This window comes from Chiloscyllium punctatum, chromosome 17, assembly GCF_047496795.1.
Source record: "Chiloscyllium punctatum isolate Juve2018m chromosome 17, sChiPun1.3, whole genome shotgun sequence".
In the NCBI taxonomy this organism is placed as follows: Eukaryota; Metazoa; Chordata; class Chondrichthyes; order Orectolobiformes; family Hemiscylliidae; genus Chiloscyllium; species Chiloscyllium punctatum.
In genome coordinates, this window is record NC_092755.1 from 72991919 (window position 1) to 73118177 (window position 126259).

The 126259-nt window shown below is 41.7% G+C and overlaps 3 protein-coding genes and 1 long non-coding RNA gene across 5 annotated transcripts; 1 reads left to right on the plus strand and 3 right to left on the minus strand.

Moving 5' to 3' along the window:
* Positions 1-6907: 6907 nt before the first annotated feature.
* On the minus strand, positions 6908-12728 carry LOC140487704 (uncharacterized). Its single transcript, XR_011962874.1, has 3 exons — positions 11320-12728; positions 10095-10202; positions 6908-7111 (listed from the first exon to the last, which is right to left on the minus strand). It is a non-coding gene; the product is annotated as an uncharacterized lncRNA (long non-coding RNA).
* A 2754-nt stretch (positions 12729-15482) lies between these two features.
* Positions 15483-29864, plus strand: LOC140487967 (diablo IAP-binding mitochondrial protein-like). 2 transcript variants are annotated; one of them, XM_072587439.1, is made up of 6 exons: positions 15483-15724; positions 15901-16000; positions 23849-23983; positions 24515-24625; positions 26567-26663; positions 28241-29864. In XM_072587439.1, exons 1-6 carry the CDS (start codon positions 15498-15500, stop codon positions 28468-28470), a joined length of 900 nt encoding a protein of 299 aa, XP_072443540.1. In that variant the 5' UTR covers positions 15483-15497; the 3' UTR covers positions 28471-29864. The 2 variants fall into 2 exon arrangements, with proteins under 2 accessions (XP_072443540.1, XP_072443541.1); XM_072587440.1 differs by having other exon boundaries at positions 15904-16000.
* An 8003-nt stretch (positions 29865-37867) lies between these two features.
* Positions 37868-38965, minus strand: LOC140487656 (N-acetyllactosaminide beta-1,3-N-acetylglucosaminyltransferase 4-like). The gene has a single exon (XM_072586940.1). It carries the CDS (start codon positions 38963-38965, stop codon positions 37868-37870), a length of 1098 nt encoding a protein of 365 aa, XP_072443041.1.
* A 3003-nt stretch (positions 38966-41968) lies between these two features.
* Positions 41969-121456, minus strand: LOC140487968 (leucine-rich repeat-containing protein 43-like). The gene is made up of 13 exons (XM_072587441.1): positions 121245-121456; positions 106033-106302; positions 105310-105420; positions 104983-105122; positions 103077-103315; positions 97202-97392; positions 90502-90637; positions 83521-83660; positions 82760-82840; positions 82141-82365; positions 80508-80592; positions 53071-53118; positions 41969-42316 (listed from the first exon to the last, which is right to left on the minus strand). The coding sequence occupies exons 1-12, from the start codon at positions 121329-121331 to the stop codon at positions 53075-53077; spliced, it is 1749 nt and encodes a 582-aa protein (XP_072443542.1). The 5' UTR covers positions 121332-121456; the 3' UTR covers positions 41969-42316; positions 53071-53074.
* Positions 121457-126259: the final 4803 nt, after the last annotated feature.

A 126259-nucleotide genomic window follows, 5' to 3' on the forward strand; every position in this document is an offset into this window, starting at 1 on the left:
ACTGCCATGGGGAAATCAAGAGGAAATTATAGGCTCCTTAAATCTTCAGGAAATTCAAAAAAAAAGGCACAAGACTTGAACATATCCATTATGCTTGGAATGGATCAATGTTTATAAATGAAAGTTGCTTTTGGAATACAATGTAGGAAAGTGTGAGGTTACGCACTTCAGTATGTAGAGGCTTAGACCATTTTTTAAATAGGAAATGCTATGAAAATCTGAAGAGATTTAGAGGCTCCTTAAAGTTAACAATTAAGTTCAGTTGGCAGCTAGGAAAGCAAATGCAATGTTTTGATACCATTCATTTGAGAGGGGTTGAATACAAGAGCATGGGTTCACTGCTGAGGCTGTATAAGGCTGTGATTGAAAGATTGTGAGCGGTTTTGGGCCCTGTCAGTAAGAAGGATGGCCTTGGAGGAGATCCAGAGGACATTTACAAGAATGATCCTGGAGATGAAGGGCTTGTCATATGAGGAGCAGTTGAGGACTCTGGGTCTGTACTTGGTGGAGTTTAGAAGGATGAGAGGGGATCTGATTGAAACTTGCAGGATGCTGAGAGGCCTGGATAGAGTGGACATGGAGAAGATGTTTCCAATAATAGCAGAGACTAGGACCTGACAGCACAGTCTCAGAGTGAAGGGACAACCCTTTAGAACTGAGATGAGGAGAAATTTCTTCAGCCAGAGAGTGTTGAATCTGTGGAACTAATTGCCACAGAAGGCTATGGCGACCAAGTCATTGAGCGTAGTTAAGACAGGGATAGATAGATTCTTGATTAGTAAGAGGTTCAAAGGTTACAGGGAGAAGGCAGGAGAAGAGGTTTAGAAACAGATCAGCTGTGATCAAATGGAGGATGAGACTCTTTGCTGAATGACCTAATCCTGCTCCTGTATCTTCTGGTCTTATTAATGAGTCATATTGTGAGCTCAACTGATGATTTTAAATTTGGTGCATTTGAACAACTGGTTAAAGAAGCTATTTCATGTTGTTACTATGCAATGGCTATGTAGCTGACATTTTCCACCAACAGGATGCTGCTATCCGTCCATGATTTGGAGATACCGGTGTTGGACTGGGGTGTACAAAGTTAAAAATCACACAGCGCCATGGACAACCACCTGATGAAGGAGCGTCGCTCCGAAAGCTAGTGCTTCCAATTAAACCTGTTGGACTATAACCTGGTGTTGTGTGATTTTTAGCTATCAGTCCAAGAAGACATTTTGCCCACCCTGCAATGTCGTGTAATGTTGGATATGTAGGTCATGTACCCCTGTCATTGAGTAACTGATTCAAACAGCACATACTTTTGATTGTTTATAATAATGAGTACAGACCATATGCTCAAGCCTTGCATCCTCTTAAAAATTGCCCAGGAGAATCTATTACTTCTCAAGTTTTCTCCACTGCAACACATCAGCAGATGTGAGTTGACACCAACCAATCAACACCGTTTTTGCCTGTTGTATAAATTAGTGTGGATGTTTAAAATTTGGAATTCTTGCATTTGTTTTGATGAGTGCGAACCAAAAAGTTTTGGTCACATTTTTATCTTTTCAGCAAGACTACAACAATCAGCTTTAGTTGGGATTTTTCAGTCAAACAATAATGACGGAGGCACCAACATCTATTATGCATAAGTGAGGTTGTTAGTAACACATTTACAGTAAATACCAACTCAGCATAAAAATTGACTGTACCTTTTAAATGCTGACAAATGATTACAAGTTTGACCTCTGAATGTCAGAACAAAATATTATCTGCTTGCCTTTGTTCTTAATAATTTAGATTGTTCTGTGAAAAGTGTTTTTAGTGGTAATGCACTGAACTGAAGTAGAAACCTCATCGATAAATATTATCAAAAAGCAACTTGCATTTATGATGGGGCCTTCATGTAGAAAAACTGTCTATCCAACACTTTACACAGGGGAAAACGTCTACTTATAAACAAATTTAAAACAATCATTCATATCTTGTCACTATCTTTTAAAATTTGGGTTTCCCAACTGATAATGGTAGAGTTTCTACCAGCACCAAGAACAAAAATATCTGCAACATCATTCAACCTCTGCTCACTATGTCCATCTACCAACAGAGAGAGGTCAGAGGCCAGGCAGAAAACTGTGTCACACTCCAGCAATGATCCCTTGACATTTTCCTGAAGGTTCTTCACAAGAAAATGGAAGTAGGGTGGCATGGTGGCTCATTGGTTAGCACTGATCCCCCACAGTGCCAGGAACCCAAGTTCAATTCCAGCCTTGGGCGACTGTCTGTGTGGAGTTTACACATTCTCCCCCTGTCTGCGTGGGTTTCCTGCAGGTGCTTTGGTTTCCTCCCACAGTCCAAAGATGTGCAGGCCAGGTGAATTGGCCATGCTAAATTGCCCATAGTGTTAGGTGCATTAGTCAGAGGGAAATAGGTCTGGGTGGGTTACTCTTTGGAGGGTCGGTGTGGACTGGTTGGGCCAAAGGGCCGTTTCCACACTGTAGGTAATCTAATCTAATCTTTGTTTCCTGTTGTTGACAATAAGGTACCATCCCAACTAATGAAAAGGTGGCTGTGGAGGTCAGCTTATGAGAACTTGGCGCTACTGCTGCAAGAGGCTGAATGATCTGCTGTGCTCTTCCAGGGTATATACAGGGGGTATCACTGTCTATTCAATGCTTCATGCTCTTGTGAGTTAACATTCTAAAGTGACCATGGCAGAGACTGTTGTACAGGAGATTAGGTGTCAGGTAGTTCCATTAAATACTTTGTGTACAATGTCTATTACATTATTGCAGTTACCACTGTAACACTGCCAACACCACAGTACCTCTTACACATCTGCCAGGGTTCACACTGAAAAGGAGCTACAGTACTAGCAGCCCACTCTCGTTCAGGTCACTGACCTTGCTTGACAGCTATGAGAGCCTACAAATCTGACAGCTTTTCACAAAAGGCTTGCCTAAGGCAAGGGTACAACCAAAAAAGACAGAGTTCATCCCCACCAGTCTACCCCAGTCAGGATTGCTGCTGTACTTTGAGAGGCTTGTTGGCCCAGTCAGACTACACTGCTAACACCAAATGTCCAGGGCATCCATTCCACAACTCCAAGCTAGTCTTCAAATAAGCAGTTTCCTTTGACACTCTTTCATCCTTTCTCTTCCACCACCCCTCCCTCCCGCCCCTCACTTTGCCCAACAACCCTCAGCTCTGGTATCTAACTCCGCCTTGAATAATTTCAATGACTCAGCCTTCACAGTCTGTGGAAATCTCTTCCCTAAAAGACAAAAAGCTGTCTGAAATCGAACTCTTCATCTCTCTCATTAAAAAAGAGACTGTCTCCCCAAAGAGAGGCATTCTCTTGGAATCCACCCTTCAAATTTCATGTTCCAATAAGATCATCTCTCGTTCTTCTGAAACTGTAATAAGTAAATGCCCAAAATATTTAATGTTTCATCTCAAAGTCCTTCATCCCAAATACTATTCCATCTGCATCCCACAGAAATATACTTGCTCTGATTATTCCCCTTTTATAAAAGCACACCTTTTATTTTGCTGTGATATTGAACTACTGTTCCATCTGAAACTTTCCTCTCCTGTTCCCTTGAGTACATTGGCACACTTCATTTTGCACAATCACTGCCCTATTTAAACCAACTCCACTTTGGTTTCAGCTGGCCAAAGTCTTCAGAAATATCCTTTCGTGTCTGCCACCAACCTGTGTTATCACTCCTTCAACTCCATGTGAGGTTGAAATTATAAAGTCATAGAAATACATAGCATGGAAACAGACCCTTTGGTCCAGCTTGTCCATGCCGACCAGATATCCTAAACTAAACTAATCCCATTTTCCAGCATTTGGCCCACATCCACCTACAACCTCCTCATTCATGTAGCCATCCAGATGCCTCTTAAATGTTGTAATTGTACCAGCCTCCACCACTTCCTCTGGCAGGTCATTCCATACACACACCACCCTCTGCATGGAAAAGTTGCCCCTTAGGCCCCTTGAAATATTTCCCTCTCACCCTAAACCTATGCCCTCTAGTTCTGGACTCCCTCACCCCATCTTGATCCTCTCCTCCAAAATCCACTTCAATGACACTGCTTCTGTTTAAATCCAGGTTCCTTTTTCATTGATTCCAGTGTCATTTATACACATTATCTAATATCTGCTGCTTCCACCCTCAATTAAGATTTTATCCTCCATTCCTCTTTATTACTTGTTTAAATTCTGCATCTCAAGGAGATATTCACAAACAGGGTTAGCTTTGATATATACGTATGCCAATGTCTGACAATTCACAAGTTACGTGTGTTTCATAGCCATTTTAAGGCAAAATATGTGACGAGGCAGATTGTACTTTCGCTCATGATCAACAGTGCTGAAACCATACTGTTATATTCCCATCAGAATCTATTCAATTTATTCACTGGCACTGTGGCTCAGTGGTTAGCACTGCTACCTCACAGCGCCAGGGGCCCAGGTTCAATTGCAGCCTTGGGCGACTGTCTACATGGAGTTTACACATTCTCCTTGTGTCTGCGTGGGTTTCCTCCGGGTGCTTTGGTTCCTCCCACAGTCCAAAGATGTGCAGGTCAGGTGGATTGGCCAGGCTAAACTGCCTAAAGTGTTAGGTACATTAGTAGGGAGTAGGTGAATGGGTCCGGGTGGGTTGCTCTTTAGAGGGTCAGTGTGGAAATGTTGGGCTGAAGGGCCTGTTTCCACAGTGTGGGGAATCTAATTTAATCTATTCAATTTCACTTTCTTTCCCACAAGCGAGATTGGGTTTAACCAAGTAGTGAAAATCTTGGCTCACCCTAACTTCAAATTTTATACTAAAGAATACTAACCCCTAACTCCAGAACATTTTTAACTTTAATTCCCATTTAAACTCTACATACTTTAAAAAAAATCATGACTTTTATTATTCAAGTTTGATTTTGACAATACTCTCCACATGAAGTCCACACTACACGAACTCTAATTTACCTCAGACTTTCACAATTTATATATTACCCCACAAAGATTAAGACTTCTCCCCAACCCTCAATGACACCGATTTCAGAATACCTTTCTTTTCTAATCACTCCAATTACCAGCTCCCAGCCACTTCTGCTTTATTTTCGACTCCAAAGTCCCAAATTGCATCCTGCACTCCTCCATCTCCCTGCATTACAGCTGACGATGTTTCACTGTCTACATTAGCTTCCACAAACACAACTCTCCTGCATGCAGGCATTCTCTTTCAACTTCTCAATATTTTCCAAACACCACAACCCCTCATCGACTTTGGCTTTATCCATTTCATTCAGCTTGTCTGTGCCTAAATATCTTTCAGTCCTTTTGTAAAGCATCTTGTGATATTTCATAATGTGAATATGCTTCCAAATTGGTGATATTCCCTCTAAGATGGCACCACATCTGGTGACTTGTAAACTTTTCACTGTACAGACTCATGCGAGTATGAATCAATAATGCTAATTCTAATTCTAGTAACGCATTTTGAAACTCTGTATTCTATTTCAGAATTTTTAAATAGATTTTATGAATTCTTCCTTTGTCCCATCCTGATCTGTTCTGCTTTGGTTTAAGCGGAGTCTGTAGGAATTTCTAGAGGTACAACCATATGATGCCAGCCAGCTCAGAAACTCATCAAATTATCTTCCTGTGCCATGGACTACTCAATGACCAGCAGAACTGTGAAATTAACTGTGGCTGAAAGTCAGCCAAAAGTGAGATTCTAATCTCTTTTGCAGTGTAATATTATTGCATTAACATTAGGCATCTGACAAAAATTGCTTTCACAAACTCTCTTTGACTCAAATGCTGCACTTCAAAATGATACCCAAGACAATGGATTTCACCAAAATGTCTTCACATTGAACTGTGCTACATTATCAATTGACATCAAAATTTAAAACCATTTTAGTATTTGTCTGTTGAGGAGAAGTTAGGAAAACATTAAAAGAACAAAAAAAAATTTGATTATATCAGAATTATGTGATTCCTTCTCTCAGATTTATGTGGAGATTATCCATTCCCTTGAGATAAAGTAAGTATTGTATGCCTGTTTGTAAAATTAACTCGCATTGATCCTTACACATGTCACTGCTATAACTTGATTGTGGAAGTAAACCATAGGTTATGAAAGTAGCTAATCACAACAATTTTCACTCTCGGACAACAGTCTGGGTAAAGTCAATAGGGAGAAAAACAGCAGCCCCTTATAGCAAGGAAAAAATTAGAAGAAAGAAAAGATTGTTCAGGGTAAAAACACGTCTGACTGGTTGCACTCTCCTACAGCTGCTATTCCCTAAGTCATTTGACTGGCATCTGATGTAATTTAGCTGTAATGCATTAATATGATGCTAGTGTTCAGTAGTACGGTGTTTTCACAACAATAGCAGTACACTGAGAGACATTATCTTTATGTTTCAATAAATAATCATCTTTTGTTTGTATCTGCACTGTGTCTTCACTTTTTATTTGAACCTCAGCCTAGTCCTGCCCTAACTGGTGACAAGGCTGCCTCTTAGCATTAGCTCCACTAGGGCATACTTTATTTTAATTTTCCTCCCACTGATGTACAAACAAATTCAAATGAATGATCTATTCATTATGCTGGTCGCCTTTCCTTTTAAAGAAAAAAATCACTATCGCAATAAAGATTGAGAAACTGCATCCTATGTTATTTCAGATTGTTGGAAAGCAAAAAAAGCTTGAATTGTTAGGTTTGTGGCCTCATCCTGAGAAATAGTGATGTAATTAATAAAAAGGAAGTTCTAGTTGTAAGAACTGATCAGGAAAAGTCCTGATAAATTTGTAAAGTTTTTAGTAAAAATGTAATACAGTTAGGGAGATTCAAAATAGTTCCTAAATACAACATGTACACTTATTTCATTTTAAAATGGCAGTATGCTGTGAGGTTCACTGGATTTTTATTTCAGTGCTTACAGATTTCAAAATAATAAAGTATAAGTTCAGAAGTTATGGAGATCATACTCCATTGCTACAAATGGACATCTGTCTGCCTGCCCCAGATGGCATTCTGTCAATCCATTCTCCAAATTTTTCTGTCACACTAGGAGGAAGAAATGGTTCGAAGATCCTGTCTTCCCTTCCCACCTATATAGATAGATAAATATAGATGTATATCAGAACACAGCAAAGTAAGTTAGAGGTAGAAAAAGACCAACCCAAATTCCCTTTGTTCTAGTTCACATAGGTGTAGTGCACAACACAACCCAGGATTTCTAGAGTATGCCTTTCATATTACAAACAAAATTTGTTTGTAATTAAGCAATGCACGATTTTAGCCTAGCTAGGCACCTAAGTTGCATAAATACATAGATGTAGTCACAGCCTTGTGCAACATAAGGTTTGAACACACAAATTGCCCAACGATTATGAAGCAGGATCCTTTCTTCCTTTGGCATCAGATCAATACAATTAGGAACAGAAAGTTAGGTTGCACCTTGCACATGAAAGAACTGTGCGGATTACATTGGACTGAGGGATTCCTTTTTCTGTCAGCCCTCCCTCCACAATGATGCTGAAAATGAGGACATTGATTTCTGACAGTTCCGAATATGAAGTGCAGTTTTATATTCAGCCTCTGTGTGATGTATCCTATGTTGTGATGGTTTTCTGTGTAAATTCTAAATTTAAAAGATCAGTTCTTTAACAATGATGTGTAATTTCAAACAAGTCTGTTCATGCCGTGCACACCAAAGGCTCAATCACATGAGTTGCCAGAATTTACTCAAGTGCTTTCAGATAACACTCTATTGATATCAATTATCACCTAATAAAGGGAAGACTTCACAGCTTACGGAAGGAAGTTAAAAAAGTATGAAGAAAGCATCTCCTTTAAAAATCAAATGATTAAAGCAACAATGATTAACTTGTGTATATATTTTCCTCTCTTTCTTTTCATAAATTCTTGTGTACATTCACTCATCTATGTCATGGTTGGAAAATTATAACTAAATTTCCTTCTTCCTCATTGTTAAATCCCTCTTTTTTTAAATTACAGATACCAACAGTACATATGTATAACTGAGCTCAGTAGTGAAATGATGAAACCCTTTGAGAGGACTTAGAAATTGGGCAGAACTTGGTTCCAGAGTTGAAAAATGTGGTGCTGGAAAAACACAGCAGGCCAGGCAGCATCAGAGGAGCAGGAGAATCGACATTTCGGGCATAAGCCCTTCTTCAGGAATGAAGACCTCATTCCTGAGGAAGGGCTTATGCCCAAAACATCAATTCTCCTGCTCCTCGGATGCTGCCTGGCCTGCTGTGTTTTTCCAGCACCACATTTTTTAACTCTGGTCTCCGGCATCTGCAGTCCTCACTTTCTCCCAGAACTTGGTTCCAGCCAGGATTGTGCCTGATATCACTGGTCAACAAAGTTTTCTCACTGGAGGCAGGTCAAGGGACTGAGGAGTTCCTGAGCTATGCTGGAAAATCTGCTCATAGCACCCAACTAGGCCTCAGTTGCATTCTCCCTAAACGAGGGCTAATGAGAATTGCCTGAAGCTCACAGGATAGATTCCAGATCTTGTATAAACAAAAAGTAATTATCATTTCTAATAGCTCCAAAACAAAATTTGTAATCTTTGGCCTAATCAGAGTCGAGAGCATGGTGCTGGAAATGCATAGCAGGTCAGGCAGCATCCAAGGAGCAGGAGAATCGACGTTCCAGGCAGACAGGCCATGACAGTACCAGGATCATGATCACCTCCATCTGTTCATCCATCACATTTCAGCAGAAAATCAAATGTATACTTTACATTCAATCAAGCTACATTGAAAGTTTTTAACATAAACGATTGTTCCTACTGCTCCTCTGATGGTAAAAACATAAGGCAGTTCTTTCCAGAGTTTCCCAGTTCCTGCATGAAAAATGGAATATTAAAAACCATGTGCGAGAATCCCAGATTACGAGGATGTCTTGACTTTGAAGGTCAAGAATAATTCTGGAGGATGACACTATTGGTCTATTTTGATTGATTGATTACTAATTCAATTGTTGCCGCTTTGCTTTGTGACGAGGAGACTGATACTAAATCACACGTTGCAGTGGATTCCTAATTGCTGAGCAATCACGGAGACAAAGCAATCATTATCCAGCAGTTAATTAACAACTGGGAAAGCACCATAAAAATTAAACCTGCCTGTTAAATTGCATGCATTAATATTTTTTTCAGAAAACTTTACCGAGGTAATCATGATCCTGGTGCTTGGTGCAGTCTCTTTTTAGGCTGCCTGATTTTCATTTTTCAGTTAATGGACGATAGCCTCCATTTTTGATTTAACCCCTTTAAACAAATAATAAAAAGCATTACTTCCCAATTTATCATAACTATATCTCTTATACTGACATTTCATTGGTCTAATTCCTCCTTTGCTTTGGCCACTGTTTAAACAAAGGGATACCCCTGAGAATCACAGCCTTGTGAATACTAACACAGTGTGCACATATCCAGTTAATAACAGAGGATTTATTATTTTGCAGCCAAAACCATTAGATTGATGTTCTATTCCCCTATATATTTTTTACGGTTATTCTGTGTAATGGAACCTCCAGCAGCAGGTCATGACAGTGACAGAAGCCACTGAGCAAGGGAGTTCTGAGAGACTTCCTCCAGCAAGTGACAACAGTGAGGGAGGGCAGCTGAAGCAGTCAAACAAACTCTCACTGGAAAAGAGTACCTTTGGTGGAGAGTGGGCTGATCAGAAAGGAGGACAGACAGAATAAGGAATTCCTTAACCCAAAGTAACCCACACAGTTCTTCCATGTACACTGTGTATAGCCATTATTTATTCCTTCTGTTCCTGCTTGTATTGACCTGACGCTAGTGGAATAACGAAACCCTGCTTCATCATCGTTGGACCAGGTGTGTATTCAAATCTCATGTTGCATTTAGAATATGGATACAACTACAATTATGGAATTTATTATGTGCTGTGACCATCTCATGTTTTCTAATTAAATTAACCAAGGTGTGCCAGAATCTATTGTAATGATTTGGGTTAATTTTCATTTCTGAGACCTAGGCATAATGTAACCTAACATCCTGTACAATCCATGGGCTATCCATTTTACCTGCAGCTACTTTTCAAACTCCATAGTAGTAATATATGGACCGAGTAAAATCGTAACGACCATCAATTCCATCTGCAATTGCTACTTCCAAGACTCAATGTCTGGATGCTGCAGAAATAGAACGTAAGTACTCTGATTAAAAAAAAGGTTTTCCTCACAATTTTAACAATTCAATAGATGTTTTATATATATTTATAGTTTACAGGACCCCAATATCCAAAATCACAATACAGTTCTGTGGGGTTACTCTATTTGTTAACTATTATCAATAAACACAAAGCAATTTCATTGAGTGTTGCCTTTTACTGTCTGTTAAGGATATAAATCAATCTCCACTTGATACCACTGTTTTACTATTAGCCTGGTTCATTGTTTTCTTGTCATGTTACCTTATTTATGCTATTCTGTCATAGCTACTTTGCAACTTTTCTGAAAAATTGCATTAACAAAAAGACAGTAGTGACATTTCTATTACCACACTGTTGGATTCACTGATTTCCTAATCGCACACTTCAAAGACCACAAGAATTGAAATAAATACTTGCATTTATGCAGCACCTTATCACATCACGATTCCTTAAAGGACCTGATATTTTCAAGCCCAATAACTGTCCTGCAGTAAATCGTGTTACATCACAGGCACCAAAAAGATGCATGATGATTTAACCCTTTGTTTCATATTGGATGAGAGAGGAATGTTGACCGAATGTTGCTGTTCTTTGGAACTATTTCATTTCTCTTATTGTTGCTACTTATCTGAAGTCTTGTTTCTGCTTTTAAACCCATCAGACTATTTGGCCTCGACCCTCATTATTCCAATACAGTGCCAATTAAGGGCCTCAAATGTGAAGCCTGTAGGCATGAGTGTGTGCTTACTCTTGACCAACCAGGTTATCCAGTATCAGATTTAGCTCAAACATCTCAAGCAATACTATCTTTTCCACTGAGCTGCCAGATCCCCCTACCATTTTAGGTTCAACTTAGAGGGTTTCCAAACATTGCCAAATTGCTTCCTCTTGCTTTGGCATGTCGGACTCCCCACCCCACCCACCCTCATTTCAAGTGTGAACGCTGATATGTATTTTCATCTTGAAGTTTGAGATGATCTACTCAGCTGTCTCAGTCCCCTCTCTGCCTACCTTGAAAAGATTTTCTTTTCCCTATCTGCTTCCTCAATCCCTCTACTGACTCAAGGTTTGATCATCTTTGGTCCAATTTTACTCACCTCATCAATTTCTCAATCTCCTCCAATCCTGTATATATCACCCCTTTCAAAGCTATTGTCAGTAATGATACCCTTTCAAAGATCATCCCTGGGTTCCTCTGCAGAGATAGATGATTATCTTAAAAAAAAATGCCTCTGAGGTAAGTATGATGTCCTGGTCACCTCAATGGTTATCTACTCCGGCTGCAGTGAGGGGGTGGACCGTGCGCAGCATGGACTCTCCTGGTCCATAGTTTTAGCAGTATGTACATTGAAACAAAAGACATACATTGTTAGTTACCAAGTCGGGCCTGAGCTTGTACCAAGACCTGAAGAAACCACACAAAAAACAAAATCAAAGACATTGCCAGTGATAGTGATACTAGTCTGAAGAATGTAAAGAAGCACTAAGCAAAATTGAGTAACACAAGGACTACGGGGCAAGGCTGATGTACAAAGCAACAGGACCCTCTGGGAATGTCCTGAAGGCAGTGGCTGGTCATTAGACCCAAAGTGAGGTGAAATGAGACCTTCTCCAAAACAGCAGCTTATGGCCACCAACTCAGCAGTTACTGCTCTTTCCTTGATGGAGTCAAAGGTCTGATGTGAGCGTTTATATTGGGAAGTGCAGAAGACATAGTTACATAGATGCAGAGCCTGACCCATGTTTCCATTTGACCAGAAACAGCCCCCGAAAGTGTGTTCCAGACCAGCTGATTTCAAAAGATCAGTTCAGGGAGAATCATGAGATCTCCTTGAATTCTGAACCTGTGAAAAATTAACTTTGGGGGAAGTGGTTGGAATGAAAACATAACCAGTCATCATGAGAATGTTTTTGGTTAAATGTTGTGACCTAACTTCCCCCTACCACATGACCTGACACCTCTGCTACCCCATACTGGCCCAAAACCAATCCGATTTCCCCACAGGCCGTACCCTATTAATCTGGCATCCAACCCTTGGCAGTCTATCCAATCACTAGCTGGTACCTTTCCCAGCTGGCATCCCTCTTACCTGGCATCCTGTCCCACTTCTATCCATCTGACATCCTGCCCTCACAGCAGCCCAAAATCACATTTACTGTATGTACCTACTGCTTTGAAAAGGAGCACTGTTAGTCTTTGTCTGGCAGTTCTGTGTGTGTAAAGAACTGTCTGAAAGGAATAATGGCTCTGCCCCAAGCAGGACTTCCCCTTAAAAATGTAGAGCTGTCTTCTTTCGTAAAGAAGGGCCAAAGTGGCGATCTGCATGAGATCGCTACTGCTTGGAAAACCTGGTCAATGGTATTTTATTTCATACCCAAAGGGTAAAAATGATTACATTTGGAAGTGAACATACTGGTCATTCTGGAACTCCACTTTGAGATAGACAGATTAATCAGACCAGCATATTGTTATTTTCTCATTTTATTGTTTTTTCCCTTCTGGGAATCAGTGCACAACTGTAATATTTAACAAACTTGTACTTTAGTGTTAAAGGTCATATATTGAGGAAAGAAATGTGTTTTGCATTCCCACACTCACTATTCAAAAGAGGTTGAGTACATACTATTTTCTGTATACATCAGAGGTCAGAAAAATGTAACCTGCTTAAAGCTGCATGATGCAAGAACAGTATAACGAGGTACCAACAGATATGAAGCATTGTTTATTGCAGGGGGAAAGTGAGGACTGCAGATGCTAGAGATCAGAGTCAAAATGTGTGGTGCTAGAAAAGCACAGCCGGCTAGGCAGCATCCAAGGAGCAGGTGAGTCAACGTTTCGAGCACAATCTCTTCATCAGGAATGTGGGGGTGAGGGGGGCGAGGGGGCTGAGAGATAAATGGGAGTAGGGTGGGATGGGGGTAAGGTAGTTGGGAATATGATAAGTAGATGAAGGTGGGGTGGGGGTAATGGTGATAAGTCAGAGTGGATAGGTGGGAAGGAAGATGGACAGGTAAGACAGTTCAAGAGTGCGGTGCTGAGTTGGAAGTTTGGATCTGGGATAAGGTGGAGGGAGGGAGATGAGGAAAATGGTGAAATCGACATCAATCCCGTGTGGTTGGGACCCACTCTCCACTCTCGGCACATTTCCTTGTTGCCGCAAAAGGTATGAAACATGCTCCCCACCTCCATCCAAGGTCCCAAGGGATCCTTCCACATCTGACAGAGATTATCCTGCAAATCCAAACACCTCATCTACTGTGTCCATTGCTCTCGATGTGGTCTCCTTTACATTGGGGAGACAGGACACCAACATGCGAAATGTTTCAGAGAACACCTCTGGGACAAACACACTGGCGAGATGTTCATAGATTCGCTAACACGTTCCACCCCAACCTTAAGTTCACCTGGAACATCTCCCTCCCCTTCCTGGACTCTCTACATCTACATCAAAGGTCACCAACTCAACATGGACATCTTCTACAAACCCACTGACTCCCACAGCTACCTGGACTACACCTGTTCCCACCCTGCCTCCTGTAAAAATGCTATCCCTTATTCCCAAATCATCTGCCTCCGCCACATCTGCTCCCAGGAGGACCAGTTCTACCACAGAACAGACCAGATGGCCTCCTTCTTCAAAGACTGCAATTTCCCCCTATGTGGTCAATGATGCCCTCCAGCACATCTCAACCACTTCCCACACCTCCGCCCTCAAACCCCACCCCTCCAACCACAACAAGGACAGAACCCCCGATCCTCACCTTCCACCCCACCAAACTCTGCCATTTCTGCCACCTACAAACAGACCCCACCACCAGAGATACATTTCTCTCCCCACCTCTATCTGCATTCAGTTAAGACCATTCCCTCCATGACTCTCTTGTCAGATCCACACCCCCACCAACCCATCCTCCCTCCCGGCACCTTCTCCTGCCATCACAGGAATTGCATAACCTGCACCCACACCTCCCTCTCACCTCTGTCCAAGGTCCTAAAGGAGCCTTCCACATCCAAAGATTTACCTGCATTTCCACACGTCATTCTCTGTATCCGTTGCTCCCGATGCAGTCTCCTCTACATAGGGGAGACAAGATGCCTACTTGCAGAAGGTTACAGAGAACATCTCTGGAACACATGCACAAAGCAACCCCACCGCCCTGTGGCCACACAATTTAACTCCCCCTCCGCCAAGGACATGAATGTGCTGGGCCTTCTCCATCACCAAATCCTAACCACCCGATGCCTGGAGGAAGAACGCCATGTCTTCTGCCTTGGGACCCTCCAACCACACAGGATCAATGTGGATTTCACCAGGTTCCTCATTTCCCCTCCATTCACCTTATCCCAGATCCAACCTTCCAACTCAGCATCAGCTGCATGACCTGTCCATCTTCCTTCCCACCTATCCATTCTATCTTCCTCTCCGACCTATCACCTTCACCCCATCTTCATTTACCTATTGCCTTCTCAGCTACCTTCTCCCCAGCCCCATCCCCCCCTTCATCTCTCTTACCCATTAGCTCACAAGCCTCATTCCCAACGAAAGGCTTATGCTCGAAACATCAATTCTCCTGCTCTTCGGACGTTGCCTGACCCACTGTGCTTTTCCAGCACCACAGTCTCGACTCTGATCTCCAGCATCTGCAGTCCTTTCTCCCACTTCAACTCCTCCCATTCCACCAAGGACAAGCAAGTCCTGACCCTCCTCCACTGCCAAACTCTAGCCACCAGATGGAGGAAGAACACCTCATCTGCTGCCTTGGGAACCTCCAACCGCATGCAGTAATGTGGATTTCACCAGTTTCCTCATCTCCCCTCCTACCCCACCTTATCCCAGATCCAACCCTCCAACTCTGCACTGCGGTCATGACCCATCCATTTTCCTTCCCACCTATCCGCCCCACCCTCCTCTCCGACCTATCACCATCACTTCCCCACTTCCGTCTGCCTATAGCATGCCCAGCTAACCCCCAGCCCCACCTCCTCATTTATCTCTCAGCCCCCATTGGGCCTCCCCCCCGCCATTCCTGATGAAGAGCTTATGCACGAAACACAGACTCTCCTGCTCCTCGGATGCTGCCTGAACGGCAGTGCTTTTCCAGCACCACACTTATTGACATTGTTTATTGAGGGCAGAGTGACCGTCTGTGCAAAGATTCGCCCTGGCCACTTTGACCTTCTTTTTAAATCAACCTGCTGCAGAGTTAACACAACACCTCTGAGGCTAGTGAGAGTCTCCGGCACACACTACCCTGTGCGCCGCAGAGCCCCTAGATGTCATTGTCGTGGACGAAGAGCCTAGCCCATGGAAGGCTCGGGCACAACCCACGCTCCTCAGCGCGGTTGGTCCAGATCGCTGTGCGCAGGCGCCAGCGCCTGGATGGTCACGTGACGGCTTCGTTCTCGGAACGCAGTGACGTTGCGCGCACCAGCTGGTGGAATGTTGAGACAATGGCTGCGCCGTTCTATAGGTTGATGTCTCGCTGTAGCCGTTTGTCCAGGTCATTACCATGAAATTGCTACAATTCTTCATTCTGTTGACCGGGTTCGCCCTCGGCTTGCTGCGGAGACTTAGCTGTATTGGTCTGGACGTGCCGAGACCCTCCTCTGGTAGTGTCGGTGAAGTGTTCTGTTCTCCCGCCCCACAGCCGGCTTTAACTTGCATTTTGTCTTTTAGAAGGACCCTCTCCCTGGCTCTGCTCCACGGCAGGAAACGAAGGTGGCAAAGAGTGGCGCTGGGGCTGGGTGCAACGCTGGCCGCTATTCCCATTTCACAGGTACAGCGACCATCTACTTTTAAAATGCGCGTTATAAATAGGGAAGTAGTCTGAGGCGCGCGTAGGTCAGAGCTGTAAATGTTGTTCAATCATGTTGAATATTTGCCTGAGACAACCGGAGCATGTAGCCTGATCACGAGAAGGGCTTTTGCCCGAAACGTCGATTTCGCTGCTCCTTGGATGCTGCCTGAACTGCTGTGCTCTTCCAGCACCACTAATCCAGAATATCGTTGTTTTAGTCTCAACCTCGCCCCTCATTTTAAAACCTGATTGAGGTACACTAACAAATAATGATATTTCTAAGTTCTTTAGTCAGAGAAACTTGTCGCTGTGGCATGAACAGTTAGAATATTAAAATTAATGCCCGGATTCTTCAGGTAGTTTGTTCAGGATTGCAGTCCAAGCGTGCAATTTACCAGTGGATCTTTACAATATAAAAATTGTAGGGAAAAGATCACGTGACTTCCCAAGGCTGCCCCACGTAAGGCAATGTGACTAAACGTTAGGTCGTTGTGTTCTTCATTGGCTGCCTTGGGATCTCCTGAAGTTGTCAAATGTTCTGTGTAACGGAAGTTTGCTTTTGTTTTTGCTTTGAACAGATTTTAGAAAAACAACAAGACAAATGTTGGAAAAATATGAAAAATTTCTCTCTGATCTTGCGATGATTGTAACTAGTATGGAATGAGCTACCAAAGGAAATGATGGAGGCTGGCATAATTATAACATTTTAAAACCTATCTGGATGGGTATATGAATAGGAATGGTTTAGAGGAATATGGGCCAAGTGCTGGGAAATGCGACTAGATTAGTTTAGGATATCTGGTCGGCATGGATGAGTTGGACTGAAGGGTCTGTTTCCGTGCTGGATTTGTCTGTGACTCGAGTGCAGCGAACTACTCTTGTATCATAAAAACGGAAAGAACTACAGATGTTGTCAGTCAAAAACAAATTATATTAGGGCTGGTATGATGGCCCAGTAATTAACACTGCTGCCTCACGATGCCACGTATTCAGGTTCAGTTCCAGCTTCTGACTGTCTGTGTGCAGTTTGCACATTCTCCCTGTGTCTTTGTGGGTTCCTATCGGGTGTTCTGGTTTCTTCCCATTGTCCAAAGATGTCCACATTAGGTGGATTGGCTATGCTAAATTACCCAGTGTTCAGGAATGTGTAGGTTCGCTGTGTTATCCATGAGAAATGCAGGGTTATAGGATAGGGTCGGGGGATGGGTGTGGGTGGGATCCTCTTTGGAGGGTTGGTGTAGACTTGTTGGGCCAGCTGGTCTGTTATCTCACTGGGGATTCTATAAGTTGTTGGAAAAGCTCAGCGGGTCTGGCAGCATCTGTGAAGAGAAACCAAAGTTAATGTATCATCAGATGATCCAGTCATAATCTTTACTCCACATAGGAGCTAGTCCTATGAATACAGTCAGGGCTCCCTGAGCAAGCTGACCACCTTTTCTGTTGCTTCCCTATCCTGTGGGAAAAGTGGAACCACTGACTATCAAACCATCCCCCACACAAACCGTTTTGCTTTGTTTTATGTTGAATATTACAGCTTTATACCAGGTTTTGTTTTGGTAATAACTTGTCAACATAGTTCATACTTCTCAAAAAAGGTCATGACCAATGTTGCTAAGACAGGAGATCTCGGATAGGTTAGGGCTTCACTTATGTGATCAGTTTACTTTCTTACTCTCTCCACATTGAATGATGGCAGACAAGTTGTTCATTTAGAACAGTCGTTCCCTTGCTGAGGAATACATTGGCAGAGCTGGCCGCCCTTTTTCAATCTTTCTGCTTCTCTGGCTCCCACTACATTCGCTTCTGAGACCATTTTCTCCTCCTGTTACTCCCCCTCCCTTTTTTACTGGAGGAGAGGGAATACCTTAAGTGAATGGAGAAATAATCCTGTCAGGGTGAAATGGAAATGGGCAAGTTAAAACTTAGGGACAATACTTCACAATTTTGTAAGATGTCTTCAGGTATTGCTTTGGGCAGTGACTGTGATGATTTATCTCATAGACAGGAAAATGTGACTACACATGCTCCCCTCTTCATAGACCTTCCTCAGTGCCCTTTGCAATGCAAGAAATTGGTCATTTGGTGCTTATTTCAGATTCTCTGGGTTTGTGGCTTGACTTTTGTGGGTCCAAGGGGTTGTAAAAGTACTGATGCCTCATTAAAAGCAACAAATTTGGATAATGCACATGAATGTGAAAAGCAGCTGCCACATGTGTGTGGTGTGAATTCCATCAAAGTACCAAAATGGAGACTTGCTACTATTTTACGTCCAATCTCTTTGCACCAGTAAAAGGCAATTGAGAGCCAGCATTTCTCTTCTTTTCTTCATTCATGGGACATGAGCATCATTGGCAATGCCAATTTTTTTTTGTAATCACTAATTGCCATTGATAAAGCTGTTGCCTTAACAGCACAAAGTACTGTGAGGAAGAGAGTTCCTCAAAATGATCTATGACTTAGACTCGTACAGCACAGAAACAGGCCCCTTGGACCAACCTGTATCGTGCTGTCCATGATCCCATACTAAACTAATCTCACCTGCCTGCGCTTGACCCATATCCCTCCAAACATTTCTTATTCATTATTTAAATATCTTTTAAATGTTGTAACTGTACATGCATCCACCACTTCCTCTGGAAGTTCATTCCACACACCAAACTATTTTGTGTTTAAGAAAAACATTGGCCCTCGTTTCTTTTGTAAATCTTTCTCCTCTTGCCTTCAAACATGTTCTCTAGTCTTGAAATAGTTCACCCTGCCATTCATCTTAACTATATCCCTCATGATTTTATTAACCTCTATAACGTCACCCTTCGACCTCCTACACTCCAGTGAAAGAAGTCCCAGCCCCTCCTTATAACTCAAACCCTCTGTTCCCAGCAATATCCTGGTAAAACTCTCCTGACTTACAGGAGAACTTGTAGTTTCATTTATTCATTCACAGGATGTGAACATCACTGGTTAAAGCCAATGTGGTGAACTGCTGCCTTGAGTGTTGCCATCTACAATGCCATTAGGGAGGGAGTTCCAGGATTTTGTGACAGTGAAGAAACAGCAATATATTTCCAAGTCGGGATACTGTGTGGTTTGGAGAGAAACTTGCATGTGATGGCTTTCTCATTATCTCCTGCCATTGTTGGTAGAGGTTGAGAGTTTAGAAGGTGTAGTCTAAGGAGAGTTACTGTGGTGCACCATGAAAATGGTGCATATTGTTGCTCCTACTGTGTTGATAGGAGTAAATATTGAAGGTGTTAGGGCACCAGTCAGATGTGCTGCTTTGTCCTGGATAGTGTTGTTATTGGAGCAGTACAGATGGGGAGTATTCCATCACACTGTCTTGTAGATGGTGGACAGATCTTGTGGAGTCAGGAGGTGAGTTGCTTATTGCAGGATTCTTAGCCACTGTAGTCAGTGTTTATGTGGTTATTTTGGCTCGCTTTCTAGCCAATGGTGACACCCAGGATGTTGTGTTTTGTGTGGGGGAAATTCAATAATAGTAATGCCACTGAATGTCAAGATATGATAGATGATCTTATTGGTGATAGTCATTGGCTGACACTCAAGTGTCACAGATCTTTGCCACTCGGCCTATCTGTCTAAAGATGCTTAGATTCTTCAGTCTTTACTTTTGCTCTGATATACTGAGTTCCCCATCAGTGAGGATGAGGATATTTCTGGAAACTCCTCTTCCTGCACTGTGGTTGATTGCCCATCACCATTTATGCCTGAATGTAGCAGGACTACGAAGCTTAAATCTGATGCATTGGTTGTGGGATTGTATAGCTCTGTCTGTTGCTTGCCAGTCCTGTGTGGTAGCTTCATTGGTTGACACTTTGTTTTTAGGAATATCTGGTGCTGCTCCTGACATGAAAAATGTGTTGCTGGAAAAGTGCAGCAGGTCAGGCAGCATCCAAGAATCAACGTTTCGGGCATAAGCCCTTCTTCAGGAATGAGGAGGGTGTGCCAAGCAGGCTAAGATAAAAGGTAGGGTGGAGGGGCTTGGGGGAGGGGCGTTGGGAATGCGATAGGTGGAAGGAGGTTAAGGTGAGGGTGATGGGGTGGAGAGGTCGGGAAGAAGATTGCAGGTCAAGAAGGCGGTGCTGAGTCAGAGCGTTGGGACTGAGAAAAGGTGGGGGGAGGGGAAATGAGGAAGCTAGAGAAATCTGCATTCATCCCTTGTGGTTGGAGGGTTCCTAGGCGGAAGATGAGGTGCTCTTCCTCCAGGCGTCATGTTGACATGGTCCTGCAATGGAGGAGGCCAAGGTTCTGCACGTCCTTGGCGGAGTGGGAGGGGGAGTTAGTGTTCAGCCACGGGGCGGTTGGGTTGGTTGGTGCGGGTGTCCCAGAGGTGTTCTCTGAAACCTTCCGCAAGTAGGTGGCCTGTCTCCCCAATGTAGAGGAGGCCACATCGGGTGCAGCAGACGCAGTAAATGATGTGTGTGGAGGTGCAGGTGAATTTGTGACGGATATGGAAGGGTCTCTTGGGGCCTTGGAGGGAAGTGAGGGGAGAGGTGTGGGTGCAAGTTTTGCATTTCTTGCGGTTGCAGGGGAAGGTGCTGGGAGTCGACGTTGGGTTGGTGGGGGGTGTGGACCTGACGAGGGAGTCGCGGAGGGAGTGGTCTTTCCGGAATGCTGATAGGGGAGGGAAATATATCCTTGGTGGTGGGGTCTGTTTGGAGGTGGCGGAAATGACGAAGCATAATACGATGTATCTGGAGGTTGGTGGATTGGTAGGTGAGGACCAGTGGGGTTCTGTCCTGGTGGCGATTGGAGGGGGCGGGGTTCAAGGGCGGAGGAGCGGGAAGTGGAGGAGATGCGGTGGAGGGCATCGTCAATCACGTCTGGGGGGAGCTTGCGGCCTTTGAAGAAGGAGGCCATCTGGGTTGTACGGTATTGGAACTGGTCCTCCTGGGAGCAGATGTGGCGGAGGTGAAGGAATTGGGGATGGCGATTTTACAGGGGACAGGGTGGGAGGAGCTGTAATCTAGGTAGCTGTGGGAGTCAGTCGGTTTATAATAAATGTCAGTGTTTGTCGCCCAAGATAGAAATGGAGGGAGAAATGGTCTATGAAGGGGAGGGAGGAGTCTGAGACGGTCCAGGTAAATTTGAGGTCTGGGTAGAAGGTGTTAGTAAAGTGGATGAACTGTTCAACCTCTTTGTGGGAGCATGAGGTAGTGCCGATACAGTCATCGATGTAGCGGAGGAAAAGGTGGGGGGTGGTGCCAGTGCAGCTGCAGAAGATGGACTGTTCCACATATCTGACAAAGGGGCAGGCATAGCTGGGGTCCATGTGGGTGCCCATGGCTACCTCCTTTTGGTTTGGAGGAAGTGGGAGGATTGGAAAGAGAAGTTGTTCAGGGTGAGGACCAGTTCAGTCAGTTGAAGGAGGGTGTCAGTGGAAGGGTACTGGTTGGTACGGCGGGAAAGGAAGAAGCGGAGGGCTTTGAGTCCTTCGTGATGGGGGATGGATGTGTACAGGGACTGGATGTCCATGGTGAAGATAAGGCGTTGGGGACCGGGGAAGTGAAAATCATGGAGGAGGTGGAGGGCGTGGATGGTGTCCCGAACGTAGATGGGGAGTTCTTGGACTAAGGAGGACAGGACCGTGTCGAGATATGCAGAGAGGAGTTTGGTGAAGCAGGAGCAGGCTGAGACAGTGGATTGGGTGGGGCAGTCAGGTTTGTGGATTTTGGGCAGGTAATAGAAACGTACATTCCCTGCAGTCAGCCTACCCCAGCTCAGGACAACACTCTCACAGACCTGCAAAGGACCTCTACTGTTCTTCATCCTCCGAAGAGTCCATACACTAAACAAACAGTTCTTCCTAGCCATATCGGAAATTAAAGACAGTACGTACCAAAAACTTTCATGTACTTGCCCCCACACTCCGCATTCCTCAACTGTTGAGGTTACAGATTGTAGTGCCTCATGAATGTCTTAAGTTGCTAGATCTGTTTGAAATCTGTCCCATAGAACACAATGCCACCCAAAGTGATATAGTCCTGGCTTCATGTCAATAATACTTTGTCTGTACAAAGACTGTGCAATGTTCATTCTTACTGGTGCTGTTGTGGACAGAAGCATCTGCTCTCGGGAAACTGGTGAAGATGAGGTGAAGTACATTTTTTTTCTTTTTCACTTCCCTCAGCACCTGCTGCAAGCCCAGTATAGCAGTAACATCCTTTGGGACTTAGCCAATTCAGTCAGTACTAAGCAACTAGGCCACTCTTGGATAGATGTTCTCTGTCTTTCTGCCACCCCACCCTGTGCACTTTGTGTCCTTCAATGCACCCTAGAAATGGTGTTCAACGTTGAGGAGAACTGATTCGTCATCTGAGGAGGATGTGATAGATTATATGTGCTAATCAGCGGGAGCTTTCCTTGCCTTTGCTTGACCTCATGCCCTGCAACTTCATAGAGCCCAGAGTCTATGTTGAGGACTCCTATGACCATTCCCTCCCAACTGTATGCCTTGGTGCCACCACCTCTGGCAGGTCTGTTCTGCCAATGCAGCAGGGACATAACCAGTGATGGTGGTATCTGGGACGTAGTCATTCTCATGGAGTCATTATCTGTGTAATGTAAGGCTGTTGCTTGATTATTCTGTGCTAACTTTGACCAAAGTGCAAAAAAAATGTACTAAGGAAGAGTTTGCAGGGTTGTGCATGCTGTTGCATTTCTCGTGCCTTGGTTGATGTTAGGTGATCTATCTGGTGTCATTCCTTTTTTTTGTGAGACTTTGTGTTGGTACTGAGTGACTTGCTGGGTCAGCTAAGAATCACCTACATTCCTATGGAACTGGAGTCACACATAGACTAGACCATGTGAGGTTGGCAAAATCAGATGGATATTTGATAATTGATAATGGTTTCATCATTCTTGGACTAGCTTTTAATTCCAGCTTTATTAATCCCATTCGCATTTCATCATCTGCTCTGATGCATTTTGAATCCATGTTCCTAGAACATATAGCATTACCTGTAAGTCACCCTTTCTCCTAAATTGGTGGTTCAGGAAATATAAATTAAAGTATGTAAAGGAAGCGAGCAATTATTTGAACTTAAATCTGGGATTAAGAGGTGAAGATGATTTAAACTGGAAAATAAAATACTTCAAAAAAAAATTCTGTTCTGAAGGAATGAGTCTTGAAGCTGTTTTCAGGGCCAGTGATTGTTGGCTGGCACTAATTTTGCTGATGACATAGTGCAAATAAGTGATTTTTACAATTAACATTTTTTGGGCATGTTTGATGGAGATGGACTCCCATTCATGATGTGCTGTGTCTTTCCATGGCACACCCATTAGCGACATTGTTCTACTGCAACCTGAGAGGTTGGGTAACTTGAGCCGCTGTTTCCAGATTTACACATTTAATCGCACGTGTACAGAGCATGGATTTTATTCCATAATGGTGAGTTCTGGGAGCCTCAATGTTATCACAAATGGAAGGTCTGTGCCATGAACTGCCTCTGTAATTTGGATCTCTCTTCTGGTGAAGGGCTTCTGCTCAAAACGTCGACTCTTCTGTCCCTCGGCTGCTGCCTGACCTGTGCTTTTCCAGCACCACACTTTTATCACCTGTGTTCTCTCCCACCTTGCTGACCAATCTTTCTGAAATAGATGCTTCAATTTTAGTTTTTTAATGAAGTGCCTGTGCCGGAGATAGTAATTTATTCTAATAACTTAATTGAATGGAATTGGTGTACAGAACTGAAATACGTTTATTAGTCTGGATTAATTATGATGTTCATAGTGTGTATCTGCAAATTCTGCCTTTAACGTTTCCTCTCAGTTGACGATATTTATACCTAACACTTGATTTTTCAGTCGCAGTCTGTGTCAACGTCTCTCGCCCATGAGGATTTAATCAAACGGGCTGTCTCATTGGTAACTGATGGTGCCAATACTTTTCTGTCACAAACAACACTTGCACTTATTGATGCTTTGACAGAATATACTAAGGTATGTTGAAGTAGTTTGCTTGGAAGCAGCCAACAATTTTAATTTTTTTTTAATCTACAGGCTGTTTTCCTCAGCCGTAGGCCTAAGAATCTGCCCTTTGCAGTAGTTTGAACTTCCATTTGCTAACTGACACAACTTGCGAGAAGACTTTTATGTATTCCTGAAGTGAGGACTTGGGCTACATTATGCTCTGTCTTGGCATCACGTGTTTTTGGTGGTGATCAGTAAGTTGATCTCCCCAGTCATTGTACAGAAGAGGCCACTTGGCCCCCAGAATCTGTAGTTTGGTTAAAACACAGACCCTATGTGTCAAAAAAAACCTATGTTTTCTTTGTGTTTACAGAATGATATAGATTGTAATAGAATGATAAACTTTACATATAAGTTTATACAGTTTTAAAGAATTCAAAATATCATAACTCCTAGTTGTCTGTTAAAATGTTAGCCTAATGAAAGTAAATCTGTCTCTGTGTATTACTTGTTTTTTTAAAAGAAATGGTGTTTTGGTATAAGTATGTTGGTTTACTCTAGGCTGTCCACACTTTAGTCTCCCTTCAGCAGCAGTACTCTGGTCTTGTTGGCCACATAAGCGATAAAGAGGAAGATGCCATTTGGCAGGTCATAATTGAGGCTCGTGTAAAGGTATGTTTCAATGTTTCCTCTCATAAGTACTTCAGAGCTAAAATGGGAAGGGAACTTTTTTCCTGTTTCAAATTTCTGGCATGAGTGACATAAGATAAACCACATGAAGTTCAGCCTGTTGCAAAGTGTACTTTCTGCTCCAATACTGTCCTTTACACCTAACAGCATTCCCTACTTTGCAACCCATTCACTTCATTTGTTGAGTTTACCAACCTTGTTTCAAATTGAACGCATTTTAGTTTGGAGTTTATATTTGCAAGAGATAATTTAGGATTTCCCATTGTAGGGCATGTATGCCAGAAAGGATATAGCTACTATCCCAAAAGGGGGCATAGACTGAGAATTGGGGTCAGACCGTTCAGTAGAGATGGTCTGAGGCACTTCTACAGAAACAGGGCGATAGATGTTTGGAACTCTCTCTTACACTAACTGCAGCGGATACAGGATCAGTTAATTTTAAATCTCTAATATCTAAGTGATTATTAGACAAAGGTATTGAGGAATATGGGCTGATGGCAGGTATATGGAGTTAAGCCACAGATCAGCCATGATCTCATTTTAGTTGGGTGGGTGGAACGGGCTTGAGGAGCTGATTGGCTGGCTTTGGTTCCTATGTTCTACTGACCATCTAGACAAAGCTGGGTTCAAATCCAGCTCAAAAAGGTATGAAGATAAGGTGTTTACCACACCCTGCTGTAAATAGTTAATTCTCAGAAACTGTGACTATCAGAAGGTTAGGAATATATATTGTAAAATCAGAATACGGATGAAAATTTTAATTTGTTCATTCTGGAATTACTTGCTCCAGCGACAGGTTTCAAAAGTTGCAATATTAGGCATTCAGTCCGTCCATTCAAGATGACCTGTATCCCCTGAATTAGGCGAGGAGATTGGTTATTCACCTTGTCCTACCTCTAAATTAGGTCAAGGTTATTCGGTTTGTGTTCTGAATTCCACATGCCCTCTAACCCTAATGATCTCTTATGTCCATGAATCTCTCCACCTCTACCTGAAAAATATTCAATGACCCTTCATCCACTGACTTCTGAGGCACATATTTCCCAAATTAGTCCAGCCTCTGATTTTCCCCTTGTGCCTAAACGGGCTACTCCTGTTTTAAAAATCTGTCCCCTAGTTCTGGACTTGCCTGCAAGCATACATCGTTTTAACACTCACCTTCTCAAAACCATTCAGTATCTTAAGCTTCAGTCAAATCACTCCTCCCTCAAACTTCAGTGAAATCCAATTCAGCCTGTCTGATCTTTCCTAATAATAAGGAAACTTATTCACTCCAGGTATCAAATCAATAAACCTCCTTTTGAATTGTCTTCAATGTGTTTAAAGCCTTCCTTCAATAACATGACAAAATCTGCATGCAGATGTGGTCTAAACAATGCCATGATGCCAATTAATTGATAGCTCAGTTGCCTAATGCCATTTTTACAGTACCTTGAGATCTTGTTTGAATAATCCAAAATTTGGATAATCGAGGCTGTACTGTATATAACTGAAGCATAACCTTTTTACTTCTGTGTCAAATTCCTCTCATAATTAAGGTGTGAATGGAATTCTATCCTTTACCATTTGTATCTGTATACTAAACTTTTGTAGCTTCTAATTGATGGATTCTAAGATTTGCATCTCCACTGCTGTATGGAGAGTCCATTCCATGTATTAGATCTGTATCCCCTTTGAAGTAAAGGCTTCCACACATTGATCCAACGTTTGTTAGTTTGAACCGTGGTCCCTGTTCATAAGCTTTTGATTTAAATTAAAATTTTTAACTATTTTAATTAACCTTTTTTTAAAAAGCTTATTTTCTCCACAGGGATGCACTATGGTGTATATTTTTAATTGACAGAAGATTTTCAACAGCTTTTCTTTATGCCTAGATAAACTGCCAATCATATAACTTGTGCTATATTTTGTAATTCACTGCAGAGTAACATGTATCGCGAAAAGTATTTGAGCTTTGAGTCAAAGTGGCTGACTGCAATCAAGGTGTCTGAAATGGCAGCAGAGGCTGCATATCAAGCAGGTATCAAGCTTCTAAAGACATGGTTTGGTTGCATTGTTTTTAATTACAAAAACAAGAGAAATGCTTTTTCAAGTGACAATACCAATATTATGAAAAAGATGCAAGTATATTGTTGGCCGGGAGAGGTTGTTAGCACTCAAACATATAACAGTAATGTGGAGTATTTCCCAGGACACATTTTTTTTCTTGCATCAAATAATAATAAAATAATTCACCATGCAGTATCTATTTAAATGAGAAACTGCAATTTTTTTCTTGCATTTGATAATGTTACAGTCAGAAACCAAAGCCTACTTTAGGTTAAACATCAACATAAATGTTGGGCCGAATCATCTTTAATATCTATTTGGAATAATGCAGCTAGTTTTTAATGAGTACATACTCAGCAGGAATTGTCCTGAATGGAGTAACAACAAATTGCATTTAAATAGCACCTTTTAACACAGTAAAAACATCCCAAGGTACTCCATTGGAGTGTTATCAAACAAATATGACACCAAGCCACACAGGCATTTTGGCAAGCGACCAAAAATTTGGTAAAAGATGACTTTTAAGAAGAGCCTTAAAGGAAGTATGAGAAGAATGAGCAGTTTAGGAAGAGGGTTCATTTTTTGAATTTGAAGTGTTGCTGGATCAGTTTGTATCGTTCAGCACACTCTGAACAGGCGCAAGAGCTAAATCTACTTGTGGACTGTGCAGGATGATACTTTACATATTTGTTTGATTTCTTCCAGAGTGTGGCATACTGCTGTGATAGCATTTAAACTATGTCAATGGGTATCACTGGCCTGGTCAGTATCCATTGGCTGTCCATAATTTCCCTTGAGATTGGTGATTTTGGTTTTTGGGTAGAGAGTTGGACTCTTGAGAGTGCAATTTAGTTAATGTCAAGATGGCTGCTGAGAGCATCTTTGAGGTCATGTCTTTGCTCTCGTTGTTACCACTGCTCCATATTGAGCTGTTTATTTGATGGGCATTAATGGCAGTACTGTAAACTGTGATTTGATGGTGCTTGCAAAATTTATCATCTGCCAGTGTTAAGAAGTCCAACCTAGGAAGAGCATCCTTCTGGATGTGTGAATTTTATTCCATTTGTGATATCCGTCATCCTTAGGAACAGGGGCAAAATATTTTGGGGGGTGGGGGGGGTGGGGGGAGAGGGGAGAAATGGGACAGCTCCAGTTGTGAGCTCCACAACATTGAAGGATTGAGTTGAACAGAAATGTCTCAATGTTTTGTCTTGTGTCTGATTTCTGGAGGTGGTGTACTATAAAGGCACATTAATTCCAGTCAAGTCTATTCATCTTGTTTCCTCCCACAGTCCAGAGATGTGCAGGGTAGGTGGATTGACCAAGCTAAATGCAGGGTTATGGGGATTGGATTGGGGGCTAGGTCTGGATGGAGGTGCTGTTTGGAGGGTCAATGCAGAGTCGATGGGCTGAATGGCCTCTGTCTGCGCTGTAGAAATTCTGTGACCCAACACCCATTGCCTTTTTGTTGAGTAAATTTTGAGATTGTCACCATTTTAAGTAGGCCACCGATTTGGCCTAGCTCTGACTGTAAAGCTTTTTGTGCAGGTGCCGATTCAGCATCAGTAACTGCACACACTCACATACAGATGGCACAGACCCAGGTGGCAGAGATCAAGCAACTGGCCCTGAAAGCGGAGGCTAAACTGGCTCAAGTACAAGTCGAAGAAATTCATCTCAAAAGAACAGAAGAAGCTGCAGTGAAAACCAGCAAAGAGGTTGCAAACCTGTTGGCGAAAGACGATGAAATACCTGAACAGTATCTCCGGGAAGACTAATCTGCTCGAAAGAAATAATTTGCTGTACATGGGAATTAGGGACTAGAGCAATTTGAGATTTGCAAAGGTTTGTAAATTATACAATGACAATTTTGTAATAAACAGTTCATTCATTTTGTTTAGATTTCCTAGAGATCATTTTGGGGAAGAAGAAAAGTTATCAAAATAGAAATGCTAACTAGTCAGTTGTGCCAACTTGGACTTTTTGCAAAATTGTGTGTTTATACCATCTTTAACTGGACCATCCACCTTCTATATGTAACCAGAGAGAACTGCTGTAATAACTAAGAACTTCAAATAGTTGCTAAATAAGCAAGTCATTTAGCTGAGCCGAAGGCTATCAGATGGAGTTCATATCCACCTACTCAGAGGAAATCTCAGCACAGCATGTAACTCCCAATAGCTCTGAGTTTACTATGGTATTGTAGTAGTTTGACTGAAGTTTTCAGTTTGCTTTTCAAAAGAATCCAGTTAGCTTCACCTGATTCAGGTTTGTTACCATTCAAGACTTTGAAGTTTTCTGTTGCCTTGAACAGTGTTGGTGATGGAGAGGAAAAATGGGAGAATGTGACAAGAGACACCAAGCTCTTGAGAGTGAGAGCATAAATTTGATTCTCTCCTTGGGGTTTAAACAGCTACTAAGTGGTGCCTATCTTATTTCCATGTATTTTCATCTCTGCTAATCTCCCCTCACTTTTAGGTGGTTGCCAATTCTGGCTTCCACCCCTGAGAGACTAGATATCGCCAATTCCTAACATGAAAGTCAGTGGCTATTTGGCAGCAATATCAGCTTACCATTTACTTGTCCAGGCCTCCCTCCAACCCTTGGGCTTGCATGATGTTTAGTTTGTCACTGTTTAGAGTGTTGAACATTCAAGGGACTAACCGTGTCTTTTCTTAGTCCAGGGGCTACATTTGGTCTGCCCACAAGTAGGGATTAGTGAACTTGCAGTGCAGATAACTGAGCCACAGTCAATACTACAGGCCAAGTGCAGCCATTCTGGGGGATTACCAACTACTACAAGAGAGCTTGTAAACTCTGGGGAGTTCCATGCTGTGCTGTGATTGCAAGTTCCCACCTACTCAGTCTGTGCTAGGCTGTACTCAGTCAGGGCTGTCCTCCCAAGTTAGTCTGGGTGGTTGGTCACTGACGATCAGGTATTAATGATTGGGGTAATCTGTGCTGTAGCAAAGAAAATGGGAAGCTCAAACTAGAGGTTGGTATTCATTGGACTGGGTTGCCACGGGCATGATGGTTAAAAAGAAGTAATTCAAGAGAGTGTACTCTAATTGTGTAAGAGGAGATGGGTCGCTGCTGAAATTGTTACAAGTGGCTATCCGTCTGGCCTCAGCGTGAAAGTGTATGACCAATAAAGATATGGCAATTTGCAAAACTGTGGACTTTGGTTAAATTAAAGATGTTCAGAATAACATAAATAGGCTGAATGAAAACTGGGAGCACAAAAGGTCATTGACAATGTAGGGACAGAAAAGGGATCATTGATGGGGGAATCACTGTTAGTCTCTGGTCTATTCTGTAACTCACTGAGGACACAGAGCTGATCGTGTGCCATCTTTTCACCAATCTCAGCCACACAATAGTGAAACAAAATGGCTGTTACTACATGCAGAGTGAGTGGAATAAGTTACTGTCCTCTTCTGTGCAGATGGAGAATAATTAATTTCATGTCAGACCCTGCGACAGGATAATTGTATCAATTGTGCATCCACTGATTGTATATCACCATCCACCTGTAATCAAATTGGATTTATTGATTTATCTAGCAACAATTAAATTTGAGTGTAAGATCCTTAAGCAATTGTGATCACTGTGTATTTTGCCGTTGGGCCCCGGTCATGTCAGACACTCCAGTCTATGCAGAGGCAAACTTTAAAAAGCCTCACCTGGGATTGACATTTCTGGGTCACTTCTTGTACCTGTACCTTGAAGACAGTGTTTCAGAGCTGTCACATTCACTCACTCTACCCCTGTGTGATGTTGAAGTGTGGCTTTTTTCAGGAGTGATATGTTGTGTATAAGTTTCTGAATTTTGCCCCTCCCAGTGTACCATGCCAGATCATGCCCCACAAAGCTCACTAAAGAAAACACTTCAGCAAAAAATGGGAAACTTTCATCCTTTGGCTCTTAAATTGATTGTAGTCAACTTCTGTACAACTGTAGACACTTCTGGCATAGTCATAGAGTTGTACAGCACAGAAACAGACCCTTCGGTCCAACCAGTCCGTGCTGAACATAATGCTAAACTACACTAGTCCTGCCTGCCTACTCCTGACCCATTTTCCTCCCAGCCTTTATTCCTGGATCTATCCAAATGTCTCTTAAACGTTTTTGTACCTGCGTCCACCATTTCCTCAGGATGTTCATTCCACACATGAACCACCCTCTCTTTTTAAAAAAAAAAGTGCCTCATGTCTTTTTTTTAATATAAATCTCTTTCTTCTCAACTTAAAAGTGTGCCCGCTGGTCTTGAAATACCCCATTTTAGGGAAAAGCCAGTGTTAGATAATTTGATTTTTAAACAAGCAATTCTGGGCATAATGTGATAGGAGTTACTGTTCCATGCACTCAAAGAAAGATACTTTGAATTTAAAAGGCATAGATGAGCTCTCTATTTTTAAGGTAATGTTAATAGAAACAAAAATAAAAGCAAAATATTGTGGATGCTGGAAATCCAAAATAACACACAAGTGCTGGAGATAATCAGCAACTCTGGAAGCTGCTGTCAAGAGAAACCGTGAATGTTTCGAGTCCAATGGCTTCTTTGGAACTGAAGGGGCTGGAGAATTTTTTTATTATGCTATTGACAAGGGGGAGGAGAAGCAAGTAGTAAGAGGGTGCTCAGATCAAAAGACAAAGGGAGTGCTTATGGTTGCATGGAGAGATTAAGACGCAAGGTGTTAAAGATGGCTATGAATAGAAAATAGGTCAGCCCTACTGAGAACAAACCCATACAAACAATATGGTATGGGTGGTGGTGTGTGTAGATTTAATTGAATTGGAGGGAAGTGTTCATATTCTGAAGGTTTGTGAACTAAATGTTGAGGCCTGAAGGTTGTAATGTGCTCAAGAAAAGAATGATATGCTTTTTCTCCAGCATGTTTTCAGCTTTGCTGGAACACTCTAGTAGACCCAAGATGGGAATGTTAGCCTGGAAGCAAGGTGTTCCACAAATCGGAGATTGATCATGAGCTGTTTGTGCATTGGCAAGTCTGTTAACATTAGGATACATCTGATTGTGCACAGGCATTGGTATTCCAGGTACTGTAAGAAGCCCCAGATCAGACAGTGACCTTCAGTCAATAGAACAGAACGAGAGGCATGTGTTCACTCAATTGGAGGCTATAAACTGGTATTCTGTTGTGTATTGGCTGAGTTTTATTAAATTCCCTTTGTACTTACCATAACCATAATGTATTCTATGAAACTAGCATGTTCATGTAACTAATTAGGATTAGTAACATTAGATTGGCTGTCTTAACTCGATCTGTAACTGTACTTGACTTAAGTTTAACAACTGAAATTAATGAGAACTCCCAAAATTTACTAAGATGATTGAATTGGAAAAATGAGACCATTCATACTTGGGGAAAGATTTGATTCTGATTTTACAGTCTATCTTGTCACCGCTTTATGTTTTATTATGATTTTTCCTTTCAAGAAAAAACAACCCTGCAGCCAAATAAAGCGTTTTGGCCCATCATACTTTCTCCACAACTGTCAAAACATTATTCATAGGGTCCTGAGTCAAACAAGCATTGATTATAAAAGCTCAATAGAGCCATGGATTCCAAAAGATAACAAAGTGACATTTTAGGACATTACCTGCAGAACTCCCAATTCTGACCACTTGATGTATGGGCAACTGATATCTGGTCCCATCAGTAAATATCACAAATGTTCATAGAATATATGACCAGCTATATATTATCATGACGACCTTGGATGGATGTACATGCATCAGCTCTGCCTCACTATTGTAAGAATGTGAAGGAGATAGTCATTTGATCTCACAAAGATTTATTCCTTCCCATAATGTGTTTGCTACATTCGGTGATTATTCTTTCTCTGCACTTTTCCTGTTGTGTAAAGCTTTAACAAACTACTGTAGTTTTAACATTAAACAATTACGGATTATCTCTTTTTTTTTATTATTGTTGAGTATGTGGACATCACTGGTTATGCCAGCATTTATTACCCATCCCTAATTGCTCAGATAAGAGTCAACCACATCACTGGAGGTCTGAAGTCATGTAGATCAGACCAGGTAAGGATGGTAGTCTCCCTCCCTAAAGGACATTAGTGAAACGACAATTGACAATGGAATCATGGTCATCATTAGATTCTTAATCCCTGATTTTTTAAAATTCAGGTCTCCAGAACATTACCTGGATTAACAGTCCAGTGATAATACCACTAGGCCATTGCCTTCCCAACTATCACCTCATCTACTGACGAGGGCTAATTTTTTGCTCAGCTTAGGTATTTTACTGTTCACTTAAAGGTTATTATATCATGAGATGAATTTTTTCCACATTTATTTCCTTTCTGCTTATGTATTATAAAGTGCTTTTCAGTATTGTGCAGTTAAAATCAAGACAACAATTTGATTGCGAAGAGCTTGGCTGATGAGAAGTCATTGGTCGTTGACTGTGATTCAATGACACTGCTGTGACTCAAGCAGTTAATAGTTACCAAGTTGACATATTGAGAAGATTATATTGATTTTAGCTATGAAATGTGTAAAATTGAGGAAGATTACCTGAAAGATCAGTGTGAAAATCCTACCTTTATCAACAGTCAGTGCTAATACTCTGTACAATGGGACATCACTAACTAATTTAGGTAATGGAGAATGACCTCCATCTATGTACAGTAGTTGCTATAGCAGAAGGCAGAAGTGTTTACTTTCTCTGCAGTACTAATATTCAAAATGAGTATGATTGTATTTCTGATTTCTCCAATCATGAGAAGTTGATTAACCACTTTGCAAATTTCATTCTGTTATCATTTAATGTTGCACATTTGCATCATCAATGCCCTTTAACAAGCAAAAAATTGCATTTGTTATTTTTGATTAGCAACTTGTATTTATAAAGTGTTTTTAATATACTGGGATGTTCCCACAGTGCTTTGCAGGAGTATTATTAAATAAGAGTTTGACACTGAGCCACCTAAAGAGTTTCTAGGATGGTTGAGGTAGCTTTTAAACATGAGAGAGACAGAGCCTTTTAGGGAATTGCTCCTCAAGGCATAGCTGCCAATGATCGAAAGATTAACATTGGGAATGCCCAAAATGCAAGGAGGAGTGCAGAGGTCTTTAGACAGGTCGAAGGCTGGAGGAAGTTACTGAAATAGGGAGGGGTGAGGTCATAGAGGAATTTGAGAACAAGAGTAAGAATTTTTAAAGTGAGGTGTTGATAGTCAGTCAGTCAGTACTTGTCAGTGAACATAAGGATGGTTATTGGTGCATTTCAACTGTTGTAGCATAAGTGCCAAACACAAAAGGATGTATATGTATCTCTCCCAAAATTACAACACTCCCAACCTGTCTCTAACAAAATGTTAGCATTTTTGACTATCTATGTTAATCATTACTGAAGCATTCTCACCAAACACATTCCTTGACTACATTCTGCGTCCTTAAATTCTGCTTCTCATCATAATTCATTTTTGTAATGTACTGTCAGAAGTCTCTTGTGTTCCAAGGGAACAAGAACCGATAGAGTATTTTGCAATATACGTAAATGACTTTGATGGGACACGGAGTGTAGCAGGTCCAGGTTTGCTGACAATACAAACTCAGGAAGGAAAGTAAATGGTGAGGAAGACATCAGGAGGCTGCGGAGAGATGGGTATGTTGGATGAGTGGGCAAGAAAATGACAGATGTACAGCCGTGCCCTAGAGTCAGTGCAACAAAGGTTCACTAAATTGATTCCTCAAGTACGGAGAATGTCTTACAAGGAGGGATTGAGTAGGGTTATTTTCCCTGGTGTTCAAAAATAATACAGGTGATCTCATTGAAACAGATGAAATTGTGAAGAGACTTGACAGACTGGAAACTTTGGGGGGGGGAAGAAAGCCAGGTTCCTGTTACTGAGAAATTGAGAATGTGAGGTCAGAGTCTCCGAATAAGCAGCTAGCCACTTGAGATCAGGAGGAATTTCCTCTTGGGAAGGACTGCGGGTGTTTGAGATTGTCTATACCAAAGAGTTAAGGATGTTCTGTCCTAGAGTATATCCAAGGCAGAAGTCAATAAATATTTAAATAGAGACAGAAGTAAGGATGATGAAATTGGATTAGACCAACCACAATCTTTTTGAATGAGCAGAGTAGGCTTAAAGGCCTAAATAGCCTATTCCTACCCATATTTCATATGTTCTAATGATAGGGGTATTTCTGAATTCTAATTGCCAGAATGTGGTCATATTTAATCATTGAAATTTTGGGTGAGAGCAGCTTGCAATACTTACAGTGGATGGTACAGTGGCTCAGTGGTTAGCATTGCTGCCTCCTAGTGCCAGGGAATCCGGTTCAATCCCAACCTCGGGTGATTATGTGGAGTCTGTATATTCTCCCTGATTCTGAGAGAGTTTCCTCCAAATTAGATGAATTGGCCTTGCTAAATAGCCTGTAGTGTCCAGGGATGTGCAGGCCAGGTAGGTTAGCCATGAGAGATGCAGGATTACAGGGATAGGATAGGGGGTCAGGGTAGGATGCTCTTCAGAGGGTTGGTGTGGACTTGATGGGATGAGTTGCCTGCTTCCACACTGTAGGGACTTTATGATTATACATTACACTCAGTGCATGTTTTTGCTTTGCACAAATGCAAAAAACTAAGTGACAATTCATTAAGAACCACATGATTGTGTAACTCTGAAAATGTAAGCTGGAAGTGTACCAGTGGAGTTATTGAAAGAATGCATGGAAATAAATTGATTAGTAATTACAAAACTAAACGGGTAGAAAGCACCTGGAACACAAGACAATGATTTTGATAACGTTTGAAGAAATAGGGTCACTTTATTATCTGGTTATACATCTGTGAAACACTTTCCCACATTTCTCCACATTAAAGTTTGCAGATTATTACTGAAGGCAGAGTATGGCGAAACGGTCACCAATATTAGCCCCAGCCCACCAGTACAGCGATGTGTTAGACTACAATAATAAACATTAATGGGAACAGACAACTTTGTTGGAAATGGAACATCACATTTGGGGGAAAAAAAGGGAAAAGTAAAATATAGTCTTTTAGAGATAAGGAAAGGCCCAAGTAAATCTTGGAGCAGTCAACATATTCTTCAGATAGAAAACAGGCATTAAATTTGTAGGAAGTTTACCTCCCTGTCTGTACAGTGCATTTGAATCTGAGACTCTGCTGCCATCTACAGGATGACAGAATACTCACAATCAAAATATGCTTCCTCATCGATCTGTTCAGAGATGTTATTACACACCTCTGGAGCACGTGGGACTTGAATCCAGGTCTCCTGGCCTGGAGACAGGGACATTACCACTGTACAACAAATGCTCCTAGGATGTATACATTCTGTACAAATTTAACTAAAGAAAATGATTACAGTTTGTCATTGTTTAAAGTTATAATTTATCTAAACTGCAAATCAGTAAGTAAATAAACCAGTAACAAGTGAAGTATATACATGCATTGTTAAAATACTGCAGAGAGGGCTGTCACCAATATGAATTGTTTCACAGATCACTCATCTCAAAGTTCTAAAAGCAACTTCTAGATAAATATCCCAATAGATTAAGGAAGGGAATTTAGCATGATTAAAGATGATTTATGGGGATGGATATACTGAAATGTATTTGGCAATTGGAAGAGTTCCTTGAATCATCCTGAAAGACAAATGGTTCCTGTTATAGCTGATGGAGCCAATGAAGGAAACACAAAAGTTGTCTCCATCATGTCAACAATCAACATACTTCTGATAGGAAGTGCAGATGATTTTTTTGTATCTGTGATGGTTTATATAAAGATACAGAATAACATTAATCGATCTTTCATGATACGGGAGCAGTCTTATACTACGTAGTACACAGTGAATTAAGCTATGATTTTTCACACAAAGGGTAAATGCCTAATGCCTACTATGACACAAGGTTATAGCATGAAAGCATGAACACCTGGACAGCTAATCCAGCCTTTAGGTGAATTACATTGTTTCTAGTGAGAAGGTCTTGGAGAGTTTCTTTTGTCTGTTACCTTTAGATGGCCCATCAATAATCTTGTAAACAATGAAGCTCTTTTAATCACACTGTTGTGGAGATAACATTGTCAATTAAAAATATGGTTGAGTTCATAGTACTTTACAATAGAAACACGTTGCAAGGAAATCTGACATTTTACACAAACACTTATATTGTTTCTATTGTTTTGTTTATTTATATGTTCTGTCATCTCCTTTTGCTTCCCAGTGGCTTGTCTCTTACTTCCTTTGTTTTCCACTGAACTCTCCATGTACTTCACCTTTTCTCTCTGTCTTCTCTCTTTTTCCAGATCTTCTTCATTCGTTCTCTTCCTGTGAGAGTGATGTGTCTTTTCACTCCTGTCTGATTTTGATTACTGACTGAACTGTCTCAATTTTTGCAGTAAATTTGTGCCCTCATTGGGTCAGACTGTAAGGCAGTTTGACCAGAATACAGTAGTCATGGAAAGCACAAGGCATTGGAGTGAAAATGGGGAACAGTGGGTCAGAGTAAGGTAGAGAGTATGAAATCTGGATTGGTAATGAGTTGAAAAAGGTAGAGAAAACACCCATTGGAAAACAGCAATCTGCCAAGACCCACTGTCAAGAACAATCACTGCTTTTGAAAGTAAACTCTTGAATGTTGGTCAAAGGAAAAGTGTCATGGACAAATTTAAAAAGAAGTTTGCAGAAACAAGAATAGCAAAAGCATTCCAGGACACTGTCTGTATTCTAATATTCTCTTCATCTGTGAAATGCACAGGTTAAAAAAAAAATCAATTTTTGTGTTACACAATTACATTCAAGCAAATGCATTTGATTATTGAAGGCCTATGGTTATGTTTTGTTTGTGCTATGCATTTTTAAGACCTCCAGTTTCCAATAGAATGTCCAATTCTTTTTGACTAGAGAAGCACATACCAAGGGAACAATATGAAGTACAGCCTTACCTTCAAAATGACAATGACAGCAATCTTATTACCACAGCATAAGTGACACATATCAATATAACATTTCTTTACCCCCTCTCATCCTTGCTCTTATTGTGCCTTGCATGTGCTACCCATCTGCACTTTATGTGACAAATTTTATAAAATTTGGTCTCCACTTTCTTAGCACTCTGCTATTTCAGCACTGTTTTCAGAGGTTATATAAAATTGAAATTCAGTTTTCTGTGTCTACTGTTTTCATTCTTTTCTTTTTAGCACATTTGAAGCGAGTGTCATTCACAAGGCTCCACATAATCCACATTTGTGCTGGGTTTAGTCTGTGCACTACTATGAGATTGTTATATAAGCATGGATCAAAATTGAATGGTTTAGGTACACCAAGTGTCTTGAAGCCAATGTGTGAAATTGGTGTTAACCCCAATTGCAACAAACACATGCCAACAAACACATCATCTATTGGGAAGAGATCCACATTTGCTGCAGTCCGATGCAGCTGTAATACAGTTTTCCTGGACATTACATAACCACCTCCTCCAGCATAGGGAGGATATGATTTATTCTGATACATGATGTTAGGAATGAAGTACTTAATTTTCTTATTTCTTTTTGGGATAGCATTGTGAATAATGTGCCCAGCAAAGAGATTATGATCTGGGTGAAAACCCTTGAGATATTCAATTGCATTTAATGTGTTCACAAAGACGTCATCATCTCCCTTTAAGACAAATTTTGCTGAGTAACAATCTGCAGCAAACCATCTGAGGAAATGAATCTCCTTCAATGTCAAATTGAAGAAACTGTCCTGGAAGTCCCATTGAAGGAGGTCACCATAGAGTTTGTATTCAGTTGCCACTAACTGATGGAGTGGCTGACCTTGGAACTTTTCTGTAATGCCCAACAAAAAAACTAATTTGACTTCAACTCCATTAATAACCCCTGCTTTTCCCCATGTATGTCGAATTGAGACCCGCCTGTCTATGTTGGGTGCCTTAGACTTAATAACTAATAATAAAAACAATTCTTGGGAGCATCCCTTTGGTTTCAGTAAAGCTCGAAAGGTCTGGCAGTGTTTATATTCCAGGAAATTCTGATACATCTTGGGTAGGTTTGAAGACTGGTTGGCGTATCGTTTATTTGGTAAACACTGAGAAGTTTTGGTTATATTTCTGCTTGCTTGAGGGACCAAAGTAGAATGTTCTTTTTCATGATTCTTCTCAGTTGCTCTGATCCTAGTTTGCCATTTGAAAAATAGCACACAAGCCGATGCTATTAAAGCAAGCCATAATGTTTTTCTTTTTCTCTTCAAATACATCATGAACAAAACAAAAGCAGCACTGTCTCTGAAAGAGAGTGAAAAGTCACAACATGTATGAGGGTATGAACTAACGTTAATATATCAATGATCTGGAAATTTGCTATATCTGTCTTCCCTCAGAGGTATAAACAATTTTTTATCCAAACGGGTTAATATAGTGAACTAAAATAGCTTAAATTCACAAAGGTATGACTCTTTGTGAAGATCCTGTCTATTTAAACTATGTGTAACTTTTTTTATTTTATGATATAAAAGCAGTGTCACAGTAATTTTAAAACATGGTTTATTATTGTGAGAGTATGCAAAGACTGATTTATTGAATATATTTTAGCAACCTCCTTTAGCTGTTGAAAAGTTAATTGAGTTGATTGAACAATCTTGGATTGATTACATGTCCTATAGTTCTCAGTATACCCTGGACACCAGGAAGGAGAAGATTTTTGACACAGTGGTAGCATCCCTATTTCTGAACTACAGAGCCTGAGATCAAGACCCACCTGCACTAAAGATGTGTTATAGTATGTCTGAACAGGCTTTTTTCAAGCGACTGTTTATTGAGCTTCCCGAGTTGCTCATGAGAAGAGGGGGGTGAGCTGCCTTCTTGAATCACTGCAATCCATATGTTGTAGATAGGTCCACAATGCCCTTCAGGATGGAATTGTAGGGTTTTGACCCAGCGACAGTGAAGGAACAACAATATTTCTCCAAGTCAGGATAATGAGTGGCTTGGAGAGGAACTTGCAGGTTGTGATAGTCCCAGGTGTTGAGCTCTTATTTTTCCTGGTGGAGGTGGTTGTGGGTTTGCAATGTGCTGTCTAAAGATCTTTGTGAACTTCTGCAGTGCATCTTGTAGATAGTATACACTGCTGCCATTGAGTATCAGTGATGGAGGGAGTGAATGTGGTACCAGTTAAGCAGGCTGCTTTGTCATAGAATCTCTACAGTGTGGAAGCAGGCCATTCAGCCCATCAAATCCATACTGATCCTCTGAAGAGCATCTCACCCAGACCCATCCCCCTACCCTATCCCTGTAACACTGCATTTCCCATGGCTAATCCACCTAGCCTGTACATCCTAGGCACTATGGGCGATTTAGCATCGCCAATCCACCTACCGTCTCAGTAGAAACCAGAGCACCCAGAGGAAACCTGCGTAGACACAGAGAGAACGTGTAAACTCCACCCAGACAGTTGCCCGAGGGTGGAATCGAACCCAGAACTCTGATGCTGTGAGACAGGAGTGCTAACTACTGAGCCGCTGTGCTACCATGCTGCCCTAAGCTACTGAAAAGCATAGAAGAAGAGAAGGACCTTGATGTACAAACTTATACACAAAGTCCTGAAAGGATCGGGAGAGCTGGATAAGGAGGTTAAGAAGGGATATGGGGTGCTTTTCTTTATCAACTAAATGCAGTGTATAAGAACACATCGGATATGTATTAACTACATAAAAGACTGATTCAACCACAGCTAGAGTACTACAGACAGTTTGGATCACCACCATAAAGGAAGGATGTGATCACAGTGGAGCAGGTATGAAGGAGATTTAGAACAAAGAGGTACAGCACAGGAACAGGTCCCTCGGCCCTCCAAACCTGGGCCGATCATCATAGCCGAAATAAACTAAAAAACAAACCTTCTGCCCTTATTCAGTCCCTATCCCTCTATTCCTTCCCTTTCATGTAACCATCCAGATGCCTCTTAAATGTCGCCAATGTGTCACCACATCTTCTGGCAGTGCGTTCTGTGTGAAAACCTTGCCTCGCACATCTCCCTTAAACTTTTCCCCCTCACCCTAAACTTGGGCACCCTTGTAATTGAAACTTCAACCCTGGGATAAAGACTATTCACTCTATCTATGCCTCTCATAATTTTGTATACCTCTATCAGATCTCCTCTCAGCCATTGTCTTTCCAGTGAGACCCAAGCAACATCCTGGTGAATCCGCTCTGCACTTTCTCCAAAGATTCTCCATCTTTCTGGTAATGTGGCAACCAAAACTGCACACAATACTCCAAAGGCAGACTAACAAGGATTTTGTATCGCTGCAACATGGTTTGCCAACTCATGTACTCCATGCCCTGGCTGATGAAGGCAAGTATACTATATGCCTTCTAAATCACCTTTGCCACCTGTGTTGTTACTTTTAGGGAATTGTGGACCTGCCCGCCCAGACAGTCTGTATGTTAATGTTCCTAAGTGTTCTGCCATTTACAGTATAACTCACACCTAAGTTTGATCCTCCAAAATGCATCACCTCCGCATTTCTCTGGATAAAACTCCATCCACCATTTCTGTGCCCAAGTCACCAATCTATCTCTATCCTGTTGTATCCTTTCACAATTGTCGGCACTATCAGCATATCCACCAATCTTCATGTCATACACAAACTTATAAGGATGTTGCTGAAAATGAAGAATTTTAACTATTAACGGAGATCATTTACTGTTTGAACACAGGAGGCCCTGGCAAGGTTTAATTGAAGAATCTATTTCCTTTAATGATGAGAGATTATGGATTTAAACTAATTGATAGAAGGATTAGAGAATCTGGAAGCTGAAAAGATTGTATAGGCAGAAATCCTCATCACATTTTGTAAAAGAAAATGTTGATAGACCGAGAGTAGGTAAGTGGAATTTAAATGGAATGCTGTTTCGGAGTCAGGATAGCTATAATGAGCCGACTAGACTCCTTTTGTGTCACAACGTTTGTAGGTTTGGCACAGTGAACATACAAAATTGTAACTATTTCCTTTACAAACTATTTAAAGATGTAGTTATCATTTCCTACGTTAAGAAAACTTTTTCTTTTCCCTTTCATTATATTTGAGGAAGCTCTTTAATAATTGAGCTGGATGAGGAATTGACTCTCGGCCAGAAGTTGCTGAGTTTGAATTCTGTCAATGCTCACTTAGCCTTGAATTATTCCTAGAAGCATAAGATCAATAGTCTGTCTCAGGATGTGATATATGTATGAAAACACTTACTGTACTTACCACAATATCACAATCTTCTTGCCTGGGCACCCTTGTTTGATCAGCAATGAAACATCAAGCAGTCGTGTACACATTCGAGAATGATGTACAAGGGTATTTTCTCTTTGTTTGCTCATTTGATCAGGTTCAATGTTGTGGTCCTGAATTAAAACCAATTCTAATAAAAACATTGTTAGCCCATCGTTGAGAACTTTGAATGCTCCTGGTGTCTACATCAGTCGGGCAATAGGAAAATGCAATGGAGATGTCTTTGTAATCATGCCCCAGATGTTCCACAGTATCTCATATTATGCTTCTGGTCTCAAAGGAGCTGCAAGAGGGCTCAAGCAGAAATAAGTGGAAATGACGTGTATCCTACAGTGAGAGGAAGAAAAATATAATACTAATTGGAAGTGGGAAGAGAAGATTGCATAATCTGAAAACATATATTTAAATGATACACCATAAATGATATAAATAATTACTTTCTAATTGACTTATCAAGCAAATTTCAAACCTGTTTAAAAGGTAATCCACTAACAGAACTCATCCAATATTCCTGATGAAGGGCTTTTGCCCGAAACGTTGATTTCGCTGCTCGTTGGATGCTGCCTGAACTGTGCTCTTCCAGCACCACTAATCCAACTGTTAATGTGTTGATCCTGTCTGATTTTGTGAGATCTGCTTCCTTCATCTGACATGACTGGTCCTTTGACCACATTGAACCTGGTGTTGAAAGCTCATCAAAGGACAGGAGAGGTTAAAGTGCAGATTGTGCACGAGATAAGGTTAATCTTGGCAGCATTTACCCATCTTCTGGACTGCTGGAGTCAGGCAGTGTCAATTCAACACGGGCAGCTTATCAGTTGTTTAACTGCATGAGCAATACCCAGTGGTGAAACTGGGAAATGAGATACAGAGAATGGCCTAAAAGGATAGAGAATATACTAACAGTGAAGATGAGCTGTTGCAAAGATAACATGAAAACAAACCGAAAGATTCTATATCAGAACGTGCATAAGCTAATGAATTGGTAGGGCATGTTGAAATAAATAAATATGATTTGACAGCTATTTAAGAAACATGGCTGCACGGTGACAGGATTGGACCTGACAGTTGAGTATTTGATATTCAAGGCACAATAGGAAGCTAGGTAAAGGCAGAGGGGTAACACTATTAATTAATGATAGCATTGGTTAAATAGTTAGAGATGACCTTAGTTCAGGAGATTGAGTTTGGATGGAGATGATGAATAGTAGGGGAAAGAAGTCATCAATGGCAGTGTTGTACTGGCCTCCTAACAGTAACTCCAATATAAACAAAGCATACGTAAATAAATTGCTGCTCACAATGTGGTATCCTTCACAATGAGGAGACAAAACACCAGACTGGGTGACCACTTTGTGGAATACCTTCATTTTGTCCGTAAAAATGACCCCGAGCTTTCAGTTGCTTGTCACTTCAACACACCACTGTGTCCTCATGTCAACATTTCTGTCTCAGGCCTGCTGCAGTGTTCCAGTGAAGAGCAAAACAAGCTGGAGCAACATCACCTGATCTTGTACTGAGGCACCTTACAGCCTTTAGGACTCAACATCAAATTTAACAATTTCAGAACATGAACACTTCCTTCCTTGTCGATTACCTACCCTCACAACTCCAGCTCCTGCCATGAAATGGGTTACTTTCAGCACAGCCATCCCATTTTCAGTGACCCCATTGTCCCTGTTACCACCTATCTAGCTTCTGTTCTTCCCTGGCCGACAATCAACAACCTCAATCTAACCCAGTCCTATTTGCCAGCATTTGACCCATATCCCTCTAAACCCTTCCTATTCACATACTCATTCAGATGTCTTTGAAATTCTGCAATTTTACCAGCCTCCACCACTTCCTCTGGCAACTCATTCTATACATGCACCTCCCTCTGCATGAAAAAGTTACCCTTGAGGTCCTTTTTAAATCTTTCCCCTCTCACTTTAAACCTATGCACTCCAGTTTTAGACTCTGCAATCCTCAGAAAAAGACCTTAGTTATTAACCCTATCCATGCCCCATGTGATTCTAAAAGGTAATCCATCAAGCCTCTGATGTTCCAGGGAAAAAAAGCCCCAACCTATTCAGCCTCTCCCAAGAACTCAAACCCTCCAGCCCTAGCAACACCTTTGTAAATCTTTTCTGTGCCATCTCAAGCTTAACAGCGTCCTTCCGATTGAAAGGTGACCAAAATCACACACAGCATTCAAAAGTGGCCTAACCAGCGTCCTGTACAGCCAGAACATGACCTCCCAACTCCTATACTCAAAGTTCTGACCAATGAAGGCAAGCGTGTTAAAGGTCTTCTTTACCACCCTGTTCTCCTGTGACTCCACTTTCAAGTAACCTGCACCCCTACATCTCTTTGTTTGGCAACACTCCCCAGAGGCCTAACATTAACTGTATAAGTCCTGCCCTGGTTTACCTGACCAAAATGCAACATCTCATATTTATCTAAATCCAACTTCTCGGCTGATTGGCCCAGCTGATCAAGGTCCCATTATACTCTGATTTTACCTTCTTCGCTGTCCACTACACTTCCAATTTTAGTGTCATCTGCACTCTTGCTAACCATATCTTCTATATTCACATCCAAATCATGCAGTATTCTGCTGGTCACAGGCCTCCAGACCAAAAAACTACCCTCTAACATCACCCTCTGCTTCTTACCTTCAAGCCAAATTTGAGTCCAATTGGTGAGCTCCGCCCCCATCCCCAGGATCTGATGTGATCTAACCTTAATACCCAGTTTACCATGCAGAATCTTGTTGAACACTTTGCTGAAGTCCATTTGGATAGCATCTACCACTCCGCCTTCATCAATCTATTTTGTCACTTCTTCAAAACTCAATCAAGTTAGTGAGACATGATTTCCCATGCTCAAAGCCATGTTGACCATCCCTAATAAATCCTTGCCTTTCCAAATGCAAGTAAATCCTGTCCCTCAGAATCCCCTCCAAATTGTGCCCACCAGTGATGTCAGCCTCACCGGTCTATAGTTCCCTAGATTTTCCTTACCACCTTTCTTAAATAATGGCACCACATTAGCCAACCTCCAGTCTTCCAGCACCTCATCCATGCCTATCAATGATGCAAGTATCTCAGCAAGGGGCCCAGCAATCTCTTCCCTAGCTTCCCACAAATGGAAACACCTGATCAGGTTTTAGGAATTTATCTCCCTTTATATGTTTTAAGACCGTCAGCAACTCCTCATCTGTAATAGGAACTCTTTTCAGGACATCACTATTTATTCCCCCAAATTCCTCTGTCCTTATCCACAGAAAGTATTAATGTGAAATACTCATTTAATATTTTATCCATCTCCTGTGGTTCCACACATCGACAGCCTTGCTGATCTTTAAGGGGCCCTATTCTCTCCCTAGTTACTCTTTTTTCCTTAATGTACTTATAGAATCTCAGCAGGTTTTGAGAAGATTTGTAGCTCAGGTTGTGGTTCTGCATGTAGGTTTACTTGCTGAGCTGCAAGGTTTGTTTTCAGAGGCTTTGTCACCATACGAGGTGACATCATCAGTGAGCCTCCAGATGAAACACTGGTGCCGTGGCCCATTTTCTATTTATGTGTTTAGGTTTCCTTGGTGATGTCATTTTCTGTTCCTTACCGAATATTTTTAGATTATCCTTTAGCGTATTTGCTAAAGCTATCTTATTTCCCCTTTTTGCCCACCTGATTTCCTTCTTAAATACGCTCCCACTGCTGTAGGGATTCACTAGATCCCAGCTATCTAAACTTGACATGTGCTTCCTTCATTTTCTTGAAGAGAGCCTCAATTTCTCCATTCATTCAGCATTCCCTACACCTACCAGCTTTGCCCTTCACACTAACAGGAACGTACTGTCTCTAAGCTCTGGTTATCTCATTTTAAAGGCCTTCTACTTCCCAACAGTCCCTTTCTTTGTGAATAGTCTCTCCCAATCAATCTCCCTGTCGAATACCATGAAAATTGGCTTTACTCCAATTTAGAACTTTAACTTGTGGATCAGTTTAATCCTTTTCCATAATTTTAAAAAAATAGAATTTTGATCATGTGCCCCTAAGTGCTCCCACACTGACACCTCAGTCACTTGTCCTGCCTTATTTCCCAAAAGAAGGTCCATATGCTCCAATCAATCCGCCTTCTGGTTGCCAGCCATCTTAACTCTCCCTCCCACCCCCCCAACAGCATGTCTATCTTGGGCTTTGTCCACCATCAAAATAAGGCCAGATGCAAACTGGAGGAAGAACACCTTATTTTCCACCTTGGGAGCTTTCAATCATATGGCCTTAACACAGAATTCATGAGCTTTCAAATCTCCCAATCTCTCCCTCACCTCACCCCAAGACCAGCCCTCCATCTCCACCCCTGCCCCTTGACCTGACCTTCCTGACCTTCCTTCCTACCTTTCTGCTTCATCCTTCCCACTGACCAATCACTATCACCTACCACCTGCAGCCACCTAATGTCATTCCATCTAGTTTTCCGCCAGGCTCACACCCCTCTCTCTATTTATTTCTCAACCCTTTTCCCCTTCCCCAGTCCTGATGTAAGGTTCCAACCTGAAACATCAACTCCCCTGCTCCTCTGATGTTGCTTAACCTGCTGTGCTTTTTCCAGCTCCACACTTTATCAACTTTGACTTTCCAGCATCTGCAGTCCTCACTATCTCCTTCTCCAGTAAGTACATCTACACATGGAATAAGAAAGTTTTCTTGTACACACTTAACAGATTCCTCCTCAACAAAGCTCTTAACACTATGACATTCCCAGTCTATGTTTGGAAAGTTAAAATGCCTTCCCATTAAAGCCCTATCATTCTTACAGATGTCTGAGATCTTCTTACATATTTGCTTCTCAGTTTCCCTCTGTCACCTGGGGGATGGAGGGGCCTATAATACAATACAAACAAGGTGATCATTTCTTTCTTATTTCCCAGTTTTACCCATGTATCTTCATCGGACAATATCCCAGGAATATCCTCCCTAAGTACAGCTGTAATGTTATCGTTAACTAAAAACGCCACTCCTTCTCCTCTCCTGCCTCCCTTTCAATCCTTCCTACAGCATCGATACTCCTGGAACATTAAGCTGCCAGTCCTATCCATCCCTGAGCCACATTTCTGTAATAGCCAAGATATAGTCCCAAAGATCAAGTGAGCTTTTGCCCTTCTGCTCGACAGGAGGTTTCTGTCCCCCCTGAGCTTGCCTTAGGCATTATGGCGTGGCAGGTGTACCACCCCAATCAAACTCCCCACCTGTCACTGTCCCCAGAGTGGGTCTCCTCCCAGAAGTGAGAGCCCCTCGGGGTTTGCCTCCCTGCCTGAGCAGGTAAGTGAAAAACAATAAGAGCAGCCGAAGCCTCCCACTTATTCCACACCTCTTATGTCTCTGCATAGTGTCAGATTAGAGTCAGGCTCGACAGAATCTTGCTCCCAGTCATACCTGCATGGGCAGCACGGCAGCTCAGTGGTTAGCACTGCTGCCTCACAGCACCAGGGACCCAATTCCAGTCTTGGACAACTGTCCATGTGGAGTTTGCACATTCTCCCTGTGTCTGTGTTGGCTTCCTCCAGGTGCTCTGATTTCCTTCCACAGTCCAAATGTGTGCAGGTCAGGTGAATTGGCCATGGTAAATTGCCCATATTGTTAGGTGCATTAGTCAGATGTGGGTGGGTTACTCTTCGGATGGTTAGTGTGGACTTTTTGGGCCGAAGGGCCTCTTTTCACACTGTAGGGAATCTAACCTAATCTAAGTTCATCTGCCTTATCTGTCAGGCCTCTCGCTTTGAAGTAAATGCAGTTTAATTGATCAGTCTTCCCTCATTTTCTGTGAGAAAGTGGGAGGGATTGGGGGGGGGAGGTGAGTGCAAAAGGGGCTGAGAGATACGGCATGGTGGGCGGCATGGTGGCACAGTGGTTAGCACTGCTGCCTCACAGCGCCAGAGACCCGGGTTCAATTCCCGCCTCAGGCGACTGACAGTGTGGAGTTTGCAAGTTCTCCCGGTGTCTGCGTGGGTTTCCTCCAGGTGCTCCGGTTTCCTCCCACAGTCCAAAGATGCGCAGGTCAGGTGAATTGGCCATGCTAAATTGCCCGTAGTGTTAGGTGAAGGGGTAAGTGTAGGGGTATGGGTGGGTTGCACTTCGGCGGGTTGGTGTGGACTTGTTGGGCCGAAGGGCCTGTTTCCACACTGTAGGTAATCTAATCTAATAACTGGGATGGTGGTGGGAAGGAAGCTGGAAATGCCATAGGTAGATGAAGGTGGGGGTGATGGTGATAGGTCAGAACGGAAAGTGAAGCAGATAGGTGGGAAGGAAGATGGACAGATAGGACAGGTCAAGAGGGCAGTCCTGTGTTGGAGGGTTGGATCTGGGATAAGGTGGGGCAGGGGAGATGAGGAAACTGGTGAAATTGGCATTGATCCCATGAGGGTGGAGAGTCCCAATGCAGAAGATGAGCTGTTTTTCCACCAGTCGTCAGGTGGCTAGAGTTTGGTGGTGGAGGAGGCCCAGGACTTGCATATTCTTGGCAGAGTGGGAGGGGGAATTCGGTCACAGGGTGGTGGGGTTGTTTAGTGCGTGTGTCCTGGAGATGTGCTCTGAAACATTCTACAAGTTGATGTCCTGTCTCCCCAATGTAGAGGAGACCACATTGGGAGCAATGGACATAGTAGATGAGACGTTTGGATGGGCAGGAAAATCTCTTATCTCATTTTCAGCCAAGCTCTTGTCTGCCCTGATGATTTGACTTACTCTTCTTACGTATTGCACCTGCTTCAGCCTTTTCTCTTTCTCACAATTGCTTTGGATGGCTCCCCACTGTCCTTACCAGTTCAAAGCCTCCTGAGTAACATTAGTAAATCTCCCTGCAATGATATTGGTCCACTTGCAATTCAAAGGAACTCCTCTCTCTTAAACAGGTCATTTTTACCCCTAATGAGTTCCCAGTGGTCCAAATATATGAATCCTTGCCCCCTGCATCAGCTCCTCAGCCACACATTCATCTACTCAATCCTCCTAGTCCTACTGTTACTAGCACATGGCAGCAGTAGCAGTCCAGATATTACTGCCCTCAAGGACCTACTTTTTAACCTCTTGCCTAGTTTCCTATATTCTCTTTACAGAACCTCATCCCTTTCCCTATCTATGTCATTGGTACCAATGTGCACAATGACCTTCTGATAGTCATTCACCCCTTTCAGAATGTTCTGCATCCTCTCTGAGACATCCTTGACTATGGCACCAAACAGGCAACACACCATCCTGATCTCTCACTGGCAGCTGCAGAAACATCTGTTTGTGCCCCAGACTAGAGAGTCCCCTGTTCAATTGATCGCTTGGAACCTGACATACCCCTCATTACAGTAGAGACAGTCACAGTACCAGAAGCCTTGCAGTCAGTGCAATACTTCCCTGTAAGGTATACCTGTTTGAGATGGGGATAGCCATAGAAGATTCGTGCACTACTTGGCTACCTCTCCTACCTTTCCTAGTAAACCATCCAACTGACTGTATCCGCCATGTCTCCACCTTCCTGAAATTGTCACCCATCACATCCCTTTGCCCTTGTAAACTCTTCATTGTGCAGAGAAATCAAAGGCTGCAGGTGCTGGAGATCAGAGCCAAAAAGTGTGGTGCTGGAAAAGCACAGCTGGTCAGGCAGCATCCAAGGAGCTGGAAAGTCGATGTTTCAGGCATCAGCTCTTCATCACATTCCTGATGAAGGGCTTATGCCTGAAATGTTGATTCTCCTGCTCCTCGAATGCTGCCTGACCAGCTGTGCTTTTCTAGCCCCACACTTTTTAAACTCCTTGTTGCCTCTAATTACTGCTCCAGATTGTTTCACATCTGCAGCATTCACACTTCTTTGTTTTATTATATTTGTGATAAAGAAATGGTGTAATCATGGGGAATTTTACTTATGCATAAACCAGAAAAATCAAGTTTGACACTGATAGTCTGGACGAGGAGTTAATAAAATGCTTTTGAAATAGTTCCTTAGAGTAGCATGTTCTGAAACCAATTATAGAGCATGCTATATTTGACTTGGCATTGTGTAACGAGACAGGATTAATGAATAGCTTGATAGAATTGACCATAGCATGATTGAATTTCACATCTGTTAGGAAGGGGCAAGACTGAGTCTACGACAAATATTTAAACTTAGATAAGGACATGAAAATGTAGTTAGCTAAAGTGAACTGTTAGGTAGGGGATTCACAGGTTAGCAGCTGTAGGTGGGAATGTGAAATTCAAACCAGTAACATATCACCCACAATCTAATTGAACAACATGGCAGACTTCAGGGCTGAACGGTTTACTCTGTCCCTAAATGGCATGTTTGTATGAATCAGAATTTCTCCAGTTGAACCTGATAAAGATGACTGTCAGTGGAATCCTCAGTATTAAACTGTATTTCAAACTCTATATGCAATCCGTAACCAAGACGATCTACTCCTTTGGAATATTACCCTGCTCAATGTCAAATCTTTGAAGCATGATGAAACACTTCACTGCACGAAAGGAGCTTTATGTAAACCGTTGTGATTTTGAATAAGTGACTCTTTAACTGCACTTTTGTTAAAAGTAGAAAACAAGACATTTATTTTGCATAGATCTTCAAAATGAACTTACAAGACTTCATTCCTGTCCTGAACTGTTAACCTTGTACCTGTTGCCCCTTCACCAACCTAACAATCTTATTGTAACATAAAGTGAACAATTTCTCCCAAAATGTAGGATATAGCATCGGTTTATGTTAAGAAGAAGACATTGATGCGCATTTAAAATTCGAATACCTTGAGTGAGATTAATTTTTCTGGTGCTGTTTCTGAATTCCTCCGCCTCCGCCGTATCTGCTCCCAGGAGGACCAGTTCCACCACAGAACACACCAGATGGCCTCCTTCTTTAGAGACCGCAATTTCCCTTCCCACGTGGTTAAAGATGCTCTCCAACGCATCTCGTCTACATCCCGCACCTCCGCCCTCAGACCCCACCCCTCCAACCGTAACAAGGACAGAACGCCCCTGGTGCTCACCTTCCACCCTACCAACCTTTGCATAAACCAAATCATCCGTCGACATTTCCGCCACCTCCAAACAGACCCCACTACCAGGGATATATTTCCCTCCCCACCCCTTTCTGCCTTCCGCAAAGACTGTTCCCTCCACGACTACCTGGTCAGGTCCACGCCCCCAAACAACCCACCCTCCAAATCATCCGTCGACATTTCCGCCACCTCCAAACAGACCCCACTACCAGGGATATATTTCCCTCCCCACCCCTTTCTGCCTTCCGCAAAGACTGTTCCCTCCACGACTACCTGGTCAGGTCCACACCCCCAAACAACCCACCCTCCAATCCTGGCACTTTCCCCTGCCACTGCAGGAACTGTAAAACCTGGGCCCACACTTCCTCCCTCACCTCTATCCAAGGCCCTAAAGGAGCCTTCCACATCCATCAAAGTTTTACTTGCACATCCACTAATATCATTTATTGTATCCGTTGCTCCCGATGCGGTCTCCTCTACATTGGGGAGACTGGGCGCCTCCTAGCAGAGCGCTTTAGGGAACATCTCCAAGACACCCGCACCAATCAACCAAACCACCCCGTGGCCCAACATTTCAACTCCCCCTCCCACTCTGCCGAGGACATGGAGGTCCTGGGCCTCCTTCACCGCCGCTCCCTCACCACCAGACGCCTGGACGAAGAACGCCTCATCTTCCACCTCGGAACACTTCAACCCCAGGGCATCAATGTGGACTTCATCAGTTTCTTCATTTCCCCTTCCCCCACCTCACCCTAGTTCTAAACTTCCAGCTCAGTAACTGTCCCCATGACTTGTCCGGACTTGTCCTACCTGCCTATCTCCTTTTCCACCTATCCACTCCACCCTCTCCTCCTTGACCTATCACCTTCATCCCCTCCCCCACTCACCCATTGTACTCTATGCTACTTTCTCCCCACCCCCACCCTCCTCTAGTTTATCTCTCCATGCTTCAGGCTCACTGCCTTTATTCCTGATGAAGGGCTTTTGCCCGAAACGTCGATTTCGAAGCTACTTGGATGCTGCCTGAACTGCTGTGCTCTTCCAGCACCACTAATCCAGAATCTGATTACGATGTGTTGAGTTAGTAATTGGTAACCACAGGCATTACACCATTATACTCTTGAGAACAATGCTGTGTCCTTTATAAATCCAACAGGCCTGTGATTCTGGCTCCAGTCTTCTGAGACTATGATCATTAAATGGCACCTCTCCATTGGTATTATGCACTATTGATGTAAAGTGAATCTAATTTTGCAAAATAGGAATTTCACAACTGAAAAGTTACTTTCACTGTCCCCACCCAAGAACACGCAAGTACACTGTAACTACCTAGAGACCTTGTACACAGAAGTATTGGTTAAGTAACAGAGATGTGTTTTTTTTAATTGGGAACTTTGATAGGAAATTAGATTCAAAAGGCATTTTCATTCTGCGGACTTCGAAGCATTTGAGCTTGTTTTAACATTTTGGTAATGTTTTCCTATTTATGGTAGGCAATCTTTATTGTACACTGACACTAAATGTATCCCTTCACAGTAACAAAATGCTTCCCTTCCCTCCACATTATGAGGGGAAACATTGATAATGTTAGCACATCACAAGATTATGACTGAATTATGCACTTCCTTGTACATTTATATATTGTAACTGCCATATCCACTTTTCAACAGTAGGTTCAAGTCAGTCGTTGATATAAACACATGTTATACAGTAAACATGTTTTCCTTTAAACATTAGTGGGTGGAAGGAACTTATTTTCAAATGTAAATGTAGATCTCCAATCTTACAGATTAAGTATGCTTGCTTTTGCTGACTTATTGTAATGTATTATGAATGAACAATGAGGAAAATTAAAAGTAACCTATAAATTTTAGATTGATAAATTATTCTTTCATCTTAATTGATGCAGCAGCCAGTAAAAAAGAACAAAGGCTGTAGCCAGACACACAGACATCTTAAACACATTACCCATACCTACATTTACAATGGTGTTTTTAATCTAACAGTGAGTGAAATGTGTCAAACATTACCAAAAACACATTAAGGCCTTACCTGGTCACTTATTTATCTTGGTTTGGTTTGATACACTGTTTCTGTAACCTGATAATCATAAATAAAAATACTTGAGGTAGGAGGTACTGAAAGGAGTGCTGTTTACTCATACTCCTTATAAAAGGAGCCGTAACGTCAATGTATCATAAGGAAATGCACTAAGTGGCCATTCCTCAGGGATACTGAGAGTGTGTAACTATGGAGACCTGGGATGAAGATACATACACAGAAAAGGTACTGATGAATTAATGAAGAGAGACAAACACTAGGAAATGTAACATTTTAATCTAGCTAATCATCCACACAAGGAATTAGATATTCATACATCTTCTGGAGAGGGTGTGGTTGGTGTTTTCCATCAGCAGTAACATACTGATTTCAATTTACTCTATTGAAAATCAGTGCTTTTTTTTCTCCATTTGTTCCTTTATTGATATTTAATTCCAAAAAAAAATTCCTGAGCTTAACACGGAAACTGTGAACACTTTGGAAAATGAGAGGAGCAGTGAGATCTAAGAACAAATTATTAAAAGTTGCAACAAGGATTAATAAGGCTGTACTAAAGCAAACAAAGCACTGAGGTTCATTTCCATCGAGGGTTCGAATTGTATTTTCGAAATGTAACACAAATGAAATATATGATTCTGTTTACTTGAGGATTTCTGATAGGCTTATTTAGGGATACACATATTTACTGTGCAAAGTGATCTCCAGATATAGTATTTGCTTAGATTACTACAGTGCAGAAACTGTGATCATATGATAACATACAGTTACTTGGCTCATTCGCACACTGAGCATTTAAAGAGACATCACTCCAAAGGAGATAACAACAGAAATCAGGAGAATCTCTTTAATCAGAGGATGAACAGAATTTGAACTCACTATCACAAAGAATAGTTGTGGCAAAGAACATAGGTGCATCACCAGGAAGCTGTTTAAGTAGGAGCAAATTACTGCAAAGGCTGGAATCTGTACTGAAAACAACAAATGCTGGAGGTCACAGAGGGTCAGACAGCATCCATGGAGAGAGAGCAAGCTAATGTTCGATTGTAGATGACTGTTCATCAGAGCTGTATAATTACATGCAGGAGAAAGGCATAGAAAGATGTGCTGAAGGAGTTAGATGAGAATAGAAGAACATAAGAACTCGGAGCAGGAGTAGGCCATCTGGCCCTTTGAGCCTGCGCCACCATTTAATAAGATCATGGCTGATCTTTTTGTGGCCTCAGCTCCACTTACCTGCCCTTTCATCATAACCCTTAATTAATTTACTGTTCAAAGCTATTTTAGCTTTGAAAGCATTTACTGAGGAAGCCTCAACTACTTCACTGGGAATTCCATAGATTCACAACCCTCTGGGTGAAGAAGTTCCTCCTCAATTCAATCCTAAATCATCTCCCCCTAGTTTTGAGGCTCTGCCCTCTTGTCCTAGTTTCACCCACCAGTGGAAACATCCTCTCTACATCTATCTTATCGATTCCATTTATAATTTTATGTGTTTCTATAAGGTCTCCCCTCATTCTTCTAAATTCCAATGAATATAGTCCCAATCTACTCAGTCTCTCCACATAAGCCAACCCCCTCAACCCTGGAATCAACCTACTGAACCTCCTCTACACCCCTTCCAGTACCAGTCTATCCTTTCTCAAGTAAGGAGACCAAAACTGTACACAGTACCACAGGTGTGACCTCACCAGCACCCTATATAGCTACAACATAACCTTGCTGCTTTTAAGCTCAATCCCTTTAGCAATGAAGAATAAAATTCCATTTGCCTTCCTAATTACCTGTTGTATCTGCAGACCGATCTTCTGTGATTCATGCAATTTTTTTACCATTCAAGTAATACTCCTTTTTACTGTTACTCCTACCAAAATGGATGACTTCACATTTATTAACATTGTATTCCATCTGCCAGACCTTTGCCCACTCATTTAAATGATGTCCCTTTGCAAAGTTTCACAGTCCTCTGCACACTTTGCTTTCTCACTCATCTCAGTATCATCTGCAAACTTTGACAAACTACACATGGTCCCCAACTCCAAATTATCTATGTAAATTGTGAATAATTGTGGTCCTAACACTGATCACTGATTTCCAACCTGAAAGGCAATTATTTATCCCCACTCTTTGCTTCCTATTAGTTAACCAATCCTCTATCCATGCACCCCTCTATCCAGGGGTGAGGTACATAATTCCTTGAAAGTGGTGTCACAGAGAGGCAGGGTGGTGAAGAAGGCAATTGGCACATTTATATTCGTCGGTCAGAGCTTTGAGTATAGAAGTTGGCGTGTCATGTTCCGTCTGTACAAGACATTGGTAAGGCCGCATTTGGAATACTGGATACAATTCTGGTCACCCTGCAATTGGAAGGATGTTATTAAACCAAAAAGGGTGGATACAACCACCTGATGAAGGAGCAGCGCTCTGAAAGCTAGTGCTTCCAAATAAACCTGTTGGATTATAACCTGGTGTTGAGGGATTATCAAACTTGTGCCAATTTGTATATTTGTTAAGGATTTAGATGGAGAGGAATTTGTTAAGTCTGTAGGGTTAAGGAGAATCCAAAGGGTTTTTACAAATACATTATGGACAAAAGGGTAACTAGGGGGAGAATAGGGCCCCTCAAAGGTCAGTAAGGCAGCCTTTGTGTGGAGCCTCAGGAGATGGGGGAGATACTAAACAAGTATTTTGCAACAGTATTTACTGTGGAAAAGGTCATGGATGATATAGAATGTGCAAAATAGAGGTGACAGTTTGAAAAATGTCCATTTTACAGAGGAGGAAGTGCTGAATGTCTTGAAAGGCACAAAAGTGGATAAATCCCCAGGACCTGATGAGATATACCCTAGAACTCTGTGGGAAGCTAGGGAAGTGATTGCAGGGTCTCTTACTAAGATATTTGTATCATCAATAGTCACAGATGAGGTGCCAGAAGACTGGAGGTTGGCTAACGTGGTGCCACTGTTTAAGAAAGGTGTAAGGACAAGCCAGGGTACTATAGACCAGTGAGCCTGACCTCAGTGGTGGGCAAGTTGTTGGAGGGAATCCTGAGGGACAGGATGTACATGTATTTGGAAAGGCAAGGACTGATTAGGGATCGTCAACATGGCTTTGTACGTGGGAAATCATGTCTCACAAACTTGATTGTATTTTCTGAAGTTACAAAGAGAATTGATGAGGGCAAAATGGTGGATATAATGTATATGGACTTCAGTAAGGCGTTCGACAAGATTTTTCATGGGGGACTGGTTAGCAAGGTTAGATCTCATGGAATACAGAGAGAACTAGCCATTTGGATACAGAACTGGCTCAAAGGTAGAAAACACAGGATGGTGTTAGAGGGTTGCTTTTTAGACTGGAGTCCTGTGACCAGTGGAATGCCACAAGTTTCCGTGCTGAGTCCACTACTTTTCATCATTTAAGTAAATGATTTGGATGTGAGCATAAGAGGCATGGTAGTAAGTTTGCAGATGACACCAAAATTGGAGGTGTAGTGGAAAGCGAAGAAGGTTACCTCAGATTACAATGGGATCTTGATCAGATGGGCCAATGGGCTGAGAAGTGACAGATGGTGTTTAATTTAGATAAATGCGAGGTGCTGCATTTTGGGAAAGCAAATCTTAGCAGGACTTATACACTTAATGGTAAGGTCCTGGGGAGTGTTGCTGAACAAAGGGACCTTGGAGTGCAGGTTCATAGCTCCTTGAAAGTGGAGTCGCAGGTAGATAGGATAGTGAAGAAGGTATTTGGTATGCTTTCCTTCCTAAGTCAGAGGAATGAGTACAGGAGTTGGGAGGTCATGTTGCAGCTGTACAGGACATTGGTTAGGCCACCGTTGGCATATTGCGTGTAATTCTGGTCTCCTTCCTATCAGAAAGATGTTGTAAAACCTGAAAGGGTTCAGAAAAGATTTACAAGGATGTTGCCAGGGTTGGAGGATTTGAGCTATAGGGAGAGGTTAAATAGGCTGGGGCTGTTTTCCCTGGAGCATCGGAGGCTAAGGGGTGACCTCATAGAGGTTTTTAAAATTATGAGGGGCATGGGTAGGATAAATAGACAAAGTCTTTTCCCTGGGGTCAGGGAGTCCAGAACGAGAGGGCATAGGTTTAGGGTGAGAGGGGAAAGATATAAAAGAGACCTAAGGGGCAACATTTTCACACAGAGGGTGGTGCGTATATGGAATGAGCTGCCAGAGGAAGTGGTGGAGGCTGGTACAATTGTAACATTTAAAAGGTATCTGGATGGGTATATGAATAGGAAGGGTTTGGAGGGATATGGGCAGGTGCTGGCAAGTGGGACTATATTGGATTGGGTTATCTGGTCGGCGTGGACGAGCTGGACTGTGCTGTTTCTGTGCTGTACATCTTTATGACTCTCTGACTTGGCCTCCACAGCACTGCATGGCAATGAGTTCCACCCTTTTTTGAGATCCTCAATAAGTTCTCATAAATGAGTCAGACACAATTTCCCTTTCATGAAGCCATGCTGACACTACTTGGTAAGGTTATTAATTTTCAAATATTCTGGGATTATTCCTTAATAATTGATTCCAACAATAGATAATAAGCTAATCAGCTGTGAGGTACCCCTTTTTTGCCTCTTTCCCTTTTTGAACAGGGGAGTCACATTGGTAGGTTTTAATTCTCTGGTAATTTTCCAGAATCTAAAGATTTTTGGAAAATGATAACCAGTGCATCCACTATCTCTAGCTACTTCTTTTAGGATCCTAGGATACAAGCCACCAGGGACAGGGGACATATCTGCCTTTAACCCTATTAGTTTGTCTAAAAATTATTCTCCAGTGAGGGTGATGGAACCTAATTCCTCCTTGATATTCTTTAGCATTAATAGGATGCTGAAAGTACATTCCACCATGAAGTCTGATGTCTGTTTAATTCCTTTGCCATTTTTTTATTCCTCATAACTATTTCCTCAGAATAATTTTCTAAGGGGCCTATGTTCACCTTGACCTTTCTCTTTCTTTTTATGTATTAAAAGAACCTCTTATTGTCAGTTTTTATATCCCTCGCTAGTTTGCCCACGTAGTTTATTTCCCTCTCTGTTTGTCTTTTTAGAGCTTCTTTGCTGAGTTCTGAATTTATCCCAGTCTTCAGAACTATCTCTGATCTTTCCTGTCTTATATGCTTTTGGTTCAACTTAACTTCCTTGGTTAGCCATTCTTTTAGAATCCTTCCTCTTTACTATGTTGTATTTTTGCTGAGAGTCATGAATTACCTCTGTACATGTCTGCTATTGCTTGCTTAATGTCTTTCCTGCTAATCTATCCACCTAGTCCACTTTAGCCAACTCTATCCTCATTTCATTGTAATTCCCTCTGCAGTCAAAGGTTCAATTGTTTGTGACAGATGAGTGATGTTTGGAGTTTCCCAACATCTTACATCGTTGGGCAGGATAAAGAGGGTGAAGGCACTGGATACTGCAAAGGAAATGGATTTTGACAATAAATGGCAATGGTATGAAGACTTGTGCTCCAGAACTTGCTGCTTCCCTAGCCAAACCGGTCTAGTACAGCTGCGATACCCTGGTGTGTCCCCAACAATGTGGAAAATTGCCGATGTACGTTTCTAAAAGAAAAGCAGGGCAAATCCAACCCAACTAATTACCACATCATCAGTCTACTCTCAATCATCAGTAAAGAGATGGAAGGTTTCATCAACAGCGCTATCAAGCAGCATGTCCTCAACAATAACCTGCTCAGTGATGCCCAGTTTGGGTTCCGCCAAGGCCACTCAGCTCCTGACGTTATTACAGCCTTCGAGTCTAACCTTAGCTTCTGCCTCAAAGCTAGTGAACAGCACAAAGAGTTGACTGCCAGCCACTTACTATGGTCAGTTCAATGAAATAATTATTTGTAACTGCTTGTTTGTGCTTAAGGGTTTGGGGTGTTGAGTCATCTCCCACAAGCATTCTCTCCAATTAAACATTCAGATTCTCTGTGTTGTAGAGATGTTCTAATCAAGATGTTCAGAGACACACCTCCAGAGCTGATGAGACTTGAACTCAAGCCAACTGGCTAAAAGGTAGGGTCACTACCACTGTACCACAAGAGCCTTCCTCTTTATTGGGTAAGTCAGTTAATATTTAAAAATGTTAAATGACATTACAAGATTAGTCGCACCCATCAGGATATAAAGGACTGCTCCTTGTAGGAGCTTCCCAGTTACCAGTTCCTTACTTATAAGGAGAAAGTGAGGACTGCAGATGCTACAGAGCAGAGTCGAGAGTGTGATGCTGGAAAAGCACAGTAGGTCAGGCAGCATCTGAGGTGCAGGAGAATTGATGTTTCGAGGCATAAGCCATTCCTGATGAAGGGCTTATGCCCAAAACATCAATTCAAAGATTCAATTGTTTGTGACAGATGAGTGGTGTTTGGAGGTTGCCACATCTTACATCGTTGGGCAGGATAAAGAGGTTGAAAGCACTGGATACTGCAAAGGAAATAGATTTTGACAACAAACAGCAATGGCACTAAAGACTTGTGCTCCAGAACGTGCTGCTCCCCTAGCCAAGATGGTCCTTCTAAGGAGCAATTCTGTCCCCAATAAGATGGTGACTGTGGTAGTATCTCTCATGCATGAGTGGTCTTGTGAACAAATCTTCAGCTCTCCTAAAACTACAGATATCCAAGGAGAACAAAGAAGAAAACATTACAGCAAAAAACTGTTATTGTATCTTTAAATATTCAGGACCTCAAAAGCCCAGAATCTGACAGCTTCTGTGAATGTGGTAGTCAGCAGTTAAAAAAACACTGCAGACAGGTACCAGTACTCAGTGTGCCTGTAAAAGTTCAAAGGCTCCGGGGTAGTGAAAACACTTGTGCAGATCACTGAAAGTCTTATTAGAGTGACAGTAATAAAAATTCAAATAATAAACCCAGGAAAAATATCAAACATCTAAAATAATTTAAATTCTTAAGAGGCAAGTTGAAAATGTTTACACGTAAGGGAAAACTCTAGGATTAGAAGTGAAGGCCTAAAGTACATTATTTAATAAACTAGCAGTGTTAAAAATCACTTGAAATCTTCAGGAAAAGCTGCAAAATAAAATGCATGTTCAATTTTCCAAAAATTAAAAGAATCATTAAATTGGCAATGTAATTTGACTGATTAGAGTGAAGTAGTTGAAGGCAGAAGATAGGTTTATGAAAATAATTTTAAGTGGTAAAATAATTTTTGTTTTTCAATTAATATATTCTTAAAGACTCAATAACAGAGCATAATCATTTTTTTTCTCAACATAAAATGGTGTGCATACCTGAAGGAAGTTGAAAGGGTATGAATTGTTCATATTACCAAGAAAGGAAAACGGAGCAGATTTTCAGTCTTGCTCCATCTTGGGGAAAAATTACAGCACTTCTTCAATTAAAGCACTTCAGTTATCTTTAAACGTTTGAAAGCCATTATTCCTTCAAAAGGAATAGGAGGGCATGGTGGCTCAGTGATTAGAACTGCTGCCTCCCAGTGCCAGGGTCGCAGGTTCAATTCCAGCTTTGGGCAATTGTGTGAAATTTACACATTCTCCTCATATCTGCGAGGGTTTCCTCCAGGTGCTCCCACAATCCAATGATGTGCAGGTCAGGTGAATTGGCCGTGTTAAATTGCCCGTAGTGTTAGGTGCATTAGTCAAAGGGAAATGGGTCTGGGTGGGTTACTCTTCAGAGGGTTAGTGTGGACTGGTTGGGCTGAAGGGCCACACTGTAGGGAATCTAATATAACTCTGAAACATTCAGCACTTTTTTTAGTTGAAATTACAGAAAAGGAAAATGAAAAGATAGAAGGAAAAAACGTTTACTAAAACAACAAAACTTATTTATGACAAATATTCATAGAATTCACTTTGTGAAAGATAAATTAAACTTTTTTTTAATAGATATTTTTATCGAAAATTTAACATATTTTTACAAGTTTACAAATAAAAAAATCCCAAGTATAAACATTAATATACAATTAAATCTTAAATAAATAATAACCAAAATCTATCAAACCGAAAAAAGAGATACCAAGAGAAGAAAAACAAAACTCAACTAACTACTAATCTAACCTACAACTAACCAGAGTGTATAATTAAGTCTCTTACATTATTCAGGGGAAAAAAAAACACAGAAATTGAGTAGTGCGATACATGCTCGGAGTGTGTTAACATCAAATCATAACAAAACCCGTATTCGTGCGGGATTCCTCTCCCAAGGAGCCTCGGACCAGCCAGGTTCACCATCTCAATTAAATAAAAGCCCTTGTTAGGATGGCTGAAATATCTGTATTTGTGTAATTCAAGAAGGGCTGACGTATTTTATGGAATAATTCGGTCTTTTGGTGCACCATATTTGTAAGGAAGTCAAGGGGAATACATTCCATGATCATTCTGTGCCAATTTGAAAGTCCGGGGGGCCCTCAGCCACCCAGTTCACCAAAATATTTTTCCTTGCACAGAAAGGGACAATAGAAAATAGTCTCTTCCTGTACATGTCCAGGGAGGGTAAGTTCGAAAAGCCCAAAAGGAGAGACACAGGGTCCACTCTAATTTCCGTTCCTAAGATTTCTGTCAGAGCACTTGCTACTTTAATCCAATATCTACAGTTCTTATGACAGGTCCATAAGCAACGTACAAGAGTGCTCACCTCTATTTTGCATTTGGGACACATTGGAGATGCTCCTGCCTTAAATTTCGCCAATCGGTCCGGTGCTATATGGGCCCTATGAAGTATCTTCAACTGAGTGGCCTGAGTTCTGTTGCAAATGGAGATTTTTCTGGCATTTTCCCAAATGTCATTCCACATTTCTATAGAGATTTCCAGTCCCAAATCCTGATCCCAAATTTTAAGCAGATTGTCCATATCTCCCGATACTTCATCATGTAATAAATTATAAATAGTGCTGACCGAAGATACCCCCATTGGCCATAACACTCTACGTTCTCTATCTGATTTATAAAGACTATCTAATAGCATAGTCTTCTTCTGTATGTAATCTCAAATTTGGAAGTATCGAAAGAGATCATCATTATGTAAACCAAATTTCTGATGCAGCTGTTCAAAGACATTAGGACCCCTTCTTTAAACAGATCCTCCAAACAGGAGATACTCCTGGATCTCCAGAGTTTAAAAGTGGCATCTGTAAGCCCCGGTTGGAATCCCCATGCTCCCACTATTGGGGCATAGGCGGATGTTTTATGTGAGTTGCCCTCATTTTGCTGCATTATATTCCAAGCTTTAATTGTGTTTAGTATTATAGGGTTTTTACATTGATCCGTAATGATTTTCCTCTTGTCTGAAAACAAGAGGTTAATAAGTGGGCATTTTACTTGAGAAGCCTCGATGTCCAGCCAGATTGATTGCAGGTCAGACAAGACCCAATCAGCTATGTAACTTAATAGGGAACTTAACTGATATTTCCGAAAATCTGGGAAGTCCAATCCTCCCCTTGCCTGTGGAAGCTGTAACTTCTTCAGCTTAATGAGGGGCCGTCTATGATTCCAGATAAAGGAACCCAGCCAGCCATATAATTTACGTAGTGCCAGCCTCGGCAGCATCACCGGAAGCATTCTCATAGGGTATAGGAGATGGGGCAGGACATTCATTTTAATTAGTGCTATTCTACCCAGCCAGGAAATTGGAAGGTCTCCCCATCGCTGGAGGTCCTGCCTTATCCTTTCCAGTAAATGCACAAGTTAGCCTTATACAACTGACCAAATACTGGGGTAATAAAAATGCCTAAATATAAGAAACCCTCCAGGGACCAATGAAAGGGAAAATGGGATCCGTCCAATAAGTGGGGTATACTCGCAAGGCCACCCATTGGCATAGCCTTCGCTTTTGAAAAATTAATTTTATAGCTTGAAAATGCACTAAATGTATTAATAACTTGGATTAAGCGAGGCACGGACATCAAAGGATTACTGAGAAATAGAAGAACATCATCTGCATAAAGGGTAATTTTATGTTTACCTGTACCAATCCTCAGGGCCGTTATATTAGGGTCAACCTGTATAGCTTCTGCTAGTGGCTCAATTATTAACGTAAATAGCAATGGCGAGAGAGGACATCCCTGACGGCAGCCCCTACCCACACTGAAGCTATCCGAACCTAATCCATTGGTAACCACAACTGCTTTGGGATCACTATACAGTGTTGAGACCCATTTGGTAAACACCTGTCCAACACCAAACCTTTCCAATGTGTAAAACAGATATGACCATTCAACCCTGTCAAATGCCTTTTCCACGTCTAATGAGACTACTACTCCTGGTATCTTTCCCTGATGGCAGGCTTGAATCACATTCAAAACCCTTCTAACATTATTGGATGATCTACAGCCCTTAATAAACCCCGTCTGATCCTCTTTTATGATGTGTGGCAATACCCTTTCTAGCCTCAATGCTAACATTTTAGAGAGGATTTTAAAATCTACATTTAGCAAGGATATTGGTCTATATGACACAATCTTCTGGGTCCTTTCCTTTTTTGAGGATAAGAGAGATATTCGCCTCTTTCAGCGAAGGCGGGAGACAGCCCTGACTCTATGAGTAGTTATACATGTCCATAAGTGGACCAGCCAATATTCCTGTAAACTCAACTTGAAAGCCATCTGGGCCCGGTGCCTTACTGCTCTGAAGTTGCCTGATTGCATCAAGTATTTCTTGGATTCTTAGGGGAACATTCAGGACCGATACCTGTACCGGAATTAGGTCTGGAAAGGTCAGGTTTTCAAAAAATGACTGCATCCTCCTGTCTTCGTAATCCTGCGATTTATATCAATCAGAATAAAATTTTCTAAAGATTGCGTTAATCCTTTTATGATCATGAGTCAGAATACCCGTACTTTCCTTGATAGATGTGATAGTTTGAGAGGCCTTTTATTTCTTTGCGAGAAATGCTAAGTATCTACCAGGTTTATCGCCAAATTCATATAACCTTTGTTTTGCAAATAATATTTCCCTCTTAGCCATTTGGGTAAGTGTGATATTCAGAGCTGTCCTAAGGGCCGTAATCCTTTGTACTTTAATAATAGAAGGTCTGTCAGCGTATGCTGCTTCAGCCGCTTTTTAGCGAGCTTCGAGCAGACGCTGTTGTTCTCCCTTTAATATTTTCTGGGTCGCTGAGTATGAAACGATCAAACCTCGTGCTTTGATGGTCTCCCACATCATTGATGGGTTGCTAGCCGTACCTGAATTAATTTCTAAAACAGTTTTAAATTCTTGAGAGAGGTACTTTACAAATTTACTATCTTTCATCAGGAAGGGGTCCATACGCCATTGCTGGGGGGATGTCTCATTGTTCCTCGCCTTGATTTCCATATATACAGCAGCGTAATCGGAAATTGCTATACAGCCTATTTTACAGGATGATATGGAATTTAAAAAAATCAAGGGAGCAAAAATTCTGGTATGACATTTATGTGGATTGGGGTAAAAAGAGAAATCTCTGCCCTGTGGATGAAGGCATCTCCATACATCTACTAGTCCTAATTCTTTGTTCAGATCCACCAATTGTCTAGATCTGGGAGATACTCCTGCAGTACTCTTGGGAATCCTCTCTATTTCCGGATCCATAATAAAATTAAAATCTCCCCCTATAATTGTGTGACGAGCACCGAGAGCCATCAATTTTGAGAAGGCTTCTGTTATAAATTTAAAAGGATGTGCTGGGGGACAATACAGATTTAAGATCCCATATTCCTCTCCATTTATAAGGATTTTAATCAGAATATATCGTCCAGATTCGTCTTTTATCTGATTTAGGATTTTGAAAGGGAAATTCTTCCAAATAAGGGTAACAACTCCCCTGCTTTTTGAGCTGAAGGAAGAAAAGAAGGCCTGATCAAATCCACCCTGTCGTAATTTCAAGTGTTCTTTATCCAACAAGTGTGTCTCCTGTAGGAGAGCTATATCAACCCTTTCTTTCTTGAGGTTTGATAATATTTTCTTCCTTTCAAGGTGAATTACTTCCCTTGACATTCCAGGTGCACCATTTAACCGACTGATTAACCATGATCGTCCGGACAAGTCCGAGACCCCTCGGAACGGGAAACCCTATCCAGAACATCCCGAACATAGAGCATATAAAATTCACAAAAATAAAGGCTCTTTAATACACTCACATCAATATTATAAAAAACTATTTCTAAATAAAAAAAAGTATTTAAATCGAGATTTTCCCCCTTGTTCCCAGGGGGCATCACTTCCTTTCCAAAAGCCCATCATATCCTCTCCCAACCAGTGCCCCACCCTTGACCCAAGCACCCCATGATAGGATGAAGAAAATTCAAATATACTACAGAGCTAGAGTTAACAGTGAGCACCCTACCCCTCCCCCCCCCCACCCACACCAACACCTGGATATATTTGGTAATGTTAATACCATGTATAAACATATATAACTATAAAATTACACAGTCTCAACAAGTAATAATTAAATATAGTAATACAAAATAACAGGGGAAAACAACCCCGCTCCTAAAGACAGAGATAAAACAGGATAAGGTAACCACCTCCCCCCACCAACATTAACTAGACCCCCTGGCCTATATATATAAAGAAAAAGGCGGGGGGAAGAAAATCGCTAAGTAGAGAACAAATAAATAAACCTCTCTCCCCACCCCCTGAAGATAATATTAAACAGTAAGATAATGAAAGGGATTAATATAAAAAAAGGGATGTAACTGGGGGGGGGGGTTTGGGGGAGAGCAAAACAACATCAATTAACTCTTACAATTTATCTAAGAGAGTCCAAAAATTCCTTGGCCTTCACCGGCGATCCGAAGTTATAGATGGACCCTTCATGGTTAAATTCTGGATTAGTGGTGCTGGAAGAGCACAGCAGTTCAGGCAGCGTCCGAGGAGCAGTAAAATCAACATTTCGGACAAAAGCCCTTCATCAGGAATAAAGCCAGAATCTGGTTTCCAGCGTCTGCAGTCATTGTTTTTACCTCGTTGATTTTAACCCTACTGCCAATCCTCTTGCAAGGATGCCTGCCTTGAAGAAGTTTTCCTCCTCTCTTTACAAGCTTTATTCCCGATGAAGGGCTTTTGCCCAAAACGTCGATTTTACTGCTCCTCAGATGCTGCCTGAACTGCTGTGCTCTTCCAGCACCACTAATCCAGAATCTGGTTTCCAGCATCTGCAGTCATTGTTTTTACCTTCATGGTTAAAGTGTAGCGTCACTGGGTAGCGCAAGGATTACTGAATATTTAAGTCCCTTAAACACTTCTTCGCTTCGTCAAACGCCTTCTTCTTTTGGACCACAGCTGGAGAAAAGTCCTGGAATAACACAATCTTGCATCCTTTATAAATCATAGCTTTGGGATCTTTCCCAAGATTTCTGGAAACTTCTAAGAATATCTGCCTCTCCTTATAGCTCTGCAGCCGGAACAGGACTGGGTGGGGGCGCTGGTTTGAGCCGGGCCCGCGTATTGCAACCCGGTAGGCCCATTCCACCCTTACCTGGCCTGATCCAGCCTCTAGATTTAAAAGCTGTGGAAGCCACTGTTCGAGAAACGCTGTAAGCTGGCCTTCCTCTTCCCGTTCGGGAAGGCCCAGCAAACGAATATTTTTTCGACTACCTCAATTCTCGAGGTCGTCAATATGACTCTCTAAAGTCCAGACTCACTGCTCGAGAGTCCGGACCCGATCCACGGCCGATTCTGCTATGGCCTCGGAGGTCGCGGTCTTTAGCTCCACCCCTCCGACTCGGCGCTTGATTTCTTCGATGTTTCGGTCGTGCTTTTGTAACGCAGCCAAGAGTGAATTCCATCGGCTCCGGGACTCTTCAATGAAGGCGTCAATCTTCGCGTCAAGTTTGGAGATTATTTCCACAAGGCTCATCACCGTAGGTAAGTCCCCCCGGGGCGGCTGCAGACACCTCTGCTGCAGCTGGAGAGGGTGGGGGAGGGGTTCCTGCCTGCTGAGAACTGCGGGCTCCCTTCCCTTTAGTCATTTTTACAGGAAATTAAATTGTTTAAATTCAGTACTGAGCAACTAATTACATTAAGTAAAAACTATTTTAAGTGATTTGGTGAGTGTGGAGGAGGCGGGTGGCCCACTTTGCCCAAGTCTTGGGAGGAGCACTATAGACTCAGACTTGCTGGGTCGCCGCCATCTTGGATCCCCCATCTTGGATTAAACTTTTAAACAAAGCTTGCTTGGGAAGATTCAACATTTAATACATTTGAAGTGATTGTGTAATTTAAAACCCTGAACAGCAAACCTAGTCACATTTACAGAATATATTTAATAATTGCAACATTTTTCAAAAAATAACTTAAATAAGAGGAGCAGCTGCAATTAACTACAATGACAATGGGAAAAATACTACACTTCTTAGCAGATTTAAAATCACAAATACCTCAGACAGGATATTAAACTGGATTATATGGAAAAGACAATTCATGCAAAACAGAATTTATTTAGGATTTATTTCTTTACTATTTAGGATTATCAAAGCAGCCTGGCAAAGAATAAGTGAACTCGTAGATCCAACAACAGTTCATGTTTTAAAACAACAGAATGTAAGAGAAGTGACAAACGCATTTGACAATATTATAAGAACATGGAGAGGGGATGGCCTGGCGGTATTATCATTGGACTGTTAATCCAGTGACACAGGTAATGTTCTGGTGACCTAGGTTTGAATCCTGCCACAACAGATGGTTGAATTTGTTTTTAATGTCCACACTAATGATGACCATAAATTAATTGTCAGGAAAAACCCACCTGATGTCCATTAGGGAAAGAAACTGCCAGTCTGATCTGGTCTGGCCTACATGTGACTCTAGGCCCACAGCAATGTGGTTGACTCTGAACTAAACAATAAATGCTGGCCTATCCAGTGACACACTCACCCCTTTAATGATTCTTTTTAAAATTACAATTACTTTTCATTACTTTCAAGATCATGGTAGATAGTGCACTCTGGAAAAAAGGACATGATGGGAACAGAAAGCCATTCTATCTCAAGATATTCAACAGTTCACCAGTCTCCTAATGTACAAAAATATCATATGAAGGCATATCACAAAATGTCTTCAAACCCTTTGATGCTAAAGCACACAGGTTTGGATGTGGAATTAAGAGAAATACACAAGTGAAAACAATGTCCATCCAATCCTGCCAACCCAATTTCTGTGAGAAAGTGGGACATTTCCAAAGACTCTGCAAAAGTCAAAAACAACCTTTGAACTACAGAGTTAATAATGATTACATAGTCAAACAAGTTAATGCCTTACTGCAGGTATCATTGTAGGAAAATCTTTGCCTTTAGAGGGTGGTGTTCAACCAATGGGAGATCTAAGTCAACCTTTACTGGGAGGAATAGGTGACTCATCTGAAGCAAACGTGACAGGGATCATATGGGTTAATGATCATCCAACTATTTCAAACTTGATACTCGGGTGAATGTTACAGCATTGTTTGAAAAACATGCTTTGGCTGAAGAGAATGGAACTCCAACCCACCAACAGTGAACTGCTTGATGTAGGCAGCGAATCACTCAAAAATCAAAGGATTACAGAGGGTGCTCTTGAAGAAGCAGAGATCAATAGTATGTAGAACTGACCAATGCCATCAGAAAACAAAACTTTTCACTTCTGAGCAGAAAACCATGCATGGCACTTAAGATACTATAATATATTGAAAAAACACAAAGCTCAGAGGCTCAATACCAGTGATCAGTTTAACCCTACTCAACAAGGGTAGCTCTCAGAAGGAAATTCACTGAACCTGAAAGAAAAGATGCACTACTCAAGATTAAGTATACAGTTAACTTTTTCATGACTAACAGATCAGATTGTCCCTCAACCACAGACAAATCTTTAAAGTCTGAGCATTGAATATCCTTGACACCACAGTCACCACATTTTTGCAATAGCTCTACATCAGTCTACTCAAAAATAGCACAGTCAGCAATACTGACTGTGACTGAACTTAATAAAATCATAGTTATCTGAAAGCAGAAGTGAGAATGAAGCAATCACATACAACTGAACTAGCTGTTCTTAAAAAATAAGAACATTACACGAGGATGCCATTCAGCCCATTTATGCCTGTGCTTACTCTGTTCATCTTCCACTGCAATTCCAGGCAGTGCTTTCCAAACTGGTGTATAGAGTACAGGAGTGTGAGGTGCTCCTAGTGTGATCACTGAAGGAAGGCAGATTGGACTAAAGGGTGTGGCACCTAGGAGCAGGTGGGTCTGACACAGTATCGAAACCAAAAGCACAATAAGAAAAACATGAGTGACAGCAGGAAATGGATCCCAGGGTTGGCAACTAAAGCTCTTTAGGTGATCAATGAAGGAAGAAGGCAGCTGAAAATGGGCTACAATTGGATGTGAGCTGTTGTCAAGATATCAAAACCAGTGGGCACCACAGAAGTTAGAGTGGCAGCAAAGAAAATACTAGCTCCTGGCAGATTGGCAAATCTACTTCAAGATTTCAGACACTTCAGTCTTTCGCCATGGCACTGAGGTCATAACACCATTGCGGCAGTCCCTGGCATAGTGGCTATAACACCATAGCAGCAGTCCCTGGCATAGTGGCTATAACGCTATAGCAGCAGTCCCTGGCGTAGTGGCCATAACGCCATAGTGACATTCCCTGGTATAGTGGTTATAACACCATGGTGGCAGTCCCTGGCATAGTGGCTATAATACTATAGCTGCAGGCCCTGGCGTAGTGGCGATAACACCATTGCGGCAGTCCCTGGCATAGTGGCTATAATGCCATAGTGGCAGTCCCTGGCATAGTGGCTACAATGCCATAACGGCAGTCTCTGGCGTAGTGGCCATAATGCCATAGCAGCAGTCCCTGCTGTAGTGACCATAGTGCCATAGCGGCAGTCTCTAGTGTAGTGGCCATAACGCCATAGTAGTAGTCCCTGGCGTAGTGGCTATACTGCCATAGTGGCAGTCTCTGGCGTAGTGGCTATAACGCCATAGCGACAATCTCTGGCGTAGTGGCTATAATGCCATAGCGACAGTCTCTGGCGTAGTGGTTATAACGCCATAGCGACAATCTCTGGCGTAGTGGCTATAATGCCATAGCGGCAGTCCCTGGCGTAGTATCTATAACACCATAGCAGCATTCCTTGGCATAGTAGCTATCACACCAAAGCGGCAGACCCTGGCATAGTAGCTATAACGCTATAGTGGCAGTCCCTGGCGTAGTGGCCATAAAGTCATAACGGCAGTCCCTGGCGTAGTGGCCATAAAGTCATAGCAGCAGTCCCTGGCATAGTGGCCAAAATGCCATAGCGGCAGTCCCTGGTGTAGTGGCCATAACACCATTTCAGCAGTACCTGGCGTAGTGCCTATAACACCATAGCGGCATTCCTTGGCATAGTGGCTATCATGCCATAGCGGCAGTCTCTGGCGTAGTAGCTATAACGCCATAGTGGCAGTCCCTGGCGTAGTGGCCATAACGCCATTGCAGCATTCCCTGGCGTAATGGCTATAACTCCATGGCTGCAGTCCGTGGCGTAGTGGCTATAACACCATAGCGGCAGTCTCTGGCGTAGTGGCCATAACACCATAGCGGCAGTCCCTGGCATAGTGGCTATAACACCATAGCGGCAGTCTCTGGCATAGTGGCCATAAGGTCATAGTGGCAGTCCCTGGCATAGTGGCCATAATGCCATAGCGGCAGTCGCTGGCGTAGTGGCCATAACACCATAGTGGCAGTCCCTGGCGTAGTGGCCATAACACCATAGTGGCAGTCTCTGGCGTAGTGGCCATAACACCATAGCGGCAGTCCCTGGCATAGTGGCTATAATGCCATAGCGGCAGTCTCTGGCGTAGTGGCCATAACACCATAGCAGCAGTCTCTGGCGTAGTGGCCATAACACCATAGCGGCAGTCTCTGGCGTAGTGGCTATAACACCATAGCGGCAGTCCCTGGCATAGTGGCCATAACGCCATAGCGGCAGTCCCTGGCATAGTGGCCATAACGCCATAGCGGCAGTCCCTGGCGTAGTGGCTATAATGCCATAGTGGCAGTCTCTGGCGTAGTGGCTATAACGCCAAAGCGGCAATCCCTGGGGTGGACATAATGCCATAGTGGCAGTCCCTGGCGTAGTGGCTATAACGCCATGGCAGCAATCCCTGGTGTAGTGGCTATAACACCATAGTGGCAGTCCCTGGCGTAGTGGCTATAACGCCATGGCAGCAATCCCTGGTGTAGTGGCTATAACACCATAGTGGCAGTCCCTGGCGTAGTGGTTATAACACCATAGTGGCAGTCCCTGGCGTAGTGGCTATAACGCCATAGTGGCAGTCTCTGGCGTAGTGGCTATAACACCAAAGCGGCAATCCCTGGGGTGGACATAACACCATAGCGGCAGTCCCTGGCAAAGTGGCTATAACGCCATAGCGGCAGTCTCTGGCGTAGTGGCCATAACACCATAGTGGCAGTCTCTGGCGTAGTGGCTATAACACCATAGTGGCAGTCTCTGGCGTAGTGGCCATAACACCATGGCTGCAGTCCCTGGCGTAGTGCCCATAACCCCACAGCGGCTATCCGTAACGTAGTGGCCATAACACGATAGCGGCAGTCTCTGGCGTAGTGGGCATAATGCCATAGTGGCAGTCCCTGACATAGTGGCTATAACTGCATAGCGGCAGTCCCTGGCATAGTGGTTATATTGCCATGGTGGCAGTCCCTGGCGTAGTGGCTATAACTGCATAGTGGCTGTCCCTGGCGTAGTGGCTATAATACTATAGCTGCAGGCCCTGGCATAGTGGCCATAACACCATAGCAGCAGCCCCTGGCATAGTGGCTATAACAACATAGCGGCAGTCCGTGGCCATAACACCATAGTGGCAGTCTCTGGTGTAGTGGTTATAATGCCATAGTGGCAGTCCCTGGCATAATGGCTATAATGCCATAGCGGCAGTCTCTGGCGTAGTGGCCATAACACCATAGCGGCAGTCCCTGGCGTAGTGCCCATAACGCCATGGCGGCTATCCGTAACGTAGTGGCTATAACTGCATAGTGGCAGTCCCTGGCATAGTGGCCATAACACCATAGCGGCAGTCCCTGGCGTAGTGGCTATAACACCATAGTGGCAGTCCCTGGCGTAATGGCTATAACACCATAGTGGCAGTCCCTGGTGTAGTGGCTATAACGCCATAACAGCAGTCCCTGGCGTAGTGGCTGTAACGCCATGGCTGCAGTCCCTGGCGTTGTGGCTATAACAGCATGGCTGCAGACCCTGGCATAGTGGGTATAAAACCATGGCTGCATTCCCATCCCACCACATCTTGGTACCCTAAGCAACATTCCTGAAGAAGGGCTTATGCCCGAAACGTCGATTCTCCTGCTCCTTGGATGCTGCCAGACCTGCTGCGCTTTTCCAGCAACACATTTTCAACCCTAGGCGACAGCCATGTTGCCTTCATGGTTGCACTGGCCCTGCAGGCAAGTTAACTACCTTGTTCTGAATGGCATTGAGCTTCTTGAGGGTTGTTGGAGGTGCATTTACCCAGCATCCAGGCAAGTGGAGAGTACAGTCGCTTCTGATGTAATGCAACCTCATTCTTATGCAATCTCTCTTTATAAGAAAACCTTGCAATAAACACGCCATTTAAACTAATGGGGCCAGAATCATGGTTTAGCCCATTCAATTAAGGAAAGTTTGCATTCTATAAACAACGGTTGAAATTCTTCATCGTGTTTAAAGCCACAGTAGGAGGATCTCACACTCCACTGCACTCCAGGCAGCTGGAGCTAAATAATAGTCTTTGGAGATCAAAGGATTAGTAAAAGGTGGAGGAGGCAGAGAAATAGAAAAGCAGAGAACGGGACTGGGAATGGGAATGGGAACGGGACTGGGAATGGGAATGGGAATGGGAACGGGAGCGGGAGCAGAAGCAGAGTGTCTGCAATGTCTCTGTACAGTAAACACATGGAAAACTGAATGGGCTGAATGATATATTTATACAGGAGTTGATTATTTTTCCTTCCAATAATTTATGTGTAGGAAGATGAGCTGCGCTCCTTTACAGTTCTGCCCTGTCTAATGTTGTCACAGTACAAACTAGTTCAGTGTGCCTTAATGCAGATCTTGTAAAATCTCCCCTTATGATCTCACAGTATTTTGCAAAGCTCTTGTGCATCTTAATTTTGTGGTCCTTGTGGGGATGGCTGCTTACACAGAGCATTATCTGCTGACTATATCAGTTTCTCTTCACAATGTTGTCTCTTTTATATCTAAAAGGCATACTTCTGTTTCAGAGACTGACAAAGTTTCAATGTAATATCGCTCCATTATCCCTCTGTTAAGCTGTAGGGTGGGGCTCAGGGGATAATGTCGGGAAGTGAACGTGTAATTCAAAGTGGTGTGATGGCAGTTCAGTGTTGATGGCTTGCAGGGAAGGCAGGGAAGAAAGCAACATGCAAATTCATGGTTTACCAGATGGAACCTGTGACTCCCTGTGCCAAGTGCAACCTGCACTATCTCCCATATCCACCATAGATACCTGATGGAAATGCAAATGGTTGTGAACACACCTGGAGCACACAATGTAAGTGTTTTATTTTTTTCTAAGCATGAACTCTTACTTGTGAGCAATGTGAGGCCCTTCAAGAGAAATTTGCATGAATGAAGCACTTACACAGTTCAAATTAAAGTCATCTGTAATCATATTCCCCTGCAGGTGAAACCCCACAGTGTCCAACTGATGGGATACCAATCCTGGTCCCAAGTAATCTTCCCACGTCATTGGTTATTGCATCTTGATCATTGTCACCTCTGAGAAGCAGAGGTAATCACAGGTGGCCTTACAAGTCTCACCTACAGGCTACAATTCACAAACACAATTCAAGACCTGACAGACTATTCGAGGTCACAGAGCTGATGTCCTCTCACCTTTAACTGGAAGTATTCACCACCATGATTTTGTATGCAATGCTGCCTTTCTGGGGATTTGGGGGAGCATAATATTGGTAACCCTACTGCATTTACAATCATCCTCTGTCTTGACATAACATGCCTAGTGCTACATTGGAATAAGGTTCCTATGCTAAAGTTCCATGTAGAAGCATTCAGCATTCCCTCTAACTTTTTTATTGGCTGCATGGGACTCCAAGGCCAGTGTGCAGCAGCGACTTCCAGAACCGGGAGACAATGTCACAATACCACTTGCTGTTCATGAACATACATATACACACACACACATACACACACACATACATACACACACACACAGAGGCAGTCACACAGACAGACAGACACACAGCTTCAAGAGAATGTTGGAAGCATTTCTCCTTGTAGGGCTGAATGGAGACAATGCTAAAATGTCATGTATGAGTGATGCAAATGTTGATTGCTCCCATTACTAAAGACTGGTCCTGTTTCATATATTCCCTATATAGTTTCATTGGATGAATGTAGCTGGGGTCATTGTCACTGTGGTACAGTGATGGTACATCGAAATTGAGGAAGAATAAATGCATCAGCAAGCCCAGGACCAGCTGTAACATCCACTGGCTGCCAAACAACCTCTACGTCAAGGCATTACAGCTGGAGGCATCCCAGGATGTGGGGAGTGTACTGGAGGCCCAGAATCCATCACACTCAATGCCAATTCCTCCGGTTGAGGGATGCACAGTATTGCCACATATGACTATAAGGAGCAGAAGTAGGCCATTTGGCCCATTGGGTCTTCTGATTGTCAACTGCACTTTAATTCATTCGAGGCACATGGATGTCACTGGCTGAGCCAACATTTATTATCTGTCCTTAGTTGTCTTTGAGAAGGTGCCTTCTTGAACCACTACAGTCCACATTCATAAGTTTATATGTTCATTAGATATAGGAGCAGAATTAGGCCATTTGGCACATCAAGTCCACTCCTCCATTCGATCATGGCTGATATGCTTCTCACCCTCATTTTCCTGCCTTCTCTCCATAACTTTTCAACCCATTACTAATTAATAATCTGCCTAACTCCTCCTTATATTTACTCACTGTCCCAGTATCCTCTGCACATTGACGTAGCGAATTCCACAGATTCACAACCCTTTGGGAGAAGTAGTTTCTCCTTAACTCTGTTTTAAGTTTGCTCCCCCTTATCCTGAGACTATGACCTGTCATCCTAGAATGTCCCACAAGAGGAAGCATCCACTCCATGTTTATTTTATCATCTTGAATACCTCAATTTGATCTCCCCTCAGTCTCCTAAATTCCACAATTTCTCATCATATGACAAACCCCTCATTTCTGGGATCAATATAGTGAACCTACTCTGAACTGCCTCCAATATCACTGCATCTTTTTTTGTAATAAGGGGACCAAAACTGTGCACAATACTCCAGATGCGGTCTCACCAATGCCTTGTATAGTTGCAACAATACTTCCTTACGTTTATATTCTGTTCCCTTAGGTATAAAAGCCAACATTTCATTCACTGTCTTTTTTATCTGCTGAACCTGCATGCTAGTTTTCTGTGACTCATGAACGAGGACACCCAGATCCCTCTGCCCTAGAGAACCTCAAAGTCTCTCCCCACAGAGTCATTAGGGAGGGAGTTACAGGAGTTTGACCCAGTAACACTGAAGGATTGGTAATGTATTTACAAGTCTGGATGGTTAGTGATTTGGAGGGGAACTTGCGGCTAATAGTGTTCCCATGTGTCTGCCACCCTTGTCCTTCTAGATGTTAGTGGTCATGGATTTGGGTCCATGGGTTTCCTGCCTCACCTCCATAGCCCTGGATACCTTACTGAGTAAAAATCTGGCTATCTTGATCTTGAATACCCTTAACAACCCAAGCTAGATAACTCTTTGTCATAAAGAATTCCACAGATTTACTACCCTCTGAGAAAAGAAATTCCTTCTTATCTCCTTCTTAAACTGGCAATCCCTTACTCTAAGATGATGTCCTCTGGTCGTAGACTATCCCACAAGGGAAAAAATAACCTCTCGGCATCTACCCTGTCAGGTCCCCTAAGAATATTGTATGTTTCAATATAACTCCCTCTCATTCTAATGAGTACAATCCTGACCTACTCAACTTCTGCACAGAAGCCAATCCCTTCATACCTGGTATCCGTCCAGTGAACCTTTTCTGGACATTTTCCAATGGTACTATGTAAGACTATAAGACCATAAGACATAGGAGTGGAAGTAAGGCCATTCGGTCCATCAAGTCCACTCTGCCATTCAATCATGGCCGATGGGCATTTCAATGCCACTTACCCGCACTCTTCCCGTATCCCTTAATTCCTTGCGAGATTAAGAAATTATCATTCTCTGCCTTAAAGATGTTCAATGTCCCAACCTCCATTGCGCTCTGTGGCGATGAATTCCACAGGCCCACCACTCTCTGGCTGAAGAAATGTGTACTCATTTCCGTTTTAAATTGACCCGCCTCTAATTCTAAGGCTGTGTCCATGGATCCTAGTATCCCCGCCTGACGGAATCAAATTCCCAACATCCACCTAAGCCGTACATTATCTTATAAGTTTCTATTAGATCTCCTCTTAACCTTCTAAACTCTAATGAATACAATCCCAGGATCCTCAGCTGTTCATCGTATGTTAGGCCTACCATTCCAGGGATCATCCGTGTGAATCTCCACTGGACACACTCCAGTGCCAGTATGTTCTTCCTGAGGTGTGGGGACCAAAACTGGACACTGTATTCTAAATGGGGCCTAACCAGAGCTTTATAAAGTCTCAGTAACACATCGCTGCTTTTACATTCCAATCCTCTTGAGATAAATGACAACATTACATTTGCTTTCTTAACCATCTTTCCTTAGATAAGGGGACCAAAACTGTTCATAGTATTCCAGGTGTGATCTAATTAGTACCATGTATAGTTTTAGCAGGACCTCCTGCTTCTTCTATTTCATTCCCTTTGAAATAAAGGCCAACATTTCATTTGACTTCTCTTTTACCCACTGAGCTTGAATGCTAGCTTGTTGTGATTTATACGTAAGGAATCCAAAATCCCTTTCTGCTGTCGCTTTCTGCAGTCTTTCTAATTTAAGTAATATTCAGCTCTGATATATTTCCCAGGTAGACAGGCAGGAGGCTGGAGGAACACAGCAAGCCAGGCAGTATCAGGAGGTGGAGAAGTCACCGTTTTAGGTGTAACCTTCCTTCAGGGCTCCTGCCAAAATGTATAACCTCACATTATATTCCATCTGCCAAGCTTTTGTCCATTCACTTAACTTATTTACATCCCTCTGCAGACTGCACCCTCCATTTCAAAATGTCAGCAAGACAGGCAGAGCAGCCCAGATTTACTCACTATAATCCCACTTGATCCTTTGGGCTGCTTTCTCATTAGAGAGAGGCAACTCAGGCTGTTCAGCCAACTGAGCTAACCAAACCTTGTCTTCAATTATGGGTCAAGTGACACAAATGTAAACTTCCACATTCTGGTTAAGTGGCCAGAAACACAAACTTTGAATCTCAAAATAAATATAAATCTCAAAAAAAAATTAAACAGAATAGGCAGGTTGAAAATAATGACAATTATTTTTAATGCTAAATTTCAAAATTTAAATGCATTTCAATGGTTGCATTTTATGTATCATTGACTGAACATAGTATTCTTCATGTATATTTCATGTTCTGCATCTGCTCGTGTCAACCACTGCTGCAGGTATAACTTAAACTCAACAAAGAGATGCTTTGGTGTGGTATCCATTGAAATCCTTGAATCCATGTCTCTTTTACCTTTTGCTTTCTCTGAAAGATAATCCAAAAAGTACAAATTGCTCCACAGGAATTTTCAAAGAATTGTGAAAGCTGTGTAATTAATGAGTTCCAGCAGCCTAGAACCATTGGTAATTTGGTTTTCTGGAGTCATACTTTTCTGCATTGTATTTCACTATTAAGGGAACAAGTGTGTCCTACTTGTGACAATTCCAGTTCATGAGACACTTGGTCAGTTTGGGAGAACTGCCTCTCTTATCAGTGCAAATAAAACTGTGAAAAAAAAGTCTGATTCATTGGTAACTATCAAATTTGCTGGAAAACAAGAATACTTAAGAATGCAAACACACACTATCGCAATAAATTAATCATTTGTTTTTCCCATTCTAATGATCTGATCTCTCATGACTAGGGTGGCATGATTGCTCAGTGGTTAACACTGCTGCCTCACAGCATCAACCACCTAGATTTGATTCCAGCCCCGGGCAATTGTCTGTGGGGAGTTTGCATATTCTCCCTGTGTCTGCGTACGTTTCTTCCGGGTGCTCCTGTTTCCTCCCACAATTCAAAGATGTGCAGATCAGGTGGATTGGCCACGCTAAATTGCCCACAGTGCCCGGGGATGTGCAGGCTAGGTGGATTAACCATGAGACATGCAGGGTTACAGGGGAGGGGGTGGGTCTGGGTGGAATGCTTTTTAGAACGGACTGAATGGCTTGCTTCCACACTGTAGGAATTCTATAATTGGAAGAATGTATTGCTCATTTCTTTTGCATTGCAAATTTCAACCTTGATGTTGTTATTTGTGAATTAGTGAGGGTTGTTTTAGATGGGCTCTCACCATTCTCCTCAGTTATTTCCAAGATTATTAAAGAGATTTTGCTTGTGGGGGATTTATAGCTTTGGTTGGTCCAGTTTTGTATTGAGGTGATTTTCAAGTCTCCACGTAAGGAGATGTCACTTGCTGATGTCCAACCCTGACTGACCAACATCAGCAGATACAATGTCTGAGCTCAGGCTTCACCCATCCCTTTCTGATTCTCACACCACATTCCCCAACCCCAACTCACTGAGCTAACACTGCCACCTGCAATTTCACCTCCAAGCCACGCACCCTATAGCTTGGAACTATATCACCATTCTATCACTGTCGCTGGGTACAAGTCCTGGATCTCCCTTCCTAACACCAGTATATCCCACAAATGGTCATATTCCAAATGGACAACAGCTGTGTATTTCAAGAATGCAGCCCACCATCAGCTTCTCAAGAGTGATTAGGGATGGACATTAAACACCCACATTCCTTGAAAGCATTTTTAAAAAACCCTTCCCCAACTAATATTTAGCTCAGATATTAACCCAGTTATTTAGTCCATAAGCATATGAAATTCTGAGAAGAATTCCATTTAATTTGATCCTTCTGCTCCTGCATCTTTTTACTCTATTCTGTTGCTGTGTGTATTTTTTTGTATGTTGGTTATCAGTGACACAGGTTCTTATGCTGTGTTCTCGGAAAAGCAGGTGAAAATGCAGGGGCAGCAGTGGTTAGCGCCAGAGACCCGGGTTCAATTCCCACCTCAGGCAACTGTGTGGAGTTTGCACATTCTCCCCGTGTCTGCGTGGGTTTCCTCCGGGTGCTCCAGTTTCCTCCCACAGCCCAAACAAAAATGTGCAGGTTAGATGAATTGGCCATGCTAAACTGCCTGTAGTGTTAGGTGAAGGGGTAAATGTAGGGGTATGGGTCTGGGTGGGTTGTGCTTCGGCGGGTCGGTGTGGACTTGTTGAGCCGAAGGCCTGCTTCCACAATGTAGGTAATCTAAGTAATGGATCTCTATGGTACATATGTAACGCTGTTTCACAGGAACACAATGTCCTCAAAGATGTGCTGCTATTGGGAGTGAAGTAAAGCCTAAGTCCCAGACTACAAACAGAGGAGCTGCACTGGGTGAGAGAAATGTCTCTTCCATTAACTTTGCCTATTAACTAGCTCTTTTTACATTTTTGACAAATCTTTTGTTCCATTGTAGGTGTTTTTGTGCTTCTTATGTTAATCATTTCATGTGTATAAATACAAATGCAGCTAAGCTAGCCAACTGAAACAGCATCAGAATCACTATGTAAAACATAATTGTGTGGTTTGATTAGTTCAAATTATAAAGTATGAAATAGGTTTCATCTGTAGGGTTTCCCTTGATCTGTATTTCACCAAATTAGTATGGTTAAGTTCCTAATTTGTAACTTGGAAAATTGTACATGGGAAAGAAAGGATCCTTCTTTTGCCAAAGACAGGTTTCAAGTGCCTCCTGTGCACTAACAAGAATTCTACTGCTTTCAGATAATTGTTGACCTAAATTAGGGTCTTTTCAACTTCATTTTGGGAATTAAGAACTCTTGGAATTTTGATACTCTCATGGGATACTTCAGTTTCTTCTTTGGACCACATAACCACCTCATTGGCAGTTTCTCTGTGCCGACCTTGTTTATTGCTTTGTTCATGTCATGTCTTTGTCAAATTCAGTGACAGATGTTGCATCAGATGCTGAAGGCTAATGCCCATTTTGCATTCCCTGAATGTTAGTATCATCTGTTTCATTTATCCATGATGTTAGCATCATTATTGCAGTTATTTCGTAACTCACAATACTTAGAATATGGTGAGGATTCATTGTAATTGATCAAACACTGGGTACAAAGCCTCGGGCCATGTGAAGCATAGTAGGTTGGCACATGACTTTCTAAGACAATTACTGCACTTACTGCTGTCTGGTGTTTTCAATTTCGCACTTGTTCTTGATTTCGAAACAGCACTGTTTTTCTTATCACCTTTTCCCCTTATAGTTTCCTAATGGAGAATTGAAATATTACACTGTAACATGTAGTAGCAAGGGGCAGCCATTCAACATATAGGCCATTGGCCCAATAATCCTGCGCTGCCAGTCAATGGCTGATCTGAATGGCACTTTGCTGCTTGCCACCATCATCCCAGGTTCCCTTTTCAATCAGAAATCCATTCAGTTTTGATTATATTCAATGACACAGCCTCCATTGCTTGCTTGGAAGAGAAGTATAAAGATCAATGTAGAAACATAGACGTAGAAAATAGAGGCAGAAGTAGCCCATTGAGCCTGCTCCACCATTCAACATGATCATGACTGATCCTCTATCTTAATATCTTCCCCTCTATCTTAACACCTTATTCTCACTATCTCTCCATACTTCTTGACATCTTTAGCCCCCAGAAATCTATTTCTTTCTTAAATATATTCAGTGATTTGGCATCCGCAACATTATGCAGTCGAGAATTCCACAGGTTCACTAGCTTCTGAGTGAAGACATTTCTTCTCATCTCAGTCCAAGATGGCCCACTCAATATTCTGAGACAATGACCCCTTTATTCTAAAGACCTCAACCAGGGGAAGTAACATCTCTGCATCCAGTCCTGTCAGAACTTTACACATTTTCAATGAGATCTCCTCTCTTTCTTCTAACCTTCAATGAATACATGCACAGTTGGTCTAATCTCTCCTTATATATCAAAATTGCCATCCCAGGAATCAGTCTGGTGAACTTTTGATGCATTTCCTCTGGCAAGTATACCTTCTCACAAGCAAAGAGACCAAACTACACACATACCCTGAGATTAGTCTCACCAAGCCTCTACAGCTGCAGCAAGACTTCCTTATTCCTGTAGAGCCATAGAGTCATAGAGATGTACAACACAAAAACAGACCATTAAGTCAACATGTACATGCTTACCAGATCTCCTAAATTAATCTAGTCCCATTTTCTAGCACTTGTCCCATATTCCTCCAAACCCTTCCTATTCCTGTACCCATCCACATGCATTTTATATATTGTAATTGTACCAGACTCCACCACCTTCTCTGGCAGCTCATTCCATACATGCACCATCCTCTGTGTGAAGAATTTCCCCCTTAGGTCCCTTTAAAATCTTTCCCCTCTCACCTTGAACCTATGTCCTCTAGTTTTGGACTCCCCTACTCTGGGGAAAAGACCTTAGTATTTTATCCTACCTATGCCTTTCATGATTTTATAAGCATCTATAAGGTCACCCCTCAACCTCTGACATTGCAGGGAAACTAGCCTCAAGTTATTCAGCTTCTCCTTATAGCTCAAACCCTCCAACCCTAGCAACATCCCTGTATATCTTTTCTGAACCCTTTTAAGTTTAACAACATCTTTCCCATAGCAGGGAGACCAGAACTGAATGCAGTATTCCAAAAGTGGCCTAACCAATATCCTGTATAACTGCAACATGATCTCCCAACACCAATACTCAATGCACCGACTAATAAAGGGAAGCATATCAAATACCTTCTTCACTATCCTGTTCTACCTGTTATTTAAGTTGTCCATATTTGTAGATTACCTTTATCTCTGGTGTTGGGGACTTGAGTTTTTCCTCAATCTTGGGAACTCCTAAATCACAAACCGTCTGGTAGTTATGATTTCCTGTTATAATGGAGTACAAATCCATATGGTAACTCCCTAGTATTTTCCGAATGGGTGGATCACTTCGAAATGAAACAGGTGACTTCCTCTTTTCCTTTGTGCTGTCTTGCCCGTTTGCATTTTTAGCACTGCCTTTGCCTCCCTAATTCCTCCAGAGAGAAAAAAATACATTAGAGCTAAATCAATATTTGCAAACATCAAGAAACAACAAACATCTGTACATTGCTATTTAATGATTGGCCATTTTAGGTTGGCATAAAACCTATTGATCTGATACCAGTGAGTCTGCAACTGATAACTCTGACTACATTCAAAATAACTTAAATATTGTGTCCCATTAAAGGCATGAAAGAGCAATATTTACCAATATTTGGAGGATTTCTAAATGAGAAAAGCTTTTAGCAAAATGTGTTAATGGAAAGGACTGAAGGAGTAGGTGATCTTCTCTAAGATATGACACCTACTGTAAGGTATAAGAACACCCTTTAATTTTCTCTGCAGTGCATACTACATTTTTCTGCATTTATTACTACCACCTTTCCAGGACCTTGGATCTTCTCTTTCATGGAAGCTTCTGGGATTTTGTCATCTTCTGTCTCGATAGGCCATGACAGGATCTATGAAAACATACAAGACTTTAATCCTCAAAATAAAATGATTATTTAACAAACGTTCAGTCTGAGGTGTTAGAGCATACCAACCAAACACATAATATTTAAAGAGAATGAAATGCAGTAGTTATGAAAACAACACAAGATTTTAATGCTTTACAAATGTACATTGTTCAAAGGAGATTAGAAGCTGAAGCTTTTCATCTTGTCCATATGTTCTAGTTCCATATCGGAACTAGAACATAAGAAACAGACTTGAACATTTTGCAAAAGGGTGAGAAGGGGTGCTGATTGGGCCATCACTGGCATGGAGAAATTAACTGTCAATCTTAATTCTCAGACAAGGCTGGTAGATTCTGATTGGCCAAATTCTGCTTCAATGCCATAGCAATGCTGTGACCAATCAGAATTTTCATTCTTTTCATTCTTGCTGCCAAAATGAGCAACTTCTGATTTTCCAGCATTATACTTCAACTGTCAGTTTTGACTCCACTCACTCAATCTACTTCTATCCTGCAAACTCTTCATGTCTACCCAACATGCTTTCATATCTACCTTGGTGCATATTGAGCTACCATGCCTTTTCACTCTTTGATTATGTTTGCAGAAATCAAAATATATTGTAAAACAATGTTCCAAATTTTGTGATCATAACAGAATTATAAGCTGATAATCAAAAAGCCTACCTTTTCTTCTATTACAGTTACTGTCAGACCATTTTGTAGCAATTGCTTGAGAGCATACAAGTCTTTCACAGTGTGAACCTTGGTATAGTTGTATACTATAGGATCTCCCCATGGTTTTTGAGGTAGCTTGTGAGGGAATACTGAATAGAAAAAAAAACAATTTAAAGAAATTGTGGTTCATTTTCCTCTCTGTAGAACCTTGTTTCCTATTGCCTTGCACAATAGAATTGTAGAAATTAGTGTTGGGCATCAGTCATTGGCAGTAGATCAACATCATTTGAGATGAACAAGGAAGGAAAAATTACAAGGTAAAGCTCAATACCAGAAGAGAGTAGGCAACTAAAAATGGATGACATTTGAAGAGAATAGATAGAAAAAGATAGATTGATGTGATGGGATGGGAGGGATTCTGGATGATGTCGGGATAGAGTTAATTGTTACAAAGAAAGAGCATTGGATTGTTCAGCATGGTCTTCTAAAGGGGGAATTGTGTTTGACTAATTTGCTGGAAAGTTTGTTGAAAGGATGACAGACAGGGTTGATGAGGGATCGCTGTTGAGGTTCACGGATATTCAATATACTGTCACACGACAGACTTCTGAGAAAAGTTATAGCTCATGCTATAAAAGAGGCAGTAGCAATAAGGATATAAAATTGGATGAGGGATAGGCAACAGACTGTAATGGTTAATGGATATTTTTCAGGCAGGACAAAAACTTGTAGTGGAGTTCTCTCAGGGAAAGAATTGCTTTCCCTGGCATTTGTTATGACCTAGGCCTTTGTATTGGGGACAATTTCACGGTTTGGGGAAATATGAAACTTGTAACCTGTGAGGAAAAAGTGTAGACCTTTGAAAGAGCAGAAACAATTTGTTGGAGTAGGTGGAGGGTAGATAAAGTTCAGTGCAGAGAAATGTGAGGTGATATCTTTCGATAAGAAGAACATGAACACACAGTATAACATAAGGGGTACAATTCTAAAGGGGGTGCAGGAGAAGTAGGACCTGGGCATATGAGCAATTAATAAAACCCATAGTTTTCTGGGCTTTATTAGTAAAAATATAAGAGAAAGAAAGCAATGTTAAACTAATATAAGACATTCGTAATACCTAGAGTACTGTGTACACCAATTAACTAAACAGAAAGTATATGATCTGTCAAGCCAGATTTCATTCCAGGATCTGACATGTCCAGGAATACCATCAGCTGGGATCATCTCACAGAACCACGGAAAAATAATGATGTAAGAAGAGGCCATTCAGCCCATGTATCTGCACCAGCTTCCAAATAAGCATCACGAATTAATGCCATTGCCCTACAGTCTACTCTTGCATATGATTTTTATTTAAACAACCATCCAATATACTCTTGAATGTGTCAACTGGACCTGGCTGCGCCTCACTTTCAGGCTGCACATTCCACACCCAAACCATTTACAGAGTCATAGAGTCACAGAGATGTACAACGTGGAAACAGACCCTTCGGTCCAACCCATCCATGCTGACCACCTGCCAGCACCTGGCCCATATCCCTCTGAACCCTTCTTATTCATATACCCATTCAGATGCCTCTTAAATGTTGCAATTGTACCAGCCTCCACCACATCCTCAGGCAGCTCATTCCATACATGTACCACCCTCTGAGAGAAAAGGTTGCCCCTTAAATCTCTTTTATATCTTTCCCCTCTCACCCTAAACCTATGCCCTCTAGTTCTGGACTCCCTCAACCCAGGGAAAAGACTTTGTCTATTTATCCTATCCTTGCCCCTCATAATTTTGTAAAACTCTATAAGGTCACCCCTCAGCCTCCAATGCTCCAGGGAAAACAGCCCCAGCCTGTTCAGCCTCTCCCTGTAGCTCAAATCCTCCAACCCTGGCAACATTCTTGTAATTCGTTTCTGAACCCTTTCAAGTTTCACAACATCTTTCCGATAGGAAGGAGACCAGAATTGCATGGAATATTCCAACAGTGGCCTAACCAATGTCCTGTACAGTTGCAACATGACCTCCCGACTCCTGTACCCAATACTCTGACCAATAAAGGAAAGCATACCAAACGCCTTCTTCACTATCCTATCTACCTGCGACTCCACTTTCAAGGAGCTATGAACCTGCAGCCCAAGGTCTCTTTGTTCAGCAACACTGTCTAGGATCTTACCATTAAGTGCATAATGTTTTGCAAAAAATGTTTTTTTCTCACATCACATTTGGTTTTTTTAAAAGAATTACTTCAAATTTGTGCCCTTTTGTTCTTGATGCTTTTACAGGCAGAATCACTTTTTCTATCCAAACCCCTCATGATTTTAAAAACTTCAATCAGAACCCAAGTTAGCTTTCTTCTACAAAGAACAAAGAAAATTACAGCACAGGATCAGGCCCTTCGCCACCCCCCCCACCTCCCCCCCCAACACCTCCCCCCCAACACCCCTCCCCACCAAGTCTGTGCCAATCTAGAGTCCTCTATCTAAAACTGTCACCTATTTTCTAAGGATCTGTATCCCTCTGTTCCCTGCTCATTCATGTATCTGTCTAGATACAGCTTAAGTGACACTATCATGCCTACTTCTGACACCCCCACTGGCAACACATTTCCAGGCATCCACCACCCTCTGCATAAAGAACTTTCCATACATGTCGCCCTTAAACATTTTCCCCTCATCTTGAACTCATGACCCCTAGTAATTGAGTCCCTCATTCTAGGAAAAAGCTTCTTGCTATCCACCCAGTCTATACCTCTGATGATTTTGTCGACATCAATCAGGCTCCCTCTCAATTTCTATCTTTCTAATGAAAATAATCCTTTTCTCTTCATAGCTAGTGCCCTCCATACCAGGGGCAACATCCTGGTGAACCACCTCTGCACCCTCTCCAAAGCATCCGCATTCTTCTGGTAATATGGCAACCAGAACTGTACGCAGTATTCCAAATGTAGCCGAACAAATGTCCTGCACAACTGTAACATGACCTGCCAATTCTTGTACTCAATATCCCGTCCAATGAAGGAAAGCATGCCATATGCCTTCTTGACCACTCTATTGACCTGCATTGCCACCTTCAGGGTACAATGGACCTGAACACCCAGATCTCTTTTTATATCAATTTTCCCCAGGGCTTTTCCATTTACCATATAGTTCGCTCTTGAACTGGATCTTCCAAAATGCATCACCTTACATTTTTCCCAGATTAAACTCCATCTGCCATTTCTCTGCCCAATTCCCCAATCTATCTATATTTTGCTGCATTCTCTGATAGTCCTCTTCACTTTCTGTTACTCCACCAATCTTAGTGTCATCTGCAAACTTGTTAATCAGACCACCTATACCTTCCTCCAGATCATTTATGTATATCACAGGCAACAGTGGTCCCAACACAGATCCCTGTGGAACACCACTAGTGACAGTTCTCTATTTTGAGAAACTCCCTTCCACTACTACTCTGTCTCCTGCTGCCCAGTCAGTTCTCTATCCATCTAGCTAGTACACCCTGGATCCGATGCGACTTCATTTTCTCCATCAGCCTACCATAGGGAACTTTATCAAACACCTTACTGAAGTCCATGTATATGACATTTATAGCCCTTCCCCCATCAATCAACTTTGTCACTTCCTCAAAGAATTCTATTAAGTTGGCAAGACATGACCTTCCCTATACAAAACCTTATTGCCTATCATTGAAAAGCCCATTTTCTTCCAATTGTAAATAGATCCTATTCATCAGTATCTTCTCCAGCAGCTTCCCTAACACTGATGTCAGGTTCACCAGTCTATAATTGTATGGATTATCCCTGCCACCTTTCTTAAACAAGGGGACAAAATTATCAATTCTCCAGTCCTCCAGGACCTCGCTCATGTTCAAGGATGCTGCAAAGATATCTGTTAAGGACCCATTTATTTCCTCTCTCGCTTCCTAAGTAACCTGGGATAGATCCCATCCAGACTTGGGGACTTGACTACCTAAATGCCTTTTAGAGTACCTAACACATCCTCCCTCCTTATGCCGACTTGACCTAGTGTAATCAAACATCTGTCCCTAACCTCAACATCCGTCATGTCCCTCTCCTCAGTGAATACTGATACACAGTACTCATTAAGAATCTCAACCATTTTCTCTGATCCCAGCATAACTTTCCTCCTTTGTCCTTGAGTGGGCCAACCCTTTCTTTAGTTACCCTCTTGCTCTTTATATATAAAAAAAGGCTATGGGATTTTCCTTTATCCTGTTTGCTGAAGATATTTTGTGACCCGTCTTAGCCCTCTTAATTCCTCGTTTCAGATTGGTCCGATTTTCCTGATATTCTTCCAAAACGTCATCTGTTTTCAGGCACCTAGACCTTATGTATGCTTCCTTTTTCCTCTTAGCTAGTCTCACAATTTCACCTGTCATCCATGGTTCCCTAATCTTTCCATTTCTATCCCTCATTTTCAAAGGGACATGTCTGTCTTGCACTCTAATCAACCTCTCTTTAAAAGCCTCCCACATATCAAATGTGGATTTACCTTCAAACAGCTGCTCCCAATCCACATTACCCAGCTCCTGCCAAATTTTGCTATCGTTGGCTTTCCCTCAATTTAGCACTCTTCCCTTAGGACCACTCATGTCTTTGTCCAGGAATATTCTAAAACTTATGGAATTGTGATCACTATTCCCAAAGTAATCCCCTATTGAAACTTCAACCACATGGCCGGGCTCATTCCCCAATACCAGGTCCAGTATGGCCCCTTCCTGAATTGGACTATTTACATACTGCTCTATAAAACCCTTACAAATTCTACTCCATTTAGACCTCTAAAACTAAGTGAATCCCAGTCAATGTTGAGAAATTTAAAATCTCCTATCACCACCACCCTGTTACTCTTACATCTTTTCATAATCTGTCTACATATTTGTACCTCTATTTCATGCTCACTGTTGGGAGGCCCCCAACTCTGTTCCTATTTCTGAGCTCTGTCCATATGGCCTCACTGCTCAAGTCCTCCATAGTGTCGTCCTCCAGTACAGCTGTGATATCGTCTCTGACCAGTAATGCAACTCCTCCACCCTTTTTACCTCCTACTCTATCCTGCCTGAAGCATCTATATCCTGGGATATTTATATGCAAATCATACCCTTCCCTCAACCAAGTCTCAGTAATAGCAAAAAGATCATACTCCCAGGTACCAATCCAAGCCCTAAATTCATCTGCCTTACCTACTACACTTCTCACAATAAAACAAATGCATCTCAGACCACCTGTCCTTTTGCATTCATCATCCGCTCCCTACCTACTCTTTCCCTTAGTCAAGCTGACCTCAATATCTAGTTCCTTACAGGCTTTAGTTACTATCTCCTTACTGTCCACTAACCTCCTCATTTGGTTCCCATCCCCCTGCCACATTAGTTTAACCCTCCCCAACAGCATTAGCAAAAACACCCCCTAGGATATTGGTTCCAGTCTGGCCCAGGCGTAGACCATCCAGTTTTTAATAGTCCCACCTCCCCCAGAACTGGTCCCAATGTCCCAAAAATCTGAACCCCTCCCTCCTGCACCATCTCTCAAGCCATGCATTAATCCTGCTTATTGTTTTATTTCTAATCTGACTAGCATGTGGCACTTGTAGCAGTCTTGAGACTACTACCTCTGAGATTCTACTTTTTAACTTGGCTCCTACCTAAGCCAAGGTAGCTTAGCTTGTTTTTAAGGTGCCTGACGAAGGAGCATGCTCTGAAAGCTTACACTTCCGAATAAACCTGTTGGACTATAACCTGGTGTTGTGTGATTTTTAACTAACTTAAATTTTAATACACATAGAACAAAAAACAAGAGTATACAAAGGCTGAACCATAACTTGGCTTTTGAGAAAAGAAAATCTGTAACATTGCCAGTACAGACACTATGGATCAAATGGCCGTCTGCACTGTAAATTTCTGTCAATTGAAATACGTAATTCATCACAAAGTTACTACATTGAAAGTGAAGCTGGATAAACATATAACAAGAAAAGGAATAAAGAGGAATGCTGACATCACTGGATATAGCAGGGTGTAAAGAAACTCAAGAGGAGTTGAATGTTGGCGTGAATTGGATGGGTTGAACAGACTGTTTATATGGTACAGTTGTCATGCGACAGTTCCTTGTAAAGAAGCTTTGCAGCTTTGTACTAAAAGGTGACAGTAATGGTCTGGATTTTACAACTTCTGGCAGGTGAGGGAGGTGGAACAGGAAGTGAGTGGCCTGTTTGTTCTTGCACCCACCATCTCAACATGTCAAATATCCGACAGTGTACCGGACAGAGGCCAACCAGCCCTGGCAACGTGGGGGCTCAGCAGTAAATAGATGTTTAATTTTGGACATCTGGAAGGAGAGGGTTAGGCTGTGAATCAGACTAACAATAATTTAGAGACCCCCTCCTAGCCCTCTCATTCTCTTTATTTGTTAAGGCACCTTAAAAACAAAAATCTAACAGCATCCATCAGGTGCCAGCTTCACCAGGAGATGCCAGTGCCTTGAGTAGCCATGGTCCCAGTTGGAGGCCTATTTTATCTGCCTTTGTGCCATCACCTCATACTGGGCCAACTTATTGCAAGAGGTTTTCTTGTGTGCCTAACAAAAGGATGGAGGCGGCAATATTGGGTTTCAATTGGATTTTCAACGAAGGTCAATTGTTTGTCATTTGGTGCTGAAAAATGAATTTTGACTTCCAATTCCACCACCCGCTTACCTACTGTAATGTTGGAAAAATGATGTGATCACATTAGATTGCTGACTCATCATCACGCTGAATATTACAGAAGTGCAGGGTGGGGTTGACAGGGCACTGGGGCAGGGGCTGTGGAAGGGTCCGGCCTGATTTGCAGCCAGCTCCCTGAGTGACTCAAGCGATGCATAACATTTCTGGTTTTTCGAAGACACTATTCCTTAAATAACACCAAAGTACAATATTTAAATAAAATGACCACCAAGACATGGATTAAATCTTTCTGTATTATAACAAGGTTTATTTTACCACGCCAGTTTTCCTCATTGTCACTGGGAGCACTATTAATGCCAGTATTATCAAGAACTGTATCAAGGAGTGCTTGAGATGAAGGTGAGTCTTTCTCACTTAATTTAGCATTGGAGGACTTTTCACGTTCCATATCCTACAGAAAATATTTTACAAAAATGTTAACATTAATTTGAAAATGAAAGGGAGAAGCTAACCATCTAGATGCACTGTAAACACAAATTACAACTCTTCTGTCTCGGTCATCATTCTTTTGTACTGTCTTTTGAAAGAGATACATTGTTAATAAATTTCCATCTTTGAAATTATTTATACTTCAGTTACAAAGTAGAAAGCTGTTGCTCATTGAAGCATTTTTGAACTCCCGTAATTGAGCGAAAGACTTTTAATTTTGGTTCCATAATCTCAATCAAGATCATTTTTCTTTGTGGAGAAACTGAGATTCAATGGCAGCCAATGGGAGTCTCAAATGTTTCATACTCAAGAGGCGAAAATGTTCCTGTCTTCATCAACAGGCAGCTTGCAACTCTCCTTTTGCGCTTCATTTCCACAATGGTTTCATCAGACATGAGTGATATGATGATGTGAATTAATTAGGGGAAATTTTGTCAAATGTTGTAAACAAACGAAGAAATAATTGACACGCATTTTAATCATGGAAATACCTTTCTCGACATATCATAATAGGGAGGTGATGGTCGAATGGTATTATTACTGGGCTATTAATCCAGAGACCCAGGTAATGTTCTAGGATCTGGGGTCAAATCCTGCCACGGCAGATGGTGGAATTAAAATTCTCAAAATAATAGTCCAGTGGTGACCATGAAACCATTGCAGTTTGTTGGCATCTGGGTCAGTAATGTCCTTTAAGGATGGAAACTGCTACCCTTGCCTGGTCTGGCCTACATGTGATTCCAGTGCTACAACAATGTGGTTGACTCTTAACCACCTTCTGAGGGTGGTTAAGGGTTGGGAAATAAATGCTGGCCGAATTAGGGCCATTGGTCACAGCGTTTAGATTGACCTTTTGTTTCGAGAAAATAGAATCATAGCAAGCCAGAAATTAGAGTCATAGAGTCATAGAGATGTACAGCATGGAAACAGACCCTTCGGTCCAACCTGTCTCTGCCGACCAGATAACCAAACCCAATCTAGTCCCACTTGCCAGCACCCGGTCCATATCTCTCCAAACCCTTCCTATTCATATACCCATCCAAATGCCTCTTAAATGTTGCAATTGTACCAGCCTCCACCACTGGCAGCTCATTCCATACAAATACCACCCTCTGCGTGAAAAAGTTGCTCCTTATGTCTCTTTTATATCTTTCCCCTCTCACCCTAAACCTATGCCCTCTAGTTCTGGATTCCCCGACCCCAGGGAAAATACTTTGTCTATTTATCCTATCCATGCCCCTCATTATTTTGTAAAACTCTATAAGGTCACCCCTCAGCCTCCGATGCTCCAGGGAAAACAGCCCCAGCCTGTTCAGACTCTCCCTATAGCTCAAATCCTCCAACCCTAGCAACATCCTTGTAAATCTTTTCTGAACCCTTTCAGGTTTGACAACATCTTTCCAATAGGAAGGAGACCAGAATTACATGCAATATTCCAACAGTGGCCTAACCAATGTCCTGTACAGCTGCAACATGACCTCCCAACTCCTGTACTCATTACTCTGACCAATAAAGGAAAGCATACCAAACGCCTTCCTCACTATTCTATCTACCTGCGACTCCACTTTCAAGGAGCTATGAACCTGCATACTAAGGTCTCTTTGTTCAGCAACACTCCCTAGGACCTTACCATTAAGTGTATAAGTCCTGCTAAGATTTGTTTTCCCAAAATGCAGCACCTCGCATTTATCTGAATTAAACTCCATCTGCCACTTCTCAGCCCATTGGCCCATCTGGTCAAGATCCTGTTGTAATCTGAGGTAACCTTCTTCGCTGTCCACTATATCTCCAATTTTGGTGTCATCTGCAGACTTACTAACTGTACCTCTTATGCTCGCATCCAAACGACAAAAGGTAGAGGACCCAGCACCGATCCTTGTGGCACTCCACTGGTCACAGGCCTCCAGTCTGAAAAACAACCCTCCACCACCACCCTCTGTCTTCTACCTTTGAGTCAGTTCTGTATCCAAATGGCTACTTCTCCCTGTATTCAATGAGATCTAACCTTGCTAATCAGTCTCCCATGGGGAACCTTGTCGAATGCCTTACTGAAGTCCATATAGAACACATCTACTGCTCTGCCCTCATCAATCCTCTTTGTTACTTCCTCAAAAAACTCAATCAAGTTTGTGAGATAGCAAATTTAGAATTAAAAAAAGGGCACCGATGAGAGTTTAAGCAGCAAACAAACCAACCATATCAACGTTGTAAGATGTTAGAAAGATGGAAATTGTTAGTGATGGTACAGACCTTTAGTTGGAAGCTCATTTTAGAGCATATTCAGCACCAAAGTTACAACCAGCTTGACTTAGTTTCAGACACTTGCTAGGGAAAGGGATGGAGGGGTGGCTTGAGAATGGAGTTTGTGATTAGAACAGCAAACAGGCATCTTTCTGCCTAATTGTTAATTGGAACACAATGTCAGAGTCAAATATATCAAATGCTGGAGACAGATTGAGGAAAATGGGCTGTGATAGATAACATTTGTCACAGAAAATGAGGACATCAAGGGTGACCTTAGTAAGAATTGTTTAGAATATTATTTGGGAGAGGAAACTGATTGGAGGAATTCAAACGAAGTGAGTGCAGATATGGGAGCTGATAACATATTCAAGGACTGGCACGGGGAAGGAGATGAGATAAGATTATAGTTTGTCAGAGCATAGGGGCTATGAGAGGGTTCTTTTGAGGAGAGGGGAGAAGATTTGAAGGAGGGAGGAGTGGTTTGGAGCCTTTCTTTTCATTTTCTAATGGGATGGGGGCGGTACTGGCTGGTCAACCTTTATTGCACGTTACTAATTGCCCTGGAGAAAATGCTAGTGAGCTGCTTCCTGAACGACTGCAGTTCATTTGGCATTGACACATCCACAAGGAAGGGAGTTCCAGCATCCAGTGATGCATTTCCAATTCAGGATGATGTGTGACTAGGAGGGGAACTTGGAGATGATGGTGTTCCCCATGCATCTGCTGCCCTTGTCCTTTCAGTTGGTAGAGATTGTGGGTTTCGAAGCTGCTGTCCAAGGAGCTGTGGAAAATTGCTAGATTACACCTTGTGGCCTGTTCATACTCCTGCTACTGAGCAGTGGTGGAGAGAGTGGATGGCCACCAATGGTGGATAGGATGTCACTCATCTGAGCTACTTTGTCCTGGATAGTGTCAGGGTTTCAGTATGCTAGAGATGCTCTCCTCCAGGCTAGTGGAGAATATCCCATCACACTGCTGACTTGTGCCTTCTAGATGGTGGGCCAGGCTTTGGAGACTTAGGCGGTGAGTTACTAGCTGCAGGATTCCTAGCATCTGACCTGCTCTTGTAGCTGTAACATTTATATGGCTAGTCCAGTTCAGTTTCTGGTCAATGATCACCACCTAGGATGTTGATGGTGTGGTATTCAGTAATGATAATGGTATTGAAAGTCACAGAACAATGGTTAGATTATCTTGCTGGAGCTCACTGTTGTTTGGGATATCTGTGGCACAAATATTACTTACCACTAAGTCTGGATGTTGTCCAGCTCATGCTGATTTGGACACAAACTCCTTCAGTTCTGAGGAGTACCCAATGGTGCTGAATCATCAGTGAACTACCCCACCTTGACCTCATGATGGATGTCATTGGTGAAGCAGCTGAAGATGTTTGGACCTAGGACACTGCCCTGACTAACTTGAGATGTCCTGGAGCTGAGATGACTGACCTCCAACACCACGACATTTTCATTTTTACTGGGTACGACTCCAACCATTGGAGGGTTTCCCTCGATGACCATGGATTTCAGTTTTGTTTGGGTTTATTTAATGTTCTAACTCGACTGCCTAGAGGAGTGGCTGGTTCTGGAGCAAAAGTCTTCAGCCAGAATTTGTCAGAGCCCATAACCTTTACAGTATCCAGTACCTTCTGCCATTCCTTGGCATTACATGGAGTGAATTGAATTGGCCGGATACTGATATCTGTGATGATGGAGACCTCTGGAGGAGGCCGTGATGAAGTATTTGCTTCTGGCTGTAGATGGATGTAAATTCTACAACCTTGACTGTTGCATTGATGTATCGACCTTCCCCTATCATTGAGAATGGCCATTGTGGAGCCATCTCCCATTTTTAGCTGTTCAATTGTTCACCATCATTCATGCCTAGATATTGCAGGGCTGGAAAGCTTCAGTGTGATCTGTTGGTGGTGAGGTCATTCCACCTCATCTAATGCCCACTGCTTCTGCTGTAGAATGCAAGCAGTTGTGTGCTGGAGCTTCACCAGGTTGACATCTCATTTTTAGGTAAGACTAGTGCTGCTCCTGGCTTGCCCTCCTGCATTCCTCATTGAACTGGGGCTAATCCTCTGGCTCAATGGGAATGGTTGAATGGGGGATATACCAGATGAGAATTGTAGTTGAATACAATTCTGCTGCTGATGGGCTCACAGCATGCCATGGTTGCCCAGTTTTGAAATGTTAGATCTCTCCCAAGTGTGCTGGTGGTAGTGCCACCCAGCACAATGGAGGGTATCCTCAATGTGAAACCAGGATTTTGTCTGCACAAGTCTGCATGGTGGTCACTCCTATTGATACAATCACGGATTGATACATCTGCGAAAGGTAAATTGACGAGGATGAGATCAAGTAGATTTTGGAGCTTGTGAAGGTACTATTTAATGAAGAAGTTTTTGTGGTGTCTAAGGCCAACACTCCTTTTGCAACCAAGGCTGCCAAAATGGATTTAAAATCTGGCATCTGCCAACAATATAGAAAATTGCTCAAGCATATTCAGTCCATTAAAAACAGGACAAATCTCAACTCAGTAGATTACCAATAGTTAACTCTCAATCATTGGAAAAGTGATGGGAAGTGTCATCCGCAGTGTAAGCAAGCAGCATTAATTCATGAGTGACCTGCCCACCAATGCTCATATTGTGTTCTGTCTGGGTCATTCAATTCCAAACCTCATTACAATCTTGGCAGAAACATGAATTCCAAAAGTGAAGCAATGGTATCAAGGCATCATTTGACTGAGTGTGGCATCAAAATGCCCAAACAAAACTGAAGCCAATGGGAATCATGGGTAAATCTCTCCACTGGAGAGAGTCAAATCTGGTACAAAGTAAGATGGGCCTGTTTGTCACAGGCCAATCATTTCCAATCAGTGAAATCATTGCAGGAATTCCTCATAATATCCTAGGGCTAACCACATTCAGCTACATCATCAATCCTTCCGCCATAAGGTCAGGGGTGGGGATGTTAACTGATGATTGCACAATTTTCAGTAATATTCACAAATCCTCAGGAACAGTGTGTGTGCCTACATACTGCAAGACTGAGCTGGACAATCATAGCTACAACAGCAGGTCAGAGGCTGGGAATTCTGTGACAATTCTGGGATTGCTGTCATTTCCTGGCTTCCCAAAGTCTATTTATCAATTATAAGGCATTCCAGGAATGTGAAAGAACACTCTCTATTTGTCTGATGAATGCAACTCCAAAAACACAGAAGGAGCTAAATACAATTCAAGGCAAAGCAGCCGAATTGATTACTTGATCCTATCCTCTGCATTAAACATTCAACCAGCACACAGTGGTAGCTATGTGTAACATCTCAAAATGCAATGCAGCAACTTACCAAGATTCCCTGACGAGGGTGGAACTTTTATCACCTAAAAGACTAAGGACAGTGGATGCATAGGAATACCTCCACGTTTCCCTCCAACAACAATTAAAGGCAAAAGTGTTTAAGTGGTACTCAGATTATAAAAGGTACTATGTAATTGTAAAATTTTTCTGTATACATCTGCACTACTAGAACAAGAAATTAATGGGATATACATACAATTAATTGAATCTTGCCAAGAACAGTGTCCTAAATTTGACCAAGATTACAATTTTTACTGCAATACATTCAACCTAGTTATAAAACAAAGAGGTGTGGTTGCTGGAAGTCTGAAACAAAACCAGAAATTACTGAAACTTCGAGAAGGGTCACTGATCTTGAAAATTTAACTCTGCTTTCTCACCACAGATGCTGTCAGACCTACTGAGCATATCCAGCAATTTTTGTTTTTGTTTTATTTAATATAGTTCTTTATTCTCAGTATTTTATATGAGACCATTATTACCTTCAGTCAATATAGAGTCAGAGTCATAAAGATGTACAGCATGGAAACAAGCTCTTCAATCTAACTCATCCATGCCGACCAAATATCCTAAAATTATCTAGTCCCATTTGCCAGGACCTGGCCATATCTCTCTAAACCCTTCCTATTCATTTACCCATCCAGATGCCTTTTAAATATTGTAATTGAACCAGCCTCCACCACTTCCTCTGGCAGCTCATTCCATACACGCACCACTCTGCATCAAAAAGTTGCCCCTTACGTCCCTTTTAAATCTTTCTCCTCTCACTCTATACCTATGCCCTCTCGTTTGAATATGACAGTGGATGGAAACCAAACTGTTCTTCTGGACACCTTATCTAGAATTCAAAAAGAACAGATAAAAATTGAAGGAGATATTTGGTCCCTCCAAAGCAGCAGTCTGTCACTCACCTTGTTTTCTTCTTTGCCTGGTTCATTTACTTTGTCAGCACTTTTGGGACTTCCCAGGAACTCATAGGTCACAAAGTAATTGTTATTGACAACTGGAAATTCTGGTGGATGATCCAGAGGGTCGATGGGGTTGGGAATACCTGTAACTTTTCCAATTTCTATTGTTACCTTGGTTTCAGGAGCAATAAAATCTGAAGTAAGACACACAACAGTTGGAAAAAAAAATTGAAATAAAATGCATTTTCCCAGTTTAAAGACTGAACTCACTATACCTTACATTATTGTAAAAACCACAAATTAAAACAAATGGTTGAATGAATTAGAGAAGTAAAACTGAATAATTCTCAGGTGACTGAGGTATCATTGGGGGAGCACTTTGGGGCCAGCGACCCTAATAGCACATGAAGGAATAAATGTAGATTAATTTTTCTAATGCAACTACATTTGGATTTGATCCAAATGCTATAACAAAAATATCAATTTGTTTCGTTTGTTCAGATGAAAATTGAACTGTTGAGCATTTCAAATACTTGCATATACAGTACATTTATATACAGTAGCAGCATAAAAATAATTAACGTCTCAGGATGTAATCTGGCAGTTTCAGTCTCTCATATTTTTCTTTTAGCCTTGAGTTTTATTTAATCTGTGATACTTCATGTAACCAACCTTGTAATGAATATGTGCTCTGATACTGATTTAACAGGGTTGTTATGTGCAATAAATGAGCTTCTCCTTTCTCGTCAGGGCAGGCAGGGACAAAGCAGAGAACAAGGCAGGACTGATAAATTAAACTGCATTTATTTCAATGCAAGAGGCCTAACATGGAAGGCAGATGAACTCTGGGCATGGTTAGGAACATGGGACTGGGATATCATAGCAATTAAAGAAACATGGCTCAGGGATGGGTTGGACTGGCAACTTAATATTCAAGGATACAAATGCTACGCAAAGGACAGAAAGTGAGACAAGAGAGGAGGGGGAGTGGCATTTTTGACAAGGGATAGCATTACAGCTGTAATGAGGGAAGATATTTCCAGAAATACATCCAGGGAAGTTATTTGGGTGGAACTGAGGAATAAGAAAGGAATAACCACCTTATTAGAATTGTATTATAGATCCCCTAATAGTCAGAGTGAAATTGAGAAACAAATTTGTAAGAAGATCTCAGTTATCTCTAAGAATAATAGGATGGTTATGGTAGGGGATTTTAACTTTCCAAACATAAACTGGGGCTGCCATAGTGTTAAGGGTTCAGATGGAGAGGAATTTGTTAAGTGTGTACAAGAAAATTTTCTGGTTCAGTATGTGGATGTACCTACTAGAGAAGATGCAAAACTTGATCTACTCTTGGGAAATAAGGCAGGGCAGGTGACTGAGGTGTCAGTGGGGGAGCACTTTGGAGCCAGCGACCATAATTTTATTAGTTTTAAAATAGTGATGGAAAAGGATAGACGAGAACTAAAAGTTGAAGTTCTAAATTAGAGACAGGCCAATTTTGAAGATATTAGGCAAGAAATTTCAAAAGTTGATTGGGGGCAGATGTTCACAGGTAAAGGGACGGCTGGAAAATGGGAAGCCTTCAGAACTGAGATAACGAGAATCCAGAGAAAGTATATTCCTATCAGGGTGAAAGGGAAGGCTGGTAGGTTATAGGGAATGCTGGATGACTAAAGAAATTGAGGGTTTGGTTAAGAAAAAGAAGGAAGCAAATGTCAGGTATAGAGAGGAGAGACTGAGTGAATCCTTAGAAGAGTATAAAGGCAGTAGGAGTAAACTTAAGAGGGAAATCAGGAGGGCAAAAAGGGGACATGTGATAGTGTTGGCAAGTAGAGTTAAGGAGAATCCAAAGAGTTCTTACAAATACATTAAGGACAAAAGGGTAACTAGGGAGAAAATAGGGCCACTCAAAGATCAGCAAGGCGGTTTTGTTTAGAGCCGCAGGAGATGGGGGAGATACTAAATGAGTATTTTGCATCAGTATTTACTGTGGAAAGGGTCATGGAAGATATAGAATGTGGGGAAATAGATGGTGACATCTTGAAAAATGTCCAGATTACAGAGGTAGTGGTGCAGGGTGTCTTGAAATGCAGAAAAGTAGATACATTCCCAGGACCTGATCAGATATACCCTAGAACTCTGTGGGAAGCTAGGGGAATGATTGCTGGGCCTCTTACTGAGATATTTATATCATCGATAGTCATAGGTGAGGTGCCAGAAATTGGAGGTTGGCTAATGTAGTGCCACCTCTTTAAGAAAGGTGATAAGGACAAGCCAAGGTACTATAGATGGTGAGCTTGACATCGGTGGTGGGCAAGTTGTTGGAGGGAATCCTGAGGGACAGGATGTACATGTATTTGGAAAGGCAAGGACTGATTAGGGATAGTCATCATGGCTTTGTGCATGGGAAATCATGTCTCACAAACTTGATTAAGTTTTTTGAAGAAGTAACAAAGAGGAATGATGAGGACAGGGTGGTAGATGTGATCTATATGGACTTTTGTAAAGCATTTGACAAGGTTCCCCATGGGAGACTGATTAGCAAGGTTAGATTTCATGGCATACAGGGAGAACTAGCCATTTGGATACAGAGCTGACTCAAAGGTAGAAGACAGAGGGTGGTGGTGGAGAGTTGTTTTTCAGACTGGAGGCCTCTGACCAGTGGAATGCCACAAGGATCGGTGCTGGGTCCACTACTTTTCATCATTTGTATTAAGGATTTGGATGTCCGTGCAAGAGGTCTAGTTAATAAGTTTGCAGATGACACCAAAATTGGAGGTGTAGTGGACAGCGAAGAGGGTTACTTCAGATTACAACAGGGTCTTGATCAGATGGGCCAATGGGCTGAGAAGTGCAGGTGGAGTTTAATTTAAATAAATGTGAGGTGCTGCATTTTGGGAAAGCAAATCTCAGCAGAACTTATATACTTAACAGTAAGGGCCTAGGGAGTGTTGCTGAACAAAGAGACCTTGGAGTGCAGGTTCCTAGCTCCTTGAAAGTGGAGTCGCAGGTAGATAGGATAGTGAAGAAGGCGTTTGGTATGATTTCCTTTATTGGTCAGAGTATTGAGTACAGGAGTTGGGAGGTCACGTTGCAGCTGTACAGGACATTGGTTAGGCCACTGTTGGAATATTCCATGCAATTCTGGTCTCCTTCCTATTTGAAAGATGTTGTGAAACTTGAAAGGGTTCAGAAAAGATTTACAAGGATGATACCATGTTTGAGCTATAGGGACAGGCTGAATAGGCTGGGGATGTTTTCCCTGGGGCGTCGGAGGTTGAGAGGTGACTTTATAGAGGTTTATAAAATCATGAGGGGCACGGATAGGATAAACAGACGAAGTCTTTTCCCTGGGGTGGGGGGAGTCAGAAGTAGAGGGCATAGGTTTAGGGTGAGAGGGGAAAGATATTAAAGAGACCTCAGGGGCAACGCAGAGGTGGTACGTGTATGGAATGAGCTGCCAGAGGAAGTGGTGGAGGCTGGTACAATTGCAACATTTAAAAGGCATCTAGTATATGAATAGGAAGGGCTTGGAGGGATGTGGGCCGGGTGCTGGCAGGTGGGACTAGATTGAGTTGGGATAGTTGGTCAGCATGGATGAGTTGGACCGAAGGATCTGTTTCTGTGCTGTACATCTCTATGACTCTATGACTCTCTCCTGTGGACAGTTGCTGAATAGACCTTTTAAGCCTCATTGTGATATAAATGTGTGTCCTACCTCATCTGTGCAGATCCTTGGGCAGAATTTTCTCGAGTTACCTCCTGCAGGAATGGCTTTATTGAGCCATGGCCCTAGCATCCCTCTCCCAGGTACCACGAACAATCAGGGAAGCTGGTAGCTGGGACCATCCTTTGGATTTGTAAATAAAGGCTCCATTTAAAGGAACTCTGACAGGTATCTGAATGACTGAAGGAATTCTTGCTGAGATGAACTAACAAATGCCCAGGCAAAATAAGCCCCCTCCTTCCTCTGCCATCTCTTACCATTCCAAGTTCTTGATCTTGACCCTGAACTTTGCCAGCCTCACAAATCAGACTTGGCTGAAAGGATTGTGGGCTTTAAGCAGCAGCAGTGTGGTCACCAGTATTTGACTCAATGCCCATAAAGAATCAATGACCTCATTATGTCAAGCAAGGTGAATGGTCTCCCCGTCTGTCTTGCTTGTTCCTTTCTCTCCAGCTTCCTTCTTAAATCTAATCACGGAATTCAATGCTCACACTCAACTGCAATCTATTGCTCCTTTGTACCCATTCCTCATAGTTATCCTTCTCAATGTTTCCTATCTATTCTCCATGCTCATTCCACCTCTCTTGCGCACAACTCTCTGCCTTTCACACTGAAAGTGAAGATAGCCAACAATTTCAGGAAGAAGCAGATAAACAGAGTTAGAGCTGCAGCCACTGACTCATTAGACCATGCAACGATAAGAAATAGGAACAGGTGTAGGCCATTGAGCCTGCTCCGCCATTCAATAAGATCATTTGCCACACCCACTTCGCTGCCAACATAACCCTTGAATCCCCTACTAATCAAAGTCTATCTATCTCAGCCCTCACAGCTTTCTGTGGCAAGGAGTTCCAAACACTCACAACCCCCTGAGAGAATAAATTCCTCTTCATCTCAGTCTTAAATTGAGACTCCTTTAATTTGAGATGATGCCCTCTGTGCTAGACTCTCCCATGAAGGGAAACATTCTTTCAGCTTTTGCCTTGTCAAACCCCGTAAGAATCCTATATTTTTTGATGAGGTCACCTCCCATTCTTCTAAACTCCAGTGAGTAGAGTTCCAACTTGTTTAGTCTTTGCTCATAATAAAATCCCTCCATATCAGGGATCATCCTAGTAAACCTTCTCTGAACTGCCTCCAAATAAATTATATCTTTCCTTAAATAAGGAGATCAAACTGCTCACAGTACTCCAGATGTGGTCTCACCAGCACCTTGTACAGTTGCAGTAAGACTTCCCAATTCCTGTACTCCAATCCCTTAAACAAGGGTCAACATTCCATTAGCTTTCCTGACTACTTGGTGCACTGTGCTAGCTTTCTGTGTTTCATGTACAAGTATCCCATGTCCCTTTGTGTTACAGCTTTCTGCAATTTTTCTCCATTTAAATAATATTACGTTTCTTTGTTCTCCCTTCCAAATGAACAGCTTCACATTTTCCTACTTAATACTCCAATTTGCCGACTTTTTGCCTATTTACTTAACCTATTAATATCTTTGTAAATTGTTGGTATCCCTTTCACAACCTGCTTTTTCACCTACTTTTGTGTGGTCTACAAGCTTGGCTACAGAACATTCACTTCCTTCCTCCAAGTCATTAATGTATTGTAAACAGTTGTGGTCCCAACAGTGATCCTGGTGAAATCCCATTGGTCACAGGTCACCAACTTTTATCCCCACTCGCTGTTTCCTACCAATAGGCCAATTCCCTATTCTTGCCAGTATACTACCTTAAACACTGTGGGTTCTTATTTTATGATTTAACATTTTGAGAGGTACCTTGTCGAATACCTTCTGGAAGTCCCAATATAACACATCTGCTGGCTCCCCTCAATCCAGTCTGGTAGAGATTTCTTTGAAAACCCTAACAAATTAGTTAGACACAATTTCCCTTTCATAAATCCATGTTGACTCTGCTTGATTAAATAACATTTTTTCAAATGTGCTGTTATTGCATCCTCAATAATTGATTCCAATACTAATCCAACAATAGATATTAGGCTAATCGGCCTAGAGTTACCCACTTTTTGCCTCCCTCTCTCTTGAATAGGGGGCGTCACATTAGCAGTTTTCCAATCCTTTGATACTTCTCCAAATTAAATAATTTTTGGAAAATTACAATCAAGGTTTCATATACTTAAAATGCTTACCTTGATGTGAAGCAATACCCTTAAAATGATGTCTTTCATCAAGGGATATCAAAACGTCATCTAGAGAAACAAGGTTCTGCAGAATGTCTATTGTAAAACCCCGGTAATATGGAAAAAGAGCCAATGGATTTCCAAGGAGAATAAAGTTCTTCAGGTTTGGCAGGGAAGAGAGAGAAGCTACAATATCCCGCAGATTGATAAAGTCATTGAAACCCAAGTCAAGGGATATTAAATTAGGCCTATTTTACAAAAAGATCAAGAAAGTATTAGTACTGAAAATGCTGAAAATATCTAGATCCTCTTAACAAATGTTTAAATATATAAAATATCGAGGAACACACTGAAATAACTCAACAGAGGCCGGTATCCCATCACCAAGCCACCCTTTATTTCCATGCGAAGAGTCCTTGACACTAATCTAGCTCCCTCAGAGCTAGCTCTTAGAGTGAACAGAACCTCAGATACTCCTGTTCTTTTTTTTATTATTTTTTTTCTCTTTAACCCCCACACTACCGCCTAATTGCGGTAGTGCTTATGTTTTCCCCAACACCCATGGTGTGTGTGTGCAGGTGTGAGATACAGTAAGAGACACAAGGTGCATGAATCTTTATTCAACTTCCACCACCAGGAAGATAAGAAAACACCCAAGTGGCCAGTGACAAGCACTGCCCTTCACACCAAAGGGCAATGCTGTGTGATCAAAACAGTGAAGGGGAGGGTAGGGACTAAATCAAAATAAAGTTGGAGGGGGAAATAATGCACTCCACTCCCTGCGGCACCCACCTCTCCCTGAACAACTCCAGGGTGTTGGTGGACACCGCGTGCTCCTTCTCCAAGGACACCCGGGCTCTAACGTAACCGTGGAAGAGGGGCAGGCATCGGCAATACTCCTGTTCTTATCTGTAAGCCAAGACTCCCTGATTAGACCAGATTAACAGCAGTACATTTACCTCAAAATGGAGAGTTAGCAACTTCTACCTTAGATTAGATTAGATTCCCTACAGTGTGGAAACAGGCCCTTCGGCCCAAATAGTCCGCCGACTCTGAAGAGTAACCCACCCAGACCCATTTCCCTCTGACTAATGCACCTAACACTATGGGCAATTTAGCAGGGCCAATTCACCTGACCTGCATATCTTTGGACTGTGAGAGGAAACTGGAGCACTTGGAGGAAACCCACGCAGACATGGTGAGAACGTGCAAACTCCACACAGACAGTCGCCTGAGGCTGGAATTGAACCTGGGACCCTGGTGCTGTGAGGCAGCAGTGCTAACCACTGTGCCACCCCTTTTATGAGGTCCACCTGGCTGACCTCATTACAATTACCACACACATTAAATAAACCTACACAAATCTTACAGACAAAATCTGAAACTTTTTTACTGGTGAGTTTGCATTTATTTTCTGTGGTTGGATTCAGACAGATCATTCTGGCCCCTTTTCCCAAACTGCTCTCATGTTCTGGTGCTTCCTCTTCTTTCCCAAATGCTGTAGTTGCACTGCCCTCCCACTAGTACTCTCCCTCGCAGGCCAGCTCTACAACCACTCACTGTGCTTAACTGGAAAGTGAAATTGGAGGGAGCCTGGTAACTGGATGGCTCCTGCAAGAATGTGCTGGAGGGGGCCCTGCTAATACAAGGGGGCCAGAAATAGTCCTGACCCATGAAAATGCCAAGAAGATTTTCACCCATGTCACCAACTTTCAGAATCTCAGACCATTAAGTGCTTCACCCCAGCTGCCCACAAAGATCTGTTGTATATGGCCCCTGATCTCTCCACACAGCTCTTCAGAAGGCCATTGAATGGATGGCAACCCAATATAAGCTGTGCCTGTCATATGTAAAGAGTAGTACATCCCATCTCCTTATATTACAAATCAAGCAGAACTAGACTTAGTATATTTACCAGAACATGCTTGAGAGATATCTGCTGTCAGAGGGCAGTGAAAGCTTGTTGTATGACAGCCCAAGGTATTGCAACATTGGTGGTGGACTGGAGCTCAGTTGTTGCAAAGAGGAAATCTCATTGGAGCAGAGCTCGAGAATCTTAAACAGGGCAAAAGAACAAAGACTGTATTCCAAACGTGGCACTTGCTGATGTTAAACTTCATTTTCCACAAATAGAGCAAAATAATTGTTCATAAAGCTATTGCTTACAAAAAGTAAAAACAGCACTCAGACAAAATTAGTATTATAAGAGAGAATTTGTGAATGTTCCACTCTTCAGTTTTACCTTTAGCTTTCTCGGAAGATTTGCTGAGTTTAACAAGGTGATTTTATTGACACTTAATATAAGTTCTTCCAGATTCTGAAATTTCAACATTTGCTTGTCAACCTCACAGATCTACAGAAGAAAAATAAATGTTGAATTGGGGAGGCTGCGTTGCTCTTGCTAATTATTTGCATACTTATATTTAGAAGTCTGACAACTTTGCAGCCGCAACCAAGCTCGCTATTAGCTGCTCAAATAAAAGCAAATTACAATAAAACCTCAATTATCCGAAAGAGATGGACGGGGAGCATTTTGTTCGAATAATTGATCATTTGGTTAATCGATCTGATTGTAAACCAGCAGTAATTTATGAGCGCTGGTTATTGAACATTTCATGGTTATCTGGCAATGCACTCCATTACGCTGTTTTACCGATAACTGAAAGCTGAGTTGCCTAAACCTAATGCCATTTTTACAGGACCTTGAGATCTCGTTCAGATAATCTGAAATTCAGATAATTGATGTTCCGATAATTGAGGCTGTACTGTACTGTGGATGCTGGAGATCTGAAATAAACACAGAGAGTGCAGGAGAGATTCAGCAGATCTGCCGGAATCGGTGCAGTTTCTCTGGAGCTGTGATGACAATGAAAGATTAGTTCATTCCATTTTGAGCTATTTATTAAAGTAAAATAAGCATTTATTCCCAGTGCCCACATAAACAGAATAAAATAACTTGGCTCACCTGCTTATTAACAAGTCTTAAGGATTGTAAATAGAAACAAAGGAAGTGCTCATTTATGAGGGATGGTGAAGTGATTGCCAGTTCCTTTAGATGTTGGGTCTCTGGGGTCACATTTTCTGTTTTCCACGGTGATTGCTCACACGTCAGGTACTCTTTCAAGGCCTCAGGCTCTTCCTCATTTACATCTTTGCCCTTTATCTTTTCCTTCTCTCCATGACCCTTCAGTAATTTGAAACTTTTAGCCTTCTTTGTTGAATGCCGTGAACTGCTCTACAAATGAAATCCAGTAAAGATTTGTAACATGGTATTCCTTATGTTGACCTTGATATTGTTACAGTAAATGTTTAGGATGTTACATATGTGTAAGAGCTTGGAGCTGACTTTATACATGCATTAAAAATTTGATGAATTTTTTAAGAGAATTAATGAATAAATATAATCTTGGCCAGCAGAATGATTACAAGCTCTTGAAACATTCCCTTCTCTGCTACAACACGGATCCTCTAACATAGATTTGGTACTGAATCTTCCTGTGGACTGGGCAAGATCTGACCTGCACACCTTCACAACTCAAACAGCAAACTCAACCCACTTATGACTTCACATGCCATTTTTGCCTTTTCACACCAGGGTTGTCTGTGGGTCACAGTGGAGTGTGTAAGAAGGAGGTCGAGTTCAGAGGCAAGCTGGTTAGAAAGCCAACCTCTGCCCTTCCACCAGTGTTTAAAGGCCACCTAAACCTCATCCCTCAATTTCTTTGCCCATTCACAACTCCCTTCCATTCAAATTGTCCTCCATACAATCTCTATGCCTCCTTGGATTCCCTTTGCTATTTCTATGCCTCCATCATAAGACTCTGTCATGCTGCCTCTATGGTGCTCATGTATCCTCCATGTCCTCTCAGGTTACCTATTACACTTCTATTCCCTCAGGTATCTTCAATACTAACTCATACAATATGAAGATATACAGTCTTCAGAATCATTGCACTAACAGTAGAAAATGTTTTGCATTCCCTGAGAAAGAAAATGAACCGCTTATTATCTAACAAAAATCTGCATATCATTGAAAGTAAGGTTTGAGAAAGTAAGCCATAGGAGAAACATTTATATTTCATCTAATTCTGAAAGCTTTTTGTACTAACATAAACCACCTATAAGACACTATACCGGTTCTTCTAACTTTTTGAAATTGTCACTCACACTCAGATATGTGATGCAGCTGCTCACTAAACAAGGTTATGTTGTCTTTGGGTTTTATTTTAGTTCAGAAGGTCGTAAAAATAGGTTTCGGAAAGTCTGACTTGGATGGGTTTCAGGACCAATTTCTTTACAGCTAACAGATACTGCCTCAGACAGAAGGCTTTCAAGTTTACAAACCTTATATAATGAAAGGGGAGTGCCCAGTTCTCCTAGCTCACTTCTCTCTGCTTTGTTTTTTTTTGTAGCAGTTGTGTGAAAAACTGCTGGAATTCATAAGCAAGCTCAGTCAGGTCCTCTCTTTGGGTCTTCAATCCTGTAAGAACTTGTGTTTGATTTTACCTTTTGTGCCAGAGGGTGTTTTGGGAATTGTTACAAGTATTTTGGAACAGCATCATTAAGTGGGATAGTCTGTTAGGTTTCCAGATAGGATAAGTTATTTGGTATTCTGTTTTCTGTTCCTTGTGTTTCATTCAGTAATCTTCTCAGTAAATTCTGTTTTGTTTAACACTAAGTGGTTTGACTAGCTGATTCTCTCTTGGAATACACACTTCACACCTGCTAAAAACAACGAGAAAAGCTAGGATCTGGGCTACCTTCTTGAAAGGTTTTGAGGGGTCTGGCCTGGTCCATAACAGATGAATGAATGAAACGCCTGCTGCGTTAGGATCTTTGAAGCACTGTGCAGCACTAATGCTGACCACTTATGCCTCAGTAATAAGACTGCTCGCTGCAGAGAAAAGAATTAATGCCTGATTCGATTTCAAAACAGAATATCTGTCAATCGATGACAAGGTTAGCTAGATTTTTCAAATGTCAAAACTGAGTTTATTTTCTTATCAGTTAGAGCCATTAACATCCCAGTTGAAAAGATGACAGCACTGGCTGCTATGGTATTTTGATAATACTTTCATTGGGAAAGCATTGTAGTGCATGTGAAAACATACAGTAGGCTGGTCAAAGTAAGAGCCAAATTAATTTTAATGGGCAAATCCTTATGAAGAGTCACTGCATTAAAAGTATATCTAGGTTGCAATACATGGGGAAGGTAGTGGTATTATCACTGGCTTTGTTGTCCAAACATCCAGACTCTGATCTGTGGTTCAAATCTAGCCAACAGCAGGTGATGGAATCTGAACTCACTACAAATCTGGAATTGAAAGTGATCCCATCTGGTTTACAAATGTCTTTTAGGGAAGGAAAACTACTTTTCTACTGAGCTAGCTTATATGTGACACCAGATAACAGCAATGGGATTTAGGTGCAAATGCAAAAAAAAGTTTCAAAAAGTACATTGAACCACGCAGATGTCTTGGCATTGATGAAGTCACTGAGAACGAGAATGACAAACCTCAGGCCTCTGGATCCTGCAATGTCCTCCTTACAAACATATGGGGCTAGTACCAAAGTTGTTTCACAGACTAGTCAAACAACAGCCTGACATAAACATACGCGTGGAATCATATCTTACAGACAATGTCCTAGACACCACCATCACCATCTCTGGATATGCCCTGTCCCCACCAACCTGACGGACCCACAGAGATGGTGACAGTGATATACAGTCAGGAGGGAATTGTTAACTTGGAAATAGATCACTGTCCCTTCATGTCACTGGGTCAAAATCATGGAATTCCCTGTAATAACATTGTGGGTTAACCTACACTAAATGATTTCAGCGGTTCAGGAAGACATTCAGCACCACCTTCACAAGGGCAAGTAGGGACGAGCAATAAATGCTGGTCCAACCATCTATGCCCAAGCCCCTTAATGATTTTTATAAAACCAGCATAATAATATTGGCATTTGAAGATATGAAAATATTATTATACTTATTTTCAGAATGTCCCAGACTCTAGACTAGACTTCTGTTTCCTTCATGAATTCTCAAACCTAATGTACTTTGAATGGGCTTCCAAAATCCCTGCACCATCGATGTCAACGGTTTTCATTCCCCATATACATTGGGACTCAACATCATGAGGGTAAGTGTACTTTTAGGGACTCCCAAACGTGAAAAAGGATAGACCAACATGGCACAGGGTCATGAACGCAGAGGTGGATTAGATTTTGTCAAAACAAACTTAAGTGCTGGCCATCTATGCACTTCATTGTGCCTCTGGAGGTTACATTTCCACATCTCTGCATTTCACACTTTGATCTTTTGTTATCTTACACCTGGCATTGTTGCAGTTTAAAAATACACGTTTTATTTTCTGTCATTAGGATAAAACTAAAGCACCTAGTTGGCTACACAATGAAATTGTGCCGAGAATAATTTAATTGTACTTGAACAAGTTTTCAGCTTAGTTTTAAAATATTTTGACTAGAATAGATTGGTTGCTCCTTACCCAACTCCCAGTACCACAGGGAAAGTCATTCAAACACAGTGACTGAATCTGTTGCTGGAAAGCTTTGAAAGCTGTAACAGTGTTCATTTCTAAACCTTCAAGAAGCTGATTTCCTGGGTGTTAATGTCATACAATGACCATTTGATCTCAAGTGTAGAGCTCCAGATATAGATACAGCATGTGGATATACACAGTTCAGCAAGAATAAATCTGTAATTAAAAGAATTGCTTTTCCAAATATGCCCGTGTGGCATATTGTTTGTGAATGAGGTTTAGTAACAAATCATTCAATCAGCGTGATATTGCAGTTGCTAAGGGGTACACTCTCAGTTGCCAAGCAACAACAATAGCTGCAGTTTTAAGAAAGAAGAGTATCATTGTCATTTTAAGAGACAACGGTTCTTTCCCATGTCCTAGAGCTGCAATGACATCTTTGATGGTCTGTGTATGCATGTGAATAGCTTTGATTCAATAACTTTAATAAAACAAAATAAACTTCTGTTTATAATACCAAGGATAAATTGTTCATGAAAAATCTAACTATATTTAATTGTTGAAATGATCTGGATTATTATAATAATATTATAATAATTATTATAATAATAGGCCAGGGCATTTTCTATTTCATTAACATTGCTTTATATTCATTCAGTTCACAAAGGAATCTAGAAATGTTAATTCAACTCAAACCCTTGCAGTTACTATTGAGGGGCAACTAATCAGCAATGAAATAAACTAGTGCCAGCAAAAAGTAAACATTTTACATATTTTTTTAAACATTAGAATTATTGAACAGCATTCAAAATAAGTTCCGACACCATTCCTACTGTAGCGGAACCATTGAGGTTTCCATAGTATAAAGGTGGCCATTCAACCCATCTTCTGAATGCCAAATCTTTACTCAAGCAATTAAGGTAAATCTTACTCCTTCTCAGCTTTTATCCAATTTTCCCTTGCAATTTTTTACCAGCTTTTCTCCTCATACTGACAACTTGTCATCCCTCATAACTAATTCTCAAGGTAGAGGGAATAGTTTTTTTTTCATTCACCACATCAAGTTCTTCACAATTTTAAGTATGTTTGTTAAATTGTTTCTGAACCTTCAATGCTGCAGTGGAGATTGTTCCAGTGCCTCAAATTCCTTCTCATGCCTCAAGTTTCTCACCCATAGTGTAATCTTGACGAATCTGGTCCATTCATTTCCTATGGCTTTAATGTCATTTTATGAGTCACCTAAAACTGGACACAGTACTAGACAGAGAGAAAGTGAAGACTGCAGATGCTGGAGATGAGAGTTGAGAATGTGGTGCTGGAGAATCGATGTTTTAGGCATAAGCCCTTCATCAGGAATGAGGTGTTCCTGACGAAAGGTTTATGCCTGAAACGTTGACTCTCCTCCTCAGGTGCTGCCTGACCTACTGTGCTTTTCCAGCGCCACTCTCTCAACACAGTTCTAAATGGGGCCTAACCTTGGCCGTATGTAAATTCAGCAAAGGTTTCATTCTTGCACTTAGAATTCAAAGCCCTTGTGTCCTGTTTTACGACTTTATCTGCCTACATACATTTTTAGTCAATTTGAACTCTTGAACCTTTCTTTTCTTTCAATGCTCCAACATTGAGTGTATGTGCCCACTGCTTTTCTTCTCTCCCAAAGTTAATAATTTCACATTTCTATCCAATTGAAATTGTATTGGCTATCAATTAGTTTATTCTGTTAATCTTTATATAAACCTTAAGTTATCTTGAACTTTTTTTACGAAACCTTAAGTTATCTCGAGAATGTGACTTAAAAGAAGTTCTGGAATTTACAAATTAATGAATCGAAACCTGCAACCTATTCTAAAAGATGAAAGACTTAACAGCAATCTAGATTTGTTCAATATATCATTTCAGTTGCATGACGCTGTAACCTTTTGCCATAAATTCTGAGGTTTATGGTCCCGCTCCACAGCTACCTGATGAAGGAGCAGCACTCCAAAAGCTAATGCTTCCAAACAAATCTGTTGGACTATAACCTGGTGTTGTTTGATTTTTAACTTTGTCCGCCCCAATCCAACACCAGCTCCTCCACATCCTATCACCAGGAAGATAGTCCTCCATATTATTTGCCAAACCCCCTTCTTCTGTGTGATTGGCAAAGTTTGAGATTGTGTTCTTTGTAACCACGGCCAAGTCTTCTATCTATTTACTGATGACAGGTATAGTCACAGTGCAGACACATGGACTGTGCCGCGTTCAATTGTTTCACCAGTTAGATTAAAACCTATTTAACTCTCTGAACAGTCTATACACATATGGAAGACCTGAACCTGAGCTGATTAGTGTCAAGTAGCTACTGCACACAGAGGTATCAGGCAATGACCATTCTCAGCACTTATGTGTCTAAATACCTCCCTTGACATTCAACAGCATTGCCATCAGTGAATTTCCCAGCATCAACATCCTGGTCAGAAAAGTCACTGGACCAGTCAAATCAAACAGGTCAAAGCCTACAAAGTGTATGGCAAGTAACTCACTTCCTAATACTTTTCCAGCTCTTAAAAAGTACAAGTCAGGGCTACAATGGATTACTCTCCATTTGACTAAGTGGATGTAATGTCAACACCACTCAAAAAGGTCAACACCATCCAGGACATGCAATTCATTTGAATAACAGCATATCAATCACCTTCACCATTCATTCTCTATACTACTGACGCACAGTGGCAGCAGTGTATACCAACTACGAGGTGTAGTGCTGTAACTCACTAAAAGTTTCTCATTAGTACCTTCAAAACCCACACATTCGACCACCTAGAAGAACTAGCATAACCACCTGTGAGTTTCTGTCCATTTCACACCACTTCCTGATTTGGAACTATATCAGTATTTGTCCTCTGGCGCCAGGTCAAAACTCTTAAACTCTCCACCTTCATCAAATCGACAGAAACAGATTAATGAGCTCGCCAGCAACTAATCCAAAGCAGATAACATGAACAAATTTTAAATAAAGTTTTCCCTGGCAACCTCAAAATTGCTGTTGCAGTCCCCAATCCTAAATAAAAGTGTACAGGTTTTGAATAATATCAATTAACACAAACATTTTGATAATCACAGGGTCATATCTTATCTGAAGCTTTAACACCCCTGAAAACCCAGGTATTAAAATGAACACAAATAGCTAGGGAGGCAGAGTTAAAATCATGACTATGCAACAGTTGGAAAATGTGAAGACTACTTATTACCAAACAGGATAGTGTTTGGATGTAGGTTTGCTTCCCGAGCTTGGAAGGCTCATTTTCAGATGTTTCATCACCATACTAGGTAATATCTTCAGTGGGCCTCCAGATGAAGCACTGGTGGTGTAGCCCACTTTCTATTTATGCATTTGGGTTTCCTAGGGTTGGTGATGTTGTTTCCTCTGGTGATGTCAGTTCCTATGGTGGTGTAATTTCCTGTTTTTTTTTGGGGAGTGATAAATGGGATCCAAGTCAATGTGTTTGTTGATAGGCTTCCGCTTGGAATGTCATGCTTCTAGGAATTCTCATGCATGTCTCTGTTTGGCTTGTCTGAGGATGGATGTGTTGACCGAGTTGAAATGGTGTCCTTCCTTATCCATATGTAAGGATACTAGTGACAGTGGGTTATGTCTTTTTGTGGCTAGTTTTCCACCTGTTTGTCCAATATAATGTTTGTTACAGTTCTTGCAAGGTATTTCATAAAAATTAGTTTTGCTTGTTGTCTGTATAGGGTCTTTCAAGTTCATTAGCTGCTGTTTAGATTAGATTAGATTACTTACAGTGTGGAAACAGGCCCTTCGGCCCAACAAGTCCACACCGCACCCGCCGAAGCGCAACCCACCCATACCCCTACATCTACCCCTTACCTAACACTACGGGCAATTTAGCATGGCCAATTCACCTGACCAGCACATCTTTGGAGTGTGGGAGGAAACCGGAGCACCCGGAGGAAACCCACGCAGACACAGGGAGAACGTGCAAACTCCACACAGAGAGTCGCCTGAGGTGGGAATTGAACCCGGATCTCTGGCGCTGTGAGGCAGCAGTGCTAACCACTGTGCCACCGTGCCGCCCACTGTTCTAGTGTGTTAGTGGGTTTGTGGGCTACTATGATGTCAAGGGTCTGCATAGTCTGGCTGTCATTTCCAACATGTCTTTAATGTAGGGGAGAGTGGCGAGGGTTTCTGGGTGTGTTTTGTTTGCTAGTTTGGGTTTGTTGCTGAGAAATCGGCGGACTGTTTTTATTAGGTACCCATTCTTTTTGAATACGCTGTATTGGTGATTTTTCCTCTGCCCTGTGTAGTTCCTCTGTGCTGCAGTGTGTGGTGGCTTATTGAAATAATGTTCTGATGCAGCTTTGTTTGTGGATATTGGGATAATTGCTTCTGTGGTTCAATATTTGGTCCATGTGTTGTTTTCCTGTAGACACTGGCTTGAAATTCCCCATTGGCTGTTCGCTCTACTGTGACATCTAGGAATGGCAGTTTGTTGTTGTTTTCCTCCTCTTTAGTGAATTTTATGCCAGTAAGAGTATTATTGATGGTCTTGAAGGTTTCCTCTAATTTGTTTCATTTAGTGATGACAAAGGTGTCATCCACGTACCGGACCCAAAGTTTGGGTTGGATGGTTGGCAGAGCTGTTTGTTCGAGTCTTTGCATTACTGCCTCTGCTAAGAACCCTGATATTGGAGATCCCATGGGTGTTCCATTGGTTTGTCTGTAGGTTTTGTTGTTGAAGGTGAAATGGGTGGTAAGGCATAGGTCCACTAGCTTGAAAATATTGTCCTTGTTGATCAGGTTGGTGGTGTTTGATGTATGTGTCTTTGGTTCCTCTAATAGTGCAATCAGTGTTTCCTTGGCCAGGTTGATGTTGATGGATGTGAACAGAGCTGTTACATCAAAGGAGACCATTATTTCATCCTCTTCTATCTTAGTGTCATTGATGGGTCTTCAGGAATTCTTGGGTGGAATGGATGGAGTGGTGTGAGTCTTCTACTAAGTATTTTAGTCTTTGGTGTAGTCCTTGGCCAATCTGTAAGTTGGTGTTCCAGGTAGCAAGACTATGGGTCTGAGGGGGGCTCCTGGTTTGTGAATTTTGGGTAATCCGTAGAAGTGTGGTATGTTGGATCCGTCTGGTTTCATTTTTTGGAAGTCGGTCTTATTTATTTCTCAAGATTTCTGAAGATTTTTGAGTTGGGCTGTGATTCGGTTCTCTAGTTGTGTGGTTGGGTCTATCACCACTTGTTGGTAAGCATTGGTATCTGCAAGTAGTGTGTTCACTTTGTTCAATATAGTCTTTTGACTTAAAATGACTGTCAAGCGTCCTTTGTCTGCAGGTAGGATAATAATGTTTTTATTTTTTTTAGTCTTTCTAGTGCTTTCCTTTCATGTGTATTGATTGTGTTTCCTTCTTTTTCCTGCCTAATGTTGGTATGACTGTGTGTCTGATGGTTTGCTGGGTTTCTTCTGTGAGTTGGTTGTCTTTCAGTGTTAATTCTAATGCTGCTAAGAAATCTTTCTTGTCCGCATCCTGCAAGTTGTAATTTAAGCCTCTTAACAAGACAGCTTTTTCAATGTCTGTTAAGGGTTGGTCAAATAAGTTTTTCATCCAAACTTCTGTGTTGTCAGCGTTGTTATTTTGTGTGAGTTTGTCTAGTTTTTTCTGCAGGTCCAGTTTTTTTCATTTTCTGTGTTTGTCACTGTCTAATGTCTATGGCTTGTTGTACTGTGTCTGTCCATTCATGGTCTGTTGCATTAGTGAGTAAAGATTTTTGGTGCAAAATTTCCTGGTTGTATTTACGGAGTGTGTTGTGGGCATCATTATTAATTTCTCTAAGCATTCTGCGGCCATTTTGTTTTGCTATTCTTTTACCTAGTGGGGTGTTAAGGGGAGGTTTGCATTTAAGACATTTAGGTAGAACATATTTCCTCAGGCATTTGTGCAGGAAGTCCAGCTGCTCACGGGTGGTGCTCTGCCGGATGGCATTGGTTTCCCATTTTTGGGCCAGTTTTAGTGCATTTTAGGTATTGGTGATTTTTGAGAAGATTTGTAGGTCAGGTTGAGGTTCTGGATGTAGGTTTGCTCACTGAGCTGGAAGGCTCATTTTCAATCATTTTGTGTGTATTGTCATTAATACTAAATAACATCTTCAGTGAGCCTCCGGATGAAGCATTGGTGGTGTAGCCCACTTTCTATTTATGTGTTTGAGTTTGCCTGGGTTGGTGATGTCATTTCCTCTGGGAGTGGTAAATGGGATCCAAGTCAATGTGTTTGTTGATAGACATCCGGTTGGAATGCTATGCTTCTAGGAATTCTCGTGCGCGTGTCTGTTTGGCTTGTCCGAGGTTGGGTATGTTGTCCCAGTCAAAGTGGTGTCTTTCCTCATCTTATGTAAAGGTACTAGTGAGAGTGGGCCATGTCTTTTCGTGGCTATGTCTTGTTGTCTGCCTAGGGTCTTTAGAGTCTTTAAAGACCCTAAACAGACAACAAGTAAAATTAATGTCACTTGCAAAATACCTTGCAAGAACTGTAACAAACACTACATTGGACAAACAGGCAAAAACCAGCCACTAGGATACATGAACATCAACTCGCCACAAAAAGACATGACCCAATCTCACTAGTATCCTTACATACGGATGAGGAAGGACAACACATTAATCCTCAGACAAGCCAAACAAAGACATGCAGGACAATTCCTAGTAGCATAGCATTCCAACCAGAATTCTATCAACAAACACATTAACTTAGATCCCATTTACCAGCCCCTGAGAAAAAGAACAGGAAATGACACCACCAGAGGAAATGACATCACCAACCCAAGGAAACCCAAACACATACATAGAAAGTGGGCTACATCACCAGTGCTTCACCTGGAGGCTTACTGAAGATGTTACCTAGTATGATGATGATACATCTGAAAACCAGCTTCCAGCTCAGCGAGCAAACCTACATCCAGAACCTCAACCTGAGCTACAAATCTTCTCAAGACTCACTAGGACAGTGTGTGACAGTCAATCAAACAGCCATTTTTCCATTTTCAATACATTTTCATTAATAAATATAATGTTTCAAAGAAAATGACAAATCAAATATTTAAATGTGCCTATCATTGCTCATTTTAATGTACTGGAGATTATTCTCCTGTCTGGGAGGATTTTCAATAAATAACTCTCGAGGCTAGTGCCAGTGTGGCCTGGGTTGAAAGGAATGTTATTCTGAACTTTTTAATTTCTTTATTTTCTCATTTGTCCCTATGATCTGTAATGCCGGACTTCTTATTTCTTTATTTTTCAAAATTCTTTTCCTAAGAATTTGTACTTAAGAATCTGTACCTATGTACCTCTGTACCTGAGATAACACCATAAGTGGTGACTTGCAAACTTTTCACTGCACTCTTTTGAGTATATGTAACAATAAAGCTAATTCTAATTCTAATTCAAAAATCTATAAAATAGATTTATATATAATATAAATATCACTGCAAATTGCCCAGTTTATTGGATGATAAAATGAAGAAAAAAGCATTCAGACAATGCAGTGCACCCTAATCTTGCCTCTGTCATGATGCATTCACACCTATTACTCACCTGTAATGTAATATTTCAAGTTGAACAGCAGAGGGAGAAGTGTACTTCAGATCATAAAGTATTGTATGCAAACTGGAGATAGTACCAAGAATTTGGGGAAAAATTTGGAAACAATTATAGAAAGAGCATGAATAAATGTTCCCAAAGCAAAATCACACAAATATCAATGAGGGAAATACCAGACAATCAAATTTGGTGGTGTTGATGATTTGGCTAGGAGACCAGTAGTACTCCTCTGACCTTTGTGAAGTAGTGTTATGAGAGCTTTTACATCCATCAAGGAAGGTAGAGGGAGCCTTGGATTAGCATCTCACTGGAAACAGGAAACCTCTGAAAATGTCAGGTGAGCAAAGTCCTGGTGGATAGGATAAGCCCAGCTACAGTACAACCAAGAAAATTTTCCTTCACATTAAACATAAAAGTTGGCCAATGCCATATTGCCAGCTTCTCATTCTCCTTGCCATGGTGAAATGTATCCTGGTTCTTGTCATGCTAATATCCTGCCATAAACTTCCCAATTAGTTTCTTGTCCACACTTTAAGGTTTCCCCCTAACTATATAGAGTCACAGAATCATACAACATGGAAACAGACCCATTGGTCCAACTTGTCCATGCCAACCAGATATCCTAAACTGAACTAGTCCCATTTGCTTGCATTTGGCCCATATCCCTGTAAATCTCTCCTAATCATGTACCTGTCCATATGTCTTTAAATGTTTTAATTGTACACGTCACCACCATCTCCTCTGGAAGCTCGTTCCATACACACACCATACCATCTCCATGAAAAAGTTGTCCTTAGGGCTCCTTGTAAATTTTTCCTCTCCTACCTTAAACCTAGACCCTATAGTTTTGGACTCCCCTACCCTTGGTAAAAGACCTTATTTATGCCCCTCATGATTTTATCAACCTCTAGTTGGTAATGCTCCAGGGAAAAAAAGCCTCAGCCTGTCCAACCTCTTCCTATATCTCACACCTTCCAGTCTTGGCAATATCCTTGTCTACCTTGGTTTTGGCAAACAGTCTCCAATGTGGTATCTTGTGATTCATATTGAGTCATAACGAACCAGAAACCTAAAACACAAGGATATTTCTTTGGAGACTGTTTGTATCTTCCTGTGGAGATCTGAAATAAAAACAGAAACTTCTCGAGAAACACAGCAGGTCTGGCAGCTTTTTATGCAAACAGATAAACAGAAACAGAGTTTTGGATCCAATATGACTCATTTTGAAACAGAGTTTCTCCAGCATTTTCTATTTTTAAATCAGAAACCTATCATGTTTAATATCACAGGAGAGTCCAAGCTATAATTTTTAAAAATTATTAATGCTAGCGAGATATTCAGTTTAAATTGATCGTTACAGATGATATTTCTCAGTGTTAGAAATGAATCGATATTCACTTACAACAGGCTAACATCTAAAGGTGTTTTCATGGTGTCTCAGATGCCTGATTTCAATTGTAGAAACATATCACTCTGAAGGGTTTGAGTTTGGAATATTGGTTCAAATATGTTCAGATTATAAAAATAGCCTGCGATGCTCAGTTGGACCAAGACGTTGTTTCAGATCCGATTTACTCAAACAGAGATCATTGCCAAACTAGCGAAGAGGAAGTCGGGTATTAACAGGTCTTTCAGCTGTGGGATTTTCTGATTTTTGATTAAAGAAAGTGAAAGTTGCCATAGTCCCAAAGACGGCTCCCTTATTTGAGAGAACTGGTGATAAGTTTAACCTGAGGGTCACTACCACTTGAGGTGAGATTGAGAAGATAGGGCCTTCCTGGTGACCTCAGTCAGTATGGGAATCTGCATTGTAAATGAACTGTCCAGCCAACTGTGCAAACTGACCCCCATTGTTGGCTGACAATTTAACGCCAGTAGAGAAATGTATCTTTCAGCTTTTGGACAGCTCAGTCGTTCTTTAGGTTCTATCAGTGAACATTGTGAGGTGACTTAAACCTCATATTCTTGAGTTTTCAATGAATAGTTTCCAGGTTCAGAGTTTTCAAAAGAATTAGTGAGCATAGGTCATTTATTGTCGAACAATCAGGACTTAATAACTTTATGTTGTAAGGTAGTGAATCTTGTTGAGCTAACTGTTTTAATGTGCTTCATTTTTACCTTTAAATATGATTAATTGATTGAACTATAAGTCAGCCTGTCTTATTGAGAGACTATTTCTTCAGTTGAAGACAAGGAGGATTCACCGGATTTAATGTTAGTGGGTGAAACCTAAATTTGCTTGGCAGTATGCCAGACGATGTGAGAGAAGCCATATCATCTATAATCAACAAGTTACAGTTATAATGTTCAAAACCTTTCCATCATCTACAAAGCACAAGTTAGGAGTGTGAACATTCTGCATTTTTCTGGAGTGCAGCTCCAACAACACTCAAAGAGCTTGACACCATTAAGGACAAAGCAATCCAGTTGAATGGTACCCCATCTAAAACCCTCAACATTCCTTCTAGCCACCTCAGATGCACAGTGGTAGCAGTTTATACCAGCTACAAGATGCACTGCAACAACTTAGTGAGGTTGCTTTCCAAACTCACACCTTTTATTATCGTCTCAAAGAATAGTGGCAGCAAATGCAATGGAACACCATCAGCTGAAGCCCCTCACCCTCCTGACTTGGAGGATTATCACCATTCCTTCACTGTCTTTGGGGTGAAGTTCCTGAAACTCCCTCGCTAACAGCATTGTGGGTGGCCCTACACATCAAGTGCTTCTAGAAGGTACTCACCCTACCTTCTCCAGGGCAATTACCAATGGACAATAAATGCTGGCATAGTGAGCAACATCCACATCCTGTGAATACATTTTTAAAAATTAATCCTCAACTATACAAGACATTGCGGAGACCACACCTGGAGTATTGTGCACAGTTTTGATCTCCTTATTTGAACACAGAGGTAGTGGCATTGGAGGCAGTTCAGAGGAGGTTTGATAGATTGATCCCAGAGCTGAGGGGTTTGTTGTATGAAGAGAGATTGAATAGTTTAGGCTTGTACTCTCTGGCATTTAGAAGAATGAGGGGAGATCAAATTGAGGTATTCAAGATGATAAAAGATATGGATAAGATACACATGGAGTGGATGCTTCCTCTTGTGGGACATTCTAGGATGACAGGTCATAGTCTCAGGATAAGGGGGAGCAAACTTAAAACAGAGTTAAGGAGAAACTACTTCTCCCAAAGGGTTGTGAATCTGCGGAATTCGCTACGTCAAAGTGCAGAGGATACTGGGACAGTGAGTAAGTATAAGGAGGAGTTAGACAGATTTGAAGGGTTATGGGAAGAAGGCAGGAAAATGGGGGTGAGGAGCATATCAGCCATGATCGAATGGCGGAGCAGACCTGACGGGCTGAATGGCCTAATTCTTCTCTGATATCTTATGAACTTATGAGCTATTTATTTTGCAAGCTGATGATTTCAAATAATCTGACTAGTTTATTAAATATAAATTGGGAATCAATACTTGATACCGGAGGAATAGCCAGCTTAGAATATTCAAGAACATGGATGAAATTCGAGTTGCTCATCTAGTGAGTCACATTTATACACATGCACATCTGAGCAAGCATGAACTATTGTATAAATTGTTTCTGCCCGAAATAAACAGAGCACTTACGATTCTGTAACTGGCAACTTTTCAATTAATGTTAATGCAAGTACTCAATTGTGAACAAGTTTTGACTAGATAGGTGATTTCCTATTTTAAACATGGATGTGACCGTTTCTTTCAGTAACAGATAAATGACACAGATGAATAAAGTATTTTCTCACAAGTCATATTTGTACAACCTGATAATTCTCCATATTAATGTTACAAATTGTTCCATATTACAATTGGAAAATTTCTTATACATTGATCAGACAAACAAGAATGTGACAAAAATAATCTTTGGTTTAGTCGTTAAATTTTTTTTTAGCAAATTACAACATGCAAGAAAATTTGTTAAGAATTTTAAATTTTAGACCAATTTTTCAAATACCTAACTGGTTTTCTCACTGGGAATTAATTTCCAAGTTCTGAAATTGTTTAACTGGAATAGGCTGTACATTCTTACCCAACTTCCAATACCACAAGGAAAACCTTTCAGAGACAAAGCCCTCATCTCTTGCTGGAAAGCTTTGAAAGCAGTGACCACGTCCATTTCATACGTTTTCAGAAGTCTAACAACATGAGCAGTTCAATTCTCCACATGCTGATACCACAAAGTGTCCATTTGACCTAGATTAAATGGTTTTAAGTACCATGGATACATCTAGGTATGTAGGGAAGGTGATAGCCTGAACATTTCTTGACAATGGAAAGATTATCCCTCAGCAAGATTCAGTGCCTCCAATGTACAGGAAGCCACAGAATTTACAAATGTTGCTTAGTGACAGTCAATTTGCTGTAGTTTGACACCATAGTTGCTGGAAAGTATTCCCAGTTGCCGAGCAACAGCACTTCTAAAAGTGAAGGGTATGGATGTAATTTAAAGGGATATTGCTGCATTCCTGATGATTTCTAAGATCGCTATTATATACATTTATTGTAGCGTTTTTCCTCAGATGTAAACAAGGATAATCATTCATGAGTGCACCTTATGGATCCTCTTGGATCTGGTTTTCCAGCATTGGCTGTTCAGTCTGTTACATCATTGGGATTGTAATACCATGAACGGCCCCTGCCTCCTCACCACAACTGTTCTGATTCTTCACCCTCATCCTGCCTCTCAGAAATAGCATCAGGGTTTTTAAAGTGACACCAGATCAGATGGGGGTTTTACATGTGAAAGATTTATCTGATGAGGTATGAATGCCTGACGTAGGCCATTGAACACGCATGACCATAATTTATGAAGAGTTTTCTGTGTCTATTGTAAATAACACAGTTAATACTTAGCATGACTATATATGATTATGATTATGCACAATTATGTGATTTTCATTGTGATTATGTGTCTATTCAATGGAACACAACAGAGCTTTCCTGAATACTTCTATTTCCAACCTTCTATCTCCTCTTTGTCATTCTTTAAATTCATTCTGATGAAAAGTGATTTTGGATTATGCAGTTCAATGCACCTTTATTGCAGAACATGGCTTTTCAAAGTCACAATGGCTCCATCCTATCCTGACAAACTGTCTCACCAAAACCAGCAGCCTCATTCTGCCCCTTAAGTAGGTCATACCTCTGGCTTACGAGTCATTATCCTTCTGCTACCACCAGAAGTGAAATCTGACTCATGAACAAAAGCGACTTATTTCTTTTCCCGCCTTGACTGATAAGTTCCATTTCTGATTTATTGAAAAAAATTGAGTTCATTTTTAAGATGTGGGCAGCACTGCCAAAACCATTTTTGTCTATAGTTTATTCAGTTGTAGGTGTTGGGTTACCTACTTAGTGACTATATTTCTGTAAATCCACTTCAGATTTTAATATGATTCAACCCTACCTGTGTAATATGGGGCCTTAATCTCATGAGGCCAGGTTAGTTAAGAGTACCCTGGAGGATAATGGTGAACTACTTGGACTTTTAGGGAAATCAATCAAGCTATTTATTTCTTGTGCCAATCACAATGAGTCAAACTTATTGAATTCAATTTTACAATCTGCCAAGTTGATATTTGGTCTTCAGGCGCACTTACTTTAATCCTCCTTACACTTAGCACATCTGATAAAATGGCCTTAACACAATTTGGCCCATTGTGCCTCTACCACTCTATTAGATTGAGCCAGTCTCCTGCCTTGTCCCCATTTTCCTGCACACCATTATTATCCAAATCACTGTCCAACACTGACTTGAATGCCTGAATTGAACCTGTCTCCATCACATTTCCAGGCAGTTCATTCTATACCTTAACTGCTTGCTGTGTGAAAAAGAGTTTTCTCTCATCACCCTTGCTTCATTTGCATGTCACTTTAAATTCATGATCTCTCATTCTTGTTTGATTTACAAGTGGAATCAATGGCAGATTCTTCAAGTGGAATCAGATTCAATCTCTGTCCAGCCTTCTCATGATTTTGAAAACCTCAATTAAAGCTCCTCTCAGCTTTCCTCTCTCCAAGGAGAACAGTCCCAACTTCTTCAATCTTCTTCCCCAGAACTATGTAGGGAATCATTTGTGTGTTCTCTCCAATGCATTCACATCTAACCTACAATGTAACAACTACAGCTGTGCATAATACTTCATTTTTAGATTTGATTAGATTACCCACAGCGAGGAAACAGGCCCTTCGGCCCAACAAGCCCACACCGACCCGCCGAAGCGCAAGCCACCCATACCCCCACATTCACCCCTTACCTAACACTACGGGTAATTTAGCATGGCCAATTCACCTGACCTGCACATCTTTGGACTGTGGGAGGAAACCGGAGCACCCGGAGGAAACCCACGCAGACACGGGGAGAACGTGCAAACTCCACACAGACTGTCACCTGAGGCGGGAATTGAACCCGGGTCTCTGACGCTGTGAGGCAGCAGTGCTAACCGCTGTGCCACCATGCCGCCCACAGGTGAGGCCTAACCAATGAGGTCTAAACAGGTGAGGTCTAACCAGTGCTCTGTACAAGTTCAACATTACCTACCAATGCCCCAATTAATAAAGCCGAGAATGTCATCCATTTTATTTACTGCTCACCTATCCTGCTACCCTTAATGATCTGTGCACATATACACCCAGGTCCCTCTACTCATGCACGCCTTTTAGAATTGTGCCTCCTATTTTATCTTTTCTTTTGGTGTTTTCCTGACCAAAATGTATCACCTCATACTTCTCTGCATTGAACCTCATCTGCTGCATACCCACCCACTTCACCAATTTGTCTTTTTGAAGTTCCAAACTATCTTCCTCACAGTTTACAATTGGTCCAATTGTTGCAAGCTTGAAATTGTCCCCGACACATCGAGATCCAGAGCAGTAATATATATCAGGGAAGGCTAGGGACCCCAGTATTGACCCCTTGGGGAACTCCACAACAAATGTTACATCAATCAAATAAATATCCATTGACTATTACGGTCTGTTTTCTATCACTCAGTCAATTTGGTGTACACATTGTCACTGATCCTCTTACACCATCACCAAGTCTATTGTGAGTCATTGTGAGTCACAAGACCTCCTGGAAATCCATGGGTACCGTGTGAAAAGTGTTACCCTCATCAACATTTTCCATTACCACTTCAAAAAACTCCAGCAGGTTAGATAAATATAATTTCCCCTTTAGAAATCCATGCTGCCTGTTCCTAATAAACTCACCATTTTCCATATGACTATTGATTCAATCCCAACGATTGGTTGCCAAAGGTTTCCCCACTACCTAAATTAAACTAACTGTTCTAAAATTGCTGAGATTATCCTGACAATCCTTTTTGAACAAGGCCGTAATGTTGGCAGTTCTCCAGTCTTCTGGTATCTCCCTGCAGTATAGGGAAGACTGAAATACAATGGCTCATGCCTCCACAATTTCTACCCTCACTTCCTTCAAAATCTTTAGATACATCTCATCTGGTACCAGTGTTTTGCTAACTTTAAGTGCCAACAATCTACCCAAAACTTCTTCCTTATTAGTTTTGATATCTTTGAGTGACAGATTCTTTCTGTGTCAACTTGGCCTGAGCAGCATTCTCCTGTTTTGTAAAGACAGATGGAAAGTACCATTTTACACCTCATCCATGACCCTGCCTTCATCTGTAAATCCCGGTTTTGGTCTCTTTCTTTAAGTATTCTCTTACCTTTTTTCTGCCTTATAGAAGACTTTGGTATTCCCCTTCAGGTTAACCATTTTCTCATAGTTCTTCTTTGCTTTCCTTATTTGGTGTTTTTTTTAAAACTGAGACACCACACCTTTAGGATTGACCTTGGAGGGAATGCACCTAGGTTAATAAAAATAATACCTGGGCTTCAGGGGTCAAGTTATGAGGAGAGATTGTACAAAGTAGGTATGTTTTCTCTTGACTTTAGAAGGTTAAGGTGTAATATGACCAAAGTTTTCAAGATATTAATAGGAAAAAATATGGTAGATAAAGATAATTTATCTCTACTGGTTGGACATTTTAAAACTAGGGCCAGACCATTCAAGAGAGATGTTAAGAGGCACTTCTCTACACAAAGGGTGGTAAATGCTTCACAAATGGCAATGGATGCTGGATCAGTTGTCAAGTTTAAATCTGAGATAGATAAAGTTTTGCCAAGCAAAGGTATTAAGGAATATGGGCCAAAGACAGGTATACAGAATTCAGCACAGATTAACCATGATCTCATTGAATGACAGAATGACAGATAGTCTACGATGAGCGAGCAGGTGACACCCATGTGGGAAAGTATGACAGGAAATACAAGGAGGAGGCACAGATGTTCAAAGAAGTCCACAATGGCACAAACAAAGGTTTTAGGGTACAGCAGTAACCTGACACAGTTGGAGGAGAGTTTGTACGTGTACAAGTAAGCTGAAAGTGAGGACTTGGTCTTCATATCCCTTGATCTGGTGAAACTGTTTGACGACTTTGTTCTCCCTTCTCCAAATCAGCCAGGAGCAGGCAGCTGAAGGACTGTGGTACAAGAGAACCTTGAGGAAGCTTCATAGTGACAAAGGAGAAAATGAGGACTGCAGATGCTGGAGATCAGAGTCAAGAGTGTGGTGCTGGAAAAGCACAGATGGTCAGGCAGCATCCGAGGAGCAGGAGAATCGACGTTTCAGGCAGAAGCCCTTTGCCAGAAAGGGCTGACAAAGGGTTTATGCCCGAAACATCGACACTCCTGCTCCTTGGACACTGCCTGGCCATCTGTGCTTTTCCAGCACCACATTCTTAACTTATCGTGACAAAGCTCAGTTGTCTTTCTTTGACACATAGGATCATATCATCTGGATTTGGGGATTGAATTCATTCTTAACACGAGGACTGTGGGCTGTACAGCCTGGGCTGAAGAGGCAGTGAAACAGATTGCTGCATGGCAATCTCAGATCTGCTCCTTGCTGTCCTAACTCCTTGATAAGCCTCACGGCCAATCCCGTTTGAGGGATGCTCCCTTTCGAGCGATATTGGAATCTTGCCAGGGCTGGGCCCTTTAAATGAGACTGCCCTGTACCAG

Coding starts and splice junctions, on each gene's coding strand:
- LOC140487656 (XM_072586940.1), bottom strand. CDS start 38,965: ATGTATTTGAAGAGAAAAAGAAAAACATTATGGCTTGCTTTAATAGCA.
- LOC140487968 (XM_072587441.1), bottom strand. CDS start 121,331: ATGGACGTGGTCACTGCTTTCAAAGCTTTCCAGCAAGAGATGAGGGCT. Junction 106,303..121,244: donor CTTGTGGTATTGGAAGTTGG/GTAAGAATGTAC, acceptor TTTCATTTGTAG/AGCAGTTCACGGCATTCAAC. Junction 83,661..90,501: donor CAATGAGGAAAACTGGCGTG/GTAAAATAAACC, acceptor TTTTCTATTCAG/TATTCCCTCACAAGCTACCT.
- LOC140487967 (XM_072587439.1), top strand. CDS start 15,498: ATGTCATTGTCGTGGACGAAGAGCCTAGCCCATGGAAGGCTCGGGCAC. Junction 24,626..26,566: donor TAATTGAGGCTCGTGTAAAG/GTATGTTTCAAT, acceptor AATTCACTGCAG/AGTAACATGTATCGCGAAAA. Junction 26,664..28,240: donor AGAGGCTGCATATCAAGCAG/GTATCAAGCTTC, acceptor CTTTTTGTGCAG/GTGCCGATTCAGCATCAGTA.